This window comes from Neltuma alba, unplaced genomic scaffold (assembly GCF_004799145.2).
Source record: "Neltuma alba isolate B1F8T4 unplaced genomic scaffold, ASM479914v2 tig00012650_pilon, whole genome shotgun sequence".
Classification (NCBI taxonomy): domain Eukaryota; kingdom Viridiplantae; phylum Streptophyta; class Magnoliopsida; order Fabales; family Fabaceae; genus Neltuma; species Neltuma alba.
This window is the reverse complement of record NW_021637085.1, coordinates 1-139716: the sequence shown is the minus strand read 5'-3', so window position 1 is coordinate 139716 and position 139716 is coordinate 1. Positions and strand designations below refer to the sequence as shown.

At 36.2% G+C, this 139716-nt stretch overlaps 18 protein-coding genes, 1 long non-coding RNA gene, 1 other non-coding gene and 1 pseudogene across 29 annotated transcripts in view; 11 read left to right on the top strand and 10 right to left on the bottom strand.

The window, feature by feature from the left end:
• The window catches only part of LOC114729629 (uncharacterized), a 21053-nt gene extending 12163 nt beyond the window's left edge, over positions 1–8890 (top strand). Inside the window, exons 2-4 of the long non-coding RNA XR_003738761.1 lie at positions 1283–1285; positions 6053–6062; positions 8880–8890. This is a non-coding gene — a long non-coding RNA (uncharacterized LOC114729629). The remainder of the gene's footprint in view (positions 1–1282; positions 1286–6052; positions 6063–8879) is intronic.
• LOC114729628 (probable metal-nicotianamine transporter YSL6) overlaps positions 1–13181 on the bottom strand; it is a 17110-nt pseudogene extending 3929 nt beyond the window's left edge.
• Positions 13182–15151: 1970 nt separating this feature from the next.
• On the bottom strand, positions 15152–18435 carry LOC114729634 (ABC transporter I family member 11, chloroplastic). Of its 2 annotated transcripts, none has more exons than XM_028916671.1 (10): positions 18204–18435; positions 18047–18104; positions 17745–17824; positions 17273–17324; positions 17028–17161; positions 16580–16694; positions 16326–16412; positions 16181–16203; positions 15791–15875; positions 15152–15485 (listed from the first exon to the last, which is right to left on the bottom strand). In XM_028916671.1, the coding sequence occupies exons 1-9, from the start codon at positions 18278–18280 to the stop codon at positions 15830–15832; spliced, it is 672 nt and encodes a 223-aa protein (XP_028772504.1). In that variant the 5' UTR covers positions 18281–18435; the 3' UTR covers positions 15152–15485; positions 15791–15829. The 2 variants fall into 2 exon arrangements, with proteins under 2 accessions (XP_028772504.1, XP_028772503.1); XM_028916670.1 differs by lacking the exon at positions 16181–16203 and adding an exon at positions 16074–16122.
• A 3953-nt stretch (positions 18436–22388) lies between these two features.
• LOC114729636 (3-oxoacyl-[acyl-carrier-protein] reductase FabG-like) lies at positions 22389–23838 on the top strand. 2 transcript variants are annotated; one of them, XM_028916672.1, is made up of 4 exons: positions 22389–22483; positions 22572–22771; positions 22853–23082; positions 23419–23838. In XM_028916672.1, exons 1-4 carry the CDS (start codon positions 22389–22391, stop codon positions 23695–23697), a joined length of 804 nt encoding a protein of 267 aa, XP_028772505.1. In that variant the 3' UTR covers positions 23698–23838. The 2 variants fall into 2 exon arrangements, with proteins under 2 accessions (XP_028772505.1, XP_028772506.1); XM_028916673.1 differs by having other exon boundaries at positions 22434–22494.
• A 5891-nt stretch (positions 23839–29729) lies between these two features.
• On the top strand, positions 29730–31927 carry LOC114729612 (probable WRKY transcription factor 75). 2 transcript variants are annotated; one of them, XR_003738760.1, is made up of 3 exons: positions 29730–30222; positions 30722–31197; positions 31399–31927. XR_003738760.1 is itself a non-coding variant. In XM_028916642.1 (2 exons), the coding sequence occupies exons 1-2, from the start codon at positions 29897–29899 to the stop codon at positions 30897–30899; spliced, it is 504 nt and encodes a 167-aa protein (XP_028772475.1). In that variant the 5' UTR covers positions 29730–29896; the 3' UTR covers positions 30900–31348. The 2 variants fall into 2 exon arrangements, 1 of the variants encoding a protein (XP_028772475.1); XM_028916642.1 differs by lacking the exon at positions 31399–31927 and having other exon boundaries at positions 30722–31348.
• A 6884-nt stretch (positions 31928–38811) lies between these two features.
• Positions 38812–41483, top strand: LOC114729608 (squamosa promoter-binding-like protein 13A). 3 transcript variants are annotated; one of them, XM_028916638.1, is made up of 4 exons: positions 38812–39070; positions 39454–39873; positions 39957–40093; positions 40658–41483. In XM_028916638.1, the coding sequence occupies exons 2-4, from the start codon at positions 39512–39514 to the stop codon at positions 41275–41277; spliced, it is 1119 nt and encodes a 372-aa protein (XP_028772471.1). In that variant the 5' UTR covers positions 38812–39070; positions 39454–39511; the 3' UTR covers positions 41278–41483. The 3 variants fall into 3 exon arrangements, with proteins under 3 accessions (XP_028772471.1, XP_028772472.1, XP_028772470.1); XM_028916639.1 differs by lacking the exon at positions 38812–39070 and adding an exon at positions 39124–39346; XM_028916637.1 differs by lacking the exon at positions 38812–39070 and having other exon boundaries at positions 39125–39873.
• Positions 41484–43615: 2132 nt separating this feature from the next.
• Positions 43616–45989, bottom strand: LOC114729613 (uncharacterized). The gene is made up of 2 exons (XM_028916643.1): positions 45726–45989; positions 43616–44154 (listed from the first exon to the last, which is right to left on the bottom strand). Exons 1-2 carry the CDS (start codon positions 45875–45877, stop codon positions 44079–44081), a joined length of 228 nt encoding a protein of 75 aa, XP_028772476.1. The 5' UTR covers positions 45878–45989; the 3' UTR covers positions 43616–44078.
• A 9471-nt stretch (positions 45990–55460) lies between these two features.
• On the top strand, positions 55461–56219 carry LOC114729632 (uncharacterized). Its single transcript, XM_028916668.1, has one exon. It carries the CDS (start codon positions 55618–55620, stop codon positions 55825–55827), a length of 210 nt encoding a protein of 69 aa, XP_028772501.1. The 5' UTR covers positions 55461–55617; the 3' UTR covers positions 55828–56219.
• Positions 56220–59360: 3141 nt separating this feature from the next.
• LOC114729616 (uncharacterized) lies at positions 59361–60880 on the bottom strand. Its single transcript, XM_028916648.1, has 2 exons — positions 60017–60880; positions 59361–59897 (listed from the first exon to the last, which is right to left on the bottom strand). The coding sequence occupies exon 2, from the start codon at positions 59859–59861 to the stop codon at positions 59649–59651; it is 213 nt and encodes a 70-aa protein (XP_028772481.1). The 5' UTR covers positions 59862–59897; positions 60017–60880; the 3' UTR covers positions 59361–59648.
• A 306-nt stretch (positions 60881–61186) lies between these two features.
• TRNAS-UGA (transfer RNA serine (anticodon UGA)) lies at positions 61187–61268 on the bottom strand. Its single transcript has one exon. It is a non-coding gene; the product is annotated as a tRNA-Ser (tRNA).
• A 6501-nt stretch (positions 61269–67769) lies between these two features.
• Positions 67770–71585, top strand: LOC114729625 (protein NUCLEAR FUSION DEFECTIVE 4). 3 transcript variants are annotated; one of them, XM_028916659.1, is made up of 4 exons: positions 67770–68458; positions 69559–70475; positions 70561–71077; positions 71141–71585. In XM_028916659.1, exons 1-3 carry the CDS (start codon positions 68120–68122, stop codon positions 71075–71077), a joined length of 1773 nt encoding a protein of 590 aa, XP_028772492.1. In that variant the 5' UTR covers positions 67770–68119; the 3' UTR covers positions 71141–71585. The 3 variants fall into 3 exon arrangements, with proteins under 3 accessions (XP_028772492.1, XP_028772491.1, XP_028772490.1); XM_028916658.1 differs by having other exon boundaries at positions 70561–71080; positions 71144–71585; XM_028916657.1 differs by having other exon boundaries at positions 70561–71585.
• Positions 71586–72048: 463 nt separating this feature from the next.
• On the top strand, positions 72049–74188 carry LOC114729630 (zinc finger protein 511). The gene is made up of 4 exons (XM_028916666.1): positions 72049–72436; positions 72686–72744; positions 73261–73459; positions 73710–74188. Exons 1-4 carry the CDS (start codon positions 72308–72310, stop codon positions 74076–74078), a joined length of 756 nt encoding a protein of 251 aa, XP_028772499.1. The 5' UTR covers positions 72049–72307; the 3' UTR covers positions 74079–74188.
• A 4475-nt stretch (positions 74189–78663) lies between these two features.
• Positions 78664–79796, top strand: LOC114729618 (ribonucleoside-diphosphate reductase small chain). The gene has a single exon (XM_028916650.1). The coding sequence runs from the start codon at positions 78725–78727 to the stop codon at positions 79712–79714; it is 990 nt and encodes a 329-aa protein (XP_028772483.1). The 5' UTR covers positions 78664–78724; the 3' UTR covers positions 79715–79796.
• A 627-nt stretch (positions 79797–80423) lies between these two features.
• On the bottom strand, positions 80424–85697 carry LOC114729614 (uncharacterized). Its single transcript, XM_028916645.1, has 15 exons — positions 85642–85697; positions 84987–85266; positions 84685–84823; positions 84453–84589; positions 84156–84357; positions 83836–84074; positions 83636–83747; positions 83409–83553; positions 83180–83325; positions 82716–82888; positions 82228–82626; positions 82099–82154; positions 81749–81951; positions 81320–81659; positions 80424–81189 (listed from the first exon to the last, which is right to left on the bottom strand). The coding sequence occupies exons 2-15, from the start codon at positions 85209–85211 to the stop codon at positions 80424–80426; spliced, it is 3282 nt and encodes a 1093-aa protein (XP_028772478.1). The 5' UTR covers positions 85212–85266; positions 85642–85697.
• A 3370-nt stretch (positions 85698–89067) lies between these two features.
• Positions 89068–91529, bottom strand: LOC114729621 (mitochondrial import receptor subunit TOM20-like). Its single transcript, XM_028916653.1, has 6 exons — positions 91327–91529; positions 91085–91166; positions 90741–90907; positions 90591–90638; positions 90194–90283; positions 89068–89449 (listed from the first exon to the last, which is right to left on the bottom strand). The coding sequence occupies exons 1-6, from the start codon at positions 91408–91410 to the stop codon at positions 89303–89305; spliced, it is 618 nt and encodes a 205-aa protein (XP_028772486.1). The 5' UTR covers positions 91411–91529; the 3' UTR covers positions 89068–89302.
• A 3414-nt stretch (positions 91530–94943) lies between these two features.
• On the top strand, positions 94944–98144 carry LOC114729619 (B2 protein-like). Of its 2 annotated transcripts, none has more exons than XM_028916651.1 (6): positions 94944–94976; positions 96080–96670; positions 97016–97116; positions 97290–97373; positions 97466–97576; positions 97689–98144. In XM_028916651.1, exons 2-6 carry the CDS (start codon positions 96109–96111, stop codon positions 97734–97736), a joined length of 906 nt encoding a protein of 301 aa, XP_028772484.1. In that variant the 5' UTR covers positions 94944–94976; positions 96080–96108; the 3' UTR covers positions 97737–98144. The 2 variants fall into 2 exon arrangements, with proteins under 2 accessions (XP_028772484.1, XP_028772485.1); XM_028916652.1 differs by having other exon boundaries at positions 94952–94973; positions 96098–96670.
• Positions 98145–100615: 2471 nt separating this feature from the next.
• Positions 100616–103088, bottom strand: LOC114729631 (transcription and mRNA export factor ENY2-like). The gene is made up of 5 exons (XM_028916667.1): positions 102953–103088; positions 102655–102751; positions 102426–102520; positions 101331–101407; positions 100616–101069 (listed from the first exon to the last, which is right to left on the bottom strand). Coding segments are annotated over exons 1-5 (342 nt in total). The 5' UTR covers positions 102955–103088; the 3' UTR covers positions 100616–100998.
• Positions 103089–111450: 8362 nt separating this feature from the next.
• On the top strand, positions 111451–116773 carry LOC114729633 (sulfite oxidase). The gene is made up of 12 exons (XM_028916669.1): positions 111451–111612; positions 112659–112774; positions 112870–112932; positions 113093–113129; positions 113267–113348; positions 113775–113893; positions 114015–114110; positions 114636–114746; positions 114836–114937; positions 115075–115122; positions 115661–115879; positions 116268–116773. The coding sequence occupies exons 1-12, from the start codon at positions 111538–111540 to the stop codon at positions 116382–116384; spliced, it is 1185 nt and encodes a 394-aa protein (XP_028772502.1). The 5' UTR covers positions 111451–111537; the 3' UTR covers positions 116385–116773.
• A 1415-nt stretch (positions 116774–118188) lies between these two features.
• LOC114729609 (cytochrome P450 94B3-like) lies at positions 118189–120022 on the top strand. Its single transcript, XM_028916640.1, has one exon. It carries the CDS (start codon positions 118284–118286, stop codon positions 119766–119768), a length of 1485 nt encoding a protein of 494 aa, XP_028772473.1. The 5' UTR covers positions 118189–118283; the 3' UTR covers positions 119769–120022.
• Positions 120023–120272: 250 nt separating this feature from the next.
• LOC114729610 (ATPase family AAA domain-containing protein FIGL1) lies at positions 120273–126098 on the bottom strand. The gene is made up of 13 exons (XM_028916641.1): positions 125606–126098; positions 125020–125174; positions 124412–124770; positions 123786–124021; positions 123139–123266; positions 122918–123036; positions 122749–122841; positions 122313–122414; positions 121928–122030; positions 121158–121241; positions 120891–120986; positions 120649–120776; positions 120273–120556 (listed from the first exon to the last, which is right to left on the bottom strand). The coding sequence occupies exons 1-13, from the start codon at positions 125950–125952 to the stop codon at positions 120434–120436; spliced, it is 2073 nt and encodes a 690-aa protein (XP_028772474.1). The 5' UTR covers positions 125953–126098; the 3' UTR covers positions 120273–120433.
• A 682-nt stretch (positions 126099–126780) lies between these two features.
• Positions 126781–128747, bottom strand: LOC114729615 (F-box/kelch-repeat protein At3g27150-like). 2 transcript variants are annotated; one of them, XM_028916647.1, is made up of 2 exons: positions 128618–128747; positions 126781–128481 (listed from the first exon to the last, which is right to left on the bottom strand). In XM_028916647.1, the coding sequence occupies exon 2, from the start codon at positions 128427–128429 to the stop codon at positions 127236–127238; it is 1194 nt and encodes a 397-aa protein (XP_028772480.1). In that variant the 5' UTR covers positions 128430–128481; positions 128618–128747; the 3' UTR covers positions 126781–127235. The 2 variants fall into 2 exon arrangements, with proteins under 2 accessions (XP_028772480.1, XP_028772479.1); XM_028916646.1 differs by having other exon boundaries at positions 126781–128465.
• Positions 128748–139716: the final 10969 nt, after the last annotated feature.

Genomic DNA, 139716 nt, shown 5'->3' with positions numbered 1-139716 from the left:
AGTGAAAGATGACAAGAGGCAATGATAAAAAATGAACTACTAGCAGAAAACCAATCTTCACGTTGACAAACACGTAGCTATAAATGTGCAGGTGAAAGATCAAGAGATGAGAGGAAGTAAAACGGATGCCACGTTAATTTGATTCTCCATTGTTAATTCTCATGTTGAATGAGACAGATTTTGGGGGTAGTTTTGGAGCTTTTTTGGGTTTGGTAAATTAACCTCGAATCCAAATTCTACAATGAGACCTTAGGCACCTGGTCAGATCGGGTTGTACATGATGGCAGCAATGTGAAATTGATTTAGTTAGCAAAAATTAATATGGAAATGGAGAGCAGCACTTATCATGAATGTGAAATTCATCTTCCTACAGTCTTTTGACTAAACGTAGCAGGCGTCATATTTTCCACTGTCTGTTGAACCAAGGAGGAGGATTCCCTTGATCCTTCTTCCAACCATATTTTATAGTTCACTTGTCATCAAAACATTATAGTACTGATGTCAAGCATCCAATCTCACCCCAGTTCTCTCGCCCCTCCCCACCCTCAAAGACTTAAGGACTTAGTTTCTTTTGTCACATCACATTCTCAGGAAGCATGGAGGGGTAAGGCGTCTACTCTTTGCCCCAGTAGCTAAGCTGGGAATAGATGAGTTCAATTCAGCGAAAAATAAGTGGATCGCGGGGCAACAGGAGAATCCAGAAAGCACAAAAGCTCACGAGTTTAAGCTAAACGAAGGAGGGGTGAGTTACCGCTGAAAGCGAGGCCATAGCAAGCGACAACACAAGTCTGGATGACGGTGTTCTCCTGTCTGGTAAAGGTTTGGTGAAGAATCCCAACCTGGACATGAAGCTAGTCAAGGTCTTGACAAAGAAGAATCCAAGCAACCCGGCAGCAACGTTCAGCGAAGGAATGATCCCAACAGTCAGATTGAGCTTGTGAGTGATGATGCAGAAAAGACTCCCCAGAACTGCACTCACCAACAGCCCTCTGACGGTGATCTGGTCCTTCCATTCTGGAACGTGCTCGAAATCCGAGGATGGAAACTTCCGATCATCCCGAAGCAAATGCTCCGAAATATCTAAAGAAGAGCCCTCAGTCCCCATCACTTTTTGGTCGAATTCGGGATTCTGGATTCAATCAAAATGGAACGGGATCCGTGCCTATCGACAATCTATTACGGGAATGATTAAGGGGATGGGCCTTGGTTGGCATTGATTTTGACCGGGAAGAATACGGAAATTCGTTGAGGGGTTGGCAACGATTCCGTCTTGGCACAGAAGGCGGTAGCTTCTTCTCGCAGCCGTGGGCTTGGTTTTTGTTTTGCGAAAAATTAGCCTTCGTAATCAAAATTCTTAATATTTTTAAATGATCCGGAAATGAACCCCCCTTTAATTTGTGAATCCTAGGTAGCCTGTTTGGATATGAATCATTATTACTTTTAAAGGCCAAAACTATTTTTTTTGAAACATTTATCCAAACATCATTAAATAAATAAAAAAAAAGCTAAAAAGGATGAGTTCCCCAACAAAAACTACACATGACATATCTTTATTAGATAATACTTCCTCCCTCCCTTATCATAAGATCCAATTTTTTACATAAATCTGTCTCTTTTTATAAGATTTTTTTGGAATTTATCTAAGTATTTAATACATTATTACTTATTTTATCCTTAGTTTAATGCATTTAATACATTCTTTCTTTTCATTTATCTCATTATTACTCTCTTATATTTACTCATTTATATATAGGGGTATATTTGAAAAAATATATATTTGCTACATATTAATTACTTTTAACTAATTTTAACTGTTTTTTAAATCTAAAAATTTAGCTAAAATGATATTATAATAAGAAAGAAGTAGGTGGTAGACATTATGTATTTTTGTTGGTATAACAAAGTAAGGCTTCCTTTATTTGAAAAAACAAAGGAAAGAAAGAAATTAAAAGCCGTTGGTCGTAGATAAATGCAGAAGTAATGATAATTTAACAATTTCATGCCAGGAATAACTATTAGTATTTGTTTCTTTAAAGTTTTCCGTTTTCAAGAGCAGCATTGTTTTTTAAAAAAAAAAAATTGAATGACAGTGATTATTGGTTAGAAGTTTTGAGGCATTAATGAACGCTTCGTTGATGAGAAATACTGCTTTAAAAGATATCTACGATTTATGGTTAGGATTCGTGAACCTCTGGAGTGCGGAAGTAACAGAGCCAGAAAGTAGACATGCATATTTTGTGGGCGTCGCCCTCGGAAACAAACTTGGAATCTCACCAAATTATGGATCAAGGGGCCGTTCGGACTTAGGCTTCAAATTCGTCTGTGCAGCTCCCAGCCGATATAATGACAATAATATTTTTTGAGTCTGGTAAAAGAAGTTAATTCTTCACAATATAGTAAACTAAGATTCAAATTTCCGCTGATATTCACATTAGTACCTGACAGTACTTCGAATAAGGTTACTTCCAATAAAAAGATACCTATGTTTTGGTAAAAAAAAAAAGATTAAATTATATAAAATCCCTAAAATTTATATCATATATAAATTATTTTCTTAATTTTTAAAATTTCACAAACCTTACTGAATGTTTCACATTTATGCTAATAACTTGCAATAAACGTGGCCCAGGAGTGTTCCGCTGGCTGCGGCGGACTTGCTAAAGGTTTTGGGACTGCAAATTATTTTTAATTAATTAAATTGGAAAATTACACATAAGTCCTAAAGAGTATAATTTATTCATCTAAAGTCTTAAGAAATGTCAAAATTAATAGCAGGTCTCAAGAGACTTTAGAGTATTATATTATAATTATAAAATAACATCACTATCCCTTCTAATTTAAGGTTTCAATTCACAGTTTTCTCTGCCAATGTGATATACAGCCTCAACGGCAAGTATTAACAACTCAATAGGAAGTTGTTGACAACAGAGGCAGTATCTAATTCAAAGTTCAAACACACACTCTCTCTCTTCCCCCCGGCCTATGTTCGAATTGCTCCCTCTCCCCTGACAGCGTCTCTCATATTCGTCATCTCTCTGTTCGCAATTACTCCCTGGCGTCATTTCTCCCTTCGTAGTCACTTCTTGTGATACAATTACTCCCCTATTGCGTCATCTCTCCCTCTTACAATCGGTTCGCCATCCGCCGTCTCCCCCAGTACACCTCTGGGAACCTCTCATTGTCCCAAACTATGTGTTGCCATCTTGCTGTCTCCCTCACCCTAATCATGCTATGGAATTGTCACTGAGTTGGCCTAAAATCTCTCCCCCGTCCTAACTGAGTCATTAAGTAGAAAGCGTTGAGTCTTTAGCGATACCTTTACTGACAACTTTAACAGCGATTATTAACAACCTAAGGGGAAGCTGTTGACAACTTAGGCAATATACGTTAACAACTAACTTTATAAGATAACACAACCTCCACATAACACCACATAACTAAATAATATAATACAACAATTTTAATATTAGAATTGGAATTTTTTGAAAGCATTAATAACTTTAACTAAACCCAATAGGAGAATTGTAATGCAGATATCCATTGACAACCTTAACGGCAGGTATTAACAACTCAAGGGAAAGCTGTTGACAACATAAGCAATGTTTACTGATAACCGACTTTATAGAACAATACAACCTAGCCATGTTTGACTTTCATAACAGTATTTAACTAAACTTTTTTTATTTTTTTATTGGGCAGGTATCACACGATTAGAATTAGATGTGAATGAATAATAATATTATTTTCGATCATTTGATATATACATTAGCCTATGAGGTGGGGCAAACTTCTTCTTGAGGGGGAAAAAGTTTTAAATTACAATAACCCTTGATCAATGTATATTTTTAGACATTGTAGATGAAAATTCACAACCAATAAGAGATGATCTAATAGAAGAACAACATTTGTAAGCGAAATTTATTTATTTTAATTTTGAAGTAATATTATTTGTTATCAATTGTTCTGTTTAAATTGTCATTTCATTTCAGTGGTCAAAAGTTGTTATTAACAACTTTATGACTCGTCTTATTATGCAGGATGAAAGACTTATTCAAAGGTTTAAATTCATTGTCTATATCTCCACTCAATGTATTGGGTGAAGACCCACCATCATTGTCATGTGGTTTACAAATGATACCAACACTAATTTTCTAAATGAATTCAACAAAATAGAGAGATTTGGTTACTGGTGAAGGACAAATTTTTTCCAATGTGGTGGCCCTTCAGCAAACATCATATAAGTACAATATTGTTTTGAAGTTTTTATACAAATGATTTCCATGTTAAAGTTGTTATGTTATACTATTTAGTTATAATTTGATTTTCTATAGAGGTTATATTATCCTATAAAGTCAGTTATCAATAGACACTGCCTAGATTGTCAACAGCTCCCTTTAGATAGTTAATACTTATCATTGAAGTTGTCAATGCATCTCTGCAATGAAATTCTATTATCATCATATTAGGTTTAGTAAGAGTTGTTAATGCCTTCAAAAAAACTTCCCATTTTACCTTTAATGTTGTTATATTATATTATTTGGTTATAATTTGCTCTTATGTGGAGTTTATGTTATCCCATAAAGTAAGTTGTCAACAGATACTGTCCAAGTTGTCAATAACTTCCTATTTGGTTGTTAATACTCGCCGTCGAGATTGTCAATCACATTGACAGATAAAATTGTAAATTGGGAACCTTAGATTAGAAAAGATAGTGATGTCATTTTACAATTACAATATAATACTCCAAGGTCTCTTGGGACCTGCTATTAATTTTGATATTTTTTAGAACCTTAAATGAATAAATCATACTTCTTAGAACTTGTGTGTAATTTTCCCAATTAAATCAAACCACATGCTAATCATCCTCAATCTGTTTCTTTATATAATTAATACTTCAATGAAAATAAGCGTATTAATGAAAATTTTATTAGGAATTACTTTTCATAAAATAATGTTAAATAACACAATAATTTTCTTATTCTGTCATGTCATATGTTATTAATATCGCACAAATGATATTTTTGTGTGGGAGAGATAGCAGTTGCAGATCAGGAGATTAGAACATTCATAAGAACTTAAGTGAATTTCTTATTTTAATAGCATTCAATTATCAATTTACCAAAAAAAAAAAAATCAAATTTATGGATTTTCAAGCTATCAATTCACAACTAATCCGATAGGTGAACAAGAAAAAATGTGATAAAACGATGAGTTAATTTTCACTTCACTTTATAACATAATAACAGGCAAGCTATTTGGAAATTAAATTTATTGCATAATTTCTTCTTCTGTTTTTTTTTTTTTGCATAATATGGCTAATAATAGGCTTTGATAGCCTGATGATTAATTTTGGTTCGATGAGTGAACGAGTCATAAATTCAAATCCTTTTTGGAGGATTTAATGGGCCACTGGCGGTGGCAATGAAGGGGCTTTGGTGGCCGGTTATGGTGGTTAGATATTGTTTGTTGGTTTTCGGCATACGGTTAAATATTCTTTCTGACAAATAAAAGGCATTGTGTTTAACATCTGCATATTCGACGGCCCATCACCATTGGGCTCAACTCCAGCTACTTTTGCGGATTACTCTTCCGGTCCTTATTATAAGACCCAATTTGACTTTTTATTTGGTCCTAATTATAAGACCCAATCCATTTTCTCTCTTATATTTATGCATTTTTTTCCAAGATAATCCTTCTAATAATGATAGTTTTAGCCAATATACTTAATTAGCAAGGATATTTTAGAAATAACAACACTTATTTATTATAAATAACCAACTTAACTTACTTCCTTAATCTCCTCAAATAAGTCAATTGGGTCTTATAATTAGGACCGGAGGAGTAATTACACTTCAATATACTAATACCAATTATCCAATTTTCCTAGGTTTTAAAAAAAAAATTCAAATTTATAGTTTTCAATCGGCCGTTGGCTGCAGCCCACTTGCTCTCTGGTTCTCTTGTTCTTGCAGTCTCTGTTTTTATTTCTGGCAAAAACCCAAAAGCCACTTTTGCCCACGGGCAAAATCCCCACTATTTCTTCAAAACGAAGATAGCTGATAGTAATGACAAATCTCTGGCATGAACAGACAATATTGTGGATTCATGGAGGAAAGAAAGAAGATGGACATCATAACAGTACTCCACATTCTGGCTACTATGTGTACGAGTGGTTTCAGTATAAGCTGGAAATGAAGTTATGAGAAGTATGGTTGAAGAAAGAATCAACTGGGGATTAGTTCTACTTCCAAATGAAAAGCCATTTTGACTATGATGATTTAAGGGGTGTTTGGCAAAACCAAAACCACGGTTTCAGAATCAATTTTTCGCAAAACGAGGTAACCTCCTCCACATATTTATTTCGTAATTCGTAAAAGCACTTCTGAAATCATGGTTTGACTTCTATCCAAACATCCCCTTAGACGTAAATTAATTGAATAATTGCGGGTGACCGACAAAGAAGGCCACTTGTGTGATTTATGATTGCGCTTAAGGACGTCGAAATAGAGAGTCGTGATGAAGTCTTTTCAAAGAAGCATTTTTGGTAATCATGGCGTGGCCCTTGCAGTCGCACAGGCTTATATGCCACAGAGGACCATAGCCTTTCAACACTCTCTCCGACCACGCCTTGCCGCTTTTACCTTTCATTCAAAATTCACCATTTTCTTAAGAATCTTTTGGTCGCTAATTTACCGTGGCTTTGTATTGGGAAAAAATTCACCCCTCAATTCAAAATATCATCGATGCAAGATAGGGGTGTTTGGGGAATGTGAACAACGTGGCCTTTTTGATACTGCCTCCGGTCCTAATTATAAGACCCAGTTGACTAATTTGAGGATATTAAGGAAAGAAGTTTAGTTAGTTATTTATAATAAATAGGTATTATTTTTGCTAAAATATCCTTACTAATCAACTATATTGGCTAAAATTACAATTATTAGAAGGACTATCTAGAAAAAAATACGTAAATATGAGAGATAAAGTGAATTGGGATCTTATATTTAGGATCAAAATAAAAGTCAAACAGGGTCTTATATTAAAGACCGGAGGTAATACTTTGGTTTGGATAAGGGCATCCGAAGTACAGTCACGACTTTTGGATGAGGTGCCAGAATTCTCCGTATTAATGATAAGTGTTTAAGCTACAAAAGAAAACTGCATAGTCCCGGCAATAATTGAATAACAAAACAGGGACATCATCAACAAGCATTTGGTGAGTGGTTGCACCCCTAAAAGAAGGAACAAAGTTCAAATTCTGAAAACATACTTATTAGGAAGACTTTAGTCTCAACGCCCAACCCAATAGGGCAAAACTATTTGATCAAGTTTGACATAGATGAATCAGTGAAAAACAATGCTTTTTGTAACTCTAGTGATTATGTTTCCACACCCAAAAAATAAGTACAACAAAAATATTAAAACTTGCTTAAATAATTAACTTTATTTAACTGATAGTTCTTAAAATATGATTTTTTTTTTTAAATCTTTGACAGCTAAAATTTCTCAACGGACAGGCATTTAAATTGATATTTTTATGAAAGAAAATCATGAAAATCAAAATGTACCAATTCGAAAAATAACCACAATTCAAAATGCCACAGCCATGTTACAGTGGATTTGATTCTATTTCATACGCACAACAATGACCATGAAGAACAAAATGGGAAAGGATAAGACAGCATTAAATATTCACATTGATGTTACTAACGGCGTGCACTCCCATATGCAAATAGAGTTCAACCTTTTTTTTCTTTTTCCTCTTGTTTTTCTGGCCAAAACAAAGTCAATCTCAACCCAGCAACGAGATGCATCTAGATAATTGCCTCGTTCTTCGCATACAATAGATATATGTACAGAACTCAGTCCAAATAAATAAATATGGGAGTTGTAAGCGCAAGAAACTAACACAAGGGCAGTCGCCTTGCTTAAATCAGCTGCTAGTAGAGGGCCCAAAGTACATGCAGATGGGTGGATTTATCCTCAAAATGGAGAGTATAGCCGATGGAATTGTCCAAATCCCATCACCACATATTAGACCTGAAGCAACCGCTCCTGCATAGTCCTCTGCATCCTTTCTATTGAAACGCTCCCATATAAACAATATCACCGTCCCCACGAACATGTCAACTGCAAAGTAGGCACCAATGTAGAAGGGAACTGCCATGGCCATAGGGATAGGTATATATTGTGAGATCTTTTTGGGAATCAGATCCCTTGCCAGGTTAATAACTAGAGCTGCCACGAAGAAGCCACAACACAAGGCCAGACAGTGCTTTGGAAGCTCAGAAAATCCCTCGACACCTAGTATGGCCATTTCCCTATATATAACAGCATAAGGTGCTTTGTAGGGACCATCAGGTGACCCAATATCAAAAGCGCTCCAGAACAACCAGAATGTGAGAGGGGCAATAATGCAACCCAAGGCTGTTCCAACTATCTGGCTCACAAACATAGACTTTGCAGATGAGAGGGTAAGATAACCCGTCTTAAAATCTTGCATGAGATCAGCTGCCGTTGAGACAATGGACATCATCACAGCACAAGATGCTACCCCGGCTATTACCCCACCCTTAGGGCCCACCAACGAGGCCATGACGAAAAGACCAATCTTCCCATAAGTGGATGCCAAGCTCCAGTCTGTGAGCCCGGTGCCGTAAGAGTTGCAAAAGGCTAGGGCAGGGGCCAGGATGTAAGAGCACAGAACCAGGTACCATTTAAGAGGAGGAAAGATCATTGGTATTGTTGCAACAGATATAGCAGCAAGACACACATATCCGGATGCTGCAAACCAGAAGGGTATCCTATCCTTCAAAAATATCTCATCCCTTCTTCGTTGTTCCGCTTGCAGTTCAGAACATCCATCATCTGATAACACGCAGAAGAAGAAAATTAACTCCTACAAATATCACACACAAAATTGCTGGCAAGGGGCACCAAGACAAGCAATGAAAATATAATTCACAGCCGTTATCCATTGATGAATTCAATATCCAACGAGGACATCATACCAGAATACTCACATGTCAAATTATTTCACATAAAAGATCATAGTGTGCACCCCTTTTTTTTTTTTAATCAACAGAGATTAAAATATACTAGAGTTATTAAAGGTCAATGTCAAAATATACTAGAGTTATTAAAGGTCAATGTCAATCTATGACAACAATTTGCAAACTCAACTCTTGAAGCAGATAGAAAAAGGTACAGGGCAACTTGTCCACTCAGCCAGGCCGCCATATGAAGGACGAAGAGTTGAGGTTATTATTATTGACATTTATATAATGGAAAAATACATGAAAAAATTGCACGACAGTATTTATTGACTTGAAGATTAAATGACGAGGCCGGTAAAAATTAGGATGGGACTACAATGAAGAAAGGACCTCACTGGTTAAAGAAAGTAATGCTTAAGGGGAATTCATGGAACTCACCCGTAACCTCTGATACAACAGGAAGGTTGTTCTGCTTGGAATTTGCCCTACACATCTCCCTTACAGTTATCAATATGATTTTGACCAAATTGTAAACACCATCCCCTAAAATAAGAGAAATGGATATGAACACCTGCGCAAAACATGAGCATAAAGAAAATGTTTTATTGTGGATTCAGGAGAAATACAACAACTAATCGACTAGTCATTGAACATAAATCACAGATTCACCATAAGACATTCTAAATTGCATACCAACCCTGTCTGCTTTGCCATACACATACCTTGTATCCATAAAGACCTTTAAAATCATTGCTACCAAGGTTAGCTGGATACCAATCCCCAGCATGTTTGGAGACGAAGGGCCAGAGAAAACCCCATGATATGATAGCTCCAAGAAGAACTGAACAATTAACTATGTGAGGACAGATAAGACCACATCCAACATAAGTTGGACTAAAGTCAAAGTAGAACCTGCATGAGAACAAGCGTTGTGATTATTAAATAATTAAATAAGTATTGCCATTTCTCAAGATTTGAGATCAAACTTGTGGCTTCCCCAGTCTGCCAGAACATCTTGCGATAATTTTCAGGCATTAAAGTGATTTCATGCATTAAACACATGTTGATCAAAGGGTAAGCTCTGTCACAAAGTCATATATAACTTAGTGAATCTCTCCCCTTAGTTTCATCAAAAGCTATTCTTATTCATACACTAAATTGTTTTTGCATTTGTGAGTGTAGGAAGCATTTCAAGTCAAAGCAAGTTACTCCTCCTACCCATTTTCCTTAGACAACTTCAGGAAATATTTTTCGAGTTGCAATTTAAGATTGTGTTCATCTTATTAAGTTACAATTTATTGCTTGTCGAATTCCCCTTAATTATAGCAATCCCAGAGCATATGATTTATAGCAAGCTTTTTGCATGAAGTTCATCCAAGCAAATGGGATAACCAGTGCTATACAATCAAAATGTGAATGTAAATACTGATGCAGGCGTCATGTCACATATGCGCCTTTCACTCAAATTGTATTTTCTCTCACTCTCTTCCATCAGTAGCAAGTAGCAACACAATTCATTAGGCCCGCATCCAAGGCAGTAGTTCTAACACTAGTCATCAACTCATTGAACAGTGTATATCAAAGGCATCGAAAAGCCCATTTTATACTAGGTAGGGAATAAGGTGAATAAACTACGATAGGAATCCAATGAAAGCCAAAGTTGTAAGAGCCTTACGTGTTTTTAAATAGAGTCAATCCAAAACTTGGAAAGTTGTCAAATCCACATGAATTTCCTATACCACTGAAGAACCACTTAAAGCAGCTCCAGCAGAAACTTATGCTCAGGTACTTGCCCAGTCGCTGGACTTGGTTCCTACAGTCAAAGATGATAATGTCACTTAGAACTACAAAAGCAAAAGAAAATAGCAGCAAACATAACATGTTCATGACACTAAGTCATCATAAAAGGTGTTTCTACAATTCCATGATTAAACCAAGAAATGATGACCAGATAGACTAAGTGACAAGTGCATCTTTGACGTATAATCTTCAATTCAGTATTAAAATCATAATTGTAACATAAGCAACGCTTCTCAGTGGACAGAAATTAACATGATTTCTAATGCATACCCTGCAAGTTCGGCTCCAGTCTTTGTGTGGAAGCTGTTAATTAACATTGCTGTAGCTGTCCCACTGGGATATGTAAGCTTATAGTCCATGACCATAACCTGAGATTTAATGCATGGAGATCAGGCTCTAAATTGCCAATCAGCGTCGTCAATAGCAATGCTAAAAGGAAATTATGTCTACAATAGACTCCCAAGATTAGCAAATCACATGCCTATATACAGAGTAAAATCATTCTCACGCTTTTATTTATCATTCTCACACCGTTAATACAATTTTTCTATTGAAATAAGAACATTAGAACACCAAATCTCATTGACTTTCCATCTTCCTTTCTTTCCCTTTTTATTTGCGATACAAATACTAATGACTAGTCACCATAGGTTTACCTTGCGAAGTGGGACAAGACTGAAAAGCCCAAGGAAACTGACAACAAAAGTGAAACCTATCATCCAAAGCAAGCCTGGATTTATAACATCTTCAGCCCTATTACCAGGATAATCTGGGCCAATAAGCTGGTATGTTCTCTCATCCATGGCAATCAATGATGAACCAAACCCCCCTGCCAAACACGTTATAATCATCACATTAGAGAAATATATGGATAAATAAAATTAGCATGGCACCATTTATAAAGCATATCTTATAATCAAGAAATTTCAAACTAAAAGAGTTTACCTTCTAAGAAAAATGGAATAGAACATCAACATAGATAGAAACTTCCCGCAGTTATGATTTCTAATGCATTTATTAAATTTGGTTACACTACGACTGATTGACTGCCCGTATTAAAAAGTTTTCAATGAAAGATGACAAGAGGCAATGATCAAAAATGAACTACTGGGCAGAAAACTTATCTCCACGTTGACAAACACGTAGCTATAAATGTGCAGGTGAAAGATCAAGAGATGAGAGGAAGTAAAATGGATGCTACGTTAATTTGATTCTCCATTGTTAATTCACATCTTGTTTTTTTTTTTTTTTAATTAATGTTGAATGAGACAGGTTTTGGGGGGAGTTTTTGGAGCTTTTTTGGGTTTGGTAAATTTACCTCGAATCCAAATTCTACAATGAGACCTTAGTGACCTGGTCAGATCAGGTTGTATATGATGGCAATAATGTGAAATTGATTTAGCTAGCAAAAATTAATATGGAAATGGACAGGAGCACTTATCATGAATGTGAAATTCATCTTCCTACAGTCTTTTGACTAAACGTAGCAGGCGTCATATTTTCCACTGTCTGTTGACCCAAGGAGGAAGATTCCCTTGATCCTTATTCCACCTATATTTTAATATTTTATAGTTCACTTGTCATCAAAACATTATAGTACTGATGTCAAGCATCCAATCTTATCCTACTTCTCCCTCCACTCCCCACTCTCAAAGACTTGAGGACTTAGTTTCTTCTGTCGCGTCACATTCTCAGGAAGATAGAGGGGTGAGGGGCCTACTCTTTGCTCTAGTAGCTAAGCTGGGAATAGACGAGTTCAATTGAGCGAAAAGATGAGCGGATCGCGGGGCAACAGGAAAATCCAGAAAGCACAAAAGCTCACGAGTTTAAGCTAAACGAAGGAGGGGTGAGTTACCGCTGAAAGCGAGGCCATAGCAAGCGACAACACAAGTCTGGATGACGGTGTTCTCCTGTCTGGTAAAGGGTTTGGTGAAGAATCCCAACCTGGACATGAAGCTAGTCCAGGTCTTGACAAAGAAGAATCCAAGCAACCCGGCAGCAACGTTCAGCGAAGGAATGATCCCAACAGTCAGATTGAGCTTGTGAGTGATGATGCAGAAAAGACTCCCCAGAACTGCACTCACCAACAGCCCTCTGACGGTGATCTGGTCCTTCCATTCCGGAACGTGCTCGAAATCCGAGGACGGAGCCTTCCGATCATCCCGAAGCAAATGCTCCGAAATATCCAAAGAAGAGCCCTCGGTCCCCATGAATTCCACAAAAGATGGTCACTTTTTGGTTGGATTCGGGATCCTGGATTCAATTAAAATGGAATGGGAGCCGTGCAGATCGACAATCTATTATGGGAATGATTGCGTAAGGGGATGGGCCTTGGCTGGCATTGATTTTGACCGGGGAGACTACGAAAAAACGTGGGGGGGGGGGGGGGTTGGCAACGATTCCGCCTTAGCACAAAGGGCGGTAGCTTCTTCAAGTGGCCATGGGATTGATTTTTGTTTTGCGAAAAATTAGCCTTCGTAATCAAAATTCTTAGTAGTATATGAATCATAGGAAGCCTGTTTGGATATTTAAAGGCCAAAACTATTATATTTTTAAAAATTTATCCAAACATCATTAAATAAAAAAAGCTAAAAAAGATGGGTACCAAAAAACTACACATGACATGTCTTTATTAGATGATATCCCTCTGTCTGTTATTATGAAAAATTTTAACTAAATTACACGATTTGAGAAAGCAGTTAAAATTAGTTAAAAATAATTAATATGTAATAAATATAATTTTTTTAAACATATCTCTATATATAAATGAGTGAATGTGAGAGAGTAATAGTGAGATAAATAAAAAATATATTTAATATATTTAATTAGGAATAAAATAAGTAATAATATATTAAATGTTTAGACAAACTCAAAAAAAATCTTATAGAAATTAAAAAGAAACAAATTTATTCAAAAAAAAATAAATATTATAATAAAAGACGGAAGGAGTACATAGTAGACATAATGTATTTTTTGTCCGTATAATAAAGTAAAGCTTCCTTTATTAAACAAAAAGGAAAGAAAGAAAGAAACTAAAAGCTATTGGTCGTAGATAAATGCATAGGTAATGATAATTTAACAATTTCATGCCAGGAATAACTACTAGTATTTGCTTCTTTAAAGTTTTCCATTTTTAAATTAAAAAAAATGAATGACAATGATTATTGTTTAAAAGTTTTGAAGCATTAATGCACGCTTGGGTGATGATAAAATATGATTATTGGTTAAGATTCGTGAACCTATGGAGTGCGGAAGTAACCAAGAGCCGAAAAGTAGATGTGCATATTTTGTGGGCCTCGCCCTCAGATACCAACTTGGAATCTTATCAAATTACGGATCAAGGAGCCGTTCGGACTTCAGGCTTCAGATTCGTCCACGCAGATCCCAGCCGATATAATGATAACAATATTAAATTATATAAAATCCCTAAGATTTATATCATTCATAAATTATTTTCTTAATTTTTAAAATTTTTCACATTTATGTTAATAACTTGCAATATAAGTGGCCCAGGAGTGTTCTGCTGGCCCCGGCCCACATGGGATTTGCTAAAGATTTTGGGACTGCAAATTATTTTTAATCAATTAAATCAAACCACATACTAATCATCCTCAATCTGTTTCTTTATATAATTAATACTTCAATAAAAATAAGCGTATTAATGAAAAATTTCTTAGAAATTAATTTTCATAAAATAATGTGAAATAGTATAATAAGTTTCTTATTCTATCATGTCATATGATTAATATCGCACAAATGATATATTTGTGTGGGACATATAGCAGTTGCAAATCGAGAGATTTGAACATTTATAAGAACTCAAGTGAATTTCTCATTTTTAATAGCATTCATTTATCAATTTACCAAAAAAAAAACAAATTTATGGATTTCCAAGCTATCAATTCACTACTAATCCGATAGGTGAACAAGAAGAAATTTGATAAAATGATGAGTTAATTTTCACTTCATTTTATTAAATTTATTGTTTTTTTTTTTGGCACAATATAGCTAATAGACATTGATAACCTGATGATTAATTTTGTTTCGATGAGTGAACGAATCATAAATTCAAATCCTTCTCGGAGGATTTAATGGGCCACTGGCGGTGGCTATGGGGAGCTTTGGGGGCCGGTTGTGGTGGTTAAATATTCCTTCAATCTTGGTAACATTTAAAGGACACCAATTTTTTAAAATTTTAAAAATAACAGAAAAATGATGTCACAACTAAACTTCCCTAATCTCCATAATTTATAAAACAAGTACTAAATATTCGACCAATATACTACTACTAATTCTCCAATTTTCGTAGGTTCTTCTCAACAAATCAAATTTATAGTTTTCAATAAAGGCATATTAAATGAAATTTTAAAGGATACATTTTTATTTTCAACAAAAATAAATGAAAAAATTGAATTACGTTTATAATAAGAAAACTAGATAGCTTCATATTCTATTAAGATAACGATCCTTCTATACTTGAATTTCGTCTTCGAAAGTTTAACGAAACCTCCTTATTCAAGTTGCCGCAAAAAATGGGAAAAAAATGGCAACTAATGAGGGATTGTAGCATCCTCGGCCATCGCTAATCAGAAAGGCAGTGAATGTTCCCGTTTTCATAATGGTGGTGACTCCTCCCTAAGACTGCCGCCTATTTCCATCCTCCATGAACGATCAACAAGACTTGCTAACTCTCTGAAATGCGCACAAGAAGCCACATGAGAAAAATTAGCTCTACATAACATATCAAGAGATTAAAGAGAGAATGCTTCTGTTAAAAATGAGTTACAACCCGTCTCACTTTAAGCAAATTCAAATAAAATCTTCCCAATGTTGCGGTCATCAAGAGGTGGAAACATCAGGAGTAATTGATTCCTTTGAGTAATAGTGAAGAGTGCAACTAAGTTTGAATTTCTAGATGTTAAAGTGACACAGAACAACAACTATAGATAAACAAAATACATAATAAGAAAATAAATAGATAATATCTCAAAAGAAACCTTAAATCGTGGCTCACGACTAGCACAGTCAATTCCTTTTTAAGATGCTTCAGAAGCTTCACAACATCTGCACGTGCTTTCCAATCTGACCAGTAAAGCAATATTAGACAGAGCTTAAAAGAAAGGATAAGAGTGATTAAAGAGCTGAAATGTGTATTCATAAAATATAAGATATGCATGGACTTTTATTGGGTAACTAATAGAAAATATTAGAAAATCCATGCAAATTCAAAGACAACCAACAACAAAGTATAAACAAGAAGGCGCAAATTAATTTTCATACCAAGACCAGCAAGAGGCTCATCTAATATCAACAGGTCAGGGATATGAACCTGAAAATTACATGAGGGAAATAAAATACAAGATCAATAAGCACTTGGCAGACCTTACCTGTAACAACTCCCTGAATGTGGCTGCATAATGTAGATGCCATCAATGTGAATTATTTCTTTACTAGTTCCGTTTCTTTTTTTGAGCTGAATTTACTAGTTCCATTTCTTTGTCTGGACTTCTAAAATTAAAAGTAGAATCTTACCAATTGTATTGCCAAGGCTAGGCGACGTTTGTAACCACCACTAAGGGAGTGAGGATCTTTATCCAAGGAAATCCCACTTAATCCAACCTACAGTTATGAATACAATATCCTAATTTATGAAAAGTGCAAATGCATTAAAAAGCAATATAAAGTCATAGGTAAACAATGGGCCTAAATAATGACATAAATGCTTGTGAAAATGAAACAAAATTGTATTGAATATAGAAGACACTAGATTACAGAGGCATGAATACCCAGTTAATTGCCCTCTGAAGTCTTAAAGCAAGATGCTCCTTTAACTGATAGTCACCTTTTTGTCTTGGCCACCCAAAAGTGACTTCGTCAAGCACGTTCTCAGCCACAAAGTACCTAGGATGGAACTCAAGTGTAAGCGAAGGTTAAACTTAAGAACATTATCAGGCAACAGTGACTTCATCAAGCACATTATCAAAAGCTTAAGCTGATAAACAAAGGTCCATCAACAGCTTTTAAAATAGTCTCTAACAAACATAAAGGAAGAGAATAAATATAGAGAATATGAAATCCTCCAATACGCTGGAGACAGAAAGAAGAACAACTACATGTATGTCATGCTTGTAAAGTCAAATGATTCTGTTCAAGATTCACAACTCAAGAATAAACACATTATAAAGTACAGAGTAACAAAATCTTATGCCATATTCAACTAGTTTATATTTATACCTCTCAGGAAACTGGAAGACCATACCAACCCTTTCCGGTACCAATGGCTGGGGAGATTGGCTTGGCTTGCCGTCAATATCATATTTTTGGATGTAAATGGAACCAGAGGTTGGTTTGGTTATTCCTGCCAGAAGCTAAATGGAAGAAAAAAGGGGGCATTGCAGGAGTGTTAACAGATAAACAAAAAGGTAATTGATGTGAACAGCTGAGAAACCAGATGCATTAAAACCAAGGGACAGTCCAACCTGCAGGAGAGTTGTTTTACCACTTCCACTCTGTCCAAAAATTAGGCCAAAACTGTGGCAATTGACAGAAACAGTTAGAACCTCTTAAGCCAATATACAAAATCTTTATTCCAATTCCAGAAGATGTAATATGTTCAGCATGTAGATGCCAGCTGTCAGATTCTATAGTAAGAATAGTTCCCCGGGAAGTTATTTTTAGAGGAGATGTAGCAGCTAGTAGTTCATACTATGTTAGCTCCAATTGGTCATCTAAAACTCACCCAACCTTCCCTATCATGAATATCAGCCTCATTTAAAATCCATAAAACTGTTTTTGGGGAAATCACCAATTTGTCTGTGTTAAAAGAGGAAAATGCCTGAGGAATCTTATATTATTGGGGAATCCAGTTCAGGTCAATAAATAGAACACCTAAACATTCCAAAACTCATACTGAATGTTTTGCAGCGAAATCACAAGGCAACAAATAAATACCTTTTCTCACGAAGTGAAAAATTAATTGACTTCAAAAGGCTCAGCTGAGTCCCCGGGGGCTGATAGCTGACGTCTCTAACCTTGAGCAAAATATCACATTGTTATAAGCATGAACTAAACCAAAACATTCTTTAGTAAATTTAGCGCCAGACACGTAGTCCAGACAGGAAATATCATCACCAGAGACTATTGCTTGAAAACAGGAAGTTTGGTTTTACTTTATAATCAAAGAATAATCATTACTAAGAACAAATTCAACATTAACAAAATGTGCGAATATAGAGACTGAAAATGGAGCATACTTCTAAGCACGAGTAATCACATGTGACTCTGAGAAATCTAGTTTTTGGAAGGTTTAACCTGTAAGAAATCGAGTTTCACATTAACAATAATAATTCGATAAACCAGAACAGACAGAATTGCTGCCGGTAGGTCAAGAGGTCGAGTAACAATACTTGCCTGGAATTGAAGCGCGATACTGGAGCAGCTGGAAGTGGTGGTTTCAGCATCCGCAGTCCTGTGGGTGAGCTCTCCATATCCGGCACTTCTCCCTGCAGACGGCGGGACGGCGAGACGACTGTCAGGTCCGGTGGGACTGGAAGCGCGATTCTGAGGTGGAGTGAAGGTGGACTGGAAGCGTGATTCTGAGGTGGAGTGAAGATGGACTGGAAGCACGATTCTGAGGTGGACCGACGGCGACGGCGAGAGGACTTAGCGCGCGAACACTGCACTAAGCTGAAGACGCGCGGCTGCGCGCGAGAGGGGCGCCCGCGGAAGAAATTTGGGATCCCCACCGGCCCCCGGCCCACCCTTTCATATTTTTACTCCTATCCAGAGACCAGAGGGCGGGGGCAAAAACCTTTTTCTCCTCTGTTTTTCTGCCGATCCTCCCTTATTTCCTCTCAACATCGGCGAGTGTTTTGGTATAATGGCTTGATAGTTATGTTAAATTAAAAATAAACATAAACAAGTAAACCGAAATACTCTTCTAATTTTTAATATAAAACTTATTTAACTAATTTAATTAGATTAAAAAATTAGATAAATTAGTTAATTATAAAAAAAACATGACATGTTTTTTCTAAAACGTCATAATCATCTTTCTTAATATCCTCCCTCCCTCACTTATATAATTATGATTGAGAGAGTATCTATAGGGATAATTTAGAAAAAATAAATAAATATAAAAAATATGTCTTATATTTAGAATCAGAATTAACTTAATAATTATGTTCTATATTAAGGATTGGATGAGTATTATATTTGATCTAATTGATACGGCTATGAAACAATTTGGACGAGTCAAATTAATTTAGTTTGATGTCTCAATAGTTCAAAATTCAAATGCTAGAGAGCGAGAACTGCAAGTTGAACTTGAAAAAACGGATAAAATGCTACTCGTTAAGCCTAATCACTCATAAATCGTAGTGGGATGAAAGGAAAAATCAAAATCATATCGTATATATATGATAACAAGAATAAAATTAAAAAGTTATTAGATTTTAATGTAAAGTAAATGAAGTTGAATGTTTTTTTAACTTTAATAAAACATATTAAAAATGACTCATAAATACAGTTGAAAAAGTAATGAACATTGTCAGTTGTTTGAAGTCACAAGTTAGTAACTGCATTTTTTTATTTTTTATATCACGTACTTCCTCCAGATGGCTTTTTTAACAATATACTGTAAACAGTAAAAAATATTACAAAAATCCTGTAAAGTAAAAATTATTTACCAGAATACTCTACTAAAAATTAGTCATGTAAAAAATGAGTTTAAGATTGTGAGAAAGCCATTCATCTCAAGATGAATTTTTTCTTTACTCTCTGTCATATTATCCTATAAACTCTAACACATACATTTCTTTTGAATAAAAAAGTAAACCTCACATAGAACGATTTTGCCTTCCCCTCTCCTCTCTCTTACCGCTGGAATCAAATCGAATGTTTGAAAAATTGGCGAGTATGGAGTAGTTTGAAAAAAAAAATACGGCAATGGCTATTTAGGAGAGAAAAAATAATTGACGGAGTTAATGTACAAAACATGGGATAGAGCAAAATACACAAATCAAATATACACTCAATTAATTCTTAATGTGAAATCTATTTATCTAATTTGCATTTTTTGATATAATATACTCTTCCCGTTCTAAATGTAGGATTTAGTCTAAGGGTAAATTTTGATATTAAATATAAAATATTTATCTACTTTATTTTTCATATTTATAGTCAAGTAATTTATTTATTTTATTTAATATATTTAAATTAAATAAATAGATCTTATATTAAAAATTAAAAGAATTTATATTTGGTTTGCCTATTTTGCTCTATCCCATGTTTTGTATATTAACTCCATCAATCATTTTTTCTCTCCTAAATAGCCATCACCGTATTTTTTTTTCAAACTATTCATACTCATCAATTTTTCAAGCATTCGATTTGATTCTAGTGGTAGGAAAGACCGAAAGAGAAGAGAGGAGAGAGGAAGGCAAAATTGTTCTATATGAGGTTTACTTTTTTATCCAAAAGAAATGTACGTGTCAGAGTTGATAAGATAACATGACAAAGGACAAAAATAAAATTCATCTTGGATGAACGGCTTTCTCATAGTCTCAAACCTGTTTTCTGCATGAACGATTTTAAATACAGTATTCTGGTAAATAATTTTCACTTTGTAAGATTTTGGCAATATTTTTTTATTGTTTACAGTATATTAGTCAAAAAGCGTCCTCCAAATTGATATATAAGTAATATTTTAAATTATTTTATAAGACCTTTGATAATTTCAAAAATTTTCTTCCATATATCTTCATAGTTAATATAAATATTGGTCCTTTAAGTTTATTCTTATTTTAGTTTTGGTTCCTCAAGTTTCAAACTATAAATTTTAATCCATTAAGTTTTTTTTCATTTAAAACACTGTTCTCTATAATCCAATAAAAATTTAGATTATTTTGCCCTTAGAGAAACTAAAACATATGATTTAAATCTTAAAAAATTAAAACCAAAATGAGGATAAACTTAAGGATAAAAAATTATAGTAATGCCCATATTTAATAAAATTAGCGCAAAGATAAAAATCAACGTGACATTCATATTTAGAATATTTAAAAAGAATAATATCAAAAGTTATTTAAATTTTACTACCTCCGATCTTTAATATAAGAACTAGTTGACTAATTTGAGTAGATTAAGGAAACTAGTTAAATTAGTTATTTATAATAAACAGGTACTATCTTTTTTAAAATATCCTTGCTAATCAAGTATACTGGCTAAAACTACTGTTATTACAAGGAGTATCTTAAAAAAAATGGATAAATATAAGAGACTAAGTTGATTGGGATTTTATATTTAGGACCAAAATAAAAGTTCTTATATTAAAAAAGAGACAGAGTATTATAGAATTATTATTTTAAATTATTTTTATCACTACACGTGATTCAATTAAAAAATGATGATGATTTCTACTTTGTAGCAGCCAGTATATATTCCGGGGGGGGGGGGAAGCAGTCAGTATACTCGTCTAATTTTAGTTACATGATACTTTCAATATATTTTATATAAACTAAAGAAAATTTTAAACTATACTGACTCTTCTTTAAAATATAATAATTTTTACATTTTATCTTTATTCAGTATATATATCTTTAAAAATAATAATTATGCCCAACGAAAATATGCTGATATCAGAACTTGGTCAAACTTGGGCTTTTTGCCCCGGCAGTCTCTAGTCGCGGTGGTCGAGTCGCACGTGAAGATGTGAGTATTCACATATATCACAACCACCAACAGCGCGACCAGGAGCGGGCCAATCACTTGTGTGGTGTTGGGTCCACAACAACAACCAAGAAATTAGTAAATTACAAATATTAAATAGATGGATTTTTTTTTTTAAGAATAGCATTCAATACTAGTATATTTTTTTTATTTTTACCATAATTAATAAAGACAGAACTGAAAAGGAAACATTAAAAAATTATAAGTGACAAATTAAAAATGACTAAAATTTCTTCACAAATAATAAGCATCACACGGTGGTACAAGAAGTCAAGAACACAAGCTGGAATGAAAACTATTAAATGCCCGATAGAGGGGTTGTTATCTGAACCAACTCCACCTTCGGAGAATTTCTGCGTATTTGTTCACGTTGCTCAGACGAAGTTTCACGTTCGATCTCTTCAAAGACACTTTGACGGTTGAATTAATTAGTTTCACAGACAAATTAATAAAAAGATGATGTGGAAATCCAAATGCGTCAACGTCAACCCGCAAGCAGAGAGGACCAGGTAATTGGTTACTCTGATCTCTAATTGTGTTGGAAAATTTCTCAAAACATTCAAGAGCGGAAGACCAAGAGGGGGCATAGAAGGGCAAAATACTTTATTGGTGCCGGCTTGCAGGCTTCATGGAAGTGGGGTCAGTCTTCGTTTTCATGATTCACCAGTTAAAAATATCACACGTTTTTTTCCTCGTTCCATTCATTCATTGTGTTATGTGCTCCTTAAAACCTTCAATCCTTTTATTTATTTATTTCTGGGTGCGTGCTTCCTGGGATCTTTCGCATCAGGTCGCATGTGTATAAAAATTACGGGAGAGGGCGAGGGCGGACATTCGTTGAAGCGCAGAGGAACTCGTCAGGCGTATATGGGGATTAACTCAGGGAAGACGGTGTTGCTCACTTCCAATGGCGACGAGATTTCTAAGAGTATCACTTTCCAACTAGCCAAACAGGGATGCAGGTATACATAACGTAACACCTCCTTATTGTTTCATTTTGCTGTTTCGTAGACGGGAAAATGCCGGAAACTCACTACAGTCTCTGTTCAGGCTGGTTTTGATGGGAGACGAGAGTTGCTTGAGGAGTATTAGCAGCCACATAATGGGTTGCCTGAAGGGCGCTGCGCCGGTGGAGGTGGTCGGACTCGACATGGAAGAAGAAAGAGAAGGCGTGTTCCACGAGGCCGTTGACAAAGCATGCAAGATTCTGGGAAATTTGGACGCTTTTGTAAACTGTTATACTTACGAAGGTATGCGCATATTCGTCTGCACGGTTTGTTCCCCTTCCAGTCATACGGGAACTGAGCGTTGGGATATATGATTTGAAACAGGAAAGACGCAGGAACATCTCGAGGTAGAAGAAGAAGAGATGAAGAAAATAATGAGGATCAATTATATGGCTGCATGGTATTTGTTGAAAGCTGTGGGGCAGAAGATGAGAGACTTCAACAGAGGAGGTTCCATTGTATTCATGACTTCCATCATTGGCGCGGAGAGGGGCCTTCATCCGGGAGCCGCAGCATTTGCTTCCGCCATGGCCGCTGTCCAACAGCTAGTCAGGGTGGGTCACCCAACTCTTACGTTTTTCATTTTCAAGTTCGGCCCATCAAAAGGCCTTCGCATGGTTTCATTAATGCTAGTCCCCAGGTAACGGGCTTTCCCAGTTGGGCTTACTCTGATTAATGCTAGGCCTCATCTCAGGCCCATAAAGGCCCAATCACTTTTAGTTCTTTTGCCGATTATAATATGCAGTGTTGTTGGGGATTTGAAGAAATCATGGAGTCACATCAGGGGGTTGTACTTGCAAGGGCGCTGTGTGATGTGTGCCTTTATCTAACTCCATCATAAGAGGTGTGACTTTTTGCGCGGGGGATGCTAATACTGTTGTTGTCTTCAGGCGTCGGCGATGGAGATAGGGAAGTACCAGGTGAGGGTGAACGCCGTCGCGCGCGGGCTGCACGCGGATGATGAGTACCCAAAATCAGTGGGAAGGGAGAGGACGGAGAAGTTAGTGAGGATGGCGGCGCCGATGGAGAGGTGGCTGGATGTTAAGAAAGACCTTACTTCCACCGTCATCTATCTCATCTCTCGTGATTCTCGCTACATGACGGGAACCACCATTTACGTGGACGGAGCACAATCCTTAACCAGGCCCAGACTACGTTCCTTCATGTGATTTAATTTCATCATTCTGGTGGGTGATACGAAGATATATGTCACCGTACCCACATGAAGTCAAATTCAAAGGAATCAATGGAGTTTTACTTTTACGACCGAAGGATCTTTCTGCGCATATTATAAAACACAAAGCAGTTAGTATGACTAGGGCGTTAGGATATTGGGCGCCACGTGTTTAGTGGCCAGTTTAATTTGTGCGTGATTATTCAAAATTCAAATGATTACTCCCCCGATCGATCACGATGTAAATGACATAACAGACATGGGTGGGCAGGATGAACCGAGAAATGAGGGGCGCAAGTTAAAATGGTGTGGGAGCCGCAGATCGCAGGTCGGGAAGACTAGGGTGCGATCAGATTCAGATAGAGGAGGGTGACGACAGCCATGACGACCAGCCGTTACATTTCATACGCCTCACCCGCCATGTGTATTGAACTTCAACTCCCGCCACATTCAAAACTTTGAAGCTTGAACCCCCTCTTTTAAAATAAAAATTCCTTTCCCAGACCACTATGAACATGGACGTGAAACTTAAAAAATGTTATTTATAAATTATAAACGAGGTTTTATAATTAGGACCGAGAGGAGTATATGCCAGACGCATATTCATTAGAGATATAAATAATAATAAACTCAGCACCCAGTAGCACGCGGCACTCGTACAATTTATGCACCTGTCATTGTATTATTTCGTATTAAAGCCAAACTCACGGTCAAGGTTATTGAGAATTGCGTGTCTGTTTGTTTTCCCAAGTCAACAAAATCACGTCACATTGTCCATCAGATTAAGTCCGTCGCTTCACTCATAAGGAACTGAGATGTGTTTGTCTGGGGGAAAATACTCCAAATTTTGAAATTAGAAGGCTTTTTAAGAATTAAAATCTTGTTGCCGCTGGTTCATTCTGTGCGCCATAGATATATATTTGACCTCGACGTATGGCCGATATATTATTCAACGTAACTGAGGGATTTTGTTGTAATTTGGAATGGTTGCTCGATGGTTATTAAGTATTTGATGCTGATAAATTAGACATTAGTAATGATGAATTGGCTGATCATTCAGCTTCAATGCCTAGCGGAGATGAGTTTTGTGATGACCGACCATCCACTGAGGATTAAGGGATATTGGGGCCCCGTTTTCCGATGTTTGAAATCCTGGCAGCACAAGTCAGAATTATTGACCTTAATACTAATCCTGCGCTGTTAAGCTAATTAATTAGGCAGATCTTACGTCAGAATAATTCATCATTAATATTATTGACTTTCTGCGTCCTCGCCTAATCTCGTCTAAATAAATATTGAGAGTCTGTCAAACATTTCATCGCTTAATTAACCTGACTTGTTTGATTACTGAGTCTTGTCCTGAAGATCTGCTTTTCTTTTTCCATATCCTTTGAGTGCACAACTCTCCTTCCTGCGCGACTAGAAATTTTCACCTCTTTATTTCGGAACCAGGGTGATAAGCACCACAAACTCATCAGATCTGAACCGTCTATGTCTCATTTTGATGGTCGAGATTTGATTTTTTTTATTTATTTAAAATAATTATTTTAATATGTATAGAATTTAAAATAAAAAATAATTATTTATCTATCATTCTTTTAAAAAATAGTTTTTTTCATTTAAAAATAATTAATTAAATATTTTAAATCTAGACCATTCAAGTGGTGAGTACCGAAACCAGTTCCTTTTATTTCTCTGTCATATCACAAATCCCTCGACAAACATGGCGACGAGCCAGTTAAAAACCCATCAACGCCGGTAACCTTATATTACACCATTTATACTGGCCTGTTTCTCTACAAATTTGGTGAAGCAAACTGGTTAATTAAGAACTAGAAAATTGATTAATTACTACTTCCGGCGTTTTTAGTTTTTAGTTTTTATTTTTTTTACTTTTTTAATATATTTTTATGAATTATGTTTTAGTTGATATCGATGCAAAATATTATAATATTATATATACACAAGCATTATTCTTATACGTAATTATTAATAATATAAAATATAATAGACAGAAATAATTCAACTTTTCTATCCATTTCCCTTCACACAAGTAATAAAATAGTTATGGACGCATCAATTTTCAAAATTTTTGTACGACAATATATATAATATAGTGCACTACTGTTGGGATTATGAGTAAATTGCATGTTAAAGGAGATGAGAAATATATTTATAAACAATATCTGGTTGATGAATTAAAATCAAATGGATTTGAAAGTTTCTTGGACATATGCATGGACAGTGATGTATGAATTAGCATTAGTCAAACATACCGCGCGAGTGCAATGAGATAAAGACGTGTTCAATACATGCACCCAACTGCATATATTTTATTTATTTTATTTCACATACACACATGCCGCGTCTTATTTAAGATGCCAATTCATTTTGTATTTCAAATTTATAATTTTTTTTAAATATCTTTACTGATTATATATATAACAGGCTCATAATTGATGGGTAGTTTTAATACATGTGATTAAAAAAGCAATATTTTTTAAAAAATAAAATATTTATTACAAATAACTAATTTAATTAATTTTTTAATATTTACAGATTCAACCAGTTATATCTAAATCTTATGCTAGAAACTCGGCTGAAAATTCCGATACATCAACATGCAAATCAGCGGCAATTTGACAGGGGAGAAAATAATGAAATTTGGAAAACCACGGCTAAGTGTCGTCGTCGGAAAATGAAAAGGATTGAAATTGAAGAGCGTAGATATATATATATATATATTTCCGCCCATAATGGTGGCACAGGAGAGGGGCTAGAACCTAATTAGAAGGTGGACCAAGGCGTAAAGTATAGGAATTCTGTGTATCCGGAAGCAAGTTTGGTCAGAAATAATTGGCCAAAACTGACTGTGATGTTTGAAAACGAGGAAGATGGCAAGTTAGGAATCAAAGGACTTATAGATACATACATACATATATATATTGAATAACCAACAAGAGAATACATGTTTATGAATCTTCCAACCAAGAATATATTATGCATTTGTGGGGGTGACTATTAAAAGAGGTATGTGGCACGTGGTCATCTGAAGTTTCAAACCGAGTTTGAATAATCTTCCCCTTTGAACACTTAATTCATAAATTGCTCTTCGAAATTATGAAAGCAAAATGATGGACAAGAAAAAGTAGGCTGCGACCAAACTCTCTTGTACTTGTCATATTTATATATAATCTCTCCTTTCAAAGCCCTCCTTAATTATTCTCTCAGGTTGTTTGCGTCTGAACTTCAAACTCCCTACATTGACTTTTTCTTTGAGTTTGGCGGGATGCATCAAGAAGACCAAGAAACTATATACATGCCTACCTTATTTAGCAAATTTATATAAATACCACGGAGCCATGTACAGCGTATAACTTATTTCTTTAGGCTCTAAGGAGGAAACTAAGCTAAATATTTCAATTTTCATGCGACAAAGATATTGGATATGTATGTGCTGGAGTCTGATCATCGTCGTTTATGAAGAGTTAGTCCATAAGATCATGAGCAGTTTTATCATGTTCAAGATCGCCCGGCGTATTAATAAAAAAGAACAACGTAACTCATAACTCAGAGTCATAAGTTTGAATTCAGCTGCTGATATAATCGAAGATCTTGTTAATGGGTGATCTGTAAGTACATATGTAATTGTTCTCTGAACCTAGAGACATACTCTGGACCTGGTGAGCTCCTGGGATCCAACTCACATAAACTTTTTTTTTCACCAAAATAAAAATAAAAAAAGGAACAACATAAGAGGGCTTATAAGACAAAGTATTGAAAAGGGACTCGAACTCTTTCTTTACACGTTGTTTGTGTATTTCCACATGCACGTGTTGCATGTATTTGATAATTTGTATACATAGACGTGTAAAGTAGAGAAATAAACATATGACTTTGTTTTGCTGACGATTTATTTAATTTCCGATGTAAGAATTAAGAATCAAAGATGGGCCTCGCGATGGAGTCATCACGATTGTAACTCGGACCCGGAAAACAGAGAGAACATTTCCATCTAATTAATTAGTCAATAATAAGGTGCAAAATTGAGTGGAGAGCAAACTGGCCTATAATTACATCTACAATAAGAGGAAGGGACAGAGGGAAAGAGTTGAACTAAAATTATAAGAAGAATGACAATGAAGTCCCAGGTAAAAAAAAATAATTACTAAAAAGTCCCACATAACAACCTAAACAACTTACAATGATAAGTTTTAAATAAAAAAATGACAAATTTTAGAACTTGTTTTGTAATTTTTTTTAGGTCTCATTGTAATTTTCCCATCTTCATATGAAATTTATAGAATTAGTCATATTATTTCTTATTTATAAAATATACTATTTAAAAAAATTATTTTTGTTCAAGTGTCACAAAAATACATTTTGTCTGGGGCACAATCGTTTTGGCGGCACCATCAGCTGTATGTTTCGTGGAAGCTGCAGAGGCTGCGCAGACACGCGCCCATTAAGGATGAACACATTGCACCAACCCTCCCCACCACCCCTCATTCAAATTAAGACAAATTCCATGTTAAAGTTATTTCCATTAATAACCATTATATAATTTCGATGAAATTTGATTTCACCAAAACCTTGAACAAATTAAACTAACTCATGGAAAAAAAAGTAGTGTCAAATTATAGACGTACTAACGGAAATAAATGATACTACCTCAGTTTTTGATATAAAAGTTAGTTTGTTAGTTTAAGTAAATTAAAAAAAACTAATTAATTAGTTATTCGTAATAAATAGATGTTGTCTTCGCTAAGATATCCTTGCTAACTATGTTATTAGTTAGAATTATCATTTGATTAAATCTTTAAGATATGCAACTACTATAAGAACTATATCAAAAAATAGATAAATGTAAAAAAGACAATTGATTAGAATCTTATATTTAAATCAAATTAAAAGTTAAACTAACTCTTATATCAAATAACAAAGATAGCACTACCTCCGATCATAATTATAGAAGCTAGTTGACTAATTTGAAGAGATTAAGAAAAATAGATTGAGTTAGTTATTTGTAATAAATATGTATTGTCTTTCTTAATATATCCTTGCTAATCAAGTGTATTGGTTAACACTACTATTGTTAGAAAGAATATCTAGGGAAAAAATGTATAAATATAGAGAGATAAAGTGAATTGGGATCTTATATTTAGAATCAAAATAAAAATCAAATAAAGTCTTATATTAAGAAACAGAGGTAATATTACCAGAAAATGAAATGACGACACTAAATGTTCAAGCTCATAAGACTGTTAGTTGGTATTCTAGAAAAGGCCGAATTGAATTCAAGGGTTGTGGGGTAAACTTTCGCAGACGAAGTTCTGGGCAAGGGAGATGCATGAAGTGTCCACGTGTAAAGCGTGACAACGTTCGAGGAAACTGCGGGTTCAGGTTTGGGCTTCTGGTCTTCGATCCATGCTCGCAATATCCCAACCCCACCCACGATTTTCACAAACCATGACCACTGACCCACCAACTACCACTATGTACGGCTGCCATTTTTAAATTTGAGAGATTTTTGGTAAGATAAAAGTGTATTTTTTATAAAATAAGACAAATTTTTTTATATATCTATTTTATATATCGTAAAAATATTTTTAAAATTATGATTTGATTTCATTCAATCATCTCTTTACGCAATAATCAACACTGTGCATTTAGATATGTGTCAGTCTCATTCCTCTGTTATTCTTATTATTCAAATTCAAAACTCACACTTCAAATCAATCTCCCCACAGGACACACTTAGATGTCTTTATCTTAATCATGCATATGCATAGCCGCCTCACGTTTCCACGGCCCTTTGCTATTCCAAGCTGCCGTTAATTAGTGATCCTCAATTTTCTCAACTCTCTATTTCTTTTCATTGTTTGCGTGCCGTTTACGACACTATCAATTACTGCTACTGTTCTCATGTTTTTGTTTGTTGATTTCTATATATACATATTCCCCTTTGGACTCTTCTTTCCTCCCTTTTCCTCTTTATACTCATATTATTCGGTGGATGTATCCCTGATTTTCATAAGCCACTACAAGCGAACGCCGCCTCCCCGCCCCCACCCATTACTTATACACGTCTCTTCAACTTTTTACCATTTAGTTTCTTCCTCCTCCTCCGATCCTCTCTTCTCCTGCGTCGCTTCAATTCTCTGGTTATATACCAGCACAGCGACTATAACTGCATGGAGAGCTACCCCGTGTTATTTCCTTGTCCTAATCCTTCGAATTATTCGGTTGCCACCAGTGCCATGGGAAGCTCTCACGGTTTGAGCAATAACATGGAGGGCCAGATTAAGTCTGGCGGGTTCCTGGGTTTGAGGCCTGCTGAAAGTGATGAGAGCTTATCGAGGAGCAAGGAGCAAGGTGGTTCTGGGAAGAAGAAGGGCGAGAAGAAGGCGCGGAAGCCTAGGCATGCTTTTCAAACGAGGAGTCAGGTAGATATACTGGATGATGGCTATCGGTGGAGAAAATATGGCCAGAAAGCTGTCAAAAACAACAAGTTCCCCAGGTTTTTTCTCTTCATCGATCTTTTCCGACTTATGTATGTGTACTATCTTCTTCGTCTCTATCCGTTCTCTTCACATTCACAGGTGACGCCAAAAAACTTTGACTTCATATATATGCATGAATTTCACCTAGGAATATACACTTACCCCACCATAATTTTCCAATTCCCTGATGAATTGACCAGTGCATAATGCGACCTTATGATGAAGCACTAGCTTCAATAATGAGACTGAATAAAGTTGAATCTGCGGTAAATATATTTTGGTCCGTGGTTTTATTTCTTCCTCAGTTTGATGCGCTCTACGCAAGACCTTAACAAAGGAAAGACCAAAACAGAAATTAAAGAAGCAATCATCTATGCACACAAGACGAATACTGCTTTTAATTCGTTGCTTTGAATAGTTTTCTGCGCAAACATGTTAATATTAATTGCTTGAAAGTTGAAGGGGATGTTTGGTAATTAACGAAGGTGGGGTTTTGTTGTTTGATGAAAAATGCAGGAGCTACTACAGGTGTACGCATCAAGGGTGTAATGTGAAGAAGCAAGTGCAACGGCTGACGAAAGACGAAGGCGTAGTGGTGACCACATACGAGGGAGCGCACAACCATCCCATTGAGAAGACCACCGACAACTTCGAACACATTTTGAGTCAGATGCAAATATACACTCCCTTTTAGATCCTTCAACTTATTATTTCCTCCAGCTCGATCCTTTCTTTCTTACCTCACATATGCATGCATGAAGAATATATATATATATATATCCATCATCCACACAGCCATGACGCATGCATGCATTTGGATCCTCTCGAGTTCATTAAGTTTTCTATTTTTTTCCCGAAAGAAAGCGAAGACTTTCATGTTATTAGAATAAGGAAACTTGAGGGAGATGTTTGGGTCCTCGATTTCATCAGAAGATTCATACTCATATATGCTCAGTAGCTAGGTATATACCAGAATCTGCTTGCTGCTATATGTACGAATGTGGGCAAGCCCTTTAGATATATAATCTCTTCTTTCTTTGTAATCCTCCTTGTATTATTAGGCCATGTGTAAATTGAGCCCCACTCAAGTTTCTTACCGTTTGACTTATATATACAGATCAATTAATACCCTTTGTTTCTTTACCTATTATCGCCTGCTTTTATGCTGAAATACCAAATTAAATAACTACCAGATATTGATTCGGTATATTATGTGCGGTGGAGAGGGACCAGACTATAAGTATTGCCTCTGCTCAGCCATCAACAAACAGCGAAACTTAAGAAAATATCAGTCTTTCTTCCTCTTCAAAAGAGTCGCTGTTACTTTCTTCGTGGTTGTGTATATGTTTGCGGCTGGGCAAGTGTGTTGGCTGATGACCAAAACTAGGTAGGCGCTGCTATAATTTGGACGTGCGGTTGGAAAAACCGATTTGCTTGCCATTGAATAATGACGGCTGCAACCAAATTCGTTCATTAGTAGTACAGTGTTTTTGGGAGTGATTGTCCCGTGAATAGTTAATCTTTGTGTCATTAATTAGATCTACTTACCCCCAACAAGTTTATGAAGGTGGCTGCTCCACTGCTTTCAGATATCCCAGACACAAGAATTGAAGTGGGGCAAATAAACTTAAATAAATGATATCACTTCTGAATGATTATATATCATTATTTTTTAAACATGTCGGATTCTCTCCAGTCGAATATGAATTGTTTCATGTGGTAGTTAGGCTTTTTAATTAAGTTGTATGGATACCGATCAATACTTCATTTTATATACTCCTCCGGTCCTTAATATAAGACCCAATTTTTGAGCTGGTTTTAATCCTAAATATAAGACCCATTTATCATATTTATCAATTTTCTCTAAATTACCCTATAGATGCTCCCTTAACTATAATCAAATAGAAGAAGGAGATGAAGTATTAAAAAGATAATTATGGTGTTTTAGGAAAAATGTGTCACTTTTTTTATACTCCTCCGGTCCTAATTATAAGACCCAATTGACTTATTTGAGGAGATTAAGGAAGTAAGTTAAGTTGGTTATTTATAATAAATAAGTATTGTCATTCCTAAAATATCCTTGCTAATTAAGTATATTGGCTAAAACTATCTTGGAAAAAAATTATAAATATAAGAGACAAAATGGATTGGGTATTATAATTAGGACCGAATAAAAAGTCAAATTGGGTCTTATAATAAGGACCGGAGGAGTAATTAACTAACTTACCGAACTTCCTTAATCTAATCAAATTAGTTAAATGGGTCTTACATTAAAGACCGGAGGAGTAGCTAATTGTGCGATGCTGGGCTAAGAATATTGTTGTGTCCAATGGCAATTTATAATACCACACAAACACACGCTTTAGCTGTCTTGAATGTGCTCGCTCGGGAGCCGGTTGATAATAATTGGTAGTTGTTGCCGATGTGTGTGAAATTAATTAGTAGTAATATAACTCTACACATGAAACAAGTGGTGGCCACATCTGAAATGGCTGCTGGAAGTGGCCACCTAAGGGTGTGATGTGACACGATTGGCTTCACTTAATATCTTGCTAGCTCCACTTACGCAGGAAAAGCCACGTGTGAACAAAAGTTGCCTTGATTCGCGTTAATGTGTTATGCTCCCCCTTCTTCCGTGCATGCTAAATTTATAAAATATGATCAGCTGATATATATATATATATATATTAAAATATTAACCAAACTAATTATTTTATTATTATTATGTAAAAATTATGTGTTACTTTCCTATAATGTACATCTATTTTGATTTTTGAGGAGCATATGTCAAGTGTGAGAAACAAAGAGAGTGAAAAGAAAAACTACGAAATTAATGAGGATAGTGTGAAAAAATATTAAAGGAAAGAGAGGTAATGCAGTTGGCAAAAATATTCAACTACTGATTGCTTCGCTGGCCAAAAAAAAAAGAAAAGGCAGCGATGTAATTCGAGAATTCGAATTTCGGCCTAAACCTGTTAGGGTGGCGGATTATGTTATTGGAATTCAGGACCGAAGCCAGTCTGAGTAGATTTTCAATTTTGCTGGGCTTATTATCCTCGTGGCCCAAATTCAAATCCACAGGACCCATTTAATGATGATTACGTTCATAAAGCATCTGCGAGATACAAAGTGAAGAGTGAACCAACGAGGCCGCAACAACCAAAAAGAAGCGCCGAATATGGGGAAAATAGGAGGCGCGTGGGATCACCGCCCCACTGTACGTCTATTTTGGGACTGGACTAGTGGACCTCCCCACCCCAACCACACCACCCCCTTATAAAATTCTCTACCGCAAAGTCCACATCTACACACACATATACGTATGCTCAGTAATCTCAATTTACACCGATCAGAATTAGATCTAATAGAATGGGCTAATTCTTCATAACATGACGAATCAAGGTTTAAATTCCTGATAGAAAAGATACTTACATTTAGTGTCTGATATAGGATTACTTCCAATAGAAGGATACCTGTACTTTAGCAAAAAAATAATCTCAATTCATTAATATCTGCCTGCCCGTTTAAATATTATATATATATATGTATATATACAGAGGACCACGCACGCAGTGTTGAGGTTTGGTTGAGGCGTGTATTTATTTGTTTGTGATGGGGCGGTGTGTGACGTGGGGGCTAATATAGGCCTCCTTCTTCCTCCTAATTATCAAAATCATACCTGTAATTTGCCATTCAAAATAGGGGTACCACATAATACATGGACCACTCTAATCATTAAACAGGCATATCTAATCCACAGATCAACCTCAACAGGCTTGTCAGATTTAACAAATGATTGGGAAAAATATATAAATTACGAGGAACAGCCTGAAAACCCAAGTTATGATGTATTGGTTTTTAATTAAAAATGTGAGATTAGGATTTATGAAGAATCTAACAGAGAGGAATGAATCAAGATGAGTGTGAGGAAGGGGGGGACCGCGTGGAAAACAAGGGGATGCACATACGTCTGGTGGGCGCAGTGGCGCACTCCCAGAAGTTGGATTTGATGTCCAATAATTGTGGTTGACCATGCCCCTCGTTAGTCTTCCTCCCCTACAATTGTTACCCCTCACACCTTCGGTAATCATCAGTTAAATTATGTGTGCATATAATAATATACTGCATCTGGTCATTAATAGTCTCGTTTGTACTGTTCTAATTATAAAATCTTATTTGTACATAAAAACTAATTTGACTTTTAATTTAGTCTTAAATATAATATTTTAATCCATTTTGTTTTCATACTTATCTTATTTTTTTAAAATAGTGCTGTAGTAGCTGGACATGTTAAATGTGCAATCAAATAATTGTTCTAGCTTATGCAAATGATCAGCAAGGATATTTTAAAAAATACAGCACATATTTATTATACTAAACTAACTCAATAAATTTTATTAATCTACTCAAATTAGTCAACTAATTATTGTGTTAAAGAGATGAGGAAGTATTAATTAAGTATTTGGTAATTCATACTTCCCCATTATGCTGCTTTTTTTTTGTGAAATATTAATAATCAAATTATATAAGTGAAAAAATTGATGAAAATTAATTAATAAATATTAAAAAAATTCAACTTATTTTTTGGGAACACCCCCGTTTAAAGCGCTTGCGAGAGGAAGAGAGTGGGCACATAGAAATGCGTAGCAGTTAAATTGAATCGGGCTTACTGATAATTAATAAAGACAAAAATAAAAAAATAATATTAAAACGTGTCAAATAGGTTATGATTTTCTCCTGTAAATAAATGAAAATGCGTCATTATTTTTTTTAAAAAAAAATCTTATCCGCAGAATCCGACTAAAGGGGCACCCTTGTTAATGGCCACGAAAAAGAAATAAAAGAGAAAGTGCCAGCTTTGTCATTTGGCCAGACAATAATTAAATCACGTAAATTTAAGAGTTAGTTAAAATTGATGAAATATAATAAACATATATATATTTAAAAAAACCTTATCTGTGGGGATAACAAGCAAACAAGAGAGAAAATGAGTGAATAGAAACATATTATTCTAAAAAAAAAAAAAATCACACACACAAACACGTGTAAGACTTGAGGGAATGTATAAATTATAATTCTCCGCCATCACCACCCTTATCCAGTTATCAGTGGCCAAGGGAAAAATAGATAATAAAAGAAAGAGCCAGTGCGAACCTTATCATTTTCCATTCAACTGTACACCCTGCACAGGTGGCGTCGCCAAACTGATAGGGGCAACTCCAATTATGGAAAAAAGGATGCATATATATATATATATATATTCGGCATTTAATTATACGTTCCTTTTACTTATTTATGCCCAACTTGCCCAATTCCCTGCTGGCTGCTGCCATCCAATGTTGATCCTTCGTTGATTCCCCTGCTAGTGCCTTCTCCATCTTCCCCTGTCTTCAGACGCTTCAGTTATAAATCTGATAAAAAACCGGCCATTCATTAATAAATATGCCCTGTTTATAAAGAGGTATGATAAAGAACCTGAGGAGATTAGATTAGAAAGAAAAATTTTGCTGTCGGATTTCCCTTTTCCCCACCAAGACTCGATACGATTATGGTATCAAATAACATAATTTATTGTTTCTGTATGTCAACGAATAACAATGACATATATAAATTCACTTCATTCCTCTCTTGTTACTTTAATTTTTGTTATGAGATAAGGTCAAACCCGCATCGATCATGGATATGGGAATCCATGGCACGTCATCGCCTTTCATTTCTGTTTTTTTTTTTCCCCCCCTTCCTTTTCGTGCATCGACTGGTTACTCATTGTTGCTATCGGTTTTATCTTGCGGCCAATTTGGCTCATGATAAGGCGGGTAACTTTTCCGAATGACGCCTGAATGGTTCCACTGAAAGGGAATGGAATTGTTTGTATTCCAGCAAATGGCATATCCCCTGCTTCTGTTAAAAAATACAAAGAAACCACATTGATTTCTGTTTGGATTAATTTTTTAGAAGTAATTTTATAGCATATGAAATAAACATAACATCATACGTGTATTGCATGAAATTTGAATCATATCTCACACCTATTGACAGCAAAAATTTCTATATAAACTCAGTAATTATTTAACGTTGTTTAATATATGCATTTATAATAAGTATATTTACGTAAATTAAAATAAAACTTCTCTGGTATTTGATAAATTGTGGTTGAAAAGCTGTTTTTGAAGTTAGAATAGCAATTTCAAGCAAGCCCCTCAACTGTTTATATTGATGTCATTGTTCATTGATATCGTGATTACTTTTTTTCTAAAAAGAACATAACAAGCGAAACAACTCGACCTTACTGTTATCGTATCTCATATTCTATTAAAAATTTATCAACACAATGACCTCTAAATTAAACTTATAAAGAAAAAATTATGTATTTAAATTCATAAAGGCCATATCGAACGTTCTGTAATTAGTTTTTGCTTGCTCAGTGCCTCTTATCACATTAAGAGTTTTTAACACTGTCGTTTTTATTTTTATCGAGGAGGAACCTCGCCGGCGCAGTCTCCTCCTCCCACATATTCGGAGGCGACTCATCCGCTTGCCGCACAAACTGACGCCAAATTCGGCGTCCTTCATGAACAGAAAGAAATTAGTTGAATCAACATTAGAAGAAGTGCGCTTGCTTTGCATACTGGAAGTTATTGCGTAGAGCCCCAAGCCAGTCCCCGTCGATTACGACGATGATCGGAAGTTGTGGCAGTTACAGAAGCGGACGAGATCACAGTTTAAGGTAATTATCGATCGATTAAATAAAGGGATGAGATTAATTTGAAACGATGCTAATACGGACAAAATTAGTTTCCGGCGGCTTGCTTCCCAGAGGAAAGAGGAAGGTGACTTCCTCTTCACGTGGTGGATACAGCACGAGGCAGGCCAACCCAGCTACAGTAAGTTTTTAATCTCTCGTGCCTTTTCTTCCTTCTATTGAAACTGTTCATGGCCTCATGCCATCGCTATCCTATTCTATTGGCAGAGCCCCAAAAAAAAAAAAAAAAGGTGCGAGTTTAATTGAGCTGTCAATGGCCACGCACGGAGAAGAGAACCCTTTCACTTTTTTTCCCCCTTTAAAAGCAAGTTATATCAGTATTGTATCAAGAGTTAAAAAGAAAATTCAAGAGTTTAGTCTCTTATAGAAAACAGTTTGTTTTTTATTGAGAAATAGAAAAAAGTTGTTCGTGTGTATACTTTCACTGTATAATTTTTTATTTACATTAAATTCAAATAGCTACATATAATATGTTATAAAAAAATGTGTGTTGCTTTATTTAAAATAATTTGCACAATAGATTACTCCCTATGGAAAACAACGAATAGAAATAATTTTAAAAAAATGTATATATTTAAGAGACCTAGTGAACAGATCAAGTTTTGAACTATTTGTTAAAAGATTAAACCTTTTAACTAATATTTACGTTTCATATTGAAAGAGTATTGTTTATTTACGAATAGATCCTATTTTCTAATCATTCTCACCTTAACCCACGCGCCTTCTTGACAAAAGTACTGGCAACTTTCGTAAAGCAATTAAAGATCCAACATGTTCGTTCCCCCCCCCCCGGGTGACCTGATCATGTTCGTTATACTTGCATAGGATTTGAGAACGAAGAATCACGCGTTGCTTTCAATGTCTCTCTGCGCATATTTTGTCACGTATGAGAGTATACCCGAATCCATGAACACCGTTGAACGGTACTCCACTGTTTTACTCAGCGACCTTTTCAAGGCAAACCCAATTTTGCAGGCAGAACCATAAACAACCCTGCTGCATTTGTGGGGCTTGTTTGGAATTCTGCTTATAATGGGTTTTTAACCAAATTTACGTAAATTGAAACAAGTCTTTTCTCAATTCTGTAAATTATATTTAAAAAACTATTTATAAGTTAATCCAAACAAATTTTTACTTGCTGGCTTTTCAAATGAAAAGAAAAGAAGAATGCATCAACACATCCATGTGACATATGAAAAGCTTTTTTTCTCCCCCCTTTTTTTTTCTAAAGATCATACTGCGTTCAGGTTTATGAATCACATAACTCATTAAAAATCCCGTGTAATCACACCCACTACGATTATTTTAAACACATGCTTGCAGCAGAACATTTAAAGAAGTCACATATCAAGACGAAAGTGGAGAATCTACATTCTGCTTAACCCACCAAAAACTAAAAATAATGCACAATCACATCCCTAAAGTAAGAACCTTTGTCAGGTGTAAGTTGTCCTGTCCTGTCAAAGCCGTTTGCCCCGTTCTCCTGGATATATCACCCGGGTTGATCCCCCCCCCCCCCAAAAAAAACGCAGGCCAAAAAACAACCCCGTATGCAGTATGATCTCATGATCACCATGGTCATGGGTGTAGACTGTTGATGGTAGACTGGCGTGAGGCTGTCATCCATTTCTGTGCAGAGAGTCCTGGAGGCATCGTCGGTGGCCTTGCGGTCGTCTTCTTGACTGGGAGATATAAGTAGTTAACAGATAAAGTCGAAGCTCCAGTCCCTTTCCCCACCATTTTCCTCAACATTTTCTTTATAATATTTTCTGCCCCCACTAACATGTTTTTTAAAACCAAATCAAAGTTGATAGACCCAGGCGGGACATAAAAACAGAGAGATCTCACTGTGCATTAGTTCTTCAGTATATCGGTAAATCGCCACGCTTGTTAATTGCCTATTGATGCAGTTTTTGCCTTTTTCTCCACTTCAACAGCTCTTTCAATTTTTTTTTTTGAGCTACTCGGTTTAATCCCCATCAGGTCTCTTGTCCTTAACCACTCCCCGAGAGGAGCATACATGGATTCATCTGCTTCTCCACCTGTTTTCTCGGAGGTTCTTCTGCAGCTGTAAATTTCAGGGAATTGGTAAAATCATGTCTGTAAGTCTTTGGTGGCCCCTTTCTGCTAAAATTTTCCGATATTTTCTGTCACAGAAGAAACAAAGGCCCTCCCGTTAACATTTAATTTGTGGCCCCAAATGGCCAAGTTGCTTGAAGTGACATTCGTGTTTCTATTTCTATCATGACGATTTTTCTGTCGTGGTTTCAATTTAAAATTTTTGAGAACTGGGTTTATATTCTCTTGGCTCCCTCTGAGAACCCAATTCGGAAAATCACGCTCCTGTATTCTTTGATAACCTACTTTTTCCTATTCAGGTTCTCAAGTCAAATTCTTCAACTTTTGGTGATAACCTAAGGGAGAACAAATTCTGATTCCTGCTCAAGTTTGTTTGTTTGTTTTTTTTTTGCCCCCTTCTTTGTAGGCTTCGTAAATTGGAAAGCACAGAATAACAAGAGCGCCGACTTAGGTACTAGGCACACATGGACTGGGACTGGAAAGAGTTGGCCTGGGATCCGTCTGGGTCGGAGCTATCAAATGGAGCGGCTTCCGTGGATTTGAGTCTTGGAGAGACTCCCGATTTCATACAGAAATCACCCTCATATACACCAAAGGACTTGCCGAGAGACTCGAAATCGGCATCATCGCCATGCGGCTCGTCAAAGAGGAGCCGTACGCTGAGTGGATCGACGCAGAGCGTGTCGTGCTTGGTGGATGGATGCGACTCCGACCTGAGTGATTGCAGAGAGTATCATCGGCGACACAGAGTGTGTGAGAAGCACTCCAAGACGCCCATTGTGTTGGTAGGGGGAAAGCAGCAGCGATTCTGCCAGCAATGCAGCAGGTAAGACGGGGGTTTCTCCGATTACGTTGTTTCAAATATATTGAGGTTGATTTGTGACAAGTGGTGGTCGCTAATTGTTGTAGATTTCATTCCCTCGGAGAGTTTGATGAAGTTAAGAGGAGTTGCAGGAAACGTCTTGATGGACATAACAGGCGCAGAAGGAAGCCTCAGCCACCTTCTCTTTTCATGGCTGCTGAGAAATTCCTGAGCGGCTATAAAGGTTCGTCGGACTAAGATACTAAATATGACCTTGGTTGATTTTAACTGCTGTCCACTTATTACCTGATTGAAAGCAAGATTACAGTATTCCCTTTTCTAGATGTTTTAACTAGAACTTCGGTGGTCCAATTCATGATAGATTATGGTTGTAGAAATTTAGATTAAAGCAGCGACTAAGAAGAAGAGCTAAGATGAAAGAGTAGCCTGGTTTAAGAGTTAAGAAGAGGTTGTCTGCCATTAGAAAGTGAAACATAGTCACCCAGCTATGGCCCCTTTAGTTTCCGGCTGATTAGGAAGATAAGACTGACATTAGAAAACTCATTTCAAATTTTGGTTCAAAATTTCGATACCTTAGAAGTTCGGGACAAGGCAGGTTATTGTTTCATGGCGGAACATGAAAATTTGGTCGCACATAGTTCTGATGGTGTTGGATTCAATTGCTGGTTCTGTCTTTGATAATGATAATTGGTGACATCTATGTTTCTCTGTGTAGTTATTTCTTGTCTTATCCCCTGCTGTCTATGTTCTTTTAATTTTGGATTTGCTTTGCCTTTCTAAAATCAAGGGCCCAGAATCCTTCATTTTGGTAGTCCTCAGACGTACAACTACCCGTTCGTGAGAAGTATGTGGCCTGCCACTGCCAAAGCTGGAGCTGGACCAGTGATGATCAGTTATGACCAAAACAGTCTGCTAAATTCCTTTGCTAATGTAGAGCATCAGCAGGATAAGCAACTTCCTTTCTTTGGGTTAAACAGCTCTAAAGTAGGTCATGGTAATGAGGCAGTGTCTGGAATTCCCATGAGCCAAACAACTTCTGGTGCCTTTGCCCCATCAGCAAGTGCAAATGGTGGTCGGAAGCTTGCTTCTGATTGCGAACCTGGATCTATTGATTCAAATTGTGCTCTCTATCTTCTGTCAACACTTCAGACTCAAAGTCAAGAGTTGAGCTTGGTGCAGTCCACCGTAAACTGTCCAGTGCAATCATCTCCATTAGAAGATTTGCATTTTGATGCTGGGGATAAATACTCATCATGCTCAGAAAGTCCACAAGAAAAGTCTACTAATCCATTATTGGTTGTGGATGCCGACACAGCCAACCTTGATTACGACCATACGATGCACATGAGGCCTGATGAAATTGTGGAAAATGGGGACTTGCCGACCTTTCCATTTTTCTGGGAGTAGGTTGCTAACTTATTATTCCTTGGTTGGAAATTTCTGGTACTGTAGATCTTGAACCAATTATCTCTGTATTCTGACTGAGAAAAACTAAACATGGAGCCTTCGGAATTTGTTCTTTATGTCCTTGCGATATCATTTCATTTGTATGGTACAAATTTTATGGGATTGTTAAGCCTGAGGGAGTTGTGTTACAGAGGGCTTGGCTGCAACTTACGTTGTACTTTAATTTTAGGGCAAAAATGTAATTTCGTCCGATACTTTACTAGGCTGAATTTGAGTAAAGAGTAATCAATCAAAATGAGAGTGAGAGATGGTGGGCCATGGTATGAGGCATCTCTGGCTGGCCACACCCAAAGATTTCGGACTAATTTTGTAACCTCCAAGCCAAGACCAAGAATAGGATGAACACCTGTTATTGCTTTTTTCTGGAAATAGCTAGTGTGGGAATCTTGAACGGGTTATGATGATCTCGACTTTTAGAAAGCAAACAGGACAACGCTGGACCATAGCAATAGCCTTTTTATTCCTTTGATTAGACGGGAAGTCTTAAAAAACTTGGCGGTGAAATGCTGTACCCCTAGTAATGCTTGTTCGAATTTTGAATAGTTTATCTGAATGCCTAAGCAATGTTTCTTGGTTGGCCCTGCATTTCCGAAGGATAACAACGAACTACAAATAACTTGTCCTGAATTGAACTGATGGATTCTCATATGCCAGACATTGCTCTACAAGGATGATCAATTAAGAGTCTGTTTGGCATCTTTGATTGTTGCCTCGAATCTTTGGGCTTCGTTTTGATTTTGGCTAAAATCTAGCAGGCAATAGGTTTTATTAAGTGGGTTTTATTCGTTAATGTAGCTTTCTGTGGGTTAGATTATGGTTAAGCAGTTCAGAATTGACCAGGCCAAAAGATAGTAATAAGACTGCCATCATAAACCGTGAAGTAATTGAGTTTCTTTGTTTTATTTACTGGATTATTCTGAGTGAGTAGTTTTGCTTGTTCTCTGTCTTGGAAGCATAATGTGAAAAAGACGAACTGTCCTCCTTCGCTTCCGTTTACTAAGCGCCTCCAAGTTGTGCAATGAGACGCAAATGGTGAAGAGCCAAAAAATTAGAGAGGATAAAGTAATTTGTCGCTTCCAAATAATGGGAAGCGGGGGGGGGGGGGGGGGGGGAATTTGTGGGGTCGACGATCCATTCAAACGATTTCCTTTGTTAACGTAATATTCGTTTGGTTAATTGAGATTTGAGATCACGTGACTCACTCGTACCAATGAAACGAGGTAAAGATTAAAAAAGTGAAAGTGAAGTGAAATGAAAAAACGAAAAAAACAAAAACGAATATCTTTAGTCAGCCTTTAATCCTACTTATTAATTAATTGTTATAAAAATATAATAATAGAAATTATTTGAGAGTAGTTTAATTGAATAAAATTTTTTATGTAAAATATCGGAAAAATTCCTCACTCAAGATAGCGAGGTCTCATTGTTTTTGGGATAAAGAGTAAACAAGTCCAAAATAGTAAAATTACCAATTACTCAATCAGCTTAGAAATCATCTCTAAAAGCCAAAAAAAAGAATAGTATAATAAATGAATTATATTAAAAACAACATTTAAGGAAAGTAATAATAGTATTTTACGAATTAAATCTTTAATTTAAACGGGAGACAGATACTTCTGCAGAGGGCGAGCAATGCCCTTACATGGACTAAAACAGGAAATACAGGATTAAGCGTTGAGGGGATTAGAGCAAAGGGATTGGGAAGGTCGTAATCCAAATCCACATGCCACGATTGAGTTCAAGGCAGGGATGATTAGAAGCACTAGGAAACCCACCAGCGACTAATGGCATATTCAGCTTCTTCAATCCTTACCCCATTGACGGAAGGAGAAGGGCATTATAGACTTACACAATCTCCATATTTTATGATCCACGAAAGGAATTTTATAACAATTGACGAGCCATTACTCCCCAGTTCAAAAATAAAGCATATTTTTTTAGATATTTATTATCTTAGTATTAACCAATGTTTTGATTTACGTTATTTAACCATTACCTCATTAAACCATGGTCAACAGCTTACAAAATTTAGGCAATACAACCAGTGAAACCCCATGCACTCCCCAGCTTATGAATAAAGTTTAAGAATCCTTTTTTTCTTTTTGCAATATTAATGATATTGACAAAGAAAAACAGTGATAAAATTGGTTATTGTTTAAAATTCGTTACATACACGGAATGCTTAAGATAAGGATTCATGATTTGATCAGGTAAATGTTTGATTTTTGAAAATAATATTATGAGGTAAAGAAATAAGTATCAATACCATTGAAGTAAATTTTTCCACCGGGTACAAGTATCTTTTATTGGAGACAATTTTAAATCCTGAATAATACATGTTCATCTCGTTGTTGTTTTGTACCTCATAATACACGTTCGCTTATTTTCTAAAATTTCTTTCTTACAGAAATTCAACTCATATGCAGGCCTGAACACAAATTCAACTTCCCTATTGACCAAGTTGTGGGTGCTACCAAAGGTCACCATCCAATGATTTTCAGAACCCTGATCATAAAGATTTTCTGAAATTCTTTATACCGCAGAAACGACTTTCAACTCGTGATCTCGGTAAATATACTATTGCAAGAAAAAATAGGGACTATGAAGGATTTCTATGAACAGACATTGCGAACACTTCATAGTAGCAGACCACGCATTATGGCAAATGTAGAGAGAAGAGAGAGAAGCAGAAAGAAGCGAGGGGAGTGAGCCAGACATTCTTATCCTATGATCCTCAAATATTACTCTCTGTCCTTCTTGGGAACGTCCTTCGGCGAAACCTTCGATTCCAGTTCCTTGGCGGACTTCTTTATGGCCCTGGAAAGCATAGCAATAATCAAACACTACAATCTATCAACGACCCACAAGATCAATAACAATCTTTATAATTAATACTACGAAGAACGGGAATTTGAGGGGAGAAAAAAGGATAAAAAAAGAAGCCTCACAGTTCAACATGCATTCAAGGTGCAAGCTATAACGTGGTATTATTATTTCCAGTCCGTAGTTCAGAATATCATCACCAAAACAACACTTGTCAGTTCCAAATAAGCCAAATAGTCTTATCTTAAACACAAAAAGATGAGTAATGAAACCTAACCGATGAATTGAACTGCTTTCTTTCAGGAAAAACAGTCTAGAACTCAAGGGATTGATCAAGGTCTAATTACCTGCCCTACTGCACCTATGGATTCGTTGAAACTCCATGGGGATTAGCCTCATGAACACCTCAACATCCCCCCCCCCCCCCAAAAAAAAAAAAAGGCAAAACCCTCTGTCGGGAGGAAAAGAAAACGTAAACAAACTCCAAAGAGGGAGCCTTATGAACCTCTTTAGTGATTCCTTCCCATTACTTTAGATATCATGATATATTTCCCTGACATAGTAACTCAAAGATCAGAACAAAACATCATAAAATTGCAGCCATAAAGAGACAATCAACAAGATAAAGAATCTCTCTAATACCATGTTAATGTAAATTCAACTCTCCACTTGCATGTTGTAAGAAAATGGCGATTGTATAATGAGGATTAGGAAGGTAGGAAGAAATGACAAACGGAAGTTAACATAAGGTGTAAAACATTTAAAATCCTATATTGCATGCATATTCTCCAACAAACCAGAGGGATCCAAGCCAAAGTCATCATGTTATTGTCCAAACAGACACTTAACGTGGCATTTTTCTGTAGGACTCAACATCATGAACTAGCAGATCATATCAAAAAATTAAACATATCTGATAACAACATCATGATCTGACGACAAATAATATAAGTCCAGGTGAGGTGCTGTTTCAACAAGCAGTAATGATATTTCATTTCCCTTCCCCGTTGAGTGTAAAAACTCGCATGCTCCAGTGAATCGCCTCCACGGTGTCAGTTAATAAGTTTCGCATTATTTAAATTTAAATTCTTTGTTACAGAAAACAAACAGGAAACCATGCCTGAAACCTACTGTAAGACAACCATCACCAATTTTGCCTGAGTAAAATTTTGGTAAAGAATCTTAATGAAAGAAATAATGACGAAGAAAGTCCTTGTCATTTACAACATTCTCTTGAAGAATCTTGAAGAATTCAGAGAGCTTGAAGAATCTTGGTTATATGGTGAATGCAATCCAATAAAAGTAGCCAAAAAATAAAGATGGTGAAAGCAGATCAAGCAGGTGAGACTAAGACATCGATTCTAAAACTAACACAAAGCAATACAATGCTTCAATTTGAATTATTCAGATCAGTCTCTCCTTAAACATCAAATAAATACTCTCGAGTTCAGCTCCCCCATGCGTTCGTAACCCTTACTAACAAGGTTGATTCCGGTAAACAGAAATTAAATTATTATGTCAATCGATAACTAATGACTAATAAAGTAGAAGAAAAAAGGGCTAACTTGGACGCGTCGGCCGATTCTTCCTCAAGCCACTGGCGGATGTGCTTGACGTTTCGCCGGAAAATAGAAGCAGACTGCTTCACATCACTCCTCAGCAGAAGAATTACGGCGCTAACACCAGCCACTGTAAGCACGAAATTCGTCAACCCCATCCTCCGTTCAGACCGCAGACCACAATTCCCCGACAGAAGCTCCGGAATATGAATAAACAACGCGGAACGGCTTTTTTCCCCTTTCTTGAAGAAGACGAAGCTTTCAAACCCTTGGCAGAAAAAAATAACACTTTTAAGCCCATTCTACAGGTCGAAGGCCCATATTTGGGCTCACAGACGGCCCACGTACAGGTTGTTAAATCAGATTCGCAGGAACTATTTAAAAGGGAAGCCCCATACAGAAATGTTTGGACCGACTTTCATTGTCCGACAAAAACAACCAAAAGAAGAAAACGTCATTCAAAAACGAAACCTAAAATCTGGCCCCCAAAAAACAAAAACCTCAAAAATAATGTGTATCATGGTACATCAGTTAATAGCTATACTGAATAGAGAGTAATATTTAATATGTGAATGGCTTGAGATATAAGCACATTTAATAATCAGTAGCCTCCACTCTCTTCTAGCTAATGAAATTGTATACTACCTCCGGTCCTAATTATAAGAGCTAGTTGACTAATTAGAGGAGATTAAGGAAGTAAGTTAAGTTAGTTATTTGTCCTAAATAGGTGTTGTCTTTTCTAAAATATCCTCGCTAATCAAATATATTGACTAGAACCATCATTACTAGAAGGGCTACTTTGAAAAAAAAAGTATAAATATGAGAGACAAAGTTGATTTGGTCTTATATTTAAGACCAAAATAAAAGTTAAATAGGATCTTATATTAAAGACTGGAGGTAGTACTTATGATAGTAAGCTTACTAAAATGACGTTATGGTTATAATTCACTGAAATACAATGTTGTCGGGTTTATTATGAAGGGAGGTGGTGGATGTAATCATAAATAGCAGCCTTAATTATAGTGTGACAATCTTAGATTTTGACCCAGTAGTATACTACTTTCAATTCTAAATGTACGAGCTATTTTGTATTGCAACTTACGCTACAAACTAACACTTAAAGTTAGAACCAGGTAGCATGATGCTATAAATCTGGTGTTTCATCTCGTAAAAAGCAAACCAAAGTGAAATTTATTGAATTAGAAATGTGTATATTAATGGAATGTTGGCATGAAAAATGAACTATTCCTGATTGCCTGCCCACGTGATTGGTGGTTACCCAGTCACATTGGAGCAAAAAGCAAATGCTGGTCTGTACATTATTAGCATGCTCGTGAACTGTTTGGGTTAACGGGTAAATAGTCTAATATATAGTACGATATGATATGGACCAATATCTTGCCTTCATTTTGGTTTGATTTGACAAATATCTTTCTTTTGGTTCAACTTTCCCCTTTGAATCATCTGGATCCGTTCTTCATTTAGCATCATCGTGTCTGTCGTACAAATCATAGATCACACCCCCGGAGATACAATTCATGAAGCAGTCATTTGGAATATACCATAGTGCCTTGACTCTGAATCATATTACTAGAGATTTTTCAGGATCCACACTTTTCTTTTTGCAAAAAGAAAAGAAAAGAGTGATTGAACAGCGTGGAAAGTGTTTATTATGCAATGAAGATATCCAGGACCAATTAGATCCCCATTATATGGCATGCTTTGTTTGCTAATTTTTCTACTCTTTTGTAAGGAAAATTACCAGTATGCTCTTGAATGGGGTGTATTAACATTCAAGGCACTCCCTGATTTTATACATAGAAGTTAAATAACTTCTCCCACATATGGTAGAAAAATAATTAAATCGATTTTTTCTAGAAAAATGTACATTGATTTTTTCAAAATATACCTGCATTTGATTATTTACATTGAAAATAAGAAGTTCAGTGAGGAAATAACAAGTGTGAAGGATTAATACAAACTTGACAGAGCAAACTATTAAATTAACTTCTATGTTCAAGATTGGATGAAATACTATCTAAAATTCACTCAAATAAAATACATGTGTCTGTTCTGTATTATTGCTAAGGGAAGATAAATGAAAACACAATCAATATAAAAATATAAAAGTGTGTTTTCTGATCTCCATTGAAATGAATATAAATTCAGAAAGCCACTTGTTGTGAACAAACTTGATAATTTCTCATTTATTAGCTTATTTTTCATGATGAGTCAAGTGGTGATAGTAAGTATAAGCATTAATTCGACTTGTGGATCCACACAAGATAAACAGTACAAGAAAAAACAAAATTACAAGACGTCAACCCTACTTCTATTTCTTAGTTGATAATTTTTTCTTTATTAGCTTATTTTTCATAACGCGTCAAGTGTTAATGGTGAGTATAAGTATTAATTCGACTTTTAGATGCACACAAGATAAACAATATAAGGGCAAACAAAATCACAAGACATCAACCCTACTTGCTATTTTTTAGTTTAACTTTCAGTTTGTTCCCACTCTCATGTATTTTTATATAGAAAGGCAAGCACAACGAAAAGGATCATGAGGGGAAGAAGAGTGGAGAATAGCAAACCCAATCAGATATTGGCGCGGCTCAATCAGATCAAAGCTCTCTGCCGGTAAATCTTGAAAGAACTTTCACCTGATTGAACCATGCCAACATCAAACTGAATTAGAAATATGCCAAGCACATAACAAGACGGCCAATACACATGCTTACTTACACAAACACACAAAATGCTTGAACGTACGTGGTTGCCTTATCTACTAAGAATCCCGTGCAACGGAAGAGAGCAGACAGAGAGTGAGAAGCAAGACAAGGCTGTGACACAAAAGGAATCGGAGAAGCATAGATGAGATTTTGGGGGGGGGGGGGAGACTGGGAGAAGGGTTAATGGGGGATAATGGAGGGGGTGTGAACATATTTGGTTTATATAGGAAAGAGGGAAGGGATGAGGATTGTCCATTTGGATTAAACTGTGGCATAAAGAGACGGGCTTAGCTGTGGTTGTTTGATAGGCGGTGGTTCTTTAATTGCGTTACCCTCTAATAATTAACTGCTCTCTCTCTAATCAGCTGTCATCATCTTCACGCTCATCTGCCATCATCATCATCATCATTTATTTCATTATAATAATAATAATAATAATTAATGTCCCTTCCCTCTTCTCCTTTGACAGGCCTTTTGGGTCAATTGATGAAGCCCAGTGTCCTGCACTTTTGGGTCTCGCTTTATCACATCATCTCTGTGACCCCCTGTTTTGTGCCCCTTCTCACTGGGCTTAATAGGAACCGTAATCTCTCTAAAGTAAGAATCCCTTTTCTTGCATTTTCGGGCCAATTGTTCTACTTTGCTGATGTTTCGTCACAAATTAGGCATACTTTGTTAAGCATCACATCGAACAAGGGGAACATACCATACCACTACTATATGATTCTGAGTGGTGTGGCTTGGTTTAAGTTTTTATATTACATATTATCAACGCCCCCACCCTGAATATGCATCTCAGTTTATGAGAAGCAGGGAAGGATATTTCAACTAATTGCGGCACAGATGTTGCTAGAAAGTTCAGTTTTTTTTTTTAAATGGACGCTCGTTTGTTGAAAGTTCAGATTCATTACGGCACCTTCATAGATTCATTAAGATTTTATATTAAACATATTTAAGTTAGCACAGGTTTCCCCTTAATCACTCCACTCATCTCGTCATGTGATTTCATGAAGGGTGCTCTGTGCAGAAGATCCTCTCAGAAGAACCCCCAGGTAAGTATGATGGTGTCTAGACATGCATGGCTCAACATATCACACTCTCAAAAGTTCATAGATAGGATCTAATTTGGTAACACTAACTTATGTGGGACTTGGGATGATCTGATCTTGATAACAAGGCATAAAGGTCTTCTTATTTAGATAAGAACGTAAAAGAAATGTTTTATCCAGTATAAAGATTTAAATCCATTTCACAGAATATGGAAAAAGATGTAATCTGTGCCTCTATTTTCTTGTTTCAAGACAAATAATAATATATTAAACCCCAACTAAAACGAGCATGGAAATATAAGAGAGAATATGCTGAGGAGCAAGTGAGGATGTTTCTCAAGCGCTCTCTCTTTCGTGTTCACCTGACCAAGAAGTAAACAAGATAAACTTCAAAAGAAAGAAAAGAAACGACAAATTTCAAAAGAGAACACCAGATATCCCGGGTAGGGCTAATTATATTCTTCCATTATTGAGATTCTTATATTCTATGCAGCATGCAACAAGTTCAGCAAATTTCCACCATTTGTCAGGACAAAGCGCTGGTTTCTTCTTGCCCATCTCTGCACATTTCATGAAAAAGCAGTAGTAGTCAATGACACAAAACAAAAAAATCATCTATACAGAAATTCTAAAGTCATTAGCTACCTCTGCACCGCTAACCAAGCATCACGCCACCAGCACCAACGAATTTTCCATCCTATGACTTGCACGGCTAAAACAGAAGAAAAGTAGTTATTGAGATGAAGGTAATGCGCTTTTTGGTCCATGCATGATCAGATTCTCTGGTCCTTCAAAGAGCAGAAGTAACAGAGACAAAATCCCTTCTCAAATGTAATGCATAACCTTACCTGCTCTACTCCGGAAATCGAACAAAATCGTCCCTTGAATAATCGAGGGTGAACAATTTTGCAGAAGGAAAAATGCAAACAAGAATCCCAACTTGCATTGGTGCGATGTAGGACTTCACAGTCAGGCAGAATATCTTATCATTCAAAGCTCAACAACTTTTTATCTGTCTATAGTCTAGTACATGTCCGATTAAAGCAGTGCACCCAAGTTGTCGTCCCCACTTAACTATCCTAACCGTTGGTTGCTCCATCACGTACAAAATTAGAGCAGGATTTCCAGGTTAAGGTCTTATTAAAAAAACAGTTGTATAGTTCTCATGCAGAGTTAGATGCCTCCAACTCAAAAGGCAGAGTCATCAGCACTCCCTACATTGCTGCTGCGATCACTTATAATTTTTGTTTTTCGTTTAGAATCCTTAGAAAGGGTTGAGTGAGACCCAAAATAACAGGCAAGTTGGGCATATTATCACAAACAATGCCTTGTGAAGGTCTTGAACATGCAGTCTTACATGGATGAAATCTCATGAAATGCAATCCAGAATGTGTTTCTAAGGAAGTGCTTCCTTTAGGCTTGCACAGTACAATCCTTATCCATTGAACGTAAGGTATCGTCTGATTTCTTTTTCTTTTTCAAGATATGCATTTTTCTTTACGGTGCTCCACCGGATTTGAAGTCACTTGCCCCTGTGTTTATGTCTCGATATAAAGTGCTTCGATGGTCAATCTTCCTAAATAGAGTGTGAACTCAAAAATTCTTAGTTTTCTTGTTTCTTAATAAAGTGATGGTACGTGTCAGGAAAAGATAGGTCGTAGTGGATGAGGTATCAATCCTCTCTACTCCGAACTTGCGAGCATATTGTAGACTTAGGTGGCTCTTTACGCTAAACTCCAAATTAAGCCTATCTCATATTTAAAACAGTTACCCCCTCCCTAGGCGTCAAAAAATTATCGAATCACAGCAAATTAGATACTGTGGAAAATATCGGATGCTCCAGTACGCACTTTTCAGCCTAAACTCACAGAAATTTGATTCCAAAGAGACTGAATCTGATCCCAGACACTTTTCCACAGCAAATGATTTAGGATAGAAAAATGATATTATATTGTTTCTGTTAGCATTAAACAAAATAAACCAACCTCATATCATATAAGATTACCTTAATAACTAAATGGACTACGTATTTATCAACCAATCAACACCAAAAGAAAATTCAGAGAAACTATGCCTTAGCAGATTTTTCTAGCTGAGGGACCACAACTACAGTCCGTCCACTTATGCTCGTGTTTATCTGAAATACGAGTATCAATTAAGCACAAAAAAGCATCCACGCAACAATATATAAACACACAAACACCCTCTCGTCCGAAACACACCAGCAGGCCACTTTATCATATTCGTTGGAAACTTACATCAAACAGCAGGTGTACAGATCCAAGGATGGAGGCAAACCGAAAGCGAAGCCGGGGGTTCTTGAAGGGAAAGATAATACCATTCCATCGCGCGCCCAGGCCTGCCTCAACCGCACAATATGGTGGTGGCACCGAGGTGATGAGGGCGAGTCAGCCCACGGCTTGCCCTGCCGCTTCTATGGGGATCTTGGTCCACCAAGACTACGCGATTGCACAGCCAAACCCAAGGCTTTCGATCTTGGTAGCAGATAATCGCTGCGACGTTGTGAGCCAACGGTGGGAGGAGGTGTACGGGATGGCTGGTGATGAAAGCGTAGACACGAAAGCTGCGATCTATATATCTGCGGTTCAGGAGCGTTTGAAGACGGAGCATCTAAACTCAGAACGAACCACGATTCAAGACAACCAAGCTTAATTAGTTATGCTATATATTGTTTAATAAGGAAGTCACAATCTGAGTGATTTTGTGCAGTTATCTTGACGTGGCGTGTGTTATGTGCATCTAATCATCTGGGGATGTTTATAGAATAGCTCTGTGCAAAATTAGGTCGAGAATGAAGCTTGGATTAGCGATAAACAGGGTTGATGGAGTTGTGATCCAAATTTGTGACCGGTAAGCTTTAATTTCAGAGCACAAGTGCCTGCTTGAGTAGTGGCTACGCATGCATGTGAGTTTATCATTCCATATCAATTCATTCGTCGCTTCGAATCTAAACTAACAATAAATCTCACTCTTTACAATTTATTAAGGTCAGATTCTTGATAGGAGCAGATTGCATATTAGAGAAAACGAGTAGTTTGTTGTCAAGAACATAGCATAATACATCACATGAAAGTCTTACGTGTGGAAAGGTATCCTAGGGTCAGCTACGATGGCAATTATTCGATAGAGACATAACTGCCTCAACGCTTGAAGCTGTGAAAATGGGACAATGTGATTATTGTTAATCTAAAATTTAATTGACTAATTTAAAAAAAAAAAAGAAATTACTTAATCATGACATATGTTTTGTGAATTTTCTAAAATGTTTATGTGTGTCATTAAATTATGATTTAGTTTATAAGCAAGGAAAATTAATTTAAAAATAATAATAAATATAATACTTTATAATAATTTATTTGATTTTATTAATCTTTTCAAATCTATCAACTGGGTTTTATATGAAGAATCAGAAGTAGTAATTAATTTGAATGGCATACAGTAAATATGATAAAAGCATGCTACTTTTTTCTTATTGTTCTAGCTAGAGTATAAACACAATGTGATTATTGCAACACGTTTGAAAATTTAAAAATAATCAGGCAAAAAAATTTAAGAATAAACTAAATATTTTTTTCGCAGTTCCTTCACATCAATTGGGGAAAAAAACTCTCACTGTGTAATTCTTTTATTTATAAATTCAGATTTAAATCCTCAGTTAAGATGTGTCCTGGTTAACCATTCAAATCAACCAAGCTCAATAATTAACTCACCGTCTTGATGCATGCATGAGGAATAATGAAAATGGAATGACTCCTGCCATGTGGGTCCCAGATTAAAATGTAAGAATCTCATGCCTTCCTAACTCGTAGCCTTTGGCGTTTCCATGACGTTGCGTGGATGGAACTTCGTGACGATGGATCTATCCTTCGAAACATAGTACTGATATACAACTACTAATTTTTAAACATTTGGAAAACTAGCTTGTAATCTTCAAATTTTTAGTCTCACGTAACTGAGTCTTTAAAAAAAGAAAAGAAAAGAAAATTTTGCATTTATCATATTATAAGACTAAAATGAATTATACAATTTAATAAAAATACATATGAAATTGAAATTTGGTAGAATTTTAATTCCTTCATTTTTTTAATTTTTTTGCCCACCCAGTTCATCGGAGCTTTATTCCGACTACATCTGGATTCGACCCGCGTTGCGCACCTGGCTGTGGTGGATGAGTCTCCTAACGGGGATTTCTAGACACGCTAAGGCTCAAACTCGAAATGTCGTTTAAGCAGTATCAAGCCGCTTACCACTTGAACAAACTCATGTTGGTTAATTCTTTCATTTTCATCAAGCAAGAAAAGATATATTTTTTTGCTAAGGCCAAATATGATAAATGGACGTAGACTCAAAGAGAAAACTCTCGTGGGAGGAAAAGCCCAATTTTAACCCCGAAGATTAATTTGGACTAAAACTCTTATAAGCCCGATCTGGACTAGGACAATTTTAATATATTGTTGTTTTTTATTCAAAGGATAATAGACTGGCCCAGCGTAAGGAGTTACAATATGACAAATCAATGATCGAATTAGAAATGCATAACCCAAAAAAACAAAATACTAATAAACAGTTTTTTTCACCACGGAACCGAACGGCCATGCCTGGGCCAACAATTTTTAATTTTAGCTGTTACCCTGAACAAGATAACGATAAATTTAAACTGCTGTGTAGGCATCAAAATGCATTACAAGTCCGATGTTCATAATTGTTATCCAAATTATTGTCAGACCCGGTTATTTATGAGATCTAACACTCATTAAATGGAATGAAAATATACTAACCGTGAACGATGGTATTAAAAGCTACCTTTGCCTTTGAGAATTTCTCATTTTTCACAGGTATAGAAACGACTGTACTTTCATGGCCAAAAAGAGAAATGACAGTAATTAGGAAAGCTCAAAACACGGCTAAATGAAAGCCGTAACTCATAAGGATACTGCCTATTAATTAACTGCAACATGCCGATTCGGAAGCACTTCCCAGTGTTAAAAAATGAATATTATTTTAATGAGCACGAAAGCAACTAAATCTTAACTAATCTTTAAATTATTTTAGGAAGCCTCCATCAAATCAATTTCCAGACACCTCCAATGATTAAAATTCTGATTGTTCCATTCTGGAGCCCAAGAGCATATAAAAAGAATGGGTATAATAACATATATAGTGCTTTTGATTTTACGGGCACCTAGAAAGCTTATTGAGCACCCAATTAAATTACACACTCAAACTTCACTTTCAGGTTCATTTCGTTTTCTGAAGTCTGAACGTAGTACTACCTCCTGTTCTAATTATAAGAGCCAGTTGACTAATTTGAAGAGATTAAAGAAGTAAGTTAAGTTAGTTGCTTGTCCTAAATAGGTGTTGTCTTTTCTAAAATATCTTTACTAATTAAGTGTATTGATTGGAACTATCATTGTTAGAAGGGCTATTTTGAGAAAAAAAAGTATAAATAAGAGAGACAAAGTGAATTGGAGTCTTATATTTAGAACCAAAATAAAAGTCAAACAAAATCTTATATTAAGAAGCGAATGTAGCATTCATTTTCCGCATTTCTCCCTCCTCTCTTGTGGGCCCATCTGCCCTATTCCTTTTTCCACCTTCTTGCAAGTTTGGCACCTTCCAGAGTGTCTCCAATCAGCCATGACTCGTCTCTTTATTGATGCACACATTTCATTCCTCTTTTTTTGAAAGTGCGTAGTTTAATGAATATGTTAGACCCGCTTTGATCAAATCCGTAAAGCAAGCAGAAAAGAGACGCCCCCAGTGAAGAATTACAACAAGCTTACAACAAAAAGATCACAACAATTGATTTTTTTTTTTTTCCCAGCAAAGACGATACTTTACTTGATAAAGCAAACCCACTAGCGTGACCAAACCTTTCCTCTCTTGTCATCCCAAGGCCAAAGCCTTCTTTCTTACGAACTCTAGCATCCCCTTCTCCTTAACCACCAAGAAACTCCTCCACATATTAAGGAACTTGAACTTGGGTTGCTTCGTTCTTGGCTCTCTCTTGAAGCTGAGTTGCGGTGTTTCATAGTTGGCTGTTCAATACTCTACACAGAGAAAAGCAGAGACAGAGGTAAGAAAGCGAGATCAGGCATGGGAGCTGACTGGGGACCAGTAGTGGTGGCGGTGGCTTTGTTCATCGTCTTATCGCCGGGGCTGCTGTTCCAGTTGCCGGGGAGGTATAGGGTGGTGGAGTTTGGAGGCATGGGAACCAGTGGGATTTCCATCCTGGTTCATGCCATTGTTTACTTCGTTGTACTCACCATCTTAGTTATCGCCATAGGAATTCACATACGTGCTTGATCAATCACCAACCTCTTCTCTTCTCTTTTGTTATTGTTCGTCCTTTTCTCTTTTTCCCCCGGAGTTTGCTGATCTTGATGGGTTCTCTGTGTGATGCTGTCCTTTTGACAGTATTTTCAAACCTCTTTCTGCATGATTGCCATCTGCAATTAAGTTCGTCTTGAGATGGCAATTTTAAGGCTCTTTCGGGCTTTCCTACACATAACAGTGCCTGCGCCTAAGAAATGTTGTACAATTCGAGCAGGTTTTGTGATATTATCTGGCAAATGATAAACATAGACCCGGCTTTTGCAGATTTTTGTGTAGTTTTGAATTATGGACACAAATAATCTGATAATTATGTCAAATTTAATATCCTTAACATGAAATGGCCACGAATCTACGCTTTTCTATGCTCCTTTGGTTCGAGTGATTTGTTAGTGTTGTTCAAAGAGTAATCAAATGTTGTGAAAATCATTGAACCAGGAACTGGGACACCTTAACAAGCAGTACTCGCCTCGGGTTTCAACTTAGCATGTAACGGGGTCTCTTGTCCCAATATCTTTAATTAGACCATTTAGCGTGGCCCCCCCCCCCCCTGCTCTCCCGTTGTCTCTTATCTGCATCCTCTTTACCAGGCTTCCCACCCCCCCCACACCAAAAAAAAAAAAAAAAAACCACACAAATTCCGATATCAATGAGTTGCATATTTCCGAGGAAAGAATCCATTCTCTAACACTTACTCGTACAAGTTACATATTTCCAAATCTCAACGTTTATTAATTATTTCCATGTCGCTTATCAATATTATAGGTTGGCAATGTGCTATTAAGGCAAGTATAAAGCGTATTTAGAATAACTTATAAAATAAAAGATAAATGTGAAATAAATACGCAAAAACTTTTGTCTCGTTACATGGGGCCTAATAAGGCCAATTTCAACCTGCTAAAACTTTTTTTAAAAAAGGCCTAAAATCTCTTTTAATTTGAAGAAGTTTGCTTTTAAATTTTGTATTTTTTTCACAAGGAAGATTCCATTGATGGGATAATAGTTAAAGCCAGTATTACTGCAAATTCCCATGTTTACGAACGAGTTCAACACTCCCGCTTCCAAAGAGGCGTACGGAGTAAGAAATTATCACGGACTGCTGTGGAGGGACAGGATGGGTTTGACTAGCTCAAGAGGCCTTCTGTTTTAGTCTTTGTTTTGGGCCTCGGCCCCGTTTGTAATTGGACAAAAAAAAGGGGGAAATTATCAAACGGTGGCAAAGGCGGGGGATCCTAGATTTCCTCCGCTTCTCATCCCGCGTAACTCACCTGTTCCGTTGAAAAAATGTATGTGCTGAGAAGTTGAAACCGAAAAATTAAAAATTGTCAAAAAGTCGATTTGATTTTGAATATCCCGAAAGAACATCCGTATTCAGTTCACCACTATCAGCAGAAATCAAGATATCGCAAAACAAATGGACCAGAATGTCATCAACTACGACAGAGAAAGGAAAAGAAACTTAGCCTTTTCATTTATAAACTGATAAGTCACAGTGAACTAGAGACATTGACATACAACTCGGTAATAACCATGAGAGGAGGCAGAGGAGCAAACTGATCAGCCGGTGTAGATATGGAAATGAAGAGCGAAGAGCATGACTGCGTAGAGGGCGAAGAAGATGAGGGTGTGAATGAAGATGGCCTTGCCGTTAGTCTTCATTCGACCGCACTCGAACTGCCGGTCGCTGCCCGGGAAGGCAAAGAGCAAGCCCGGCTGCAGCAAGACGAAGAGGATGACGCCGAGCACCACGGGAGCCCAATCAGCCATGGGAAGCCAGAAATCAGAGGCGGGTTTCGGTGAAGGGAGAAGTAATGAATTGTGACGAACTCGCGAAGGGAGCAGTTATTAGGGACGGGGACGTAGAAGTGTGGAAATTTTGACACCTGGGGAATTGGAACTATCTCGATGACAGCACCCACGTATTGCGAGTCGGTGCCCTGGGCTGTGATCCTCTGCACCCGCTTCCACCGCTGTAGCAATACAGCATCATTAATGTGCCGTTTGGATTTAATGGGCTCTGTTGAAAAGAGAGATGCCACCAGCATCCAATCAAATTCCCCTGCTTTTGCTCTTCTCCTGTGTCTGTATTTTTTGACCGTGTTTGTATTTTTTATTGCACTTTGGAAGAGGGGAGAGCCACTGGTAAAGGGACCAAACATGCTTTGCTAATGTACCTTCCTCTCGCATTTCCCACCCTCAGGGAAACACAAATTAAACCGTTTCTACGGCATTTACTTCTTTATCAGACCAAAGAAAAAGCAGGAACCCATGCTTTTCTTATCCAGAGAAAAGAGGGAGATAAAAGCTTAATAAAGCGGATGAGCGAGGAGAAATCTGTTTAGTGAGCTTCATAGGATTCCAATATTCAAGGGTTTGGTTTAAGAAGAGCCTGCAACTTGTGGTGCGGCATATGCTGTGAGAATGCAGGATTGGGGGGCGCCTCTGATAGCGGCGGTCTTGTTCGCGTTGCTCTCCCCGGGGCTGCTGTTTCAGATGCCGGCCAGGAACCGCCCCTTTGAGTTCATGAACATGACCACCACCGGTTCATCCATTCTGTTCCACGCTTTCCTTTATGTTCTCCTTCTCACTCTCTGCTTAATTGTTTTTCATTTCCATCTTTATGTCTAGTCCTTCCTGCCCTCCCTCTGTTCCACCACATTCCCTTGTTTCAATTGCTGTAATGTAAGCGCTGATCTATGAGTACGGATTCGCAGGTTTGACTTGTAGCATCCAGTTTTATTACATCGTCATTAATAAGTACTACTTATAAACAAACATTTATTGTCTTCCTGTTGAATAACTAGTAGATTTAAGATTAAAAAGAAACGCTATTATGACAATGAGATGGTCAACAAAAAAGATGCAAACGTCATCGATTGCCAGAGAGAGATTTCTCCTATGAAATGACGGATTCTGATCGTTTTTCCGCTTCCTGTGTAGCGTTCACATTAATGCCTGCGTTTTCCGGTGCGATTAATGCATTCGAGAGAGGGCATCATTCATAATTCGATTGTCTGTTGTTTCCTTTTGTGATCGCCAACCACCGAATGAATGCCATTTGACTCAAACACCACGAATACCGGCCACATTGTGTCTTGTCCCTAAGACTAGTTTTATTGCGTAGATGCAATTTTTTAAAATATTTTCTATTCAATCCCCTTCATATTGCTCAGGGTTCCTGTTCCGTTTTCATTATACAATGATATGATACGAAAAAAATGATACCGAGCGTATATTTTTTTACCTCTTTCATTGGTACCAAACGAGTGATTTCATCATCATGGCATGAACCATATCCCTAGAGAGTAATTGGGCTGACCAGTAACAACTAATCTTCCAAACATCATGTCGCCCTGTACAAAGTAAACTTACCGACGAATCCTTTTAACCCCCTGTATAATTTTCCAAACCCAGAGTAATAGTTCTGCAAACATTATTCAATATTCATATCCATAGGCGAGTAAACTTTTGCATTTTAGGAATAATATTAATCAAATTTCTCTTGATTGAATCGATTACCAAAACCAACCAAGTTCATTGATGCGAACATGCTTCAAATGGCTACTTGGCTAGAGTTACAGAAACGATATTCTATATAAAAAATATACAGGGACGGGAAGTCAGCTATATTAGTCCCGCCAAATTGAGTGAAATTCAATCAAGTACAACCGAACACACTCATTAATACTCAAATTAGCTGACAGTTGACGAGCTAAAACTGGATTGATGATAACTAGTTCACAAGAATCAGAACCCAGAGACTCAAGCCAAGTACAAAACAGACGATTGAGGGATCACGAACCCATGTACATGTGGATCCCAATAGCCAGCAAGAAGATGCAAATGAGAGCAAAGTAAAGGATCGCATGGACCAGTATGGATACGACACTGGTTTGAAAATTCCCGAATTCTACCATCCTGCCTCTCCCAGGTATTTGTATGAGCAGCCCAGGCGTCAACAGAATGAACAGAACCACTGATACGAACACTGGACCCCAATCCGCCATCTTCTTCTTCTTCTTCTTCGATCTGATCTCTTGATTCTGGTTTCAGTATTGATGAATGGGAAATGACAGTTATAAAGAGAGTGAAAAGGAAAGGTGGTACCTTTTTGAAGAAGAGACAAGCAATTGATGAGTAGGAAAAAGCAAGGAAAGCTTACAGGATCAAGCTATTCTGATTCATATTCACTTTATTTTTTTGTGTTTTTACAACTCACACGCATGGCACCAAATCTCAGCGAAGCTTCATCTTCTCATCTGGAGGTACAACTCTAGCCTCATTTGTGGAAGCCTCGTTGGCTAAATCCGTCTCCATGCCAGTACAATGACATGATATCACGACATGCGTTTTATTAATGAGGGAATTGGATTGAAATTTGGGTTTGTTTTGCATTTTAAGGAGCAAAGACACTTTATAATTACTTGCAAAACAAACATCCCATATTTATTTGTCCAGGGAAATTTCTAAAAAGGCACAATCCCACTGATCAAGCAACCAGGGTGGTGCTAATGAATTTTTTAAGATACTTCAAATGGGGGGAAAAAAAAACAAGCCTTTTTCGGGAACCAACAGCCGAAAGTATTTTAATCGTATAAAATTACTTTACAGTTCCTATCACTGCATGGATGATTGCATTTAAATAAGCAATGAAATTGGGGGAAAGAAAAAGGGGCCGAATATTAACGAATAATTGAAGCCAAGGCAAAGTTCATCTTTTCCAAAGATCTTTAACTTCGCATTTCCGTCAACTTCCTCGGCCACATATAGCTTCAAATCGGTTCCCAAATCGGTCAGCCAGCTAAATTGTTGCAACTAACATGAATAAACGGTCGGTTCTGAATGGTGGCCTAGCACAAGGCAGAACCAAAACTTTCTTCAGTTCTGCCAGAGGTGGACGAAACAGGGGAAAGATTGGTAATTAACTGCATAACTGAATGCGTGTTTGTTTATGGAACATGTTCTTTACACTTCTAGAGAAATGAGACGATGAAAAGATCCTCAGGCACGGGTAAATGTGAGCCCAAAACACGTTCAAGGACTCCCCACCACCGGCAAAATCATGTTCATATTTACGAACTAGTTTCGACCTGTTAATTTAAGCATCTGAGTCGAGGGATATTTTGAACAAGTCGTGTTTTGATAGGGGAAGGATGTACCATCTGGGGAGCCAGGACCAGAATATAGAGGAAATGAAACTGCAACCAAAAGCAACCATCTATTGTACCCAAGGGGGGGAAACGTCAAACATTGCTCAATACTTTGAAATAGCAGCCCAACGATGCAGGCCCCTTCCTCCAAAACCCAAAAGTTATTGGTAATAAAATTTATGCGTCGACAGCAGGATTCGAACCTGCGCGGGCGAAGCCCAACAGATTTCAAGTCTGTCTCCTTAACCGCTCGGACATATCGACGCGACAACATCGTGCTGTAAAGTTTTTATTTAAAGTTTTATTTAGCATTTTCCCGGACAACATGCTTTTACTGAAGGCTCTTTTCCTTTTTTTTTTTTTAATGTTGGCCAGCGAAGTCTTTTTCCTTTTCGAATATCCAAAGCATAAAACAGATTATGTCAGCATTAAATAAATCATCCAGAATTAATAATAAGAAATAACTTACTCACCTCATAAATGTGTGGTCCAATAAATTAATACCGCATGGATTAATAAATTTGCAGGTGGCAAAAAAGGTGATCACTGAAAGCAAATTTAAAAGGTCAACATGATATTTTATAATCAAGATCAGGAAATTATAAAAACAAGAAAATAATATCGAGGAATCGTGACAAGATCACACCAATAATTTCATGCTAAATATAAATTGGAACAGTGATCTGTCCGCTTCAATTATTTGCTCGTGGGCCACGTAATCTGTTAATTTCGTGTGTTCGTCTCTTCGGATCAAGAACACCGGGTAGCCCAAATATATATACATATATATATATATATAGGTATATATCAAGAGAGCGTTTAGGAGCTTTTAAAATAATCACTTTTATACTTTAAAAAATAAAATTATCGTCACACTTATCTCGTATTGTGAAAAATGTCTTTTTAAATTAATCCAGACCATGTTAAGAGGAACGGAAACGGACTTTTGCTTCTTAGACCTCGCTTCACTCCCTAATGTCCGTTGAAGTGAAAGTACCATAATCTGAAAGACATGAAATAATTATCACCCCATATGAATGAGGGGAAAAATTAACTGTTGTTCAATCCTGAAATAATCCAGAGATGCTTATGGAACTTGAATGCAAAATCTGATGTGAAAACCAATAAAAATTAGTCTAATTGGTAAAGAGCCGGTTCATAACTTACAAGATGATAAGTTTAAATCTCACTGTTAATATGAGTACTTTGTTTATAGACGATCTATAAGCACTATTTGAACTTAAAGACATATCCTGATTACAGTGGACTATCAAAACCTAACTTATCTAAATTTTTATATATGGAAAGAAAGTATGATGCAGAGAGAGTGTATTTCAAAAATAAATATATACTCTTCCAGTCCTTAATATAAGACCCATTTAACTAATTTGATTAGATTAAGAAAGTTAGGTAAGTTAGTTAATTATAAGGAAAGTGACACATTTTTCCTAAAACACCATAATCATCTTTCTTAATCCTCCCTCTCTCTCTTCTACTTGATTATGGTTGAGGGAGTATCCACAGGGGTAATTTAGAGAAAATTGATAAATATGAAGAATAGGTCTTATATTTAGGACCAAAATCAACTCAATAATTGGGTCCTATATTAAGAACCAGAGGTGCACAAGGTTTCCATTTGTTTTTGTGGTGATTAACCTATGGTCCCCAGCCCCCCACAGAATCCAAAGCGCAATGCCGTAATGAGATGCGTGTTCTCCTTCCAGTTCATACATATATTAGGCTGTTGACGTAAACATTTAAACAATTAAACTATTCCATATCCAACCCTTAATAAAGTTTAATAAGTGATTGTCAACTTGCTTTGAATGGTATTGAGTTAACTAGTGAATGTGAAAACAAACAATACTTAGGAAACAAGTTTAATATATTGGGAAACTAAAACAGGAGAAAACTCGTATTAGTATCAAAAACCACAGAAAATATGTTTAGGTCGAGCACAGGATGGTCCGCACAAGTTAGGAAATTTTTTTATTTCACGATATGGGGAACTAAGTATAATTGGTACTAGAAACCTTAAAAAGAGTTCTGGAGCGCAGCAACTCGCTGCAGCAAGTGGGGCTGTGGGCTAGTGGAATTAAGGGTGTGTTTGGATGAAACCAAACCGTGGTTTGGAAAAGTGATTCTGGAGAATAGATTCTGTGGAGAATAGATTTTGTAGAGAATAGATTCTGAAAAAAAGTGATTCTGAGAAGTGAGAGTGTTTGGATAGTTATTACCAGAAGCACTTTTTACATGTCAAAATTACCAAAAAGGGTATAAGTTAATATGATAATTATATAAGGAATAGATTTTATGATATATTTTGATTTGAGGAAATAAAATTTTTAATGAAAAAATTTTTAGTAACATAATTAATAATATATAACATAATATAATTAATACATAATTAATATGTGTATATATATTTATCAAACATAATATTATGTTTATAGAAAATTGAATTTTTTTTTTGGCTAATAGATAATTAATTAATTTTCTTTAAAGATTTTAAACGTGAAATATATATATATTTTTAGAGTAATTAATTAATTAATTAAAACAAAAGGGAGCAAAGTGCGCACCACCCCCAACCTAATATACTAATCTTCATCTTGGCGGAGAAGCTGAACACGAGGCGGAGCAGGCTGAGGGAGAACACGCCGAACGAGCAGTAACGAAACACACACACACGCGGGACGGCGGCTAGGAAAAACAGGGGACCGAAGCATGAACACAAGACGGAGACGCTGCGCGACGGCAGAGGGGGAACCTCCCTTCATCACCATCGTCTTCATCCCTTCTTCTTCTCAGCCCGACCACAGAACCAGCGACGGCACGAGCTCGACGAACCAGTGAACTAGAAGCACATACTTTGACGGGAAGAATTTCAGACCTGAAGAGCGAAGCACCAGAAGAGTTTCGACCGACTGGAATGGAATTCGACCGACTGGAATGGAAGGAGCTCTGAAGTTTCGACCGACTGGAATTGAAGCCAGAAGATAATTGAAGCGGGGGCTGTTCGGTCATGTGAGGAGGGCCCACCATCAGCCTTCAATAATTGGAGCCAGAAGCGGATGAAAATAGCTTCTGATGAAACCATGGTTTGGGGGTTCAAAACCATGGTTTCCCCCAAACCATGGTTTTAAATATTTGGGAGGCTGTTTGGGTAGCATTTTCCCCAAACCATGGTTTGGGTCCCCAAACCATGGTTTGGGGTGCTACCCAAACAGAGCCTAAGTTGTCCCTTTTAATATATTAAAAAATATTTTTTTAAATCACTGAATGCAATAATATTTATATTTAATCACGATGTGCTCGCGCCGAAAGTTTGATTTTTGTTGTCACAATAAAAAAAAAAAGAGTTTGATTCTGGCTTTTCATGGTTCCGTCACAAACACAAACGTGAGTTTAAACGCACCCTTTACATTATCGCGGGAAAGAGATTTACTACTAACTCCGATTCTAACTGTAATGTTTTGTTTGTAAATTATAAATAAAATCTTATAATTAAGATAGGATATAATATTATATTTAATTTTTAGTATAAGAGTTAGTTAACTAATTTGAATAAATTAAAAAAATTAGTTAAGTTAGTTATTAGTAATAAATAGGTGTTACATTTCCTAAATTATCCTTACTAATCAAGTGTCATTTAATAAAATATTTAACATGTGCAAATAATATAAGAACTATCTTAGAAAAAATGAATAAACGTGAGAAAAAAAGAGATAAAAAGATTAGGGTTTTATATTTAGAATTAGATTAAAAATCAAATTAATTTTTATATTAAGTACCGGTGGAGTGTTATTTTCACACGAAATCCCAAAACTAAGGACCTTTCTCAGTCAGCATTTAGAGGTTCAAACGTGGCTGCTGGAAATTTGTATAATGGAGGTTTGAAGCACATTGGGGATTTTTTGCTTGTTTGCAACAACGAGGAAAAATCTCATTTCTTCCAAGCTAACGCTATTTTTAAGTATTTCTGATTTCTAATATAAGAACTAATTTAATTTTTATTTTAATTTTAAATATAAGATTTTAATCTGTTTTATCTTTTATATATATTTAATTTTTTAAGTTAATCTTTATAGTAATAGTAATACTAGTTTCAATTAATACATTTAATTAGTAAAAATAATACTTATTTATTATAAATAATTAATTTAATTAATTTTTTTAATCTACTAAAATTAATCAATCAAATGCCATTAGGAGGTAATATTACTTTTCTGCGCATTAGCGTCACATCTAACATTAAAAAATTTCACTTGCCCATCCAACCATCTTTTCCGTCACATTCATCGTCCCTCCCTCTTTTCCATGAAAAATGGAGGAAGTCTCTGTTACTATTTTTATTTTGTTTTTAATCGATATTATTTTTATAACTAATTGTCTCTACAAAAAAAAAAAATCACTAATCAAGGAATATAATTCTTATTTACAATTTAATTTTATGTTTGACTAATCAAAATAAAAATTATCAATATTAACTTTTTAATTAACACATTCACTCTTTTTAATTCATTCTCACAATGAATTTTAATATTTCTCTTAAAACTATCATGTTATGTAATATAAATTCATCTATAAAAATTAATTTAAATATAAATGGGAAAATGACAAATAAAAACTTTCTGAATTATCAAAATTACACAGAGATCACCTGAATAAGTAAAATTACCATAAAGGGTCCAGTCTCATATTGCAAATATGAAATATTGACGAAATATTTGAAATGCCCCTCAGCCAAGTTGTGATTTGGTCTACTGAAATTGTCATTCGCAAAAGTAAATTTGTTATTTCCCATAGTCAACTTGTCATTTGGTATACCTTCAACCAAATTGTTATTTGAGCTTCTGAAGTTGTCATTCGCTAAAGTGAACTTGTCATTTCCTATGATCAACTTGTCATTTGGCTGATGAGCATTTCAGACATTTTACCAAGATTTCATATTTGCAATATGGGACCGAGTTTCTCATGGTAATTTTATTTATTTAGGTGACTTCTATGTAATTTTGATAATTCAGGGGTTTTTATTTGTGATTTTCTCAATATAAATTATATGTTTAATAATGTTATATGACATGAAATTATAGAAGTCGTTCAAACACACCCGGTGACGTGTTTCAAATTGAAATGACACGTTCTTTTGATGAACGATGGATGAAGGGCGACTCTGGACGCGGCTCGCCCCATTCCCTTTGGTCCCACTTTCCAACAAGCAATGATGATTTGTGTCTTTATCCTTTGTATTTTTTAAAAATAAATTATAATTATAATGTCGTTTTCTCCTGCCACTATCAAATACTCCTCCGTTTCTTATTATAAGACCCAATTTGATTTTTTATTTGGTCCTAATTATAAGACCCAATCCATTTTCTCTCTTATATTTATACATTTTTTTCCAAGATAATCCTTCTAATAATGATAGTTTTAGCCAATATACTTAATTAGCAAGGATATTTTAGAAATAACAACACTCATTTATTATAAATAACCAACTTAACTTACTTTCTTAATCTCCTTAAATAAGTCAATTGGGTCTTATAATTAGGACCGGAGGAGTATGTATGTATTTTTTTTTTTTTTTTCACAGCCATACTTTTTACACTTCTGCTTTGCAATGATAATTTGGAGAGGAAAAAAACACGTGGTGAGACGGGCGCGGATTTAATATTGTTCCCCTCCCCCAAAATAAAAAATAAAAATCTTATGGCCCCACATTGATAAAGCTTATGTTGGTAATCCAATAATTTGTTTTTGACCAGTTGGTAATTTAATATTGGGATGTTACGATCTCATGAACGTGAATTGATGCCAGTTAACTTGCCAAAGAAACATAATAATGCATCTTGGCAAACATTTAATTTTGGCCAGCATAAGGCATCAGCAAACATTTAATTAATTGCATCAAATTATACAATCGTCATCAATTAAGATTTTTTTGTTAGCAAAAAAATCATTCAAAATTTTTTTTTATGCATCGAAAGTTTGATACGGCTTCATTTTTTATTAATTAGCTGGGACCTGAAGTGCTTACTATAACAATATCCTCGGATCGTGACGTTTAAATGAAAAACAGATGTTTAAATCAAACCAACCATTTTTTCTTACCATTCAAACGCAGCAATCAAACAAAGTTCCCCGGCCGTACATTTCTACACATAGAAAGGTTTTTGTCGTCCCTTTCAAGCCGCGCGGTTCATATAAAAATTGTGTTCTGCACTCATGAATAATGCAACACAGTGTATTTTTGTAATTTCATTAAATATATTGATTCATGAATTTACAAAAATCAATATATATTATAAAAAATTAGAATAGGACAACCTTTTAAAGAAAATGTGTAGCCTTTTCTGTGAATTCGTTATAATTTTTAAGTAACGGAGATAATTGTCAAAAATTATTTTTTGTATTAATAGCAACTCATACGTACAAAATAAACAGTAAAACTAAAAGGAAAATAAAAATCAAGGCACAACACAGTACTGTGCATATCCATGCTCGTCCTTATAAAAAAATTATCGATGTTTATAAAATTGTGTCTGAACAGAAAAATTAATTAAATAAGAATAGCCGAGTTTTCTAATTTCTAACTTGATGGCGGATTGACCGCTTATGTTGGCATTTGCATGTGTCACGTAAACAAAGGTTTTTTTTTTTTTTTTGCTTGAAAAAAAACAAGAAGAAAGAAACAGCCATCAACGAGTCGTGGACTCACGGCACAATGCCATCCCCAGCTGGTAATCAGCGCCGCCCTATCTGTGAGATCTCCAGTACATGATCCACTGTGAACTATGGCAATAATATTAATTAATACCTCATTTGTTCTTGTTTTAAGATCATATCCAAACTCCCGAGACATGTAGGATGATTATCCGGTTGATATTCTGCCAAGACCCTCATGAACTCCGTTATCCATCTCCGTTCTTACCTTCCCCGGTGGCCCACCCTTCTTATTTAGTCGCTGTCTCTGTAGTTTTTGTCCCTGCATGATTGTTTTTTAATTTCGCGCTCCCCACACCACCTTCTTAGCTTCCAATTCGATTCGCCGGGAAGAAAACATTAAGATCTAATTATCTGGAAGGTCAAACACTGGTTTGTTGTGTTCAGTGATGGGTGGATTATTGGCAGAGAGGCTTACATCCTTCTACAAGAACAGATGGCTTGTGTTTGTGGTTACAATGTGGTTGCAGTCATGGGCTGGTATTGGGTATTTGTTTGGTAGCATATCGCCGGTGATTAAGAGATCTTTGAACTACAATCAGAGGCAGCTTGCTGGGTTGGGTGTGGCCAAAGACCTTGGCGATTGTGTCGGCTTCGTTACTGGGGTCTTGTGCGAGATTTTGCCTTCCTGGGGTGCTTTGCTTGTTGGTTCCTCGTTGAACTTTGTTGGATATGGCTGGGTTTGGCTCATCGTCACCGGGCGAGCTCCCGCTTTACCTTTGTGGGCTGTGAGTTTTTCTCTCCCTTCTCTCTGATTTTGGACTCTTCCGTGTTTACGATTGCCATTAATTGCAGTTACTTTCAATCGCTGGATGGTTCCCTCTTTTTCATCCCTTTCGTCTTATACTTTACTTGATCAGAAGATTTTAATAGGTCTTCAAATTCCTTGTCTGCTTGCTTGATTGTCCTTTTTTGCACTTTTTCTTTGTTCTGCCCTCTGGTTGAAATAGGCCGATCAAGCCAGTGGATTCGGCTTTGTGGATTTGACTTTACTTTAAATTTGGTTTCAAATCGAGTGTTTCCGGTCCTTCTCTTCGAGACGAGTTCTCCATAAGAGGAGGCGAAATCCTGTTTTCAGGATGAACCAAGGATGACATAAATCTTGACTGGTGGCGGCAAAGGACCAAGCCAACTGTTATACAGAGTCGAATTTTTCCAGGGCAAAACTCCACGAAACATGGAATTTGATATCGGAAAAAAGATTCTTTCTTTTCCATATAATGGAAGGACTTCGAAGCCAGAAGATTAATTGGCTATTTGCCGCTCCCAAAAAGTTTAATCTTTTCAGGCTCTTCTTTCTGAAACGAATATTCACCGAGTTTTGACGTGCAAAAGTTTCGTCGTTTTTCTTCCTTTCCTTTCTTCCACGATGGGTGTTAAAAGTTTATATGGCCCCCCTCTTACGTATTGCCCATTGCCTGTGCCAAAAATTGACGAGGTACAAGAATAGCGTGAAAGATGAGCTGCGCAGCTACACTTGGCATAACCCAGAACTTGACAAAAGTGAAGCCCTTATCTCCTGCTAACGAGCATCATAAGCTTGCTGGGTTCTTAGCAGCCTAATTTAGATGTCCAATAATGGCTTTTTTTAACCTAATTTTTGCCGTATAGATAACTTAAAGGGAAAGCGCTTCGGGTTGTTAATCCAATCCTGACTACTACACGTCTTAATTGCAATTAAGGACGCTTTGGTTACAAATTAAATTTGTTTACATCTTTGAGCCTTGTTTGTCCATATCGGCACGTCTTTTTAATTATGAGAACGAGTCATTCTACTGTTACGTGACGAACTGCCTGGATTATGTAATTAATGATTATGAGCATGCAGATGTGCGTTCTTATATTTGTGGGAACAAATGGCGAAACTTACTTCAACACAGTTGCTTTGGTGTCCTCCATTCAAAATTTCCCAAAAAGTAGAGGCCCCGTGGTTGGAATTCTGAAGGGCTTTGCTGGGCTGAGTGGTGCAATCTTGACTCAAATATATGCTATGATCCATTCCCCTGATCACGCGTCACTGATCTTCATGGTTGCAGTTGGTCCCACTTTGGTAGGAATAGGTCTGATGTTCATTATCAGACCTGTCAAAGGTCACAAGCAAATTAGGCCTTCAGATGACGCAAGCTTCACATTTGTTTACAGTGTGTGCCTCTTATTGGCTGCTTATTTGATGGGGGTCATGCTTGTTCAAGATCTAGTAACCTTGAATCATACCACTGTTATGATTTTTACAGTAGTCTTGTTTGTCATCCTCCTTGTCCCAATCTTCGTTCCGATTTCAACGACGTTTTTCTCAGAGCAAAAAGCTTCAGAAGAGGAAGCACTCCTTCCTCAGCCCGAGACACTAGAACGAGGTAATTCAGAAGTAATACTGAGCGAGGTGGAAGATGAGAAGCCTGAGGATGTGGACTCACTTCCTTCATCAGAAAGGAAGAAACGCATAGCACAATTACAATCAAAACTAGTCCAAGCTGCTGCGGTAGGGGCAGTGAGAATCAAGAGGAGAAGAGGACCTCGCAGAGGGGAGGACTTCACCTTGGCACAGGCTTTGATTAAAGCAGACTTCTGGCTTCTTTTCCTATCCCTTCTCTTGGGTTCAGGATCAGGACTGACTATAATAGACAATTTGGGTCAGATAAGCCAGTCTCTACAGTATGAGAACACGCACATATTCGTGTCCATGATCAGTATCTGGAACTTTCTCGGCCGTGTAGGAGGGGGTTACATCTCTGAGATTGTAGTGAGGTGAAAGAGCTAGTTCATAGTTATAACACTTATCATAATTTTGAAACCATGTTTTCTGATTCCTTTTATGTAATGTGTTGAGCAGGGATTATGCCTTTCCAAGGCCAGTTGCATTGGCTGGGTTTCAACTTGTAATGGCTTGTGGGCATGTGTTCATAGCAATGGGATGGCCGGGGGCAATGTATGTTAGTACCCTACTGGTTGGGCTTGGTTATGGGGCCCACTGGTCAATTGTTCCAGCTGCTGTTTCTGAGTTATTTGGTCTCAGAAATTTCGGTGCTTTGTACAATTTTTTTACCCTGGCAAACCCTGCAGGAACTCTTGTTTTCTCTAGCTTAATTGCCAGCAGAATCTATGACTACGAAGCAGAACAACAAGCTCGTCAGGGATATCAGTATCAGAATCTAGGATCATTATTGTCAAGTGTGGTCAACGCTGCTGAACCTCCAAAATGTGAAGGTTCCATTTGCTTTTTCTTGACTTGTGTGCTCATGGCAGGACTCTGTATTATGGCAGCAGTTTTAAGCATGATTCTGGTGCGCCGAACTAAGACTGTTTACGCCAGCCTATATGGGAAATCTACCACTAGAAATATTGGGTAATCAGCGTGTTTGGATCATATGTATCTTGGCGTTTGTACTCTTTGAAATGTATTTTATGTGGATTCACATGAAGAAGGATTAAGGTTCAGAGGAGGCAGCATCGGATGCTATTTTCCTGAGGGTAAAATGCTAAACACGGGGAAAGAAACAGAGGTGTTTCGTTCAGCGGTTTTGCCCGGTGATTTCCTGCCATCTAGCTGCTACACATATATAGTCACCAACATTGTTTTGTCAATAATAATGTGTTGTATTATTTTATTGTGCTATCATGCAATTGATTGAATTAATTAGTCATTTTATTCACATTTAGATTTATTTTCAGGCAGGAACAAAAGTTTGTTCGTTGGATTTTTTTTGGGCAGTTTTGAATAGCACTTAATTTTGTTTCCTGTCGAAGCATCTCACGGGTTGCAAATTGCATTGTGCAAGACTATTCCCCCAAATTTGGGAGGGCATCCAAAGCATCCAATTTCTACTATAATAAATTGTTTCTATTTATTTTCTTTAACTCGACGGTTTTATTTAAGAACTTTAATTTGATAGAAATATAACGAGTAACTAATTTCCTATATATATTCTCCAAATTATTTTTCATACCCTTGGCCAGACAAGAGAACTGGGGAGAATTATAATAAGGTTTTAAGAAAAAAAATAATTATAAATAAATTATAATAATAAGTAAGTAATTGTTATACAACTTCCGATCTTAATTTGATTTTTAATTTAATCCTAAATATAATATTTTAATATTTTTTTATTATATTTATTTATTTTTTTTGAGATACTTCTTATAGTAGTCGCATGTATTAAATGTTTCATCTAGTAACACTTAATTAGTAAGGTATTTTAGGAAAGATAACATCTATTTATTATAAATAACTAACTTAATTAATTTTTTTAATTTATTCTAATTAATCAACTAGTTTTTATATTAAAAATTAAAAGGAGTATTATGAACTGTTTTATATTAAATTTTATAATAATTATGTTTTTCACATGAGAATTTAAATTTTCGCTTAAGATCTTTTTCACCTCCTTGCGTGAAATGAATCTCCTGACCAGTTGATCCGCGCTCTTTGCCCCCGCCCCAAAAAAAAAAAAATCAACATTTTTGGGAGCAAATTCGATTCAAACTTAAATTCGAAAAATTTAACAGGTTCGGTTCGACCCTAATTTGTAGCCCTTCCCAGCTTCACTGTTGATTCAGCAAGCGCTGAAGGGGAATCGACGATGGCGATGGATGTAGAGCAGAAACTTGAATCAGGGTTCCCGTACTGGAAGGCTATCCGTCGCCGTTTCGGCCCGGACTCTCCTTTCTTTGCTTCCGGTAATATCGAACGGGAACTTCTTGCTAAACAGGTTCTCTTTTCCCCTTTTCATTCTATCCATGCATATTTCCTAAATGTTACTTCACCAACTCGCCCCCCTTCCCCATTAAGTCATAACTCTGTCTTCATTTCCTCGTGACGGACATTTTGAAATGTAGCTGTGTTTTTAATTTCCTACACTCTATCTCTGTTTAGTGCAATGTTATTTCGATCTTTTTTTGTCAGTTTAACCCTAGCACTTACTGAAAATTCAAGTGGAAACTTTTCGTTTGATTTCAAGATTGCCTTGGAATTAACTGCGGAAGAGAAGCAACAGCTTTTTGTACCAGATGAATACAGGTAATTTTGGTTATCTTCCTGGTTCTTATTGTAGCCTGTAAAGGATCGATATTATTTTATCACCATTTCCATATGTCTAACGCGCAAGCTCTAGACTCTACTCTATGATTATGGTGAAGGCATCTTGGCTGGTGTATTAATATGCTTTTAAGAAGTTGGCTCTGATAATTGCTCGTCCTCAGACCCAAAAGGAAGAAAGAAAGATTGATAATCCCCATACTATATGATATGTTAGGCGCCCGAGAGTGCAGTGTGTTAACCAAATACGCTGCTTTGTCTTTACTCATTTGATGGAAGCTATTGGAATTTCGAGTTTTTTGAGGTTGCTGCTATATGGTGGGGTTTTGTTTGTTATTGTTGATACTTCAACTGTTGTTCTACATAGCATAAGGAAATTTCGCACCACGCTCCAGACCTTGGCCTGTTAAAGAATTTGCTTGTTCGGTTTGATGGTATTCACGACTGGTAATGAATTTGCCCCACGTGAGCCTGATTCTTTTGCCGTTCTTTGCGCAGGAAAGTCCCCTGTCCCATTGTTGGTTGTGGAGCATGCTTGACTTCCTTGGAGGAATTTGAGAATCATTATAATGCACGGCATACTGCCTCTTGTTCGGTGTGTTCTAGAGTCTACCCGACATCTCGCTTGCTAAGCATACATGTTTCTGAAGTGCATGATTCGTTCTTTCAAGCAAAGGCTGCTCGGGGCTATGATGTGGCAAGTATTTCCAACTTCCATTCATATTTGTACCATGTGATGGTTACTTTTAAAGCTGTCTTTATTTGTACATTTTGATTCTTAGTTGAAGAATTGACATTGAATTCTTGATGCAATTTGGATTTGACAGCTTTTCTTCTTATTTTGAAAGTTTAAACTTCAACATACGTATCATTTTTGCATCCACATGCTTTCTTCCTTATTCAGAGGGCTGAGAAATTAATATGATCCTTGTATCCTTGCCTAACAGTATGAATGCCTAGTGGAAGGCTGTGGTTTAAAGTTTAAAAACTACAAGAGTAGGCAACAGCACCTCATTGACAAGCATAAGTTCCCCACTTCCTTTGAGTTTCTAAAGAAGGCTCGACCATCAAAGAAACAAAGGCAGAAGATTCAACGGAAACAAGCTCCACAAAAGGAGAATGATTCAAGAACAATGGAAGTGGATAATGCAACCATGGATGGCCTTGTGACGGCAGTCTCTAAATTGAGTACTTCGGACTCAACTCCATCATCTGTCAGCTTTGGTCGCCGGCATACTCGTGGTTTGACATTTGTCCCTAGAGCTGTTCAGCGTGAAGCCGGATCAAACGCTGCATCACCTAGAAGAAAGCAGTGAAATAGCCTTCAGATCAGCCTGCATACTAACTCTTCTTTGTTATTTTTCTTTTGTGACGAATGTCGAAGCTGATGGCATCAAACCTGAGTTATCAGATATCTGAAAAAGAATCATTCTAATGCCGATAAGGGCATACATTAGTTCAGATCTCCCTGATGTAATTAATACTCTTCCGGTTCTTAATGTAAGTCCTATTTAACTAATTTGATTAAATTAAAAAAGTCAGATAAGTTAGTTAAGTATAACAAATATAACGTGTTTTTACTAAAACATTATTATTATTTTTTTTAATATCATTTCTCTTTCTCTTATTTTATTATGTATTACAGTTAAGATTAATAAATATAGAAAATGAGTATTATATTTAATCTAACTTAATAATTAGATTATATATTAAGGATCAGAAAAGTGTAATATTATTGTTCTTTCGTCTCCGTCTAGAGAATGGCCAATTTGTCATTGGTGTGCGTAAACACTGCTCATATTTAGGATGGCGGCTTGGGGACCTTCGTTCACATCTTTTTCCCCGTAGATTTTTCACTGTTGGTGAAATGAATATTTTTTAAAAATATGTTGTCATAGGACGGATGGAGATGCTAGGAGTGGGTTTTTTTAACCAAAATGTTATAAACAGCAAAATTATATACTAAAATGTTGTATTTTTAAAACACACAAGTTACTCTTGACGTGAACGACTTCAAAAATCGTTCTTGACCTGAATAATTTGACTTTTTTTTATTATTTTCTTTGCGAGAATTTTTGCCAATTTTGCGTGCAAGAATCTCTTACACTATGCACGCGAGAATTCCATTCTCTTCTCGTCAGGCCACAGCATCATATCTGGTTTTATATATAACATGTTGCGCTCTCTTCTTCTTCTTCTCTTACTGCATCTCTAAAATCTGAACTCTTTCTTCTTCTTTTTTTTCTTCTCACTTGCTCTATTTTTATTATTCTCTTGCTTTGTTATTTTTTCACTACTGCTTCCAAACACTTGACAAGTTTTTTTACTGCTGCTATGGATATGTTTCTCTTCTACTTTTTCTTTTAAAAAATTTGCAGCTGTGATATAGAATTCGATTTTTCATCCAATTTTTACTTAGGCTTGTGACATATCACTGTCGCCATCATCTCCTTCACCTCTGTTGATCCTATACAGCTTGAGTCTCATTACATGGCATCCTCGTCATCATCTCCTTCCAACTCAACCAATCCTTCTCAATTTCAATCGTTCATGACTTTATTAGATAATCTTGTACTATTTTCAACTGAACACAATGCTTCTACTTCTGAACATGGTGGATCATCAAATGAAACATTTGTCACTCCTCGACAATCTATACATTTAAATGAATTACCTTGGTTTAATTTGAACACGTTGACTACAAAAACAAATGAGACATTTAAATCTCAAAAAATTGACATACAACAACAACGGCTACAACAAATGAGAAGGAGGACAAGATGTGGTACTAGAAGTCACTATCAGTAAGGTGGATAATTTTTTCCTCATAGACTTAATTTTTATTTATGATTTTTTACAATAAAATATTTATTGCTTTTTATTTTTAAGTAATATATATCTTATACTCATTTCACAATTAGTTTTAATATCATAATGTAGTTATCAACATTTTCTTCTCATTATTTAGTAATCATTTTGTCATTCAAATGATTGATAAATCATTATACTAATAATTTCATTTTCATTTATTAGGTGAGAAGTTGTTTACCAGAAGAATGATTTTTGAAATTGTTCACTAGAAGAACGATTTTTGAAGTCGTTCACTAGAAGCACGATTTTCAATTACTTCACGAAAGTCGATGACTAGTTCTGAAGTCGTTTACACCAACAACGATTTTTGAAATTATTCACGTCGAGAACGACTTATGTGTAAATTGAAAACCGTTTTTACTGAGAACGATTTTAATTACAACATATTTGTAAATACTTTTAAAAGTACAGTATTCTGGTATATAATTTTACTGTTTATAGTATTTTGATTAAAAAAACCCTTAAAAGTGAGGATGAAATGAAGTCCCTCTTCGCTTAACTTCTTTATAAATGAAGTCCGACAAATAATCTGCGATGACATCTATAGCAGGTGTCAACTCTCGTAATCAATTTAAAAAAAGCTTTCCTATTTGCCAAGGTAAAATTACTCTCGTACTGTTCACTAAATCATTTAAAAAGAGTATGTTTTTATATAGATTTAAAATTTAAATAGCACTTTCGGATAAAAATAAAGAGATGAGGAGACGCTATATCTTTTTAATGATGACTCATAAAATACAAGATAAGTATGTATATAAAAATGTTTATAAATACTTAAAAAAACACAAATACAAAGAAGGTCCAAGGAGGGAATCAAAACACGAATTTAAAAGGAAAAATAGTAAAAAATAACCATTGAAATAGAAATATTATAAATAAGGACACATGACAATATTAGTATGAGTTTTGATAATAATTCTTATAAACTGATTCCTGTGTATACTTTTTTTTATTTCAACGTTTTTTTTTTTTTTACTATTTTCCCAATTTAAAACACGATCGTTAGAAAGGGTGAGCAGCGATCCATATTTTCAAATGGCGTTGTTGGCCACCGGCTTCCGCAACTTGTTTGTTGGAATTATCGTCGAAGGACAATGGGTTGGGCTTTGATTCCACCACATGGCAGTAATTAATTGAAGTGATCAGAAAAACATGGATGGCAATCCTCACGACCACATCAAGGCGGCTTCTCTGCTAATATGGTATGGATGCCACGTATAGCTCTCCTTCTTCCACATAACATGCAAGCCCTGATGCCTGTAGTGTGAAATGGTATTACTTGTATTTTGTAGCTTGATTTTTATATATTTTAATTTTTAAATTAATATAAATTCTTATTTTAGGTGATAAAGATAAGGTTCGTGAGATGGCTGACGTAGCATTTCCTCCTTTAACAAGTATGCCTACTTTTAAAGGGTTGAGTATTTTATTTTATTTTTTTACGATGAACACGAAGACTAAAAGAATACTTAATTTCGATTTTAAATCTGGACTTTAAAATAATTTATATCTTGTCCTTCAAGACTTGCTTTTTTCTGTTCAATCTAGAGCTCATTTCGGTCCTTTAAACTGAATTTCGTCCTTGACATGTATTATGATCATAAAAAAATTTAATGTAAAAAGAATTATTTAAACTTTTGGTTCGACTGAAAAATCCAAGCTTAGAATAAAGGGAAAATGACATAAAAAAAGTTAAAAATGGTAATATTCTAATTCAAGTACCTAAGAGGTTAAAATCTCAGAAGAGGAAGTCGTGCCTGATTTGATATTTTGTAAATGTAATCAAATGACTAAAATGTCTTTATATCAGATTTTCTAAAAAAAAAAAACTATCAAACTTGTCATTACTTGTTTAACATTTATTATTGCTAATTTATAACTTATTAATAAATAACTTGTCATTATCAGTATATTTTTTGTCATTTTCTGTTTAATACTGATCATTGTTAGTTCACAAATTGTTAATAAATTTTTTGATATAACAATATTTTTGTCATTTAACTATATCTATAAAATACCAAATCAGACATTACTTTTTTTTCTGAGATTTTAACCTTTTAAATACCTAAATTAAAATATTATAATTTTTAACTTCTTTTTGTGTTATGTTTTCTAGAACAAAAACATTGGTACGCTTCAGTCCATATGAGTTAGGCCCGGAAAAAGCGGGCCGGCTCCTTTTGCGGTCTCATAAATTTATGTTGGGCTTCCATTGCATATCATACGTGGCATCCGCGCGGGAAGCGCACGCTCTTTGAGTGAGTGCCGCGCATGCATCCCACAGAATCGCATACGTGGTTTTTATGCCACCACATGTAGATATGCACCATCGCGAATGCCTTGATTTCAAGAATCATAAAATAGAACCCAACTTAGAATGTTTAAAAATAAACAAAATTAAAGCAAAAACCATCATTTCATATTTATTTTCAATCTAGATATGTATATTTTTCTAATTTCATTAAGGCATTACAGAAGTTCTGTTTATTTTTTAAAATCTCAATTTTTCTAAAAAATAAAAATAACTTACGCACACTTCTTTAAATATTATAAAATCATAGAGACGTTCATTTCTTTTTGTAAACAAATTTATACAAATCTTCACTAAATATAAAAAATAGATCATTTAAAAGTTTCATAAATTTTGTTAAAGCTCAACGTATAATTTTTGAAAATATAAAATAAGTACATATCAATATAATTAAGTAAGAGAATATTTTTAAAATTTTTTTTTTTACAGTGATCAGTGATGTATGATTTTGATTTAAAAACTGAAAACGGAGGGCGCACCAAGCGTTTCCCACCAAAATTTCCAAACGTTCAAACGAAGCCGCAAAAGAAAACAAACTCGTGTCATCGGAATGTGGATCTGAATTCCCCAAATTATCCCTCCCACTTCAGTCTCCCGCAAGCTTCTCCCGCAATTTTCAAATCACCCGCTCCCTCTCAATCTTTCAATCCATCTCTTCCCGCTCTTCCCTCTCTTTTATATATCCACTCCCTCTTCTTCATTCTTCGTGCCTCCACATCTTTCCCTACTTCACTTTCAAATTCAATCTTCTTACGATTCTGATTTAGCTGTTTTCACAATATGCCTGCGATCCCAGAAGAGCCTTTGCTCGCTTCTAACCCAGACAGGTTCTGTATGTTTCCCATACAATACCCTCAGATATGGGAGATGTACAAGAAGGCCGAGGCTTCATTCTGGACTGCTGAGGAGGTCGATCTCTCCCAGGACCTTCGTGATTGGGAATCTCTTACTCAGGGCGAGAAACATTTCATTACCCACGTCTTAGCTTTCTTCGCTGCCTCCGATGGTATCGTCCTTGAAAATTTAGCTGGTCGGTTCATGAAGGAGGTTCAGGTCGCCGAGGCCCGCGCCTTCTATGGCTTCCAGATTGCCATCGAGAACATCCACTCCGAGATGTACAGTCTGTTGTTGGAGACCTATATCAAAGATTCTGATGAGAAGCACCGTTTGTTTCACGCCATAGAGACCGTTCCTTGCGTGGCCAAGAAGGCCCACTGGGCCCTTCGCTGGATCGATGGTTCGGAATCGTTTGCAGAGCGCTTGCTTGCCTTCGCTTGCGTTGAGGGCATTTTCTTCTCGGGCAGTTTCTGCGCGATATTTTGGCTGAAGAAGCGCGGTTTGATGCCGGGTCTCACCTTTTCGAACGAGCTGATCTCGCGAGACGAAGGGCTTCACTGTGACTTTGCTTGCCTTCTGTATTCGCTGCTGAGGAAGAAGCTGAGCGAGGAGCGCGTGAAGAGTGTCGTTCGTGATGCGGTGGATATAGAGAGAGAGTTTGTGTGTGATGCTTTGCCGTGTGCTCTGGTGGGGATGAACGGCGATCTAATGAGCCAATACATTGAGTTTGTAGCTGACAGGTTGCTGGGAGCTTTGGGATACGGGAAGATGTATAATGTTCAGAACCCGTTTGATTGGATGGAGCTGATTTCGTTGCAGGGCAAGACCAATTTCTTCGAGAAGCGGGTCGGAGAATATCAGAAGGCCTCTGTTATGTCCAGTTTGAATGGCAATGGTGGCGTCCATGTCTTCACAATGGATGAAGATTTTTAACTTTTCTCAAACTTAATCCCCTAATATATATTATAGCCTTCCTGTAATAATAGTTAATGTCCTAGGGCAAGTTTGTTTGTACCTTTTCCCCTCTCTTTGATCACTTAATTTTTTTGTTTCTTCTATAAAAATTGATAAAAAAAATTTGTATTACGAGATTATTTCAATTTTTTGGTTTTTAGGATGACTATTTCTTGCTGAATACTTAATTTATGGTGTTACACACAGTCTAAGTGGCATCGCTGAACCAGATATAACAAATGTTTTTAGTCTACCCTGTTCTTTATTATTTTTGTTTTTTTGGCCAATGATCTATCCTGTTCTTTATGGGACTCAAGTTTATTTGATATGTCAAGGTGCTGTTGAAACTGCGTCCTCCTCATTTCTAAGTGTCTTGAAGTTTTTGACTGCAGAGTTGCATTTTTGTCGCCTGCATAAAGAAAATCATGTATTGAACGTTTTCTCAGAGCAAATGAAAGTATGAAACTGTGGATCAAGGATAAAGGCATTGGGATATTTCAATCTTGTAATACAGAAGCACTAGATAAATTTAGTTCAACTGGCTTCTCACGAAATTAGATCAGAGCTGTCATTTGATCATCAACAAACAAGAGAAGATATACAGAGATAATTGAAGAATTGGAAATTGAAATTTTTTCCGGGAAGAAAAAAATTGAGTTAGGATCTGCATCTTTGCTTAACTGGGGAGTTATTTCTTCCAGCTGTAGCTGGTACTGGCTTCATCAACTCGGGAATTCCCAGAAAAACTAGCTTTTGCCAGCTCCCTTAACATCTTTAGCTCATTTCTTGGCCCAGCCTTGTGTCCTTTTAGCCATTTACCTTCCACTTCTATATGTTCATTGATATCTATCTCTGGCCTCTGATCTGTTGTTTCAATAAGATTGGGGCTTGGTGTACCTGAACTGAGCACAGGGACTATAGTAGCAGTCATGGCACTGGTTGGATCCATATATCCTGTTCTATTTCCTCTTTCGAATTCTGTTTCTGAACGAAGAGGATTTACTGGAAGTATCTCTGCATTTGGTTGGGAAGACGAATGTATAAATCTACACCAATGATGCTTGGGAAGGAAAGGCAAGATAACTCCTTTGGCAGCAAACTTTATTCCATGCCTAAAAGAATTCTTGTGAGGCTGTGAGAATCTGGACAGTGATGTTATCATAGTATACCATTGGTTGATAAGCTGAGCAATAAAAGAAGCCAGAAGAAGAATCAACAGAACCAATCCCCATGTCTTGGCTTCAATCAGGTTCGAGTTATTCTGAAAGATGAATATGGCAAACACACCTCCCTCACACAAGAGGGCAACACTTTCCGCTACTTGGACACTCCTCCTTATGTATGGTTTGAAGGTAAAAAGATAAATGAACTGTACTGCTGTGATTATCAATGCAAGCAGACTTTTACTTGATCTCTCTGATGAGTAGGCAACAGATATGATTCCCAAAGCAACCCTTCTTAATAGATCAAGAACGATATAAAATGACCTTGCCTGGCCCAAAACCTTCTTGGACAATGGAGTCTTGATTTCTTTATTGCTGCCATCCGAGCTGACTGCCTTCATTCTTCCAATCCCACTTTGACCTTTTTTTAGCCCACTTCACGTGGGTGTTTGAATCAACTTGATCAACAAAAACAGGGACCGGACAACCCTTACAATTGTCGAAAAGAATCCCAAATCTTGGGAGGAATGATGAAGGCAGTCCTTCCTCGTAAAACCACTTTCCATTTGTTGACCTGCCAGTAAAGAAGAACCAGAACCTCCTGCTCCATGTTTCTTCGTTTACTAATTGTCTGACTTCTTTATACTGGACAAAATTCCCAGAGAAAATTGCAATAAAATGAAAGAGGGATACTGACAGGACGAATGCTACAGGAATTGCTAACAATAAAGCCCCCGTTATAATTCCCCGGGCTGTGCCACCTGCACATAGATATGGTTTCAACATGTTAGTGCCCATAATCCTGCAAAAGTCGATGACTGAAGCAAGACAGTGAAAAGTAGTCTCTTACCTTTTATTACGAACGTTGAAGACTGAGAAATGCATGGCAGCATGAGAATCAGAAGAAGGAGCTCAAACCTAGGAACTGATAGGCTGCCTTGAGGTGATATTCCGGTCCTCCATCTCAAGAATAATACGATGGAAACATGAATTAAAACTAAACTGCCTCCTCCCACTCCGAGCCAGAACAAGTTCTTCTCCAAGTCCAGCCACCTGTTAGAGAAGAAGCTTAGATTTTTACCCATGCAAAATCAATAGTTCATTCTGTCACAAGTGGATATGAAAAAACTAGAAGTCTTGTGACAGTGATTGTCTTGAATCTAATGTTTAAGCATAAAGGTTATCGTAAAGCTATAATACCCGTTGTAATTCCCCAGTTTCTTGATGACGTTGCTCGCTGACATCGGTTCTCCTCTCTACAAGGCAAATAATTTAACTGTGAAGTGCTCTATACTTACATGTTCTAAAAAAATGGTACTGCACACTCACCAAGAAATAACTAAAATATTCAGCAGAACTGAGGGGTTGACCAAAGGATGTACTTTTTATGCTTAAGTTGTACTGACGGGGAAGCCAGCCAAGTTTTGAATTGTTCTCACTTGAAAGTGCGGCTACATGTTCAGCGTATGAAGAGGTGTTCAGGTCATCTTGATGGCCATCCCTGTTATGGGACTTGGCCCCCACAAACCAGTCATCAGTTATACTAACAAATTTTTCTTCCTCTGGAAAACCTTTGTTGTCTGAGGTTGAAGAACCAACATCTTTCCAAGGAAGCTTGTGATGTGGTATGAGCCACCGGAGACCTCTTGTTGTTTCATAATATTCAACAGGTTGGTTAACCGAAAACCAGCCCGAGAGGGCAAAGATCTGTAGGTGTCCTATTAGTCCCTGTAAAGCAAACCATGCTTTTTCAGAGATTATGTATATTTTTGAGGTCTGAGAAATACATAATTGTTAGCAAACAATTCAACATTTACATGTAGATTCGTTGATGGACTGGAAGCAGCACATTTTGTACCTCCTGAAGCAAGCATGCTTATTGCTTCTAGATTTGCAGAGGACAGTGAAAATATAGCAGCCACAAGTGACGTAGCAATTGTCCCAGCGCTCACAAATGAATGTGATGCAATGGACGTTGCAGGAATGGAATCTGAGGAGATCATATCCAGGTTATAATACAAAAATAATATCTGAAGCTCTGCTTAACGATTAGCACGTGTTTAAACATATATTCTTCTGCATGTGAGTATGCAGTGTATACTCGTGAGATTCTACATTGTTGTGTTAATGTATCAGGCATTTCTGTAGAAGTGCTCATCACTCATCCTGGAATTAGTTGAATGATTTAAATGAAGAGCATTCAACTCTTAATACTAAGAAAATGAAAGCTCAGTGATAAAAGAATAGTATCTATATGCAGAAAGCAAAGAATTATTCATACAATGCTTTACTTCAATTTGGTTAGATGCCATATTTTCGTTTCCTGAAATATCAGTTGCCTTCCCTGCAGGAACGGTAACTGACACCACCGTTTGAGTTACTGCTTGGACAGACAACGAGTATAGAGCTCTTGATAGTTCCTTTAACCTACATCAAACAAAAATTAAACCCTTCATGAACATGTTTGTTAGTTGTGTGTGTGTGTGTACTGAATTGCCTAATTGACTTGCCTGATTAGTCTTCCTCCCATTACTTCTACCATAGTGGCCTCAAAGCCAAAGACTGGCTTTGTGAACTCAACAATTATGTTGATGTGAGATTCCTTTGTCACACTTTGTGAGCTGGTCCGTAGTGTAACACCAGGTTTCATTGAATCTGCCAGAAAAAATTAGGGCTTAGCTTAAAGTAAAAGTTGCTAAGAGAATCCTGTGAGTAATCTGAGCAGAGTTTGGCATACCATAAAGGAATGTAATAGGAGAAACAGGTGAGACGGGAGTGCCTGTCCTGCCAAATATTGAAGAAGCTAGTAATTCAGCCGTGATGATCTCAGTTCCTGAGATGTTCTTGAGCTTGAAAATGAAAACCAAAAACTATCAGTAGAGAGGAATATGAATGTTACGAAACAGCATAAGGGACTCGGATAAGTTATCTGCTCACTTTAAAAGCAAAACGACGGGTCTCATTTTGTCTGACGTGGAAAGGAACTAAGGTACCAGAATTGACTCGTAATGTGTTGAGAATCTGCTTAGTTGAATTCCTTAAGGGAGTGCTGAAGTCCAAGAAAATTATCAGGTCTTCTGTTTTGCTAGTTGCAATCACTGTTCTTGGGACTTTGTTAATTACCAACTCATATGATGGAACTGAAGTCCAGATATCTACTGTAACTGGTCTTCTATCTAAGCCATCAAACTGTACTTTCAGTTCCATGCCAATACTAATTACGTGACAGTACAATAAATTGGCAACTAGCACCTTACCGAAGTGAATGGTCAATGAAGAACTATTGGTTCTATTGAACCTGTTTCCAGCTTGATCCGCACAAATATTATCTGCCAATTGGATTACTGCACGCCCATATGCACTTTTTGAGGAGAGAATCACTTCAAGACTATAGTGAGTGCCTGGTCTAATCATTTGCAGAGAAGAAGCACGCACATATGCAGGACCAGTTACGGAGACCTTGCAGGAGAACCATCATTTAAATATTTTAAACTTTTTAAGAAATAATGGCAGGTGCGTACAAACATAGTTCTAGTCATTAGAAACCAACTTACATCACAGTTTGATGAGTTTAGACAATTAAATCCGCCCAGTCCAGTGCATGGTTCGCTGAATGTGATATCAACTGATACCCTCTTGGCATTTGTATATGTCTGTTCACTAGAGATGATTGCTGTTGGGGCTATTCTGTCTATTGTAAAACCATCAGAAAGCAAAGTCAAATGAGAAAAAAATTACATTTCTCTGTAATTTTTCACCCAAACAAGGGAGAGTGTGGGTGGTCACCTATAAACCATGAGTAAGTTGATGAACTTCTTTCTCCCTTGTTTGTAGTAACATTGAGAAGAAAGTTATGCTCATCATTTATAGTTAAGTTCTTCAACACAATGCCATTAGCTCCGCAAGGAAAAGCCTTGCCATCAAGCTGTTACAAAAACACTCGTTATATTATATTCACAATAACCTGGACTTGAATGTGATATTGTATGTTTTTTTCATATCAAGATTTGATAGAACACTTTCAACAATAATGGAGGGATTCCCAAATAACCATATTATTAGAAGAATGATAAAGAGAAACCACACACCTCACAGGAAAATAAACAAGTATTTCTCTTACAAGCATTGGTACCATCCAACCTCTTAACCAAGTACTGGAAAACGGCGTTGGAGGACCTGGTCAGAGTTGGTGGAGTACGACTAAAATGAACTACAAGCGATGATTCTGCTAGGCATAACTGTGCACCCACCATTATCAAAACGAGAGAAAGAAGTTGGAGAAAGTTGAATATAGCCATATTAGCAGCTACCATGTACTCCGCATGGAAGCCAAAAGTGAAGGAAGATGAAGAATTGGAGTTGAGGTTGCTGGGAAGAAAGCACAAAGCAGTTATTGGCACTGGGCATTAAATGTGCAACGTTCATCACAAGCCTTAAATGCACAAGCCACCAATAAAACCTCAATGCAACAACCACAACCATTACTGTCAGCATCTTAACTGCTTTCAATAAGTTCAAAAATCCCATGTTACTTTTTGTTCGCCAATTCGAAAATCTTCTTCTTCTTTTTTTCAATTCCACTGATTCGCAAATATTTTTTAAAAATTATTCATTTTTTAAAAAAATTTTGAAGAAAAATACGGCATATTACGCTACTGAGCTGATACAAAAGTACTGGCTGCCTGGCCTGATTCTTATTTTATCAATTATTATAACACGGGGATTGCTATTAAAAGCAATTACTTTTCCAGCGCAGATTTTCTGCGTTTTTGGAAGATAAAATTGATACTGACAGTGCTCAGACTTGAGAATAAATGGAGCCGAAGGTCTCTTCAACTTCAACGGTAGAAATTGTGATAAGCAACAGAGCTTTAAATTCCCCGGAAAAGATGAAAGCAGGCCTTTTATCTTGCTTAAAGCAAATAAGAAAAGAAAGGAAAGAATTCTCGCTTCTATATCCAACTGGTTTCGTTTTATCATGTACCATGAGATTGTCCCAATCTAGAGAACAGACATTCATGGCTTCCAATTGGTTTTACTTTTTGTTTCCAACTGAGACATTTATGGCCGCCATTTTCTAATCAGATAGACGTTAGTATAGTTATTAGATTAGATTCTTCACAATCACGGTTAAGTTAGCATCTTTTCTTTTTTGCTTTTCTACGAGCAATTAAGTTTTTTTTCAATAAGAGTAGCATCTTTTCTTTTTTGCTTTTCTACGAGCAATTAAGTTTTTTTTTTTAAATGACCATTTCAAATATAAGGAATTAAGAATGTAAACATAGAGGAAATAGATGAAGAAGTGGACCCATCAGATCCTGTGTGAATGTGGGTAAGCAAACTTATCGTACCCGCAATAGATCACAGCTTCGTAATCCAAAGGGAAATAATTTTAAATCAAAACTCTGACAAGCAAATATGGTCCCAACCATAAAAGATGAAAGATTTTTCATTTGAATAACTCAAAAGCATTCTAACGAGTTCAGGACCACTATTCTATCATTCATGAACCTTCATGTCTGAGACATGAACTCAACAACGCCATTTGCATTGCCCTCAATTTCAATATGAATTAGAAATGACTTAGAGCGTGTTTGGCATCACGGCCATACCTCTCAAACGGACTTCTCTACCGGAAAATGATGAAAAAAGCAACTTTTTGTTTAAATATCATGTTTCGAGTGGCAACAAAGGTAAATAGGCTTATGTTTAAAGAGAGCTGTTTTCCAAAAGCTCCAATTCATTGCTTTTGACTTCTCCACAGCAAGTTTGGATAGGTGGGGCTCATGAGTGAGGGAGGAGAGAGAATGCTTTATGCATGATGTGTATTTTTTTAAAATTTTTTAGCCCAGCCATTTTTTAATGTTAAAGAAATTATTTTTTGAATAATAAAACCATTTTTAAAAATAAATTTATTATTTTCTATCATGTTTATAAAATCTATGGAAAATTGAGAAAAATGTTGTATTAAAAATTTAATTAGTAAGAAGTAATTGATAAATTTTTATATAGATATAGAATGCTTGTATTATGATTTAAGTCCTTCTCACTAATTATATTTTTAATAGGAGGACTTTTTCTCAATTTTTTCTAAAATTTAAATATATTATTTTAGTTTTAATTATTCTTAAAAATAACTATTTTTATTTTTATAATTTTAATTTTAATTAAATATGTATTATTTAATACTCCCTCCGTTCCTTATTATAAGAGACATTTGATGCTTATGGCATGTTCCTATATATAAGAGACACTTACAAGTTGTCTCTACTTTTTTGTGTTGATTTATTATTTTACCCATATTTATTATTTCCAACTCACACTCTCTTTCCCTCCCACTTCTCTTTCTTTTAATAATTTAATTGTTCTCTCTCATGTTCTCTCTCCTTATTAATGAGGGCATTTTTGGAAAAAAATTATACTTTTTACACATTAATTGTTCTTAACTAATTTTAACTATTTTTTTGATCAACGTACTTCGGTTATTTGTCTCTTATAATAAGGAACGGAGGGAGTAAAATTTATGTTCTTTTCAATCATTTTTTATCTAAACTTACTTTTACATTTATCATTCAAACAAGTTTTAGCTTCTCAAACTGATTTTTTTACAAAACTCAATCCAAACATAAATCACATTACACTATCTAGTTTTTACTCAATTTGACTTTAATAAAAGTCAGATTGAAAAAAAAAGTTACTTCTGTCACCGTTATCTCAAACACACCCTTGAACTGTTTGGTTCTAGTTTCAATCTCCCACAGAATCCCTCGTGTCTTTGAGAAAACAGGGGGGAAAAAATCATTAACAACAGTTTCCGGGTGCCGAAAATTTCAATTTTCAACCACGTTGCATTATTAGCTTTCAGTGTCCAAACACAAGCGTGTATCTCTTAATAAATAATTATGAATTCCACTATTTCGGGACCAGAGGCATTAATGAAGTCTCCGTGTCGCCTTTAAGAAGCATTAGTAAATAACATAGCCGGTAACGTGTCAGACTCCTGCCTTGCTACCATGCCATATTTATTTCTGAAGCAACCTTCGTCAAAGTCATCCCATTGTGGTTGGTTCAGCGGCTCTTACAGAGCCCATCCAAGAGGATATACGGATAAGTCATTAGGTCTTGACGGATTTACGAATGTTTGAAAAAATTGATTAAATCAGTCCTTCGTTTCACTTTCCTTAAAATACCACCAAAAAAGAGCATTAAATGAGGAAAATTGTGAAATTAATAAAAGTAATTTTTGAAAAAATAAAATAAAATGAAAAAAACTTGAAGTCTTGTATTTAGAATTTCAACTAAATTACTCTTTTTTGGGTCCCAACTAAATCTTATATTTAATATTATTATTATTTTTTTGTTACAAAATTTTAGACAGGGTTTGAACTCAACTCAAGTCAAGAATAGGGCGCTTGAATGGCTCTTCCTATGCGATATTGATGTTGAGCAGGACAAACCTATATTATATCCTTAGGCATTAACCGAGGTGTCCCCATTCTAAAATACCTCTTCAAATGCCACGAGGAAGAATCAAACCCCTTTTAAAACTTTCACGCTTCAGATACTAGTGGTGGGAAGCCCCAAGGATGATATTCACCGAATTATGGCAGATTACTAATTTAGACTTACGTCGGTTAAAATAATTTCCCCCATCCCCTATTCTTTGTTTCACAACCTCCACCGTCCCTTTGGGGAACTACACTAATTCAGCAAACAAGTCTTGAAATACGCTCAAATTTAGATTTCTTTTTCTAAAAAAAAAAAAGAAATAGAAAGTTGATTTAGTGTTTGCATACCGAATACCTTCGTGTCTCAAGAAAAACTGTAACCACTGTGATTGCAAGCTTTACGAAGTTAAGGCTGCATGAAGCACACAACCATTTTCTTCTTTATCTTTTTTGGTCCCTGCTCGGTGAGTAAACTTGAAGCATTATTTACTTGCGGGGTTCAATGTGTCTGAACTGTGAAAGAAAGGTTTAACTTCAACACCATCCAACCCAATAATCCAATCTATAATCCGGAGAAAAGCACATCAAGATTCAAGAATCAGTGGGCAACTTCCATTATAGTGTCTAACTATCACAAGAGATCAATAAACAATGGTTTTAAGTGAAAACTTGGGCCTTATTATTTCCCCGCCCAAAGTAATAGGAGCGGATGACAAAAAAATTTTGGGGGGGGGGGGGTGTATATGTACACATTTCGACGCCAGTGCTGCTGGTTTTCTCTCAATACTTGGAAACATCTACTTGACGGATAGGCTGCATGATTGAATCCAAATAGAAAAATGTTCCTATGGTCGATGAGCAAACGATTAGCTGGCGAAGCATATATTATGCGATAAAAGGGGCCCACAAGTGAACAAGAAGAACCAAAACCATGATTGAAAGAATTCTGCATCAATTCAAATGATTGACTTATTGAAGGGCTGATTGAGAAGGAGGTGGTGGGTGCGGTTTCCAAATCCCACCCATGCAACAATGCCAACTGCCAAAATTATCCATCCAAATATGTCATACTTCAGATCACTGCTCTGCTTTATCTTTTGGTTCTGAAACAGAAAAGACATGGATCACGGAAAAATGAAATGAAAAGACTCGTAAAGAAATCAGGACTATACAGCATTTCTCCTATAATCAGGTTTTCTACCGATGGTTTTTGCAACATCTATATACCACCAAAGTTAAACTCATTCACCGTCATGGTCTGCGATCAGATGGCTGACACGACAACAGTAGTGAAGGATAGTTCAAGATATGCTAAGGCGTCAAAATAAATAACAGCCCATGAACAAACCGAGTTCTTTACACACAACACGAACACAGATAACAATAAGTGTTGGCATGACGAATTATGCTCAACGGTCGCCTTTTTCCCACTACAGGTGCAACAGAGCATCCCCATAGTTCTGAACACATGACCTGAGAGGACCAAGTTCTAAGTATTCTATAGTACCTGATTCTTTACACAGATAATCATATAAATAGATGCGTGCCTAAATATCATCAAAGTTCAACAGAAAAGTATGATTTATTATAATCACAAGGCACCACTTCCCAACTGGAGACACGCCCCTTAGATGCATAGGCAGATTAAAAGCCTCACTTTGGTAAAAGAACAATAGAGCTCAAATTCATGCCGGTTGAAATAAAATTCGTTAATGCCTCTTAGCAGATGCAGCCGGTGCCAAAAACACTCAGGAGACAGAGATGTAATTCCATGTCCTAAGTTTAACCGCTAATTTTTCTTTTAAAAAAGAAACTCATGGAAAGACGATAAAAATTTGAAGTCCCACCTTTGTACCAGATGAAATAGAAGATCCAGAAGTTTCCACTGCCTGCTGAGCAAAACCGTGCTCATGCATCCCTTTATGTAGCTCAGAAGCCTTGAGAAACAGGTATTAGTAATTGAAAAGGTTAACATTAGCTGTCAAATACGCTCTGATGTGAAAGAAAATGTGGTAAAGCACTTGATAAATTAAAATTTAAGCAGAATTTTGTCTCTGTTCATCACTTTTAGTTATCTAAATATCTCTGGCTAAATTCTCCTCTAGGACAGGTGAAAACCCTGTCATGAAAATGAAGCAACTGGTAACGCTCATCTCTGTATCACAAGATAAATGGCAATGCGCAATTGCAACAACTAAAACAGCCGAATAACATAATGCCAAAAAGCTATGAGAAAGAACATACCTTCGCAGCCATTTCCAAGGATTTTCGATAGAGTTCGTTCCCAGGATCCTAGTATACTCAGAAGTTCACAACTCTTTCAGTACATTTACAATTTACAATTATAAATAAAGTGCTTCCCTTAACATTGGTGCAAGAGTGAAAACCTACCTCATCAGCAGCTTGCTGAAAGTGTTCAGATGCTCGATCAAAATCAACTCTTGCCATTTCTTGATCCGGAGTTAAAAGTGCACGTGAAGTATAAGCATTTCCCAGGCACCAAACAGCATCAGGCTTCTTGGGGTTAATCATCAATGCCTCCTCCAGCTTCGTAATAGAATCTGTATCAAACGAGTCAGCATCCTAAAATTAGATTATATAAACTGGAGATGCGTCAGCAACTACTGTATTTTCCCATAAAATTTCAGTAATTATAAATGGTCGGATTCAACAGTCACTATATTAAACTAAAGCTTCAAAAAAAAAAAAAAAAGAACAAAAGGGCAACAAATTAGCACCTTTGACCATCTTCTTGGCATCGGAATTACTGCTTTGAAACTGAGACAACTCCAGTAAGGCGCCGCCCCATCTTGTTAAGTTCTACATGGATTAGAAAATAAAGTTCCCGTGAGCCAAAACGAACTCATCAAGGCCATTGAACAGAGACTGATACTCCACCAATCTTACTCCATCGGCCGAACAAAATTAATTAATTAATATATTGGGAATACTGAAAAAGGCAAAAACAAAGAGCACTGACGTCGGCATCTTGAGGGTTAGCCGCGTAGTTATCTTCAGCGATTTTACGGGCATGCTCAAAGAATAGAAGTTGATCAAAATCCATTGTCTGGATAGTGTATTTCTCGGATTTTGGGTTTTGTGGATGATGAAAAGAGGGTGACGTAGAGTTGATAGTATAGAAGTATTATCCGGTGTTCAGTTTTACGGCCCCTTTTCGAAGCCTACGTTCATTCCCCAGGGCCACGACCCGGGCCTGTTCAGTTTAGCCTTTAACATAAAACTAATTCAGACACCCTTACGGCATGCGTTGATATTCACTCACAGTTATCTTGTAACTTACATGTTACTTCTTGTACGTTTGGAACGGGGTTGATTTTGGCATATTAGATTCATATAATTTGACCTTTTATAAAAGAGCCTATTGATTTACCTATATCTGTTTATATAAAAAAATTTAAGTGAATTAAGAGAGTGTTTGGATAAAACCAAATCATGGTTTGGAGAATAGATTTTGTGAAAAAAGTGATTCTAATAAAGTGAGAGTGTTTGGATAGTTGTTATAAGAAGCACTTTTTATATATATAAATTACTAAAAAAGACATAAGTTAATATGATAATTACATAAAAAAAATAGATTCTATAATATATTTTAATTTGAAGAAATAAAATTGTCAATAATATATTTTTTACCAGCATAATTAATAATATATAAGATAATATAATTAATAAATAATTAATATGTGTATATATATTTATAAAATATAAGATTAAATATGTTTATAAAAAATAATTGAGGGGTGTTAAAGACATATTATCATTGAGATTTAATCTGACAAGCATAATCATACTCTCTAATCTGAGTCAAAAGTAAAATGAATTTACTTTTTCTAAAACAACAGTTTTGAATTCAAAACTATGGTTTGTTAATTTTATCCTCTGTTTAGCAAATCCGAGACCCAAAACTATAGTTTCTTATATTACTTAAACAGGCCCTGAGTCGAAAACTCACCAAAACCAAAAGATGCGTTTTTGCTTCGGTTTAAAACAAAATTTTCGACCAACCCAATTAAACTAGATTGTGGACTAGGGTAATTGGGCCAACCGGGCCATCAACCCTCTTGCATTTTGCCCACATACAAAATACATTAACCATTTTTTTGCTAGGAAAAAAAAGAAAGAAGACGCTGCCACAATTGAGTTGGAGGCTATTTTTCTTTGGAATTATTGTTGCCAATATTATTATAAGGACTTGAAACCTAAGACCTAAATTCTTAGTTCAGAATTATTTTCTTAAAGTTAACGAATGCTCAGCCTTCAATAGCCCTTCACGTTCAGGTCCAAGAGGAAAAACTGGGCATCACATGGCTCCAACACGTTGTCGGCATATCACGGGGCATTGCACGATATGCGTGAGCGTATGTATATACATGGGCGGGGTTCAAAGGATCATCGTTTTCCCGGATCACCGTGCATGTATTCATGGAGTAATTTTGACATGAAATAAATATTGGTCGCTGAGTTTTCCACTGTCCAATAATACTCATGACGAGGGTGATGATGGCCTCATCGGCTCCGCGCTGTAGACCCGCCACGAAGGTGGCGACTAGCCAGCTCCTTTTTCCTCGCCCTTGAGTTAGTAAGATCATAGCAGCTGTTTGGAGTTATCCATGTGAAGTGCTCATAATGTGTTCACATAAAAATTTTCCCTATTCTGTAATTCACACCTAGTCTGTCTGGCATAACGTTTCAAGACCCAAAAGTTATTTACTGCCTCCGGTCCTAGTTATAAGAGCCAGTTAACTAATTTGAGGAGATTAAGAAAATAAGTTGAGTTAGTTATTTGTCATAAATAGGTGGTATTTAACTAAAATATCCTTACTAATTAAGTGTATTGACTGGAACTATTATTGTTAGAATGACTACTTTGGAAAAAAAATATACTACCTCCGGTCCTAATTATAAGAGCCAGTTGACTAATTTGAAGATATTAAAGAAGTAAGTTGAGTTAGTTATTTGTCCTAAATAGATGTTGTCTTTCCTAAAATATTCTTGCCAATCAAATGTATTGACTAGAACTATCATTGTTAGAAGGGCTACTTTGGAAAAAAATGTATAAATATGAGAGACAAAGTGGATTGGGGTCTTATATTTAGGACCAAAATAAAAGTCAAATAAGGTCTTATATTAAGGACCGGAGGTAGTATAAATATAAGAGACAAAGTGGATTGAGATCTTATATTTAGGATCAAAATAGAAGTCAAACAAGATCTTATATTAAAGATAAAAATAGTATTTACTTATTTCAACTCATAAACACGTTTGGAATTCCAGCACTTGTTTGGCTGAGACTTATAAGCCAAAAGTTAGATTCAGAGGTGCAATTATCTCAAGTTAAAAAACAAGCTACTTTTGACTTATTAAAAGTTACCTATCGGTTCATTTTACTTATAACTTACTTTTTATTTAACCATAATTTAAACAACTTTTTATACAATGTAATTTTTATAAAATTCAATCCAAATATAATTCATATTATCTGATTTAACTTTTATTTTATTTACGTTTTCAAAAAATCAAATTGAAAATAAGCTATTTGTCCTGTCCATAACTCAAACGGACTCACTTGTGCAGTTAGCGATGGCACTTATGATCATCTTCTTCTTTTTCCAATGCATTATCTTCCTCGGTTTCGTGTAACATGGTTTCAGGGAGTGTTTGGAAATATATAAAAATGTTTTTAAAAAATACATTTTCATAAAACGAGATAAACTTCTCTACATATGTTTTTGTACACCGTAAAAGTATTTTTAAAACTATGATTTAGTTTCCATTCAAATACCCCATAGTTATGTGCATATATATTATACTACATTAGTTTTTTAATATAAAAAATATGACATTGTTCAGGTTAAATTACAAGTTAAATTTTATATCAAGAATAAGAGATGGTATTTTATATACAGTTATTGAGCTGATTAAAAATAATCACACCACTAAAATAAGTGTTTTTATGAAATCATCTTATTTATGTTGAATAAAATTGTCCTTTTATCAACGAGACAAATTTCAGATGCATATATATAATTAATTTTTAAGTTAATATAATTTTTGGTTTGCAAATTTATTTTTATTTTAGTTTTGTTTTCTTGAGTTTTAAACAACAGATTTTGATTCTTCAACCAGCAAAATAATCCAAATTTTTATTAAATTATAAGACTAATATTTTAAACAAAAACAAATTAAAATGATAATAGACTTGAAAAAAAACTACATTAATTCTTAATTTTTTAATGAGTAAATTTTGGCCAACTTTGTCCCATAAAACGTGCGATGATGTCTCCTGTGCTTTAAAAATCGTCGACATTCGAATTTAATTTACATTAATTTTTGGCGTCGTTGTGGAAGTGGAACCCGTTGGGCACTGGACCGATCATGTTAAATGCGGCCACGTCACCGCCACCAACCAGAGCTTCTCAATTCTGGAAACAAATTCAAAATCACAAGTCATATTACATGACCGGAGTGGCAAATCTTGTAATTTCTTGAACATTTCATGGGCCTTTTCAGAATTACGAAAACTTTCGCTGGCAATAAAAATCCAGCCACCTGGTCTGGAAAACAGTCTCCCTAGCGTCTTCTGCGTTTCACAGTCAAGTCGGCAAAAAGGTGCTGCTCTCTTTTCTTCTAGATCTCCAAGACTAGGGTTCTTTCATTGTTTATACTGTTGTGTGTACCTATTCGAATCAGTTGCTTGGGTCTCTTGGTCAAATCTATTGTTGCCATTAGCTTCCCTTCACCTCCTTCCCTCTTTCATCGGATATCTGTTCGGTTCACTATGCGGATTGTGCTTTGCCTTGTTCTATATTCTATCCTATAGATCTTCACTTGCAACATTTGGGCATGATTGCCTCCGATCTTTGATGTAGTTTCTTTGTTGGCGCAATTATTGCTATATACGATCATCTAAGTTGATTGGCAACGTGAAGTCTATGTTTGGAGTAATAATTTTTTTGCTTGATACGGAGCTTTAAAAAAATTACTTTGGTTATATTGCTCACATGATAATGGTGGAATTGGATAAGGAAAATGTGTTATAATCTGAGGTTAGATACTTAAAGAACTTCTTTCTTATCTAAATTTTCGTGTGGCTTAGATCTGATTTCCTCTGACCACCGTCTCGATATAGTGTTTAGTGCTTCTTTTAGTCCTGGTCTAATTATGGTTACCTGATTGTACCGAGTGTTGTACAATTTGCATGAAGGTGTAATAAAAGCCTTTTTTTCCAGGAAAAATAATTAATCTATGTCACTTTAAGTTGAAAAATATTTCTATTGAAAGACTTTAAGTTTTGAAATTACACCGAAAGAACCAAGGACAAAAAATCTGCATTTTGAGTTCGGGTCTTTAAATTCTTAAGGTTGTTATCAAATTTACTGTTTTTCAATATAAACACTGACAATTGGCAATTGAAGTCATTAGCTGGATTTTCTTCTTGCTTCTAACTGTCTACAGTAGTTTACCAATTCAAACTTGAACCGTACTCTTGTAGTTTCAAATTAGGGCGTACATGAGCATTTTTTTTTGGGAAAAAATATTTTTGACTAATGTGCATGAACATTTTTGATGCATGACTTTTGAATTATGGCAGACTTGATTTTTTTTAGGTGTAATAGTTTGATGTTCTATGTTGGCTGAAGCGTTGCACCACTGTAAAATTTGTGTTGTCTCGCGTTGCTATATTTTTGTCTGGCTTAATCTAACTAGTGCGGGTTGCCTTTCTATTGTACTAGGGTTTCAAAAGATGGACAGCTTGCACAGCTTTTGGCAGTTGGGAGATGAGCTTCGAGGACACTCGAAAACATCAGAGGATCATAAATGGTTAATGGTTGCTTCCAAATTGGCTGAACAAACAAGGTCAAAGGGAGAGCGTGTCAATAATCTTGATCTAACAAAAGGCCCAATAGAAACAAGGTCAAGGGATAAGTTTGGGATCCAAGAAGATAACAAGTTTGACACTCTGAACTTCAGCATGCTGAACCTGGAATCTAAGTTTGCTGAAAATGTGAGCAAGAGTTCCCTCAGGAATGGAGTTTATAATATGAATGTGGTGTACCCAAAAAGCAATGCAGGCTTAGTGGCAAACATCAGTGGCAACAAGTATAACAACAATCTCCAGAACAACAAGGAGTCCAACAATAATGGAAGCAACGGTAACAATGAAAACAGCGGCACAAATGCAGCTGACAAAAGGTTCAAGACCTTGCCTGCATCAGAGACGCTCCCACGAAATGAGGTGCTTGGTGGATACATCTTTGTCTGTAACAATGACACGATGCAAGAAGACTTAAAGCGTCAGCTCTTTGGTAAATTTCATATTCTTACTTTACTGGTTTGATTTTCATAACTCAAAAGGCACCTATTTGAAAATTGTTTGGATGGTTTTGTGATGCCTTTAGTTTGAGCATGTTGTACGCCTTGGCAAATGCTCATGGGGTTACACATTCCATAGACATTTTTGTCCTAGTTTGGGTTTTAAGTTGTCTGTGTGCTGAGATTTCAATTTCATTACTCTTGGACACCCCAATCTATCATGGATAGCATGTTGGAGCATGCGCAGATTGTCTGTGGTTTATTTATGCTTTTGTTGTTAATATAATTAGTCAATTAGTCAATTATCCTGTGGGTTGACTGTTGCAACCTCTTGATAGGTTTGCCACCAAGATATCGGGATTCTGTTCGGGCAATAACACCAGGGTTACCTCTTTTCCTGTATAACTACACTACTCATCAGCTGCATGGTGTCTTTGAGGTGGGTTGTATATAATTTTTTATTTGGACAAGATCTTTTTTCGCACTGTACTCCAGTTTGAAGAGGAAATTAATATGTTTTGAGGAATGGGGAACTAAAAGTTTCTGGGTGATAGAAGAATATAAAAAAGAGGTGTAGTTGAGTTTTTAACTATTTAGTGTCTGTTGTTGCAGGCTGCAAGTTTTGGGGGCTCTAACATAGATCCAACTGCATGGGAGGATAAAAAGTGCAAAGGCGAGTCAAGGTTTCCAGCTCAGGTAGAATCTTGGGAGGGTTCAGATTTTAACGTATCCCTCAGATATTTACATGAACTGAGGACGACTTTATACGTCTTTGTGTGTGTGTGTAGGTGAGGACCCGTGTCAGGAAACTTTGCAGTGCGCTGGAAGAAGATGCATTCAGGCCAGTCTTACATCACTATGATGGTCCAAAATTCCGTCTTGAGCTGTCTGTTCCTGAGGTAAAGATATATTATTTTGTATCATGCATGACTGGTTCTTCAAAAGTTGTTGTGCATGAAAATGGTCTGAGCTTTTCTGTGGTGATGATATCCATTGTGCATTATGTTGCAGACCCTGAATCTGCTAGACCTATGCGAACAAGCAGGCTCAGCAGCGTAAGCACACGTTGGAATGCACAATATAGTAGGTAGGTTTTTGTTGTGCTGGCTGTGTGCGTTTGGCAGGTTTTTCCATGAAGCGTAAGCTTGGAAATTAGTCTGTTTTGGAGATCTCATCTTGGTGGATTTCTGGTGAAGTGGTGAGACGCTGCTGAATAAATGCTGTCTGTGGTGTCGCTTTGAAGACGCTTGGTAGCTGATGTATGACATTTGATGCCGCCATTGTAATATTAATTACAGAGTCGCTATGGTGTCATAGAGAATGACAGCCATATTTGTGGGTGAAAACTTGTGTATTCTTGTTCAGTTGAGAAGAACAACTTATGTACGACTACCCTATCGAGTTTGTAGAACTACTTTCCTGCTCGATTTCTATCGGGTAATCTAAATCGAAATGGTTATTTCATTATAGGCTGCGCGGCAAACTTTTCGTATGGCTTCTTTTTGTCATTGCAAACTAGGACAGGACTTGCGCATATCAGCGTACTAGAACTACTCAGTACGACTACCAGTATTTCTTTTTATTGTGTGCAAAAGGATGGCGCCAAATTGGTCACTCGCGCCTGGTGCAGTAAAGTGGAATAAGATTTAGTGGATGCTCCAGGTCGATGGTGTTGATTGGTTGGTTGTAGCCAAAATGAACTCTTTTCCCGATAAAAAGTTGAAGTAAAGGCCAGCATGACGCGCTCCGCTATGAATAATCTGAGAATTTAATATAACACGGGCCCTCCTGTGTATACAGCTGTGATTGGGATTGGTGCAGGGCACGTCGTTTTTTTTTTTTTTTTTTGACCAAAGATAGATATAATTTTATAGATAAAAGACGGAACATACAAAGCCCAAAAGAAAAGGGCCGAAGCCTAGCAGCCCAAAACATAAACCCTAAACCTAGCATTGAAACTACGAGAGCCGCCACCACCTAGCACGTCGTTGACAGTTATGAATACGCATAATTTTCAGTTTATAATGATGAGTTTAAGCGTATGAAATAGCAACTCTTTATTTATAATTAAAATTTATTAACAATTATTCTCCCTTGGACGCCTCGTTAAATATCCCTTTTTATTTTGATGGCAAAAGAAAAGCAACTTGGCTTCGCACTGGGCTGGTAGAACTCTGAAGGGAACCTAAATCTCCCTCCGTTAGTCTTCTTTCTTGTCTCCTTTGGGAATCGCTGCTGCGTGGCTAGAGACTCCGAAAATTTGGTCATTTACATGATTGGCTTCTTTGTGGACACTAGTCCCAAGTTGGGGCCCCAAACGGTAGCCTCCACTCCCGACTTTTTTTTCCAAGTCCATTACCCCAAGGAGGCGAACTCTCACAATACCCAATGTCACAACAAGTAAGGGTGGAAATAGGCCAGGCGGCCTGTCAGGGGCCTGTGGCCTGGCCTGTAAATGGCCTGGTCTGGCCTGGCCTGTTTAGATATCAGACCAGGCTCAGGCCTGTAAAAAGGCCTGTTTACTTTATCAGGCCAGGCTCAGGCCTGATAGTAAGCCTGTTAGGCCTGTCAGGCGGCCTGGGCCTGTTAATTTTTTTTTTTAGGTTAAAATTGTAAATTGATAGGAGGGAATCTACTATTCTGATTAATTAATTGAGAAAACTCCATCCACATAAACGTGTTATCTAGAGCCCATTGCATGCTTCATTTCATTTCCATTCTCTATAATAAAAATAATTAATGTATGTATAATGACACATATTTAAACAGAGAAAGAAAACATAAGTGCATTAAAAAAAATAAAAGTATCATTCATTTATTTGATCCATGCTTTTCATATTAATCTTATATAAAATATATATATATATATATATAAAATTGACCTATTATGTTTTAGACCGTATATATGTGTGCTCAATCTAATTCTTATCATAATAGTTACTTAATTAATTTAAATAAATAAATAAATTATAATAATTGTAACATTTTTTTATAAAAACAACCATGTGTAACAACATGATCAAATATCATTTTGTTAGTAAATTAGTTTGAATAAATGATAAATTTAAAATATAAAAGGGATTAAAGATGTTTCATATTTTAAATTAGATCTAGTCATCAACTAATTTTTATACTAGAGATGAGATGAAGTGATATTTTTATATTAGAGTGAAATTATGTTTTCTAATAATTGTTTTTTGGGCCTAAGGGGAGATGTTTTACAAATTGTGTTAATTTGATAATTTCATATTTTTTTGTTTGTATTTTAGATTAATTAGTTTGAATTATTGTAATTTTGAAGTGATTTATGTGTGTTTAAAATTTGATAAAAAAACAGGCCTCTTAACAGGCCACAGGCCAGGCCAGGCCTGATTACAGGCCAGGCTTAGGCCGATTAAAAGGCCTTTCACAGGCCACAGGCCAGGCTCAGGCCAACAGGTCTCACCACAGGCCAAGCCTGTTAAGGGTGAGGCCTGGCCTGGCCTGTTTCCACCCCTAGCCACAAGCAAAGCCCCACATATTCTCTGAGAATTCCTATTCCTAATCACTCCCGTCTCCCCCCACACGCATGGATCTAATCCTGTTACCGGCTTCTTACTAAAATGAGCGCATTCCTTTTACTCTTGCAACAGCATCCTGTTCCTCTTCTCCATATGCTTCTATGGCAATTCAATACTAGCCTCAAATAGCATGCATAATTCCTTCTTCATCTAGGCTACACAAAGGAAACTGCATCATCTGCAACAGACGGTTCGAATCTTTTTGCAACAGCCATCATCCACAGCTCTCCCCGTATTCTCCAAACTATATGGTAGTCGCCCAAGATATGGTGCTCACCTTCCAACTCACCGAGTGATTAGCCGCTTTTCAAATGATGATATGCATTCGTTTTTCTCCCCACTCTACTTATGTATATCTTCGATTTCAGGCTCTGTGTAATTTGTAATATCATGGGGCAGAAAAATAATAGATTGATACCTCCGGTCTTAATTATAAGACCTCGTTTGTAGTCTATAAATGAGATTTTATAATTACGATTGGAGGTAGTATTATACACATCGTAAGACATAATGCAGATGTATACTCATCTGATGTATACATCCATTTTTTCCCTAGTATGACAGATTCACATTTCATCGTTAACGATGAAACAAGACCTATTGCATCAAATGTGATTTCTTAGATCCATGACGAAAGGGGCACATGAGTTTTTATACATTTTCTAGAGAAGCCTAACATGCAATGGTTGTCATGCCTTCTGAGTTCCATTAGTAACCTTCAGTAATCATTTCCCAAGACACTAACCGAGCAGCGTTAGAGATTATAGTGCTGCAGACATAAATGTGCGAATTCTTTGCAACAGCTCAGCCTTTACAGAATCCGGAATTGACGCTGCAAATGAGAAATTGAGAGGTTTTTTTTGCCTAGTCAGTACTCAGAATAACATAACAATGATAAAAGTGGGCATCACCATTCCTGGCAAACTCCTCCTAAAGGGAAATGTAGAATCGACTATAATGCCATTCAATGATATAACCAAATTTCTAACGACATTGACAAAATGGGGGGATATATTTGCCATGAGGTGCTTTTATGCAAGTAACCTATAACATAAAATAAATGTATCAATTTGAGAAGCAATTAATTTAATACCTCTGCCCTTTGGAGTGATAACATGAACCAGTTCATCGACAGTCACATTATTCCTCCCTTTCTTCTTAACAAAAGCCCTGCATTAAAAAGCAAGAAAAGATTGATTCCAACACTGAGAAGCCACATACACAAGAAACACACTCAAGTATGCAGGATTATTAGTCACAGCTGGATACTGGCAGAAGGAATTCATACAATCATCTGATAATCTTATATGTGAAGACAGAATAATGAAGTGTAAAGAAAGTTAGGAGTGGGAATGCACTTTATGGGCTATCCACTTATGTCGTGTGTGATACAACAAAGCTTCAATAGAAGCAATGTTGCAACTATACCAGACAAACAAAAATCAAGAGCCAAATATCACCCCCAAGGCCAAAAAAAGGAGAGTCAGAGGCACTTAATACATTACACTGACCCAATACCATACAAGAGTCTAGACTTTTCAGGCAATGCAAATAATCAGTGCTAACCAAAATGGCATTTATTAGTTATGATTATAAATAAGGCAGCGCAAAAGATATTAATACGGACATCATATGGTAACCAGATGTTGGCATTAGTCATAACATCAACCCAAAAACGGCATTCCCAGAACCTTTCATGCCTTGCCACTTTTATATTTTAGTTCCCCTAAAAGGCTCAAACTAAATGTCTTCACTTAACAATGAAAGGTTATCCTTCCTAACACTGAAATGAAGATAAATATTTTAGTATGCACCTTCCGTTTGCTCATATGCCCCTTGTGAGCAGGGGCTTTTTTCAGTGAATGAAATACAATGCCCTGCTTCTATAGAATCTTAAATTGCCCTAAAGAGCAAAAAGGGATGGCAATTACGGCAACAATTACCCAAAAAGCAAGGAATAGTGGGTTTGCTTGTTATCAAATAAAATTTCTGGCACTAAAATTGTATTCTTTTACTGAAATTCAGTTCCACGAAGAAGAGACCAATAAACGGAATGCTGAGGATTCAACAATTACATATATAACGTCAGGGAATAATACAGGCAACTTGAGCAAAGCAACCTTATCCAGCAATTCCATTTATTCAAAGATTCTCTAACGAGAGCCAACAAATTAGAGCAACAGAATACCTGCAGAGAGCTTTCATGTCATCCTTCCAACCACATTCTACAAGTCTTTCCCTCAAAAGTTCCATCAGCCGTTCTTTCTCTCCAGTTTCGATCAACTGAGCGGACAATCAACAAATATTGAAGTAGCAAGAGAAAGAACAGCAACCAACTTTCTTTTCAAGAGACTAACTGAAAGCATGCAAAAGATTGACTTATAACCTAACTTGGGGAACGAAAATAAAGATCAAACCTTGATATTTATGAGCTCTTGGAGCGTGGGCTCCCTTTCCGGAGGATTTTCCAGCACATCTGGCGTGGGAGGTCGATTCACCGATGTTTTTGGCTTCCTTTTTGGTCACAAAAAAAAAATCTTAATTACCGGCTATCGCTAAATTTATACGAAGAACAAGAACCAAAATCTCAAAGGAGTCGCAATCAAGGATGAGACCCGCCATAAGTCGCGAGAACACCCTTTCCAGAGTGGAACGTTTTGATTCATTTTTCTAGAAATTACAAAGAAAATATAGATCAGATTGCGGGAGGCTCACATGCTTTGGGAAAAATCGAGCAATGAGAGATTGATTTCTACAATATTTAGCTGCGACCTGCGAGCAAAAGGGATTCGTTCGGTGTGCTAAGCCTCCCACCGCCTGTGGTCTATTCTATATTCATCATTTTTTTCTTTCTCTCTCTCTCTCTGTTTTTTTTTTTTTTAAAAACTTTTGCCACTGTAGTGGTATAAAATTCCCTGACGTCCCAGGCGTTCATCGCAAAACGACAGATCGTTTAAGCTACTGCACGGCAAAACCCTGCGATATTTTTCACCAAAAAAACCTGCAATTCATTTTCCTGCATAAGGCCCGAGAACAAGAATGGTAGGAATGCCCGTAATGAAGTGTCATCCAAAATATTAATATATTATATTTTTTCGATTCTAAATATAAAACCTTTATACTAGTAAGTATAAAAGTCTTATATTTAAAACTAAAAGAGTAGTACTACTTACTGCCCTAATTATAAAACCGCGTTTGTAGACTACAAATAAAATTTTATAATTAGGACTGAAAATAATATTATGTTGCAAATATATGCACATTTTTCCCATCACACTTAAAAGTTCACGATGAACTTACAAATATTACAGTGTGTATGGTTTTGATTCTATCAAGAAAAGATGACAAAAAAGATACTACCTCCAATTCTTAATATAAAAATTAATTTGACATGTAATTTGATCTTAAAGTACTATTTGGCATGAGAGAAGTGAATGGGAGGGGAGGAGAAGGAAAATTTTAATGAGCTGTGTTTAAAAAATTAGAAAAGTGGGGTTTTGAAATTTTAATAAAGAGAATAAGTAATACAAAAAAGTAATAAAAATTAATTAAAAGCTTTTAACCTCACTTTTTCAATTTTTTAAATCAAGCTTATTAAAGTTTTCCCTCCACTCTCCCGTTTTATTTTTCCTCATACCAAATGAATCTTAAATATAAGATCATAATTCATTTTGTCTCTAATATCTATCTATTTTGTCCTCAAGTAATCCCTAAAATAATTGCACATGTTAAGAAATTACTATCAATGGTTAATATTAATAAAGATATTTTAAGAAAAATATTTATTTACTACAAATAACTAACTTAACTGACCTTCTTAATCTTTTTAAATTAGTCAATTAAATCTTATATTAAGAACAGAAAGCAGTACTATTAAGAAAAATTGAGAAGTAAAACTTCGTAGAATCAACATCAATATTAACACAAAACATTAAATATAAACAAAACTACACACAATTCATATGCATTTTCTCATTTTATGTGTGTGAAGAATTACGCGTAAAACTTGTCTCAATGCATAAATTATCCCCACTCACTCTCAATGCATTAAACTGCTTTTTGAAAAATAAATTATATTTTTTATATTTAATTATTGTTGCCTTTAATCAATTTTTCTAATTTACACAATTCGATTATTAATAAAAAAACTAAAATTTAATTATTTTGTTCGTTTTCTAAATCACAACACTCCTGATATTAAATATCCATCATATTAATTTAACACTCTTTTAGCTAGGTGGTATAAATGAAAACAATAGAGGATTTTTTTTTTGCCAGAAAAAAACAATGGCGGAATATAATCCTTAAAAAAGTTTTATATAAACAAAGATTATTTCAGTTAATAATTTAATTCATTTAAATTCGCTGTTAGTGCAAAGACATGTTGATGGGGAATTTGTAAATAATCCTCTGGTCCTATTTATAGAATAAAGAAAAAAAAAATTTTTAGTCCTATTTATAAGTCATTTTATTAATTTTTTTAGTATAGATGTACTATTTTGTTCTTCATTTATTACAAAGTAGATAGTTTTTTTTAAAAGGTATATATATATTAAATAATGATAAAATTGAAAAGTTATTATATTTTAATAGAGAATTAATAGAGTTTAAAGTTTTTCCTAGTCTATATAAAATATGTTAGAATTATTTATAAATAGGACTAAAAGAGTATTTCAATAGGTGTTTTTAAATCCAAAAATATACTCCCTCCACTTTACAATATTTTAACTAATTTATCAATATAATAAAATGATAGTTAATTCATTAAATGTATTTTAAATTGAAAATATTTTTTGGCTTTACCTATATTAAATGAGACTATAAAGAAGAGAGAGAAATATAAGAAGTTATATTTAAAGTATTAATTGCATGGATAAAAATTGATAAATAAGCATTAATTACTTTTTAAATGATTTATATTTGGGACAAAGTCATTCTTCTAAAAATGATTCAGTATTTATTTGAAATCACTTATAAACACATTTGACATAAATTGAGACAAAACTTCTATTTAAAATCACTTATAAACACATTTCATATAAATTGAAATAAAATTTTTTTCATATACTTATCTTGTTTATGATAAATTACAACTCAAAAGCCAATTATCAATCAGACACTCTACCTTCTAGATTAAAAAAAAAATAAAGTTACTCTGCTTTTTCAACTCTATTTTATTTTGATTGAATGAAATGTAACCTGTTAATTACGTGCATGCGTGACCCAGGTACTGAAAACGTGAATGCCATCAAATCTGTTGCAAAAGCTAAAATTCTTCACATCCATTGGCTTTGCAGCCTGCCATTGACAGGCAACGTTCTATAATAGGTTCTTTAATTGGCTTGTCTTGCACTCTATCACATATTTACTATCATTAAATGGCCTAGGATATCTCGCCTGCATTTATACCTCTTTAAGAATTTCAGATTCTTGAATCTAAGCTCATGGGACATGTGAACCCTTTCACACGGGTCATCAAGGTATGGTTGTAGCATACCGCTATAAATACCAAAACTCATGGCTCCTGCAGAGCACACCAAAGAAGCAAGCTATCACATATTCGCTGACTTCTTCAACCCCATGGCTTTCCACCTTGTCTTGTTAGCTCTCCTTTGTCTGAGTGGTGCTCCAGCTGTGAGGAGTGAGACCTCATTTCCACTAGGTGAGGAGCCAAAACCTCCAACTCTGCTGTTGCCACTTGGTGAGGAACCAAAACCCTCAGATGTTTTAGAGTCCATTCACATGAACAGCAAAACCTCATTCCTGTTGGGTGAAGAGCCAAAACCTCCAACCTTGTTTCCATTTGGTGAAGAGCCAAGATCTTCAGACTTTTTGCTCCAGCTTGGTAAGGAACCAACACCTTCAGATGTGTTATTTCCGCTCGGCGAGGAACCAAAACCTTCAGATGTTTCAAGCTCTATTCACACGAACAATGAGGCCTCATTCCCACTTGGTGAAGAGCCAAAGCCTCCAACACTGTTTCCACTCGGTGAGGAGCCAAAACCTTCAGATATCTTGTTTTCACCTGGCGAGGAACCAAAACCTTCAGATGTGTTATTTTCACTTGGCGAGGAACCAAAACCTTCAGATGTTTCAGAGTCCATCCGCATGAACAATGAACCCTCGTTCCTGCTTGGTGAAGAGCCAAAGCCTCCAACATTGTTTCCACTTGGCGAGCAGCCAAAACCTTCAGGTGTGTTGTTCCCGCTTGGCGAGGAACCAAAATCTTCAGATGTTTCAGAGTCCATCCGCATGAACAATGAAGTCTCGTTACCGTTGGGTGAAGAGCCAAAGCCTCCAACCTTGTTTCCATTTGGCGAGGAGCCAAAACCTTCGCATGACCCGTTTGTTGATGCACAATTAGTTGATCCGAACCAAGCTCCATCATTTCTCAGTTCTCGAAAGATTAAGCACTCAGTGTAGAAGATTTTAAAATCCAAGATGTTTATTAGCGTGTGTTAATGAAATATCTAAGCAATGCCTTTTAGCATGTGAGGTCGACTTTAATGAGAATCTTCTTTCGATATATCGATTCCATCACAATAAATTATTTTTTTACAATTATACGATAAATAACAAGGATGATAATGAAATAAAAAAATATACAAACTAAAGGTAGTTAACCCATGTCTTGATTTAATTGAAAACAAGTAACTTTAAGTGCACAAGTCCTTCTTCATAAAATTGTGGTGATATTTGGGAAGATAACATGCCCATTGCCATCGTTCATAAAAATTAAAGTTTAAAAGTTTTATTTAATGACGATAAAACTAGTTTTCCTGTGTTATTAATAGTAAGCACTAGGCACATGCATATTAAGAAACGATTCGGTGTTTGGAAAAATATTTCATCTTTTTTCTTTTGCCTACAACAAAGACATATCCCGATAATTTTATGAAAAATATTTAAGTCAAGATATGTTGAGTTCTCCTATCAACCATATATTTTTTTTATATGGGTTTATAATTAAATGTTAATATACAAAAGATATAATAGTAGGTGTGATTGGATAATTTGATATAATAAATATAAGAAGTTTTATGTAAGTATTGTCCTGATAAAGAAAAATTGTCTTATTGTAATTATAAGTCACATTATTAATTTATTATTATTATTTTTCTCTTTTAGCTCTCAATAAATGTTGGTGTGTCCTTTAATTTCAAAGTATGGACATCTTTTTTTTTTTTATGAAATATCAGGGTATTCACAGCAGATCCAGTGACTAATCCTTTCATTAGTTTGTAGGCATCTTGATGGGTGGGACAACTGGCCTAGGATTTTAAAGCTTTTCCATGCTCAAGGTGAGGATCGAACCCTCAAATGAGCCCCCACCACTCAACCACACTCTCCGGGTTTCAAAGTATGGGTATCTAATAGGGCAAAATGGAAAATTTAGTAAACCTGTATGCACTATGCAGTCTAAAAAATTAAATTTTTTCTTAATTTTAATATAATATGTTCAAGGTTACTTCATCCAATTTTATTTATAAAACACTTTTAATATATTTCAAAGAATCTAATAAAAATCTTATATCTTAGTAATTTTATTTTAAAGTTTAATAACTTGATTAGCATGTGTTTGGAAGTCTTCAAAATTATGTTCTTGAGATGAACATTTCCGTTTATTATCGTTACAGATTGGGGAGAGATAATTTGGTACCTCTTCTGATTCTATTTATAAAATTTTTTTTTGTCTTATTTATAATTTATTTTATTAAATTTTTAATATGAAAGTACTATTTTATTCTTAATTTATTATATCAAATATAATTATTTTTTAAAAGCGTGTATATTAAATAAAAGTAAGGGTTAAAAATTATTATATTTTTAAAAAGAGTTAATATAGTTAATTATAGTAAAATATATTGAAAGTGCAAATCGGAATTTGCCGCTTTTGACGGCGCCGCCTAATGTCTGGCTGCGTTAGTTGTTAGTTTTCCTCCCATGGTGGCCAGGCGGGTACTTACCCTCTTCGTTCTATCGCTTTACGTTTTTTTTTTATGAGTTACTTGTATTTTAAACTCGCAAGCTAAAAACTGAATTAAATTGATCTTTTTTCTGACTTTATACACAAGTTTTATATTTTGAGAGGAGGGTAGCTTTACGTTTTTAGTTCGTTTGAGAATTATTACTTTTTTTTTTCTATTTTGTTTTTAGTGTACTATATTTAGTACTCTATCTCTCCGTTAATATTACCCATATATTCTTTCATTATTTTTTTATTTATTGTCTCTCTTATTTACTCTCTTAATAAATAAAAAGAGATTTAGGAAAAAATGTATTTTTGACCTACTTATTGTTTTTTTTTATTGAAAAATTTTAGGAAAGGGGTCGGGCTCACCCACGATCCAAGGGCAGGGCTCCTAACGCTTGATCCACTGGGGCCTGTCCCTATGGGCACGGGAGCATGACAAGCAAGCCCTTTTTTTCTGGCCCAAAGGTAGGAATCACTCAGCTTTACTACGCTTGTGGAGATACCTCCCCCAGCGCTGCGACTGGAGCCACAACAAAGTGGCATTCCCCAGGATCGAACCCCCTCCCTTTGGTGAGAGAGCCCGACCCCTTCGCCAGCTGAACCCACGGACGAGGGGTACCTACTTATTGTTTTTAACTAATTTAAATTGCTAGTTCATTAAACATGATTCGGTTATTTAAAGTTTATATATAGGATAGGAGGAAGTTATTTTTTTGACATGTACCTTATTGAAGAAATGGTATTGACACTATGTTTTATATTCTTTCACCATTTATTTTATCTCTTTATGTATTTATTAAGTGTCCGTTTGAAACAGCTTATGAGTAGCTTATAAATAGCTTTTTAGTAGTGATTTACAGAATATGAGATAAGTATGTGAGTGGAGTTTTGTTTCGATTTATATGAAACGGGCTTATAGGAAACTTCCACCGTTCTGCCAACCGGGGCCTAAGTCAATAGGGAAAAGATTTCAAAAAAAGCTCATTAATTATCCTATAAGTAATTTATATTTAGAAATAATTTTTTTACAAATGGCTTACTCTTCCAATTCTAAATGTAAAACGCGGTTTATAGTGTTATAATACAAAGCGGGTAGAAGTATATTAGAACACATTTAAAAAATCACAAAAAAAAAGATGACATAAAATATATTACCTTTACTCTTTAATATAATAATTAGTTTGACTTTTTAATTTAATTTTAAATATAAGATCCCAATCTATTTTATTTATTTATTTTTCTTAAAGTATCTTTTATAGTAGATGTACATGTTAAAGTTTCAATTAAATAGGAGTTTTAGTTAATACGTGATTAGTAAGAGTAATGTAGGAAAGACAACACCGAATTATTATAAATAACTAACTCAATAAATTTTGTTAATCTATTCAAATTAGTCAAAACCCAAAATAAAGTTGTCAATGATCCCTATCTGCATTTTTGTAATTTTAAGGTCTTTTTTTGTAATTTCTCCTATTTATTTTGTATAGCATAAAATTATTTAAAATAAGTTGGGAGTATTTGGGTACCATAAAAAATTCTTTTTAAAAGCATTTTTTTACAAATCGAGATAAATTTCGTCATATATTTACTTTATATACCGTAAAATTACTTTTAGAATTATAGTTTTGATTTTATCTAAATATTCTCTTAATTTAAATAAGCACACTTGTTTTTTTTTAATGCATTATTCTTCTTGTTTTTTCCCCGCCTGTTGCCACTTGCCAACCATGTTCATCTTTTGTTCTGCGGGCGAAGCCTATGGTTTAGCCGATAAACGCACCCAGTCACTAAGTTTGAGACAAAAAACACAAAATAAATTAACGAGGGGAAACAAATTGTTGTTTTAAATGGTTAAAATGTATTTTATCTTTTTTTTTTTGGAGCAGTCACGATTTACAAACAATTTAATAAAACTTAAAAAACGTAGCAACGAAGCTATAATTTTTTTTTTATCAGGATCGATGCATTATGTTGCCTTTTTTGATATCTTGAATTGATAACTCTTTTATTAATTTATTCCTGAATATTATTTTACTTCTTAAATTAGTACAGTTATAAGTGAATTTTTTATTTATTTTTGTCTTTTTGTTTAATTTATAACAGTTGAACTCTTTGGATTTTTTGTATTTCTTAATTTATCTTGTTTTAAGTTGGGCATAAATTTTCAAAAACACCTCAAATATCTTTACTCTGGCACTATTAAATTAAATCATGTGATTGGTGGGTATCCAGCAAAAGAGAAAACAGTACTCTAATACCAAATATAAGACTCATTGTATAGTATAATTTATGTTATAAAAAGAGTCTTATATTTAAGATCAGAAGAGTAATTTTTTTCCAAAAAAAAAGAGCAAACAGTGATCTGTTAATATTTGGCCAGAGAAGTCATTGAATGGTGATTATTGTGCTGGGAATTTTATAAATGACAGCAATGGTATGATTATACCAACTTTCTAATCATATTTATAAAGCAAGGGGAGAGAGTAATTTTTCTATTCCTAACACAAATCATATCATTAAATTAAATCCATTAAGCGTACAATTTTATTAAAAAAATATTTAGGTGAAATTTCTTATATTTATTATATCGAGTTCTCTAATCACAAATGACCATGTGTCTTATTTTTTTCATATGAGTCTACAATTGAACAACAATATTTTAATAATAAGACACATAACTATAAGTGATTAGAAAACTTAACATAATTAATATAGAAAATTTGATTTAAGTATCATTTAATTTTATGCACGATTTATTTTTCTGTAAATAGTTATTTAAAAAACATAGATTAAATATGCATAAAATTATAAATGATGAAAATTTAAGAAAATTAATAATAATAATAATATACAGGGTTTTTTGATTTCAATGAAATATTTTGAAAATCCATAATCTGGCCAAAAATAAAAATCATTTTCCCGGCGAAAAGACGTTGCCTGGCGGAATTTTTTTTCCGGCGACGATGAAATCCATGCAGGATTAAAAAAACTGCCTTTTTCTTTCTGACCAAAAAAGAGCTTTTTTTTTTTTTGGGGTGCCTGGCGAGGATGTTGTCCGGTTGAATGTACACGTGAGCAGGCCTAACGCATCATCGGATCAAAACTCTCAACGTGTCGCTTTTTCAGGATCTGATTCCCATCAAAGCATTTAATCACCATCAAAAGGTGGATGGCCCCCACCGACACATAAAACCATACCTGAGAGCATTCATGGCGTTGAATACATTCTCTCGTCACTTCCCCAAACTGCCCCTGTATTGCCCAAGCCACGGCGCAGCCCAGTGTTTGCTGCTAGCGTTACGAGTAGAAGAAAGTAGCTCCGAGAATGCCAGGATTGACTGCGCCCTCAGATTATTCTCTTGAACCTCCTCGTCATCCTTCTCTTCTGATCAACGCCAAGGCAAACTTCTCGCTCTTTGTTATTTATTCATCTTGTCGTTCATTTTTCCTCGCTTTTCTCACCACGATTATGCTCTTCACGATTTTTTAAGCGGTGCTGGCTCCTGAACTCGGGAAATTTTCTGATTACCTTATTTTTACTTGATGATCTCGTCACCTATTCTTTAGCGAGAATTTCCGGCACATGACGGTGCTGAAATATTGAAGTGGTTTCCGTGTACCTGCATTCATGGAGAAAATGAATTGGAGCTAACCGACTTATTTTTGTTGAACAATTCTTAAATTCTATTAAACCTGTTGAACCTATTTAATCGACCCTTTGGTTTTCAGTTTGGGTCAGGTTGATGTGCGTAAACATTAAGCTGAGGTTCAGTTTGATGTGTGCAAACATTAAGCTGAAAATGAAACTAAGGATCTTAAGATTAAAAAAAAAAAAATCCAAAAAACAACAGAAATAAGTTCACTTCTGGCTTCTTAAATTTATCACTTATGTTTCTTTAAGATACAACTTAATTTTTCTATTATATTTTTTAAAAATCGTCGTATGGAAATATTCTTGTAAAATTAGACCTGTTTTGTACTATGGGTTGAAACTTTAGTAAGCACTAGTAATATGCTATTCATAGTTCTCCGAAGAGATTTTGATTATAAAATTAGGACTGGGGTCATTTTTTCGCTTACAAAAGAAGCAACAGAACATCCTTGTTTAGAAATAAGAGGTGAGAAAAACAATGACAAGACAACGAACTGTAGGATAAAATTAGCAGCACTATTTAATAATATATAATGCATCTTCAGTTCAGTTTCTGTAGTTCTGTGATTTCTGCAACCATGAACTGAACAGTTTATAGAAAATTTCATTGGAACTAAACGGAGGCTCATATGGAAGTATAACAATTCTGTCTTGAGCTAGATACTTTCCCATTTGACTGATTAACAACATACATAGTTTAGCTGGCCAAAAAAAAAAACAGGAAATAAAAATAATCTATGCATATATATTTTTCTATTATCTTCTTCTCAAATCCAATTTGCCGTATTCTCCAGGAACCATTTAATGCTGAGCCACCACGTTCTGCCTTGATTTCCTCGTATTTGACTCCTTCAGATTTCTTTTACAAGAGAAGTCATGGTCCGATACCAATAGTTGATGACATAGAAAGGTCTGATCCTTCCTGACTGTTCTTCCTCTTTATTTTTCAAGGCTTTCCACTATAAAGGAATTAGACTTAATATTATGACCATTCTGGCGGAGCAGATACTTCATTTCAATATCTGGTCTGATAGAGAATTCCAAATGGCTTTTCATGAAAGATATCAGGTTAGTGCTGATCCAGAATTCCAAATTTTGATTCGTCTCAATCAAATGATGTAATGATTGTCTCTTTACCATGGTACTGGATAGCTCCAATTTATTTGCTAAATTTATTTCCAATTGAATATGCGTCAAACTAAGAACTGACCTTGTTATTTAATGACAGGATGCTTCCAAAGCATAATGTCACTGCCACATTACAGGTAGGCTAGTTAAAATTTCAGGCTGCATTAATTGTTGGTATACCTTTGCTAAACTTCTAGCAGAAGATCACATAATGTCCTGGTATGCTGTTGGGTACGTCTTGCAAATGCATTTATTTCCTTTCTGTGCTTTCCAGTGTGCAGGTAATAGGAGGACTGCTATGAGCAAGACCAAAACCGTTAAGGGAGTTGGCTGGGGTGTGTCTGCTATTGGAAATGGTTAGTACCTTGTGTGTAACTGATGTCATTCAATTATTTTAACATCCAACACCTGCAAGTATGATTACTTTACGGTATAATAAAGAGACGATATCCATGAAGTATTATTTATGCACCCTATTCATAAGTTAGCCTCCGATTTCTGGCTACATACCATGCAAATTCACTTTTAGAAGTGAATTTTGATCCTATGCAAATTCACTTTCAGAACGATTCTTATTTCAAGTTATTTCTTATGATTAGATAATACTGCTTGTTGAAGCTTCTGTTGCTTGATCCTAAAACCTGCGTGGAAGCATGCACACATGCACTTTTTTAAAAATGATTCTGATATGTCTGGTTTTTCTTTCCTTTGATTTACTGGTGTTTGAGGTGTTCCATGTGCGTCTTATTTTATAATTCTTTCGTGCCATTATTTTCTTTCAGCTGTCTGGGGTGGTGCCAAATTGGCTGATGTTCTTGAACTTGTTGGAATCCCAAAGTTGACAAGCACCACTCAGTTAGGTGGAAGACATGTTGAATTTGTGAGTGTCGACAAGTGTAAGGTAATTCCTCCTGCTTGTTAATTGATTTCGGAGATCATACATTCTTTCTGGTCCTTTGATGCATCTATGCGTTTTGTTCTTTCTGTAAATGTTTTTTTTTTGTAAAAAAAAAATACTGTAGGAGGAAAATGGGGGCCCATACAAGGCATCAATCCCACTGAATCAGGCCACAAATCCTGAAGCAGATGTTCTTCTTGCTTATGAAATGAATGGAGAAGTAAGTTGTCTGCTATTCGCTGATAACACTTAAGCTTGCTAGGTTTTTTAGAGTCCCAGTTTTGGTTTGTTTAGCTAACAATATTAAGGGTCACACCATGCTCCTCATTTTTCCACACATGGAGCGTTAAAAGTTACACCATGCTCCCCACTTTCTCACATATAGAGCGTTAAAAGTTACACCATGCTCTTCATATTTTCACATATGGAGCTATGATTATGAGTAGTTTTAGTCCACAAAATGTGTAAAACAAATATAGTGAATGCTTGTTTGAAACAATATCAAGCACAATCATCTATCTTTTGTTGGTTTCTTTTGCTTTTAAGTTCAGAGTAGATACCTATTTTTGTGCAGCTTGGAATTGGTTATTCATATTGTATCCGTTAAATAGTGCATTGCGTGAGTACAATGAGGAATGATCAATAAGAAAATCTGATCCTATGGTTGAGTGAACTTTGAGATGAAGCACGTTCTATAGGAATAATCAGTTCACACTTTTTTCTGGTCCCCTTTGCCCTGCTTTAGCCTCTTAGCAGGGATCATGGGTATCCATTACGTGTGGTTGTTCCTGGTGTTATTGGAGCTCGGTCTGTTAAGTGGCTGGATTCGATCAATATCATAGCTGAAGAATGCCAGGTTTGATATTACGTGCTGCAAGATTATTCCGGATTCACAAAAATGTAATTTTTCAGAGTGTCCTACAACTTCACATTATCATGTGGCAGGGTTTCTTTATGCAAAAGGACTACAAAATGTTTCCACCATCCGTGAATTGGGATAACATCATTTGGTCAACCAGGAGGCCCCAGATGGATTTTCCAGTTCAGGTGTTATGACTTATCTGCATTTTTGTCATGCAAAAATATCATGCAAAATGGAATAGGCATGGTTGAAGTAGTTGCTTCATATCTGCATTTCGTGAGCAAAATTCTGTAACTAATGCTTCTTTATTCCTTGTGGGCAGTGTGTCATATGTTCTCTTGAAGATGTGAGCACCATAAGGCCGGGGAAGGTTTGTTCATGCAGTTACGGATTTAATGTGTTTCTGTTGACCATAAATTGCCCAGATAAATTACTTAAGGATTTAATTCCTTATACTGATTTTTTTTTTTTTGGTACGATATAGATTTGGAAATCTGAACATGTTTTTCCTGCACATATATTATATATTCTTGCATTTGCCTTGCAACATATGGACATTGCCAAATGTAATTTGAGAACTGATATTTTTATGTTTTTCGTGAAAAGAAATTCAGTTGATATTTCCAAGTTCTTTTTTCTTAGAAAGCAATGAAGGCAATCTTTCTCTCTTTGCGGAAATGAATTTACCATATGTATTCATCCTCTTTCAACTTTTAGAATGTGATGCTCTGCACTTGTTCCTCCTCCTTTCCTTTCCTTTCCTCTCCTCTGAGTTTGACCACTTTTATTTTCATGTCCAAGGCACTTTTTTCGTGGAATACACAATTCTTTTGTTTGCCTGCACACATAAAACATCACAATATTCAGTCAATGATTAAAATCCAAATCCTGCATATATTATTGTGCAGGTAAAGGTAAGTGGGTATGCAGTGTCAGGAGGTGGTAGAGGCATTGAGAGGGTAGATGTGTCTGTTGATGGAGGCAAAACTTGGCTGGAAGCCTCAAGATATCAGAAGACCGGCACTCCATACATAGCAGACGATGCCGCCAACAGTGACAAATGGGCGTGGGTGCTGTTTGAGATCACAGTTGATATCCCTCACAGCACAGAGATAGTTGCAAAAGCGGTATGTTAATTTTTCCTGCTAATAATACTCATCATAATTCCACTTTATCTGAGGAAAGCACTTGGGAATTCTGTTGCAGCAAATCAGTTATGATGGCAACAGTATGCCTTCTTAGGAAGTGTGATGGTAGCTTGAGTCATTGAAGTATTTAATACCTTAGCCTGTCAAAACATTATCTTTTACATCCTTATCTTTTGTAACTACTGCACTTTCTCTCGCACAAGGTACAAAGGCATAATTACCTTTTCTCAAATGGATCCTTTTACTTAAAATCACTTTACCAATTCCAAGAAGGTTGCTTTCCACAATGGATAAGAAAGATCAACATTCAATTAGAGTCGCAAATCTCTCATACAGCTTTATTTCAATACCTTTGTCTGATTTGCAGGTAGATTCATCTGCAAATGTCCAACCTGAAAAGGTTGAAGACATTTGGAACTTGAGAGGCATATTAAACACGTCATGGCATCGCGTGCAAGTTCGAGTGGGGCACTCAAACTTGTAAAATTGTATGGCTAGTTTGTTGCCATGGACCGAAAACTTGAGTCTCTCGCAGGTTTCACCACCCTCTTTGATCCTCCCACCCTTGATGTGGAACTCTGAATCGTGTTTAACGCCAGTGCCATCCATGCGGAAACACTAAACTTTGACGGTGTCCTGTTGATAATAAAAGCTCTTTACTGTAAACAATCGCTGAATCGAAGGTTGTTGGTTAGCTGCATCCAGTCAATTTCCAGTGGTTCCATTGCGTTAAGCTAATAATCTATATCGCTTTCCCATGGAAGCATCTACACTAGCCCGTATCTTTTATTTTAGTGAGATAGTGCTTGTTTATGGAAGGAAAAGTATATTCTTCTGACCTGGCCAATGTGAAAAGAAGAATCTCTTGCACTGAAGTAGTGGGCCAGCCAATCATAATGTGGGCCTTCACCTATGGGAATGAGCCTCTGGTTTGTCGACTGATCTTGAACGTGATAAATTGTGAAGTGGTGGCCATTTCTTCACACGAAACACGACCAATCAATGGTCTGGTGATTCGTTTATATTGAATAAGGGGGTCAGCAATTGACCACTGAGTCCCTTTTCATGTCATGTTGCATAAGTTGTTTTGAAAAATTAGTTGAAAATATATATTTAAAGTGCATTCATATTTGGAACACATTTAATAAGGTATGTTTTTATATTAAATATTGAAGCTTATCATGATATTTATTTATGGGGTAGGTGTCCTTTGTTAACGCTGACTCTCGCTTAAAAAGAAAAGTGAAAACCGAAGCTTGGAAAGCTCACAGAAAGAGGCACTCGCATTTCATTATGAAAACGAATCTAAATCGCCCGGCTCCGGCACGTGAATGAAGCGTAATGGACATATGCTTAAAAGAAAGACCTTGTTCACCAAAAACAAAAGAAAAAGAATAAGAAGAAAGACCTCTGAGGCTGAAAGTTAGAGTCAGCCTCTAAGGAGGAGCCCGTATCCCATCATCTCAATTTGTCACTTGGTAAATTACCAACTCTTTGTTTCATCGAATGGCCATTAGATTATTGCGTTCACATCTGTTCACATCGAATGGTAGGCGTTTCTTTTCTTTTCTTTTTTGTTTTTTTTGGCCTCATTTTGCCAGTGAGAAATAGGTAAACACGTTAGCAGAAAATCTATCTGCAGATTCTCTTCATTAAAAAAAAAAAAACTGCACGTAATAGCTTAAATTATAAACTAATCCCAGTCTAATAACTTTTGACATATTACGCCTTATTACGAAATATTTAAAAAAAATTAAAATATTACTATCAATTTAATTTAGTATCAAAACAATCATGTAATTGTCGTATCTTCATGTTTCCTATCATATTCTATATTTTTCGCACTTTCCATATTAATTTCCCTAAATTTTAAGACATTAATTTTAATTCGTTTGTAATATTTTAATTTAACTTTTGCATGTTAATTAAGATAAAGGGTTCCATCTTAAAATGTAAGGATGTATATTTTTTTCCCTAGGTACAAATATCTTTTTATTGGAAGTAATTTTTTTCAAGGTGCTAATACTAAATATGGACATCTGTGGAACTATATATTAAAAGAAAGAAAAAAAAATTAATTTTCCTCGGTTATAGGTGTTGATTCCTGCCATTGATTTTAGAGGCAGATGGTGTTAGTGATTGGTGAGGTGGCTGGTAGGCGATGATTTGGCTGTAAATCAACATTACATGAATGAAAATAAAAAACCAAAGCAAGTGATTAAAAATTCAGAAAAAAATAAAGATTATGCGATTAATTTTTCAGAAAAACTCTGGTGGACAGAAGCGTTATGCCCATTATTTAAAGTACAATAGGGTCAACTGAGCACAAGGGCAATTCTTCGGGGCCATTCTCCATATCAGCCTCATCGTGCATGCTAATAATATGGGAGTCACATTCATCTTCTTGTTCATCCTTTTCTACATAACGTTAAGGGAGCTCCGGCGTCTTCGAGCTCTCTCTGGCCACCACAGACCACCAACCTATCCTTTCATCGGATGCCTCGTACCATTTTACAAGAACCGCAATCGCCTCCTTGATTGGTACACTCACCTCCTTTCCTACTCACCCACTTACACCATCGTCCTCCGTCGTCTCGGTGCACCAACCACCATTGTCACAGCAAACCCACAAAACGTAGAGTACATCCTCAAAACCAACTTCAATAACTTCCCAAAAGGCAAGCCCTTCACTGACATCCTTGGCGATTTTCTCGGCCATGGAATCTTCAACGTGGACGGCGAGCTGTGGCAGACTCGACGTAAATTAGTCAGCCATGAGTTCAGCTCTAGGTCCCTGGAGGATTTTGTTAAGCACACGTTGGAAGAAGAAGTAAACGAGAGGCTCATACCAGTGCTTGAGACCTTGTCCAAGAGAAACCAAGTGGTGGATTTGCAAGATTTGCTTGGGAGATTCTCGTTCAATGTGATCTGTAAATTCACAATAGGGACCAACATGTGGTGCTTGGATCCTTCTTCGCCCATTTCGCCTCTGGCAAGAGCTTTCGACGCAGCATCAGAGATATCTGCGAGACGTGGGGCAGCGCCTTTGTTTTTGATCTGGAAGATGAAGAGATGGCTTGGGGTTGGATCTGAACGGAGGCTCAGAGAGGCTGTGGAAGAAGTTCAGGGTCATGTGACGGAAATGATACGTGAGAGGAAGAAGAAGACGATGAAGGCTCGCGGTGACGATCTCCTATCACGGCTTGTAAATGCAGGTCAAGAAGAAGAGGTGATTAGAGACATGGTGATAAGCTTTATACTGGCAGGGAGGGACACGACAGCGGCAGCTTTGACATGGTTCTTCTGGTTGATCTCTCATCATCCTACGACGGAGCATCAGATTTTGAAAGAGACAGAAGTGAAGGCGGGAGAAGAAGCATTGGATTATGAATGTTTAAGGAATCTTGACTTTCTAAAGGCTTGTCTTTGTGAGTCGATGAGGTTGTACCCTCCTGTGGCCTGGGATTCAAAGCATGCAATAGAAGATGATTTGCTGCCAGACGGAACTAGGGTCGGAGCAGGAGATCGGGTAACGTATTTTCCTTATGGGATGGGAAGGATGGAAGCACTGTGGGGAAAGGACTGGTTCGAGTTTAGGCCGGATCGCTGGTTTGTTGAAACAGACAAGAACAAGAAATGGAGTAAGGTTTCGGCGTTCAAGTGTCCAACGTTTCAGGCTGGTCCCAGAACGTGTCTTGGGAAAGAAATGGCTTTCATTCAGATGAAGTATGTGGTGGCTTCAATCCTTGGGAGATTCAAGATCAGACCTGTCGGCCAAGATAAGCCTATATTCGTGCCATTTCTTACGGCACACATGGCTGGCGGTTTAAAGGTGCTTGTTTACAAGAGAGAGAATAACCTCGCTTAGACAGGCGCAGAATTATAAAACTTCTCAGTTAATAAACTTTTGTTGGCGGCAAATTGTTAATGAATTTGAAGAGCCCAATTAGCATGCCATTGTTTCTCCTTTTTCAATTTGTTTTTTCGGTGCACAAAACGATTGTGAACTCATGATGGTCATAGAAAGAAGTTTGGCGCACGTTTACCAGCGGAATCCAAATAATTGAACATGCTCATGATCACCGTCAAGTTATCAATCCCTGCAAAACATGCGATGAGCAAATGCATTATTATTGTTATTTATAAAATATGGTCAGATTACCGCATATGCCCATTCCAATTGATTATTTATTTCACATGCAATGGTCTACTCCGCGTACAACGTGAGCTCATTTAAATATCGCATAATGATTGTACGGAACGAACACCCAGCGGCATTTGCGAGTCTTTTCCAATAGGCAGCTTAGCTTACACAAAGCCTATGTATTCAGATCCCCATGCGTTTTTGGCAAAAAGAAAAGATGCCCGTGCGTTTTGATGAGTTGAACAAGACCCTAATTATCCACTGCAAAAAGTACACGTCACGATACGTACCGCTACCACATGTATCAGGTATCAGGGGAAGAGTAGGTCTCCTTGACGTTAATGTTGCTACCGTTTGTAATGGGTATGTAAATAATATTTGCGCTGCGTTCATCCAGATGACTCGAGCTTCTCCGATGATAGGCTTCCAAATTGTTCGTTCCATTTTTCGTAAGCGCCGAGCTCATTTGAGGAAACAGATCGCCTCACCTCTTTTAGGGCATCCATAAAGTCCTGCACACCAATGCAAATAAAAGGTTTCGAATTAATCAAGCCGACTTTTTTTTTTAAAAAAAAAAACAACTTGATTTTGCTTAGCTGTGAACCTGAAGAGCTACTGGCCGCATATCTTCCTTGTTCAACTTAGTAATTTCAATGCCCTTCTTTAAAGCCTCTCTTAGGGGACCCATTGAAGCATCCTTCACTAAATTTTTCATGTCTGATCCCGAATAACCTAAGAAAGAAAGTTTACGAAAAAATGTTTAAAGAAATTATTAAGAAGAAAAGGGAGGTTATTTAAATTAACAGGCAGTACCACGCACAACTAACTATAAGTTACTTGGAATACCTTCCGTTTTGTTGCATATGGTATCAATCTCTTCCTTTGACAGCTTGAATAGTCCGTCCTTCTCTAGGAGGTTACGTACAATCCAGGCTCTTGCCTCTTCAATAGTCATGGCCAATACAAATAAGTTAGCCACATAGTGCTAAATGCGTTTAAACAAAATGCGATAACCATAATAATTAGCACCTGAGGATGGCAGGGGAATACATAAGTTAGCCGCATAATGCTAAATGCCTTTGAACAAAGTACGATAATCAAAATAATTAGCACCTGAGGATGGCAGGGGAATATAAAGTCTTTTGGTAAGACGCCTTCGTGCTGCTTCATCAAGCTCCTGGGGACGGTTGGTGGCCCCTATAAAAGTACAAGCCCAATCTATTTTAACAAATAGGATGGCAACATATCTAACGCAAGGGAGAAAAAATCAAGACCACAGGTAAACATGCGATTGAGGCACACTGGCATCAAATTGAAGGGAAGAAAGAACTGAGCTGCCCTTGAAACTTGAAAAGTTAAAAAGCGTCTGTAGGTAAATTAGTGTTATTTACATTAGCACGTAAGTTCAACCCCTTCATATTTCTCTAGATATTCCATGCACTTCCAGAAGCATGGTCATAAGTTTAATTATATATAGACACGGTTCTATCATTACTGGCGTGATGTGTCAGAGGTTCATGTTCGTGTCACTCCCTCGTCAATTTATTGAAATACTAAAGCACCTTACCAATGTGATAGTTGACAGTTTGTATCGCATGTAAGGAAACCAATTATGTCTACATATTTGTGTTTCCGCATAGTTAAGACTTTGGAACTCCCTTTCTGTGTCGAAGATTAAATGATGAAGTTAGAAGCCGAGAACACGTTGCAACTTCCAGATATGAAATCAGCTTCTTCTTATTGTAGAAAGAAATAGTGGAATACACAGATCTCTAAATTTTTCCATGCATAATATATTACCGAAGAGCCAGCTAGTTAAATCTCCTGTTGTCTGCAATATATAAAACGAATGAAGAAATTAAACCCAATGATTCAACAATTACCTATAAGAAGAACCTGCTCGTTACCGCTATCAAAACCTTCCATTTCAATGAGAAATTGTGTCTTTAGCCTTCTGCTTGATTCATGTTCACCCTCTGACTTACGCTGCAACAAACAAATTTATCGGCAGAATAAATGGAGAGGAGAAAGGGCAGGAGAAAGGGCAACATACGGTATAGCTGTAAAAATTAATAATTAAATATCCATGTGGCAGCTTAGAAGCCCAACGCATTTTCCACCTCAGCACCATCACTCGCCATGAAATTCTACAATATATAGATGATAATGCTAAACTTCAAGTGAACATTGTCACAAGAAATCTAGGACAGTGAGCCTGTCAATGTCATCTCCCTGAACGTTAGCCTCAAACAGCCACGACATGGGTACCTGAGATAGGAGAGAATCTATTTCATCGACAAATATAACAGCCGGCTGGCGACAACTGGCAACTCCAAAGAGGGCTCTCACTAGTTTTTCACCTTCTCCAATCTATAATAATGACCAATACGTATGTTAGATATTAAGGGCGTGATCTCAAGGATATAACTAACCTGATGGACTCTGTTCATGAAGAGTCTATTGCACTAGTATTCAATGGGGGAGGGTGAAGCACTTAAAGTTGTAAGAAACAAATCAAAATCTTTTGCGATATTGGCAACATACCTTAACAAAGATTGCAGACATGCATCTAAGTTATGGGCGTTGCAAAAGGCTTGTTTCAACAAAAAAACGCTTTTGGGAACTAAAAACACATTCTAGAATGCAAAAGGCTTATACATTCGAAGAAATATGTTCAAAACAGACAGTAAAAGTTTACACATACCCACTTGCTTGTCAATGAACTCGCCGATATGTAAAAGAAGGTTGCCTTTGCCTCCCCTGCTATGGCTTTTCCTATCATTGTTTTACCAGTTCCCTAGCATTCAAGGTTGTAGAAAGAGTGGAGATCAATGAGTGCACAGTTTGCACATATTACAAAATTATGTACTTACTGGTGGACCAAATAAAAGTAATCCTCTCCCAGGAGAGCGGCATCCCTTAAATATATCAGGACGTAGCAGAGGCCATATGACCATCTCAGTGACACATTTCTTGGCATGCTCCAATCCCGCTACATGTCATTAGCGAATAAGAAGAGTATAATTAGTCCCGGTCAAAAGCAAATTCCCAAAATAGTGAACATAAAAGAAGGTCCAACAGTTATCTGTATTACCAATGTCATTCCACCGGACATTAGGATCTCTATCCATAATCTCATTGCTAACATGTTCGATAAGGCGAGGCTCTATATTCCTCAATTTCTCAGGAAGCTCTCCGTCAGGACCACATAGCCCTTCCAAACTAAAAGCATGTTGTGAAACCGATTAGGAAGTGAACGCATAGAACTGTACATCACATGATCAATAAACAATCATAATTCATCAGACTAACAACTATTGGAGAAGGGAGAAAAAAACATTGTGGGAGAATCCAGAACAACCAAAAACAGTCTTGATATCTGCAATAAAAAGAAAAGGGCGTATTCAACCTTTTTTTTTTTTTTTTAATTTTGGGACCTGAGTATTCAACCTTGTTCAAGTCAGTAAGATAACGAGACCTACAGAACACTAGGGCCCAGTAAGGTAAAGCAAGGATAAGAATAATCTGACCACCATTAGATGAGAATCTTTTGAAATGTGTTGCAAATTTATTTTGGTGATATACTCTGGTAAGATCAAAACAACACTTAGCAATCAACAAAGATGCAAAAACCACAAAAAAAAAAAAAAAAGAATTGACCCTGAGAAGATGAATTTACAAGGAAAAGCAGACTGAGAAGTTAGAACATGAACAGATCAGATTGAAGGTTGCGCCACTGACCATCTCTTTGTTGAGTCATCCAAAGTATCATCACACTTTCCAGAAATCCGTGATGTCATATTTCCATCGCCAGTTCCATTGGATTTAATAGGAGGTACAAAATTTCCACGTAGGCCACGTCGAGAAACACCATATGATCTCCCACTATATACCCGATTCAAAGAATTGTTATCATATTGGGAGACAGATGCAGTGGGTGAGCCAATCCCTTCTCGCTTCTGCCTTGTTTCCATTTCCTGCGGGTATAAAATAATGTTATATTACTACACGTGGTGATATTAACTCGGAGGAGAATATGACATACAAACTCAGACCAAAAACTATTGGAAATTCGATGCTTGAGTTTGCTCACTTTTACTACTTTTAGCACGGTTCTTAATAGTTATTGAACATGAAGGCATTGGACTTTGAGCAAGAAAATCCCATTTGGCAAAGAAAAATGTGCATCTAAAACTAAAATTAGTTTCCACGAGAAAAGACATAGCAGAAGAGTGAAAAGCGTTGTAAAATATGTACGAACTTTAAACAATTGTCTAGAATGGGTATGCTTGCACTCATAAAATAGTAACTCCTGCACTCAACACTCACACACACACACAGAGTGTGGACAATATAGTAAATGATACCAATTTAGCTCTGGCAGTAACAAACCCACTGCCACAGGCATCAGACTTAGGTTCCTCATTGCTTGAAGGCGACTTCACGTTACTAACTTGGGGGCTATCAGTTTCCGAGTGCACACGCTTTGTTCCCAGGATTCCGGAAGTTCTTTCTTCGCCTTCAGTTTTCAAGAAAGAAGAGACAGGATGAGCCTTACTGTGGCCACCATGTGACAGCGGCTTTTCAACAATCATGCAGTCCTCAGATCTGTTATGTTTCCAACTCAATTTGGAACTACTATTAGACCTCAATGTACTTCTCCCGTACATTGATGTTAGCTTCGTTTGCAAGAATTCTTTTGGCATTTTCTGAATGCTTTGTCTTGCTTCTCCAGATGATCACCCTAAAAACAGGAGTGTTGCTCATTGAGAAAATCATTAAAGCAGCTATCTGGAAGATTGCCATGCATAAAAGTTATATTAAAATAAAGAACACAAGAAATTGACACAGAAACAGAGCATCCGCAACCTGCAGGTCAACAGAAAAGAGAAGGAATTAGGAAGAAAAAAGCCGAGAGAGAGAGAGAGAGATTTTAAATACTGTGCCTAAAAATAGATGGAGACCGTTTATCAGCATATATTCAGTATAACCGATCGATTCTCCACCTTTTCTTTGGACTCCTTGAGAAGAGCTTGGAAGTACTTCGACTTCTTAATTTTCCCAATGTCAATATCTCCCGTTTTGCCAAAAATACACCCTGGAGGCTTTTTTGCTTGTTCAAACGCTTGGCTGAGGGAATGACACAATTAGCATCAGAACACAACTTGACATGAGCTATATTCTAATCAGAAGAATTGACAGGAAATTGCTGAAGTATCCGTTCAAGGCATCAGCTCCAAAGAAAATTTAAAATAGTCCTATTTCCTAGTTCACTCCGTACACAGAAAGCAGTGATCACATTAGGTTCGGAAAATGATATGACACGATGAACCAGCAAATAAATCATAACCGTATGCACTTTAACATTATCAGCACCCCACAATCAATCGTTAGGCTCTCACAAAACAAAAACATATCAAATTAACCTCTTAAGACCTCTGTGACGTGCGAAAGCACCGTATTGACCGGTTATGAGTAACTAAACTAGAAAACATCGAATTTCATAAGCTCAACAGAGGCGAAGTTTACTGGAGATGAAGACAGGAAAAAAATAAATATACCGATCGGAGTCTGGAATGAGGGATCGACGAGCGGTGTCGATTTTCCCCAGGACTTCACGGCGAATTGGACGTATATAGGCTTCATCGACATCGGAGTGGCAGTGAGAGTCAAGAAAGCCGATGAGGCGAAGCCCGAGGATGTACGCCGACTCAAAATCATCTCTCTGAAGGGCAAGATCGGCCCCGAAGAGAAGAGAGTGAAGCCTCTTGAGATTCTCGTCCGCTTGCTTCCTCCAGCATTTTTGTTTGGGATCATCGTTCTTCCCTGGAAGAGAAATAGAAGGAGAAGCAGTAGCAGAATGGCGGCCTGGAGATGTGCTTTGCTTGAGCTGCCCCTCTCCCGCCATTTTCTTTCCTTTTTTTCTGCTGCCTCGGTTCGAAATGTTATCCACGCGCGCACATATTAAACGACCAAACAGGCCGCGACCAGCCGGACACGGCGCAAATTCACCTAAATCTCCCCCGCAGTGGTTTGAAATGCGAGTCGCCTTTTTTTTTTTATTTTCCTGGCGACAGAAATGCGAGTCACATTTGTTGAATGTTACATTTAAAACAAAAGGAATGATACATATTTCTAGACTATTTAGGATTTTAAAAAATCATTTTGAAGGTACGTATGCATTTTCTTTTCTTTTTTAATTTGGTATTTATGTATTTTGTTAAAGCGTAAATAAATTAATCACTCTCATAGATGTACATAACGCTGACTCGAATGCAATTTTTTTTGGGTACAGAAGGTAAAATCTGAAAATAAATTAGAACTTTGATTCAAATTCAACTTTTATCGTCACTTTCCAATAATTTGAAATAACTTTGACTAACTTTGCTCCCAAAAAGAAAAAAGAACCTGATAAACGTCTATTAAGAATTCGGGTCTGGAATGGGCCGTTTCCAACTCGTAACATGACAGGTGAGAGCAACGTGCTGTGACCAGTAAATCCCAAATTCGATGGGCCTTGAATGGGAATTCATAAGCCCTTTTTTGTCAGAAAATGAAAATTGATGAATTCAGGTTAGTAGATCACATATGGCTTGATGTTGCTGAATTAATTGGCAGTGAAGATTTAATGGGCACATGATCAGAGCCTTGGCAGCTCTCCACAATCTCGAGTTTCTAATGCGGCGGAAAGGAGTGAATAAAGTAGGATTACGGCGTCGTTTGGGGTCCAGGAGGCTTCAATAACGAAATTCTGAATTGATTTTTAAGATTTTGCGCAGGAGAAAACGAACCTAATTTGTGGGAGTGAACAATGATTAGGTTAGGTGGCAAACCCACAGAAAGGCTGAAAGCCACGTTAGTGGTGGGTGGTGACTATGATAACTGGCTCGGTGCTTTTCTGTGGAGAAATTCTGAGAGAAATCTCCACCAGAGAAAGGACCAGCCGAAGCAAAATAGAAAAGAAAAATAAAATCCAGCAGCATTTGAAGCTGAAAATCTGCAGAGTCAAAACATTAAACGAAAAAGTTTACATCAACAAGCTCCCTAACATCGAACCGACGGCATATAGATGCATCAAGTCACATCAGCAACAAAGATCGAACGAGTCGTGGAGACAAGTCCTGAAAGTCCTGCAAATCTTATTGGGAGATTCCAAAGCCACTCTGCTTATTCCTTAATAATAATCAGACCTCAAGCTACCCTCACAGCACAATTGTGAATGAAGGGACTAAGCTTGGCGTTGCCAGATTCAATTCGCCGCCACTGGAGCTCCTCAGCGGAAGGATCAGGGCAACAAGTGTAGATCGTCAAGCCACGCCCAGAAGAACACATAGCAGTCGCACCGATTACGAGCAGCTCATTCCCCAGAGACTTGAAGGCCACGCCCCAACCTCCTTGAGCACTTGCCATCACTGGAACTGTTCCTAACTTCTTCCATGAGTTGGTTCGCTTCAGATACGTTTTGAGCTCGTTGGAGGAGGCGTCGAGCGCGTAAAGCTGATTATTGGCGACAGCAACAAGTGGTGGGGACCGGCAAACCGACACAGGAATGTCTTTCAACATGTCGGGAATTGAGTTCCAAGTGTTGGTTTCCTCGTCAAAGAATTCCCCACAAGTCAGGACGTTTTGTTGCTCATCTTGTCCCCCAATTACATAGAATTTTTTGTCCATGTAACAACCCGAGCAGGACTTTCTCTTCCGATTCATCCTAGGCAGAGATTCCCAAGACTTGCTCTTTGAATTGTATTTCTCAGCAGAGTCCAGGACTTGAGAATAAGTTGTGGTGTCTTGACCACCTGCGACGAAAGCATAGTTACCAGAGGTGGCCGATGCAAACAGACACCTAGGATTGATCATGGAGGGAGCCTTCAACCATTGGTTTGTTTCCACCTCGTACTTCCAAACAGCAGCTCCATCGAACTCCCTGCCTGAAACAAACAAGTGGGAGCCTGCAAAGAATGACTCCTTATCTCCGTGTGTGAAATTGTAGTCCGATGGGGTAAAGGGGAGCATCCTGCAAGATTCGAAATGTTCATCGAAGACCCACCAATTGGTCTCTCCACTTGCTAACATGAACACACTGGGCTCTTTGAACCCTATTTCTCTCCTGATTTTGATGATTTCACCACTCTTCACAAGGGCTTGAAGCCTCTTGTTCAGAAAGCATAGTTTCCAATGCTCAGATCTTGGAAGCCTGGCCAAGATCAGGGTCTCTAGCTCGTCGCTCAGAGACGGGATATCATAATCTGCATCCTGAGGTTCATCAGCTGAGGAACCACCTCCCCTGTTCTCCATAGCTTTCTTCTTCTTGCTCGCCTTAAAGCTACTTCCAGTGCTCCAGACAGGCAATGTTTTCTTACTAGTCCTGGTCATTGTTATAGTCATATCAATATCATTTCTGAGCCACTTTGCCTCGTTTTCCTGGATAGTCAATAATCTGTATTCAGGAAAGTATCAGCACAGTAGCAATCACTAGCGTGAAATATGGGGATTAAAGAACTCTGAAGACAGAAGCACACATGTATACACTCGTTTAACAGACACTTGGCCTTTCATCAAAGATTGATCAGTACCATTCGCCGTTTCACTCAATCTGATGCTTGAAGCAAGAGGAAAGCTTATTCTTTGCCCCGTCAAGAGTCTAACAAGCAAATGACTAAATCACAGGAAAAATCTTCTCAACGGGGGGAAATGACAGACTAAAGAAACAACTTACAATTCGGGAGTAAACCAAAATTCAAGAACCAATGCCTCTACACGAATGTAAAAGTAAATCCCGATCAATTTCTCAACCGGCGGCTGAATAAACATGAAACCTCCGAAAAGATGCTTACCCATATGACAACCGAGCAGAAAATCAACGAAACTTAATCATGGGTCGATCGTGGATCATAGATTAACACATAAAGATGCACAGGGTTGAAGGAAGCGGAATGGAGAAAGAAGACAACGAAGCTCTAAGGCAATGGAGTGCCCATCAGGAACATGAAGCAAGGCCGCGAAAGGGAAGGGGGAAACGGTCATAGGAGAAGTCATACATGAGGGGGGGAAGACAAGAGAAGGAAAACGCCAAGCGCAGAAACAGAGAAACAAGCAAGAAAAACGAAACAGTAACAGAAGAGGAAGGTTACAAATGAACAATTAAGAAGTTAGGCGAGGCTAAACCTATCTGGTGCTACCGATGGAGGCAAGTGAAGGTGAGGTTGAGAATGAACAGAAGGAGCGTGAGAAGAGACGACAAGAAAGAAGGGAGAAAGAGAATGGAGGGACGAGGCCATCAAGGGGAGAGAGGTAACACAAGAGACGCCCACATGACGGGGCAGAAACTGGAGAACTGGAAAATAGGGCTTGATCAAGGAAATGCCTTGTGCCCTTTGGCTTCGGCCTTAAAATACACCGAATGGAGTTGTTAATTAATAATACAATCAGGTTAAAGGCTGAAAGTTGTTAGAGCAATTTTCACGAGTCCCTTTGAAATTTTCAATAATTTCTGCTCTTCTTTTGCCAGAATAATTTCGCTCTTCTTTATATAAAGAAAAGAAAAACATATCATAGCTAATGTTGAATATGAAGTTTTTGGTGCTAAAAAAATTATTACTACCTCCGGTCCTATTTATAAGACTTCGTTTGCAAATTATAAACGAGGTGCTATAATTAAGACTGGAGGTAGTATAAGTTTTATTGGTGAAAATAATTGGACAAATTTTCATACACAATACTTTGCAAATTTTGCACACACATTGGTAAACCTTTTACAATTTTCCAAACTAATTAAAAGGTTGTGACTACTTGTGTTTGTTAAAATTTAAAAGTATTTAACCACGGAAAAAATTTAAAAGTAGTGCTAGTCATTTAATTAATTATTATTGGTATTATTGCATTCGGAAGTTGTAAAAAAAAATTGCGGAAAATTATTCAATAAGTGTATATTTACTATAAAACCAGAGGGGAAGTTATTGGACCAAAAAGGACGAGGATGGAATTGAATAACAGACAATTAAGTGATGATTTTCCCATTGATAATACGGACGATGAAAACATAAAACGTAGAGAATTAGGGTTTGTTTGATTTTTGTTTTAAAAATAATCTTTTTTTTAAAAATAGAAAAACAAAAACACTTGTTTGGTAATTTGTTTTTAGTTGATTGTTTTAAAAAATAATAATAATATATTTTTAAAAACTGAAAAACCAAAATAACTTTTATATGTTTGTTTGTTGTTGTTTTTGTGTTTTTTATTTTTTTTGTTTTGAAAAATTGGAGAAATTTTCTTTTCTTCTTCTCTACTACTTACTACTTATCACTACCGGTAATAACTACTACTTATCAAAGTGTAATTTTTTATATTTTTTTCAAATTATTTTTCAGACATAAAACGTACAGAATTAGTATTCTGTTTCATTTCTGGATGATTTTTACTTTTACACTATAGAAAAAGATAATTAGTTTCTATCGATGATGAAAGATGCTCCTAGTTTTATATTAAAAAATAGATAAATAAATTTCATCTAAGTAACTATGATTTAGGACAAAGAAAGTTCAAAGCACCACAGTGAGAAACTGCTCTAAACAGTGGCTGAGCTGTCAAGGTCCAGAGTTAATTCAGGAAAATATTTTTGTATAGGTCTTCATTTTTAAAAACAAATTTGGCGTTTAATATAATTTATATTTCTAAAATCAACTTATTTTGATCCGTTTAATTGATTTTTTCAATTTCCTTATATTTATGGAAATCTATAGAAAAAATTGGGGAAAAATTAAGTCAGATCACTAATGCTCTGAATTATTCTGCACACAAAATTTGTAAAGTGATGATATTTTCCCATATAAAAATTTAAAAAAATATTAAAAAAGTTGTTGTTGAATTTCAAAATTCTAAATTAGTATTAACTAATATACTCGTAAAAAAATGACTACATTCAAAAAGCAAATGACAAAACATTTTTAATAATTCCTGATTTGAAATTTTGAAATTTAATAATATTTTTTGGATTTTTTTTGAAAATTTATTCGATTTTTTTTTCACCAATACAATTTTTAAAGGATTTTCCCCCGGTTTTTTTTTATTATAAAACATGTATGTTGAGTTGGGCATCACATCGAGTTCGCCGCATGGAATCATGAAGAGGCATGTTTTATCCGAGTCAAAATCGCCCGCCTAAAACGTGCACGAGCCAGCCCGGGTCGGGTGAGTGCTAGCGGTTTGGAATTTTTTTTTCCTGCTTTTTTTTTTTTACCATTAGATCAACATATTTTAATTATTTAGATTTTAAAACCGAATGCATCATATTAATTACTCCTCCTGTCCTTAATATAAGACCCATTTAACCAATTTGATAGATTAAGGAAGTTAGGTAAGTTAGTTAATTATAAGAAAAATGATACATTTTTCCTAAAACACCATGATCATCTTTCTTAATATCCCCACTCCCTCTCTACTTAATTATGGTTGAGGGAGCATCCATAGGGGTAATTTAGAGAAAATTGATAAATATGATAAATGGGTCTTATATTTAGGACCAAAACCAACTCAAGAATTGGGTCCTATATTAAGGATCGGAGGAGTATCAAGTACCAGCCAACAACACTGTATCTGAGAGTATTATTAAAATTATTCAAATTATACAAAAAAAAACTTGGGTGATATTAAAATTTTTACAAAAAAAAATTATACAAAATACTAACACACAGATTTCATCAATTTGGGCGATATTATAAGTTTTTCCAACTTAATTTACTATAGATTGCATAAAATTGTTAAAATAATTCAAATATCTATGCCAACCAAGTGCCCGGTGGTGTCAATTTTGCACGTAAGCCACAATAGCTCAATAATGAAGGCAAGGTCCAGTTACGAAGATTCCATTCCCCACAATATTGGCAACAGTAGCAGTGCACATTTAATTGTTTAATACTAATGCCCAGTCATTAGTAGATACTTGTATTTGCAAAAGGCAGAAGATTCTCGTAATCTCCAAACACTTTCATACAGAGAATAAAAGTCTTTTTTTTTTAATGCCAACTTACAGAGAATAAAAGTCACAAACTATTATTGCTGACGGTCTCGGACGTCCAACTAAAACAAGCCTATTACTATTCGTTAGATCGTTCTCGCTGATTATTGAATATATACTGTCCTATATATGTTTTTAGATTTTTTTTTTTTTATGTAGATATATAGGGGAAGGGTGGGAAGGATACGTAGAAATACTGTCAACACAATCGGATATATCCATTTACATTATTTTGTTAAAAAAATACTTAATTTATTATTTTTGTCTGATAATATTTAATTTCTGTATTATAAGATGAGTGCAGGTGAGTCAACTTTTATTTTCAATCTTTTTTTTATATTTTTGTGATATTTTATATTATATTAAATGAAATTGATATTATATATATGTGTATGTATATATTTGGGGTAAACATGAAGATCTTGTGCATATTTTATTCATTCAAGTGGCGAACCATATATAGCAAATGTTACCTGCTTGGTCTTTGAAGGTTTTAGACGGAAAATAACATAGGACACGGGCGTGCTGTGCATATATATGTGTATGGTACTCCTCCTTGTAAGGCTCATTTTATAGTGTAGATTATATTATAAAATGAATCTTATATTTATGATTAGATGGGTAATCATTGAGTTACTCATCACTCCATTAAAAAAAAAAACAATGCCTGGTAACTTCTACACGAATCAAAAGTTCATCATGCCTAAGCAGAAACTGAATTTCTACACGTTGTTGTTCTTATTCTCCATCACTTTCAACCTAGCCAGTGATCGAAAACGACGCTGATTATGTCATTCTAATTTTGGCCCGTTACTCGAATTTAATTTGTAAAAGCTCTAACATATGTCTAATATATATAGGGAGGGGGGGGGTGTGAAAACGATTGGGATTTTTTTGATGATACTACTCCGGTCTTTAATATAGGACTCAATTTTTGAGTTGGTTTTGATCATAAATATAAGACCTATTTATCATATTTATCAATTTTCTCTGAATTACCCCTATGGATACTCTATCAACCATAATCAAGTAAAAGAGGGAGAGGGGTATTAAAAAAGATGATTATGGTGTTTTAAGAAAAATGTGTCACTTTTTTATAATTAACTAACTTACCTAACTTTGTTAATCTAATTAAATTAGTGAAATAGGTCTTATATTAAGGATCGGATGAGTATAATTATTTTAGAATTTTGGTGTTCAAATTAAATTAACAAGCTTCGAGAAAAAGCTGGTGACCGTATATGGAGAAGCGTTACGAATGAAAAGCTACGTGACTGGTTAGTAATTAGCGAGGCAGAATGGGACACAACGACCGCGCGATATCAAAAACAAATACAATAATAAATCACTACTGTGTCCCTATACGTTTTGTTGGCTGATTCGTGATTATTGACGTAAGAAGGAATCTCAAACACCATTCTCTGTTTCTGCTCTTTAATGCTTCGTTAGCTCATTTTGTAAACTAGCCCAATGCTTTTGACGAATATGTGTGTCTTGCGTGGAATCCACAAGAGCTTAACAATGGCCAACCCTGGCCACCTATAGCCGTGAACTCTGCCATGTATTTTTTGTGCGGTATTACAACATATTATCTCTGGTTTTAAGGTTTTGTTGACTTTTATTTTGATTCTAAATATACGACCTTAATCTATTTTATTCTCACATTTATATTTTTTTCCAAAATAGTATTTATAATAATGATAATCTAGCTAATACACTTAATTAACAAGGATATTTTAGGAATGACAACACCTATTTCTTACAATAACTAACTAACTTATTTATTTAATCTACTCAAATTAGTCAACTAACTCTTATATTTAGGAATGGAGGTGGGTATTACCTCTAATTTGGTTCTAAATATAAAATCCCAATCCATTTTGTCTATAATATTTATTTATTTTTTTAATATAGTCCTTATAGACTTATAGTAGTTGTATATGTTAAAGGTTCAATCAAATTATAGTTTTAGCTAACATGTAATTAACAAGGTATTTTAGAAAAGACAACACATAATTATTATAAATAACTAATTCAATAAACTTTCTTAATTTATTTAGATTAATTAACTAACTCTTATATTAGAGATGGGGTAATATGACAGGAGAGTGTTTAGTTCATGTAACAGGAATTAGTCGTAACAAAGCTAAGTTAGTTTCACACGTGTACAGGCTATCACCATTTTTGGGCGTGTATCATCCAACAAAGCTCAACCGCCTCTTCCCCCCTCTCCCCTTTTCTAAATCCCTGTGTGCGCGTGTAATGATATTAGAGCCACGTATTAACATGTACATTCACGTGTTTATAAATGTTTTTACTCTGTAATTACATGAAGGAGCTCAGTAAATGGCGAATTATTTTGGCGTCGAACAGTTTGATTTTCAACTAATGACCCAGAAGATGCCACGTCGTAAGCCGAAGGAACTGCGGACCAGGGGATCAGGTATCCTTTTAATTCATATATTCTGGTCTTTTGGTTATTTAGTGATGAGCAAATATTCAATTTTTAGTGACTTCCACTGATAGTTGTTTATTTCCGCGTATGCTTTTTGCTTTGTGTTTGCGCTAGAAGGGGTGGGTTATTTATTTATTTATTATTTGAAATGTTTATCAAACTAGAGAGCATTAGATCAGTACCATAGCAAGCTTTATTGCGGTTTAAAAAACAATGAGCCAGCTGATCAATTTGATTAACCCACTAATTCCTGTTCTGATTGATTAAACAATCGCTTCAGAATCAACCACTTCAAACCAATGTAGTTTTGGAAGTAGACGAACAGATAACCTAGAAATGCATATATCTGCCTCTATATGACTAAAAAGAAGCCGATATATATAAATATATGTATTAGTTTAAAATTTAAATCTAAAAGGATGCTTCTAATTTGATATCCTATATATACATGCAGAAATTAGGGTCAATTCGTTTAAAATAAAAATAAAAATAATTTTGAAGTCGAGAGGTAAAAATGAGATGAAAATAATATACATTTAATTAATTTTATTACAGGTAAATTATTTTTAGCACATTCACCGTCTCTACTCTTTACATCAGCTCCCAACAACTCCTTTATATTTAGGGGGTGTTTGACATTCTCAAAACCGCGGTTTCAGAAGCACTTTCCGCAAAACGAAGTAAACTCTTTCACATATTTACTTCGTAATCCGTAAAAGCACTTCTGAAACTATGGTTTGGTTTCTATCCAAACACTCCCTTGATAATAAATCAAATATATTTTTTAATTTTCAATGAACTGGGTTTATGACGGGGTCAGGATTGTGTTTTTTGGGGGGGGGGTATATATAAAAGCCCTCATAGGACGGAGGCTTCAAAAGTTGAAGAAAACGAAGATTATGATAGGGCGACAAAAATTAAAGTAAGGTGTTATTAATAATGATGCATGCTTTTAGGCTTTTTTAGCATAGTTTAAGAATAAAGAAGGCGGGATCGTTTCCTGATGCAGTGAACCTCACATGGTTTTATGTAAACAGTGAACACCCACCATCACTCCACACACACACACATGCTCTCTCTAGGGAACATAACAGATAACACGCACCACCAGATCACTTTCGTTTTATTGCTACGCTCTCTCATCCCCTTTCATACGAGCTAGTGCTTCGTAAAAGCTCCTTTACTAACTTTAATGATCCATTCTACTTGCTGGACAAAAAAAAGTGGAAAGTGGAAACTATGGATGCTTGATCTCTCCTAATTTTAATCTCAAGCCAGCCCGGGATTAAATGAGGATCATATATACGGGGTTGCTTGAATTAGCTTATTTTAAGTGATTTTGTACTGTGCAAAACAATATACGATGGAAATTTTATTCATAACGAGCAGAATTGCTTTTTCTAACTGATTCTATGTTTTCCTATCAAATGAGTTTAATTAATCCAGGCCTGATCTCTTTTTCCTATTAAGTTGTCAAATTTCCAGGCGACTCAAGTCCTTATTAATCACCCTGCAGGCAATTGATTCCTCTTTTGCATTATTATTTGGGCAGATTTTTATAATTAAACAACCATGCCCCTGTAATCTCAATTAAATTGCCAACCAGTTAGTTATCAGTTATAATTTCGACAGAAATTACTCTTCGGTCCTTAATATACAACTCATTTAACTAATTTGATTAATTAAGAAAGTTAGGTAAGTTAGTTAATTATAGAAAACATGACATGTTTTCCTAAAACACCATAATCATCTTTCTTAATACCCCTCTCCCTCTTCTACTTAATTATGGTTGAAAGAGTAGTATCATAGAGGTAATTTAGAGAAAATTGATAAATATGAGAAATGAGTTTTATATTTAAGACCAAAACCAACTCAACAATTGGGTCCTATATTAAAGACAGGAGGAGTATTATTTCTAACTAGTGCTAACCAACTTTGACCCAAAAAAACTAGTGCTAACCGGCGTAGGCACCCAAAATTTCTATATCTATATGCGCGCGCGTGTACACACACATGTATACGATCTTCCAGATTCGTCAAGATCAATCCGTCTCTTCGACTCGGTCGTAAGACATTATTAAAACCACCAGATTGAGAAATTTCGGTCGAAAAAGAGGCTTTATCGTATTAATTAGTCAATCCATTGATTAAAGGTCCGTTTGTACAGAGGGAAATGGAGTGGAAAGGAAAAGAGCTCAGTTTAAAAAAAAAAGAAGTGTTGACCCCAAAAAAAGAAAAGAAGAAGAAGTGGTATTTAATTATTTTAATTAATTTTTCTTAGTCTTTCATCAAGCTTTCATAATTTCATCTTTTTAATTTGTTTAAATTCAGAATCATTAAAATTTGTCTATAATTCTTTTCTTCGATTCTTCCATACCTAAGCATAGGATAAGTGTTATACGTAAACAAAGATGGTTGTGGCCCTTGTGGGGATCTACACCACCATAGAGGAAATGCTAGCGACCCTCACTTTCCAGTTAAGTACATTGTTTCTAGCTAGGCCGACTTAATTTGTTGTTGGGGTTTTATATATTTTCTTTTAAATCAAGAAGATTAATTGCCTTCTCAAAAAAGTAAGCACGAAAGTTGTTGGAGGCATATCTATGTACACGGCCAACTTTCTATTTTCAATATTATATCACATAGTCCCTCCATAAATAGCAAAAAAGACCATCTATAGAAGTTATAGACTAATAAACAATGACTTGGTTCACGCCTTGCAACGTTTCCAGTGGTAACATAATTTTGCCGATGATATATGTCTTGTCATTAATTAGTGAATATTGCACAGATCGACGTTATATTAAGAACTTGTGCGTGCATGGACAAAGACACGGAATAAGGAAAGACGGAGGAGGATATCTGAGATAACGTGGTCGACCCTCCCCTATAATATACAGCCTTTCACTTTCTTCTGCAGGCCAAGCCAAGGGCGGATCTTCTAGGTTATTTTTCTGAACTTACTGTTTTTCACCTTCTCACCAGAGTGGTTTAAACAATATTGCTTTCACATCTTCCAATGCGAGTTTTTAAACACGATTCTTCGCAATCCTTTTGCCTGTCAGTGTGGGTATTTATACGTTTAATGGACCTATATTGAGATCCAAAAGGAAGTTCCAGAACATACACTGCTTCGTTAAAGGGAACGATATCTGATACTATTATCTCTGCTGTAACGGTGCCTCTAACTGGCTCTTGGAAGCGCCCTAGGGGCCTGCCATTGAACTTGGTCTGTTTGAATTGTGACTTAATATTTTGTAATGGTGGGCCCTGTATATGGTGTTTGAATTGTGATGGCTATTTGGCGTGCTTATGCTTTCCATGCTGGTTCAGTTGGGACGGGTGATAATTAAATACTTACATAATATATATTGATATTATTATCTCGTGTCAACTAAACATGAAGGGAATAATTAAAAAAAAAATACCGAACCATTGTATTTTTATACTGTGAATTAAAAAGCACAAGTACAAATCAATTGCTTCGCTTGTAAACCGCTTAAAAATTTAACGAAACATTCATAACACGTTTTAACAATATTCTTATTTATTTTCCTTTGGACTTTTCTATCATTCTCATCTCTACCCCGCTAACTATATTCTTATTGAAAAAAAAATCGTGCTAAAAAGTTGTTAATTTTTTTGTCATTAACTAATTTAAATTATTTCCTATTCTCATCGGAGTTGTTAGAGTTTATAAGACGCACTTTGGATTTTGGTTCAAAATATTCGTTTCTGCCGGGGGGAAAAAAACAATGACAAATGCAGATTGAGTTTTTTTCCCCCCCAGAAACGATCTGATTGGTTGGACTTTTCAGCCCAGATTCCGGCCCAATTGAACAGAAGAAAGCGGCCAAGCCCAAACAGACTAGTTTGATGGGCCTGTGCCGCATTCTGGACTAACCCCTCATCATGTTTTCCCCATCGCTCATGGGTTTTTAGGCTTTTGCCTTCTTGTGTACGGGAAAAAACCCACGCTTCGCCTCCTGGTTCCGTGGCTCGCCCTTGCCCCCACAGGTCTTTTCCTGTTCCTGGACGAGCTCCAATCAAACGGAAATAATAGGGAGCTCCGTAATCTTTTCCCGACGTCGTGGACCCGTCCATGGCTTCCTCACTCCACAGTTCGATCTCTCTCCTCTTCATCGACTCTCTTTCCGATTCAGATCCAGAAATGTGGTCACAGTTTGGTCCCCAAGACTTGCCACACATGATATGACCACCTCTCTCCTTCTCCTATGTCGACAGAGTTGTCCTCTGTGATCTGCCATCTCTCGCTTATGCCAACATCGTCTTCTTCAAATCCACAGGCAATGTGCAGGCGGAGGAGGACGACAACGAGCCCGAGGAGAAAGGCCGCTCTAAAGGTTCCGAAGATAGATTATGAAGGTTGGTGTCATCAGGAATGTAAGATGAGATGAAGCGCTAGTCACGCGAGGCTGCTAAGCGTAGTTCCCAAAGGTTCACTTTTTGCTGACCTTATTGGTCTCGCATTTTCATTTGCTTAATTGATTTTGGCCACGTTTTGACGCTGAGTTTTATTTTCACGAGGGATTTCCTATAAATTTTATATTACAGAATAGAAGAGAGGATAGTGAAGCTGGAACTCGGGTGGAAGTTTGGTTTGTTTTTGAGAGGATGGGATGTGCAAGTTACTTGGAAGTCTGCAGATAATTCGTGGTGTTGAGTCAATAGCATAGCATGTCGAAGAAACAATCGAAAGAAAAAGGATCATCAGTAAGTCCTTGTATTTCCTGTCACTAGCTTCTTCGTTACACAGCAGCAATTTCTATGTTTCTATTTCCACTAACACAAGTCTTAATGGCTAATGCCATGGCCTAAGTCGTTTAACACCAATGATTAGCTTGACTCTGGCTGGACTGTCTAAGATTTAGAAGATTGAAAAAAAACAAAAACATTATTCATATCTTTGCACATTGCATTTTTATATGATGTTATTTCTTTGCCAATTGCAACTATTTGCTGGTATTTATTAACAGTAGGTTGGGAAGCATATATCTGTAGAGGCAATTATCCATGTCATGATATCAGACACTTGTGTGGAGCTCTCCACCTGAAAGCCGTAGGCTTCCAAGTATAATTATCTGAAGAACGTGCTCTGAAGCGGATCCAATCATGGAGAGCAAGCTCCATGTCATGAACTTGCTTCTAAGATCTTCACAACAATTGGCATGCATGCTATAAAC

Bases quoted from the DNA above. Each gene is read 5' to 3' on its own strand.
- LOC114729634 (XM_028916670.1), bottom strand. From the start codon at position 18,280: ATGGAGAGCTCACCCACAGGACTGCGGATGCTGAAACCACCACTTCCA. The intron at 17,325-17,744 runs GTATTTATTTGT...CAATTGCCACAG, and splicing joins TTTTCACTTCGTGAGAAAAG to TTTTGGCCTAATTTTTGGAC. The intron at 16,123-16,325 runs GTAAGATTCTAC...TGTAATTTTCAG, and splicing joins TAGCCTTGGCAATACAATTG to GTTCATATCCCTGACCTGTT.
- LOC114729636 (XM_028916672.1), top strand. From the start codon at position 22,389: ATGGGGATTAACTCAGGGAAGACGGTGTTGCTCACTTCCAATGGCGAC. The intron at 22,772-22,852 runs GTATGCGCATAT...GATTTGAAACAG, and splicing joins AAACTGTTATACTTACGAAG to GAAAGACGCAGGAACATCTC. The intron at 23,083-23,418 runs GTGGGTCACCCA...TGTTGTCTTCAG, and splicing joins CTGTCCAACAGCTAGTCAGG to GCGTCGGCGATGGAGATAGG.
- LOC114729612 (XM_028916642.1), top strand. From the start codon at position 29,897: ATGGAGAGCTACCCCGTGTTATTTCCTTGTCCTAATCCTTCGAATTAT. The intron at 30,223-30,721 runs GTTTTTTCTCTT...TGAAAAATGCAG, and splicing joins AAAAACAACAAGTTCCCCAG to GAGCTACTACAGGTGTACGC.
- LOC114729608 (XM_028916638.1), top strand. From the start codon at position 39,512: ATGGACTGGGACTGGAAAGAGTTGGCCTGGGATCCGTCTGGGTCGGAG. The intron at 39,874-39,956 runs GTAAGACGGGGG...TAATTGTTGTAG, and splicing joins TTCTGCCAGCAATGCAGCAG to ATTTCATTCCCTCGGAGAGT. The intron at 40,094-40,657 runs GTTCGTCGGACT...TCTAAAATCAAG, and splicing joins ATTCCTGAGCGGCTATAAAG to GGCCCAGAATCCTTCATTTT.
- LOC114729613 (XM_028916643.1), bottom strand. From the start codon at position 45,877: ATGGGGTTGACGAATTTCGTGCTTACAGTGGCTGGTGTTAGCGCCGTA. The intron at 44,155-45,725 runs GTTAGCCCTTTT...TATGCTTTCCAG, and splicing joins GAATCGGCCGACGCGTCCAA to GGCCATAAAGAAGTCCGCCA.
- LOC114729632 (XM_028916668.1), top strand. From the start codon at position 55,618: ATGGGAGCTGACTGGGGACCAGTAGTGGTGGCGGTGGCTTTGTTCATC.
- LOC114729616 (XM_028916648.1), bottom strand. From the start codon at position 59,861: ATGGCGGATTGGGGTCCAGTGTTCGTATCAGTGGTTCTGTTCATTCTG.
- LOC114729625 (XM_028916659.1), top strand. From the start codon at position 68,120: ATGGGTGGATTATTGGCAGAGAGGCTTACATCCTTCTACAAGAACAGA. The intron at 68,459-69,558 runs GTGAGTTTTTCT...ATGAGCATGCAG, and splicing joins CCGCTTTACCTTTGTGGGCT to ATGTGCGTTCTTATATTTGT. The intron at 70,476-70,560 runs GTGAAAGAGCTA...TGTGTTGAGCAG, and splicing joins ATCTCTGAGATTGTAGTGAG to GGATTATGCCTTTCCAAGGC.
- LOC114729630 (XM_028916666.1), top strand. From the start codon at position 72,308: ATGGCGATGGATGTAGAGCAGAAACTTGAATCAGGGTTCCCGTACTGG. The intron at 72,437-72,685 runs GTTCTCTTTTCC...TTTGATTTCAAG, and splicing joins GGGAACTTCTTGCTAAACAG to ATTGCCTTGGAATTAACTGC. The intron at 72,745-73,260 runs GTAATTTTGGTT...TTCTTTGCGCAG, and splicing joins TTTGTACCAGATGAATACAG to GAAAGTCCCCTGTCCCATTG.
- LOC114729618 (XM_028916650.1), top strand. From the start codon at position 78,725: ATGCCTGCGATCCCAGAAGAGCCTTTGCTCGCTTCTAACCCAGACAGG.
- LOC114729614 (XM_028916645.1), bottom strand. From the start codon at position 85,211: ATGGTAGCTGCTAATATGGCTATATTCAACTTTCTCCAACTTCTTTCT. The intron at 81,660-81,748 runs GTAAGAGACTAC...ATCTATGTGCAG, and splicing joins TTCAACGTTCGTAATAAAAG to GTGGCACAGCCCGGGGAATT. The intron at 81,190-81,319 runs GTCAAAGTGGGA...TCTATTAAGAAG, and splicing joins GTGAAGTGGGCTAAAAAAAG to GGTTGCTTTGGGAATCATAT.
- LOC114729621 (XM_028916653.1), bottom strand. From the start codon at position 91,410: ATGGATTTTGATCAACTTCTATTCTTTGAGCATGCCCGTAAAATCGCT. The intron at 91,167-91,326 runs GTCAGTGCTCTT...TAATCCATGTAG, and splicing joins CTAACCCTCAAGATGCCGAC to AACTTAACAAGATGGGGCGG. The intron at 90,639-90,740 runs GAGGTAGGTTTT...TGAGTATACTAG, and splicing joins ACTTTCAGCAAGCTGCTGAT to GATCCTGGGAACGAACTCTA.
- LOC114729619 (XM_028916651.1), top strand. From the start codon at position 96,109: ATGGACAGCTTGCACAGCTTTTGGCAGTTGGGAGATGAGCTTCGAGGA. The intron at 97,117-97,289 runs GTGGGTTGTATA...CTGTTGTTGCAG, and splicing joins AGCTGCATGGTGTCTTTGAG to GCTGCAAGTTTTGGGGGCTC. The intron at 97,374-97,465 runs GTAGAATCTTGG...GTGTGTGTGTAG, and splicing joins AGTCAAGGTTTCCAGCTCAG to GTGAGGACCCGTGTCAGGAA.
- LOC114729631 (XM_028916667.1), bottom strand. The intron at 102,521-102,654 runs GTTTGATCTTTA...TTGTCCGCTCAG, and splicing joins AAGAGCTCATAAATATCAAG to TTGATCGAAACTGGAGAGAA. The intron at 101,070-101,330 runs GTATTAAATTAA...TCTCATTTGCAG, and splicing joins TATCACTCCAAAGGGCAGAG to CGTCAATTCCGGATTCTGTA.
- LOC114729633 (XM_028916669.1), top strand. From the start codon at position 111,538: ATGCCAGGATTGACTGCGCCCTCAGATTATTCTCTTGAACCTCCTCGT. The intron at 112,933-113,092 runs GTTAGTGCTGAT...ATTTAATGACAG, and splicing joins CTTTTCATGAAAGATATCAG to GATGCTTCCAAAGCATAATG. The intron at 115,123-115,660 runs GTTTGTTCATGC...ATTATTGTGCAG, and splicing joins GCACCATAAGGCCGGGGAAG to GTAAAGGTAAGTGGGTATGC.
- LOC114729609 (XM_028916640.1), top strand. From the start codon at position 118,284: ATGGGAGTCACATTCATCTTCTTGTTCATCCTTTTCTACATAACGTTA.
- LOC114729610 (XM_028916641.1), bottom strand. From the start codon at position 125,952: ATGGCGGGAGAGGGGCAGCTCAAGCAAAGCACATCTCCAGGCCGCCAT. The intron at 124,771-125,019 runs GCTGATAAACGG...CATCTGGAGAAG, and splicing joins ATCGGTTATACTGAATATAT to CAAGACAAAGCATTCAGAAA. The intron at 123,267-123,785 runs GTCAGTGGCGCA...ACATGCTTTTAG, and splicing joins GATGACTCAACAAAGAGATG to TTTGGAAGGGCTATGTGGTC.